This window comes from Talpa europaea (genome assembly GCF_964194135.1).
Source record: "Talpa europaea genome assembly, chromosome: 5".
Classification (NCBI taxonomy): Eukaryota; Metazoa; Chordata; class Mammalia; order Eulipotyphla; family Talpidae; genus Talpa; species Talpa europaea.
Window position 1 is genome coordinate 29,458,532 of NC_140071.1, and position 144,179 is coordinate 29,602,710.

General features: G+C 34.8%; 1 protein-coding gene across 3 annotated transcripts; it reads left to right on the forward strand.

The window, feature by feature from the left end:
- Window positions 1-15,593: 15,593 nt before the first annotated feature.
- On the forward strand, window positions 15,594-108,707 carry ST8SIA4 (ST8 alpha-N-acetyl-neuraminide alpha-2,8-sialyltransferase 4; the record flags this gene model as incomplete). 3 transcript variants are annotated; one of them, XM_084234168.1, is made up of 5 exons in its annotated part: window positions 15,594-15,706; window positions 21,930-22,061; window positions 31,634-31,891; window positions 58,509-58,802; window positions 108,398-108,707. In XM_084234168.1, the coding sequence occupies 5 exons, from the start codon at window positions 15,594-15,596 to the stop codon at window positions 108,678-108,680; spliced, it is 1,080 nt and encodes a 359-aa protein (XP_084090294.1). In that variant the 3' UTR covers window positions 108,681-108,707. The 3 variants fall into 3 exon arrangements, with proteins under 3 accessions (XP_084090294.1, XP_084090296.1, XP_084090295.1); XM_084234170.1 differs by lacking the exon at window positions 58,509-58,802; XM_084234169.1 differs by lacking the exon at window positions 31,634-31,891.
- Between the last annotated feature and the right edge of the window lie 35,472 nt (window positions 108,708-144,179).

Consider the following 144,179-nt stretch of genomic DNA (forward strand, 5'->3'; position numbering starts at 1 on the left):
CCCGGACTGCTCCCCGGCTGCTCCCAGGCCCCTGGAGGAGTGTCCCGCATGGCGCGCAGACCTCTCCTGCCGCCCACTGCTCCCCTCAGCAGTGTACTTCGTCCTACTGCCTGCTCTGCTCCCCGCTCTGGCTCTTGTGAATTCTCTCACCCTCCCGCGCTTCTGACTGTACCCAGTGCTTGTATAAATAAATAAATAAATCTTTAAAAAAAAGAAAAAGAAAAGTGGTATACTAAGCAATCTATCGATAAAGCATTGACAACTCTCAAAACTTATCATAAAGTGTATGTAGTAGCTATGTTCATTCCTATAAATCTCAAAAATATATCAATGGTGAGATAAATAAGATTCATTGCCTGTAGGAGATGGGCATGGGCTGGAGAGGAAAAGAGGACACTTCTGGGATGAGAGGAATGTTCTATGTTTTGCTCAGAGTGCTGATCACTGCTGAAAGATGTTACCAAACTCCTCGGATTGCATCCTTAAGAACAGTACATTCCACAAGACGTAAATGATTACATCAATATATAAATTGACTTTGGTTAAAGTTCACAGTGTCCAAATGAGAATAGCTAAACTCATTTTTAAGCCTTTGTGATCAATTCTATTTTCATAGTTAATTGCCCTTTGTTTGATCTTGCCTTCTGCCTTGCTCAAATGAATATTTTTGTTGTTAATTTGATATTCTAGAATTTGAAACTTTCTTTTAAATATGAACATTTTACTGATCTACCTACCTACTTACCTACCTATTTATATATTTGATATAATTAAAGGAAAATTTGATCTAGATTAAAGTTCAGGAATATATATATATATTATGTAGTTTCTCTGGAATAATAATATAGTGAGGTGAACCCTCTAAATTTTTATTTATTTATTTAAAGATTTGTTTATGCATACAAGAGCTGGGGTATGGGCCAGAGATTGGGGGTGGGGAGGGGTGAGAGGATTCACCAGAGAGAGAGTAGGGAATAGAACAGGCAGAGTGACTGAAATACACTGCTGAAGGGAGCAGCGGGCAAGTCAGGAGAGGTCTGCTGCGCCATGTGGGTTGCTCCCTGGCTGGCTGGGGATCGAACTCATGCTGCAGAGGCTGGGGATTGCTTTGTAGTGTGGTGCTTAACCCCTCGTGCCACCAGGGAGGCCCTAAACCCTCTAAATTTTTAGATGCAACTGGGACAATATTTGCCTTCTGAAAGAAATTTTGAAATTAAAGTGCAGACATATACTATTATTTGAAGGAAGTAAGATAGTTACACAGCTGTAGTTCATTGTGTAGATGAAGACTCCTAAAGAAGAAATGTGCCAATCAGAAAAGTTTAAGTGAGAAATTCTACCGAAAACAAAAAGCTTGCAATTTTGGCAGTTCATAGCCAAGTACCATCCTGTGGAAAGAACTTTGGCCATCAGCCTTAAGATACATTAGCCCACGGGCAAAACCACTCCAAAGCTGAGATGAATAAAACAAGGTATTGGATGCAAGGCCTCAATAATGCAAGTCTGCTGTTTAACAAACGGTGCATTTGTGGTGTGATGATAAAATCATTTATCTGACTGAGTCAGTAAATTTGATGACCAGACAGTGGGTCATGAAAAATTTACCATAGAATTACCTCTTTGTGAGGGTTTTATAGATATGTGCTAGTTAACCTTTCTTTTCTACAAGTGTTATTCCCATTGCTTCACCTGTTTTTGTTTTCTCTGATTTTTATAGAAAAGCATAATGGCATTGATTCTGTCTTTAAATATTCTATCCCTTTGGACCCTGCGCACTTTGTCAGCATTTGAATGCCTCTCCCTGGGAGATATATGCCCCTTGGCCCACTGGGTTTCTTCTCTATTAGCCTTTAAATGATTAGTTCATTACATTTTTTTTTTATCTTGTGTGAGGTATCAGTGATACATGACAGCAGAAGATCTTAATTTTTCTCATAAATATTTGTTTTCTTTTCTTCCTAGAAAAAAAAAAATTCTCTTGCCTCATTTATGGGCACCTAACACCCATGGACCCTTCTAAAAGAGACTGTACACAACTGTCTAATTGATTTGGGACTTAGTCAAATTGTAAGCTTTGGCCAAAGAAATATAAGTGAACATAAATACAGAAATATTGAGAAGAAACTTTAGAGGAATCAACAGTTTCTGCCAGCTCTCTTCCCAGATGTCCAACATTAGATCCATGTCATGAGATTGGAATTTAGAATGAGAAGACATTTAGAGCAGAATCACAGAATTGACCCAGGTCACTGGCATCTCTCATGAGTAACAAATAATGTGTGTTGTAGTAGGAAACTGTAATTTGGGGAGTCATTTTAGAGGACATGTCCAATAAGATTGAAAAAATATGTCTAAACAAAAATAAAAATAAGATTATAAAGTTATTTGAAATTCATATTAGTACAAAATAAGAAAAAAACTCTTAAGATGTCACGTGTAATCCAGAGTTACTGAAAAACTATGTCTTTGCATTTTGTTTATAATGATTTAAGATTAAGTAAATTAGTCTTCCCATCATTTAATGATAACTTTCAAGAATTTGAGGAGAGTTGGTGAAGCCCTTACAAGTGAGGACTATTTTAATTTGCTATCCCATGCAAGCTATGACTAGTAATAGAAAAGGCACCATCATTGGTTCCCCAATACATACATGAAACATCTCTCCATCTCATTGGAGTTTATGCCACCAACAGTATCTCCTTCTGCCGCCCCTCATGAGGTTATCATAATTAGTGACTTCAAAAAATTCATATGGATGATCCATTCAAAACCCTAGTCTTTCCCGCCTTCTTGATTTTCTCAAATCTTTAAAAAAAAATTTGGTTTCACCTCAATTTAGTTTCCCATTCCCATAGAAAATCTGTATCTTGCACCACCATCAACTTATTTTCCCATGAATTCTAAGTTGCAATTATCTCACTTTGGGCTCACCATTGCTCACTTTTTCAGCTAACTTGTCTGGTAGCCCCATAGCATTGCTGGATGGGTGTTGAAATTTCCTTCTGTTGGGTTGTAGATTTTGTCTTTGTGAATTTGTCTCTTTTTCACTTCCCTTTTAACCCTCTTAGATTTAGTGGCTCATCTTAATTTTCATGAATTTTTAAGCACTTTCAATTCTTGTTTTCTTTCTCTTTGCATACTTGTCTGACAAAACCTCAACCACAATCAAACTCAAGTACATACATTCTATGTCTAACCTCTGTATAACTAAACTGAACCGGAAATAGTCAGACAGCCATACTGACAGGTCTGTTTAAATTCTTGAGCTCAACGCTGGGCTGCGAAGCTGCCACAGCCTCTGCAGCGCCGGCCGGTTCAATCCCCGGCAACCAGCGAGGGTCCCACATGGCGCCCAGACCTCTCCTGCCGTGCCTGCTGCTCCCCTCAGCAGTGTATTTCATCGGTCTGTCTGTTCTGTTCCCCGCTCTGGCTCTGGTGAATTCTCTCACCCTCCCGTGCTTCTGACTGTACCCAGTGCTTATATAAATAAATAAATAAATCCTTAATAAACAAATAAATAAATAAATAAATAAATAAATAAATAAATTCTTGAGCTCAAGTCTCAAGTAGACAAGTAACACTGACTAAAAAATAATACACATGTCTAGATTAAGTTGGCTCTCCCTGGCTTTAGTATAAATATTTCATTAATTTGTCTTCAACAAATACTTTTTATATGATTTTTGATTGTGCTTAATTTATTATGCACACTATAATGGCTTCCATTGTATTTTTATTTTCTGACATTTCTGCCTTGCCATTTTCTAATTCCTGGCCTTTTCACTTGCTTTTCTCTCAGCCTATAAGGTTCTTGCCCAGTTCTATGCATTGCTAACATTCTGCAAGTCTAACTTTAAATGTCACCTCCTCAGAGGATATTCCATGACTGTCTTATAAAAGGAAGAAATATTTTTTTTACTTTCTGTTACCTTGTCCTGTTGACTCTTTCACAACACTAGTCACCAAATGTGAATAACTCTATTTATTTTATTTTAATTTTCTACATCTAGAAAGTAAACTCTTCAATAGGAGGACATTTGTCTGTTTGTATTATGCTGTGTGTTCAGTGCCAAGTATAATGTCTGGCAAAGAATAGATACTCAATAGGTATTTTTTGACTAATTAAAAAGTGAATGAATACCATGGGGAAACACCCTTGAAAACATTTTAATTTCATTTTTAATCTGTAAAGTCAGATGTTAGATGATAATCATGTTTTCCAAAGTCTCCTGTGGGATACTACTGAGTCAAAGGAGAGTCATCATAAGAGTCATCAACTGTCCAAACACCTCTGTTCACTTCAACAGAGATACAACAGGTAACTAATACCAAGAACACATAATGAAAATCTTCATGGATTCTAGGTTAGTCTTCATAAGAATTTTACACATCAGATGTGTTATAATTTATTCACTCTTTATAATTCCTTGTAAATTTACTCCTCTGTCAAGAAGATCACAAGTAAATAAATCTGTATTTTTCATATCTCTTATACATGTGGTCAAAAGATAGTTTTACTCAGAGGTCATGCACAGAGGATGTATAAACCTCCTAAATTTTGAATGGTCACAGTGGAATTTTAAAATGATATTTTGATATTTTCATCCTAAAGTTAAGGTCATAATTGTAATTAACATAAATTATCACAATTTACATATGATCCACCCTTGTAAGCATGTGTTTAGCCATAGTACCTCTTATTTATAAGTATTTACATAAAGTTTTTTTGGAGAATGTAGGGTACTATGGTTCTTACAATGCAAAAGAACAATCAGTTATTTATATTGTGAAGCAAAGGTTATATGTGAATTAACTCATTATTTTTCCTTTATTTCCATGGGTTCTTTCCAATAAATATGTACTGATTCATTGTCCCAGGGCAACTTTCTACTGCTGACAGATTAGGCTTCTCTAGACCAAACATTCAAAATTTTAGTTCATAAATGCATTATTTTGTTATTTGCTCAACTGTTCACTTTACAAAAAGTCAAGATTATCAATACTTCAATTCATTAAGCAGGTAAATCATGAAGTATGTATCCTGTAATGGAATTAATTACTTTGGGGACTGCAAACTCAATACATGCGGGAAAAGTAGAGAAACTAAATAAATAAAATATTCTGTTACAAACAAAAATTAGAGTGAAAGATGAAACAGTTGTTTAATTCCACTGAATTATTACCCTCCAAATTAAGTGATCCTGGTATTAACAAGTCTTATGAAAACTTTGGAAAGAAATGTAAAGTGCTGGCAGTGTGTGCGCACACATGTGTGTGTGTGTGCATGCATGCACATGCACTCTATTTCATCTCAAACTTTTTTGTTGGGAACTAAAAGTCTTCTGTGGGTTAAAACTATCTTTAGTTTGTCAGATAATAGTGGCTTCAATGTTATTTCTCCTCAAATTGCCAAGTAATAAGCTTGATAAATAATTTAGGGGCCTCCCTGGTGGCGCAAGGAGTTAAGCACAGCACTATGAAGCTATCTCTGCCTCTGCAGCACGAATTTGATCCCTGGCCAGGGAGCAACCCACATGGCGCAGCAGACCTCTCCTGACTCACCCATTGCTTCCCCTCAGCAGTGATTTCAGTCAATCTGCCTGTTCTGCTCCCCACTCTGTCTTTGGTGAATCCTCTTACCCTTCACATCTCTGGCCTGTACCCCAGTTCTTGTATACATAAATAAATAAATCTTTAAAAAAATAATTTAAAAATATTTGCTTCACAAAATTCAATATAGATAGAATTTTTCCATGTTCTAATATGTATACCCAAGGAATATTTTAGAGATACTCATAGGATACTATTATAAGTATAGAAGCAATTATATAGATTAACGTATCTAGAAAGACCTACATAAAAATCTTCTAAGTCTTAAGTTACATTGCCATTACTCTTTTGTCTTTAAGGGATCAATTAGAAATAATATTAAAGAAAATGGGCTATATTACAGAAGAAATTAAGTGGATGAATGCTTTGGACAACATGAGAAAATAAATTAATAATAGAGGAAAAGAAATGGATTTTAAAAGAGAAAGACATTTAAAAAGTCTGAAAGATTAAAGAAAATAATACCTCAAATAATAAAACCCTAGACCGACACAATAAATTGTTAGGTAACTGAATACTATTCAATGAGAGAGCAGTTTGGAATAATAATTAATGGCTACTCTCTTCCTCCATCACCATTGAACACAGAGACAAAGAAAGAGGAAAATACAAAAAATAAAATAACACTAAATAATAATGTTAGGGCAACTAGTACTTCTCAAAACATATATTGGAGATTGTATCTATTTAGATTTTAGGGGTTATGTTACCTGGTAGGGAGAGGGGCACCTCAGATCTCCCAAACCTGCCCATTCTAAATGAGTTTTGCCATCTGCCTATCAAGACAAAACATATGCTAGGGTGCAAGACCTTCAATGGAAAGGAATTTTAATACAATTAGAGAATTAAGGTTTTAAGTCAAGCACCCAAAGTTACCCATCCCCTCTTGGGCAAATGCACAGTCAAACAGGGTTGACCCAAAGCAGGACTGAAGCCCAAAAGTTTGCCCCAAGTCTAAAGCACCTTCTGGTGGGTACCAAAAAAGAGGGTCAGAAACAGCCAGACAAGTCTGGAAGGAAAAGAGCAAAATCAAAATCAAGATGAACTCTGCCATTGTTAACCTCCCCACAGATCTCCCACCCACATGTATTTCAAGTGTTGCTGTGGAGTAAGTAAAGGGGAAAAGCTTCAGGCTTTCCTACCCTCCCACCATGCATGCACACTTGGCCAAATGGCGATGAAGTATGGGGAGGAACAGTGGGGAGCATGAAGCCTCCAACATGGCTGCTAGAACTGGTAATGAACCTACCCATTATGGGATGGTTGTGCTATAGTCACCTTCCATGTTCCCCAAGTCTCTGGTACAAGTCCAAGGCTGAGAAGCAAGTGCAGCTTTTTCTCCTGTCTCTCTGCTCCATGTGCCTCCTCCAGGTCTCCTACCTTTTCATCTCTCTTTCTTCCTTCTCCAGTCTCCTCTTCTGCTTTTCCTCTCCCTGATAAGCAACACCCTTCCTTGGGTGGGGCAGAGAAGCTGGAACCTCCCCTCTGCCTTGGGACCACCCTCTTACAGTTACAAAGTATAGCTTGGGCTATAGAATTAATTCATAAGGAATTACAATATGGACTGTAAGCAATTGAAATGTCCATTACCAATCAGTGTATATTTGACTAGCAATAGTTAAAAGATTAAATTAGGAACATTTCAAATGAGTATTACAACTTGAAGATTATTTGACTAAGAGTACTTAAGAATTGTGTCTCCTAGGGACATTCATGTTTAAATAGAAATTAAATACTAAATGCAAAGAATAATATAATTGGCATGAGTTAAATAATGGGGAATAATTGAGAATGAGAAGCCTGGAATTTTTCCTGTTGTTCCAGAAATTGTACTAGATTCAAGATTGTGTTTTATACCTAAAGTCAAGGTCACCTTTATTTAATAGGTTTGTTATATGTGATTATTATGGATTAAAAAATAGGATGATGAATATACATATTGAAAATCAATGTGCTTTATGTTTATTTGTATAAACAGAATAAATTTATTTTTAAAAACCGGGTACTTTGTGTAGAAAAACATAAAAGGAATGGAGGTATTTAGTAGTGCTATTTGAGTTTTCTCATTAATATGTTTCTTGCTTTTCCTGATCATTGATTCATGGGTAAAAGACTTTTCATAAGGTCACAAACAAGAACTTCAGCCAACCCACTTGTGATGGCTGTTTTATGTGTTAAGTTGATTAGACCATGACACCCATATATTTGGTCCAACACCAATCTGTATGATGCTGTGAAGGTGCTTTTTAGATGAAAGAAATATTTCAGTCAATAAACCATGAATAAAGCAGATTGCCCTCCGTAATATAGATGGGCCTTATCCAATAAACTGAAGGCATTAAGAAAAACAGACTGAGAGTCCCCAAGGAAGATGTTCTCTTTTAAATGCCCTCAGACTTGGACTGCAACATCATATCTTCCCTATTTCCAGGTCTCCAGCTTACCAATTTACCTTGTAGAGTTGGGCACAGCTGATCTCCACAATTATGTGATTAATTCCTTAAAACAAACTTCTTTCTCTACATTTACACACATCTTTTGGTTCTGTTTCTCTGGAGATTTCTGACAAATTCATGGATCAAAGAGAAATTATATAAATTAAAAGACAATATTTATAGATAGAAAGTTTCAATATTATAAATATGTCAATTCTTTTTTCCTAAGATTTCATTTTTTATTTATTTATACAAGCACTGGGTACAGTCAGAAATATGGGAGGGTGAGATTATTCACCAGAGCCAGAGCTGGGAGCAGAGCAGGCAGAAGGACTGAAGTACACTGCTGAGGGGAGCAGCGGGCAGCAGGAAAGGTCTGTGTGCCATGTGGGACCCTCACCCGGTGGCCAGGGATCAAACCGGCTTTGCAGAAGCTGCAGGCAGCTTCGCAACCCAGCGCTCAACCGCTGCGCCACTGGGGAGGCCCCTAAACATGTCAATTCTTCCCAATTTGTTCTACAGATTAATTGCATTCCAACCAAATCAAATCCAGCAAGTTATTTTGTAAATATTGACAAACTGATTTTAAAGTTTATAGGGAAAGACAAAAGACATAAAATACCAGTATAGTATTGAAAAACAAAGTTGTATAACTGACATTAACACACTTCAAGAGTTACTATAAATACAATAACTAAATTAAAATAGATTATAGACATAAATGTAAAATAAGAAACTATAAAACTTCTATAAGTAACACATGAAAAAATTTAGATGACTTTGAGATTGAAGATGAATTGATAGCAAAATCAAAGGCATGATCAACCTAAGAAATAATTTATAGCGGTGCTTAACTTTTAAAACTGCTCTATGAAAGACACTGTCCAAAGAATAAGAAAACAATTAATGAACTATAATAAAACATTGGCAAAGACATATGTGATAGAAGACTTATAAAAATTATACAAAGAACACTTTTAACTCAGCAGTAAGAAAATGAACAACTGTATCTAAAAAAAAAAAAAAAAAAAACGGACAAAAGATCTGAACAGACATCTCATCAAAGAAGATATGTGGGTGGCAGATAAACTTATGGAGAGACATTGCACATCACACATGGTCAGGAAAATGCAAGTTGAAATGGCAATGAACTATCACTATATATCTATGAGAATGGCAAAATCCAAAACACTGAAAACACCAAATGCTAGCGAGGGTGTGAACAAAACAAACTTGCTCATTGCTGGTAGGATGGAAAAATAGTACAGCCACTTGGAATGGTCAGGCTTTTTAAAAAGCTAATCACACCCTTAACATCAATCTTATCAGTAACTGCATTACTTGGTATTTACCCAAATGAATTGAAAATGTATGTACATCAAAAAACCTGCACATTGTGTTTTTAACAACTTTATAATTGTCAAAACTTAGTAGAAAGCACAATATCCTTCAATGCTATTTGGATAAATTGTGGTATATCCAGACAATGGGATATTAGTTGGTATAAAATACAATGAGCTTTCGAGCCATAAAAATATCCAGGTGCATGTTTCAAGCATATTGCTAAGTGAAAGAAGCAAGGAGTTTCCTTTGAAAGGGCTAAATACTATATAATTCCAAATATTATATATGCCTTCTGGAAAGGAAAACTCTGAAGACAGTAAAAAGATAGTGGTTGGTTGCCTGGGGCTCTTGGGGAAAGGAGGAACATAAATGTTCACAGCACAGAGGATTTTTAGGGCAGTGAAACTACTCTATTCACAATGTGTCAGAGTTTATGAGGGATAGGCACTAGTTCATTTCTGAATGTTTGGCAGAATTCATTTGTAAAACCATTGGTCCTGGGTTCTTGTTTTGGGGGTGGGTTTTGATTACCATTTCAATTTCACTGCTTGTAATTGGTCTGTTTAGGTGTTCTATTTCTTCTTTATCTAGCTTTGGGTGATTGCAGAGTTGTAGGAATTTGTCCATCTCTTCTAGATTGTTGAATTTGTTTGCATATAACTGTTCATAATAGTTTCTGATTATTCCTTTGATATCTGCTGTGTCTCTTTCATTTGTGATCCTATTTATTTGTGCTTTCTCCCATTTTTCTTTTTTGAGCCTGGCAAGGGATTTGTCTATTTTATTTATTTTTTCGAAGAACCAACTTTTGGTTTCATTGATCTTTTGGATATTTTTTTTAGTTTCTATTTCATTTAGTTCTGCTTTGATTTTTATTGTTTCCTTTCTTCTACTGGTTTTAGGGTTTTTTTTTTTTTTGTTGTTGTTATTGTTCCTTTTCTAGTTCTTTGAGTTGTGTGCTTAGGTTGTTTCTTTGAGCTCTTTCTTGTTTCTTGATGTGAGCCTGTGTTGCTATATATTTTCCTGTTATTATTGCTTTTGCTGAGTGCCATACATTTAGGAAATTGGTGTCCTCCTTGTCATTCAGCTCAAAGTATTTTTTAATTTCTTCTTTGATCTCCTCATTAGTCCAGTGGTCTTCCAGTAGTGTGGGTATCAATCTCCATGAGGTAGGAGGGTTCCTTGCCTTCTTTTTATGGTTTATTTATAGTTTGATGCCTTCATGGTCAGAGAAGATGGTTGGTATGATTTCAATCTTGGTGTATCTGTTGATGTTTGTCTTGTGTCCTGGAGAATGATCTGTTTGCACTTGAGAAAAATGTGTACTCAGATTTTTTTGGGTTTAGTGTTCTATAGATGTCAGTTAAGCCCATGAGGTCTAGATCCTTATTTAGAGCTTTAGTGTCCTTACTTATTGTTTGTCTCATTGATCTATCCATTGTTGATAGTGGTGTGTTGAAGTCTCCTACTACATATATGTTTTCTCTGATGTCTGTTTTCAGTTGTCTGGTATATTTTGGTGCTCCTTCATTTGGTGAATATATGTTAATGAGTGTTACTTCTTCTTGAAGTATTGTCCCCTTGATCATAATGTAGTGACCGTTGGGGTCTCTTTTTACCTTTTTGAGTTTGAAATCTCTTTTATCTGATGTAAGTATAGATGTTTCTGCCTTCTTTTTTGGTCCATTTGCTCTTAGGATTGTTTTCCATCCTTTTACTTTCAGTCTATTTTTATCTTTTGTAGTTAAATGTGTTTCCTGAAGACAGCAAAAGATTGGGTTTTGTTTCTTAATCCAGCAATTGTGCATCTGTCAAAGCCCATGGAATGTACAATGTCCTAATGTAAATATAGACTATGGGTGACAATAATCTGTCAATTAGTTTTATTGATTTGAACAAATGTAATCCTCTTGCATAGGATGTAAATAGCGGAGGAAACTGTGTATGTTTAAGGCTGAGATTATAATGGTAAATCTCTATACTTTCTACCCAATATTGCTCTGAATCTGAAAATGCTTTAAAAAAATAACATGCCATGACTCATTAAAAACCCTACTATTGTTACCAAATGCCGGCCTCAGTTTCCCTCAGCCAATAAAAGGAAACTAAGTTTGAGGAAAAGGAAAGCGGTTTTATTTGTCGACAAATGAAGAGGGAAGCAGACTCATGTCCGAAAAACCACCGTAGTCCTCTTTGGCAGTGGGCAGGGGTATTTATACAGGGGGAGATGGGTAGGCATCCGTGAAGGGGAGGGGGAAGGGGTCTGCACAGAGACAAGTGGGCGCCAGCTCAACAGGGAGATGGATGGGTGTCAGCGAGGGGGAAGGGTCTACAGGGAAACTGGTGGGCGCCAGCTTTTTTTTTTCTTCCCAAGGGGAGGGGAAGCTGCAACAAATGGGAAAGACAAGTCATCAATCCTGTTAATGCTAGATAAGGGGAATTGCAAAAAATGGGGGAAAGACAAACTTGTTAACTGTATCACTATGTGACTGCAAGTGCCTACCCATTGTTTAATAGCTAAAGCTGAGGGAAGAGTCAGCAATTAAAACTTGATTTGCATTAAATAAAGGATGAGGGAGCATTTTAAAAACAGTTGCCATTACTTGCATTATTTATTCATAGGGTACTGTGTAATTGCAATTTTTGCTGAATAAAGACAAATGCTTTCTCTTTATTGAAGAACATATAGTCCAAAGATAGAATGGGAATTTAGAAACAACTTCAACTTCTCTGCATCATTAAAACAGACATTCTAAAGGCAGGAAGAGTGCAAAACACTTTAGTATAGACAAAACTTCTTATCAAGTATTTTGGTTCTTGTATCTATTGCATGTTGGAAGAACTAGGATGTCCACAATTTGGCTGACATGTTAGCTTATCTTTTTTTTTTTAATTGAAAATTGTTAGGGATGCATATTATATGAATCAAATAAAACTAAACAAATGACACTAAGATATACTCAAACACTGTATTATTCACTGAACTATGACAGTCACTCAAAAGTGTTCATGCCACTATAAAAGATGCTGTGCTTAACAATCCAGAAACAGCAGCATTACACAATTGAAAAGGTCACTTTTTCTTTTCTAGGCATTTAAATTTGCCTTGTGTTTCATAAATAGTTATTATTGTGCCTTAGTTTTGCTGTTGATGGAATTGCTTTATCTTTTTTTTTGTTTGTTTGTTTGTTTGGGCCAGATGAAAAGTTTTCCCTAATTTAACCTAAATTTAACCAGTTTTCCTCAGGAAGAGGAGCTTTCCCATTAGAGAAGACATTTTGACCTTGCAAGGCTATATTATAATTACACTGAAAATTCCATCCCACTTTCTCTTCCCACTTCCTGTCCTAACAGTACTGAAGTACTTCAAAGATTTCCCAAAGGACCAACATTTTATTCTTTTTTGAAATTCCTATATATTCTTTCTTCTGCTTGCAAAATTCTATCTTCCTTTTTTCCTGGCTTACTCCTTTCCAAGCTTACTCTGGTTCCTAAATACCCACACCCAGGAAGTTCACATTCCTTGCCTCTAATACTAAAACAACACTGTGTTGCTTCTACAAACAGGAGCAACCTACATACTTAAGACACTGCTGTTAGTTAGTGGGATCATATTGCAACTCATATCTTTCATGAGATTTATTTTTTTTATGCATACAAGAACTGGGGTATAGGCCAGAGGTGTGGGGGGAGGCAGTAAGAGGGGAAAGGATTCATCAGAGACAGAGGGGGGGAGCAGAACAGGCAGATCCACTGAAATATACTGCTCAGAGAATCAGTGGGCAAGACAGGAGAGGTCTGCTAAACCATGTGGGTTATTGCCCAGGCTGGGGATCAGACAGAACTTAGGCACAGTGGCTGGTGATAGCTTGATGTCTCGGAGACTTTAACCCCTTTCTCACCAGGGAGACCCAAGCAACTCATTTAACAAACTATCTACCCTCTCCTTCCCGCCCCCCACACAGTGAGTTGAGTTTTTCTGTCTGATTAAATATACTTTATTCTTCTTTGTACATCCATGATCTCATACACTGTCTGACTCATAGTAATTGCTCAAGAAATGTCACATGTATTTAATTAAGTGATACATGATAGTCTATAGCTCTTAGTGAGCAGTGTTTTATTTAAAATCTAAAATATATTTGTTTACTCTTAAAAATCAAAGGCCAACCCAGACAGTTCAGCATCCTAACCAGGCATTCCCATCCCTTCTCTGTCCCAGTCAGTTTCCTTTTAAGATAAGTTAAAAAAAACTGCTTTATTCTCACAGTTTCTGTTAGTTGAGAAGTCAGTGTGATAGAGATGCATTAATGCAAGCAGGGTTTGCCTAGACATCAATAAACTTGAAAGGACCCTAGAGGGCCACTTGTAGTGTCAATAAAGACTCATAATTACTTGCTCCTTTGAGCATTTTAGACACAATCCCCTAGTTCTCTTTGCAGTGAATATGAAGCTCTGAAATTGACAGGTTCTTAAATTCCCAAACCTTAGGCTAAGAATGGCAAACACCAGCAGGAATTTCAGATTTTTCAAGTAAAGGTCCTAGCTATTATCCTTGTTATTTTAAAAAGTCAGGAACTTGGAACCCCTCAGGCTGAGGGGTTGGCGTGGGCCTCACCATTTGCAGGCTTGGGAAGATGCAAACACTGGTCAAGACCTGGAGCCACCACTTAAGGAGAAGCAAAAAGGAATTCAATTGAGAGGGTGGGGAAGGATTAAGAATTTGGGAGCCACTTATGTAGATGGAGAAATTTTGCCACCAGGCACCACCTCACACTGCCTGTGCCTTGTTAACTATATTTGCCAGCATCAGTGGCATAAAGTTACTGGCACGGTAAGCGTCTCTCATGCTGAGGTGAGGACCAAGGGACTGTGGAGAAATACTCAGACTGAACACAAAACCAGGACTTGAAAGTGCTTCTGCCACACAATAGCAGAGAAATAAGAAAAATTTCGATAGTAGGAGGGAGGAGAATCAAAGGCTAAATACTTATGATTGAGGCTTTGGGAGGAGAGCTTTCTCTACTGGCCTCCCACCTCTCCCTCACTGTCCACCCCACCTTCGTCTTTCCGTTGTGTTCGCGTGTGTATACACTTGCGTTTAAAAGGGGCGGAGGGGTGGTTCCCAGTGGCTGCTTTTTCTCAGAATTCTCCGCAGTGAAGTTTAAGTGGAATTGGAGTTTCCTTGACTTCTGCGTGAGGAGTTTTCAAATAGCAACGAAAAAGCGTCACACAAATATCCGCTCATCTCTTTCCCAGCAGGAACCCGAGTCTGGGTCACCCGATCTGAGTGGGCAATCGACTAATCGGTTCATGTGTGTAATTGTTACTTTCCAGACTGAGTTGTGCCCGGAAAATAAAACCTCTTCCTCCTGTCTCCTCTCTTCCCCGTTCATTCTGCCTGAGTAGGGTTGTGTGTGCGGGTGCCCGCCTGGGAGCGTGTTTAGCAAAAGGCACTTGTAAGAGGCTACACCTATTGCAACCCACTTCTACATGTATTCAAAGCCTCTCCCGAGCCGGACGGGGCTCTGATCTGTCTCCAGAGGAGGTGCCCTCTCCTCGCTAATGTAGACAGGGTATCTCCGCGCTCCCCTGTCCAGAGAGCTGATGCTTTCGCGTCCCGGGAGGGTGACCTGACTCCCTCTTAGCGCATTGCGCTCAGCCCAGTATGTGCAAGCGCTGGTGCGTGCGTGCGTGTGTGTGTGTGCGTGTGCGCGTGTGCGATTGTAAAATTGTGAGCTTCCTCTCCCGGCACACTGAAAGGAGCGCAGGCGACGTTACTCTCAAAGCAGCAGTTAGCAACGCCAGGCAACAGCAGCCTCCGCCCCTGAGTCCAGTGATTGGCTGGTTTTGCTCATCATTTCCCTGCTAGCAAAAGGGAAGGGCCAGTGACGCCCCCGAATCCAGCTGCAGAAGCGGCCGCCACCTCCAAAGCACAAGGTGTCTCGTCTGAAAAGAAACATGAGCCCCAGGGAGGCTGAGCGACCCCGGCAGGGCTAGCGGGAAGAGCTCCGGGCAGCGCTCCGCGATCAGGGGGTGCTCCGCCACAGAGGATTCTCACGACCTGTTCCTGAGATCCTGGCTTCACGTTTTCCTTGCCTTTCACTGCTTCCCCCCCAGCAACTCTGTCTCCCCAAAACGGAGCCTTTATATCAAGAGAAGGCGAGGGAGCTGGGGCAACCAGGACTTTCCCGGGCACCCAAGATGCGCTCCATTAGGAAGAGGTGGACCATCTGCACCATAAGTCTGCTACTGATCTTTTATAAGACAAAAGAAATAGCAAGAACTGAGGAGCACCAGGAGACGCAACTCATCGGGTAAATCGAAAGCTTCATTTCAGGATATGACAAAAAGTCAAGCCATAAGTGAAATGTGAATATAGACGCTCGAGTGAGGGGTGAGCGTATGTGTGTGTTCGTGTGAGAGTGTGTGTGTTGAGTCTCGTGAATTAAATAACAAAGGCTGTTGTTGAGGTGTGTACACTCCCCTTTATGCCGTTCCCGGTAGGAGTTCAACTTGCCCGGCGTGATGGTAGCGGCGTTGGTGTTGGCTGCTGCTCTCCTGCTGAAGGAGAAGTCACAGCAGAAGTGTCAACAAAGAACGTGCGTCTTGTCTTTTCTAATCCGTGGCCAGAACTAAAGCGGGATGTCTTTATTTACCATCTGGTTGCCTTTCTTTCTCTCTGCCCTGTCACTCTAGGGGGATATTAGAGAAAACTGACTCTCTGAAAAGCTAAAGTTAAATCCGAGAAAGCAGAAAATGTGTCTCTTCTAGGTTTTTTTTTTTTTTTTTTTTCCTCTGGCGTTGCTTAGATCTGGTGTTGGTTCGTTTGAATTAGGAACTTATTTGCTCTTTCATGGGTAAAACACACGGGCGTCATGGTTACAGGTTTAGAACCCGGCTACTGTACTTTCACAACGACTATATTTGTTATTTCTTTAGTTTATCAAGATGAGTTCAGCATCTACACCCCTCCCCACCACCCCAGTAAGTTCTCTAAATATCACACTTCCTTCCTCCTTCCCCCCCAGCCCCCACTGTCTTTGGTCTTTGAAGTTGAACCAGGAGATGGCTGAAACTTTGTGTTGCTTACATAGCTTGGAAGCGTTTTCTGAGGATGTGAACCTGGTTGCTGGTTGTCAACTCTGTTCAAAGTCCTGTTTCGGAAATCCTCCCTCATCCGGAGGCGTCTGCGATCGGAAACTCCACACTGGCAGAGATGCCTGCCAGGTTTTTTTTTTTTTAAAATTTCTCTGGGATCTTTTTTCTGTTAAAAAAAAAAAAAAAGAAACCGTGTGTGTGTGTGTGTGTGTGTGTGTGTGTGTGTGTGACATAAGAGTGCTTAAATACGCCTGCTCTCACACACACATACACACACACACAAACTTAATTTGTGAATATTCCTGCTCCTCTTTAAGTAATGAGCATGCACGTGAACAAGACACAGCCTTATCCTTACGGAAGGAATCATTATTTTATAGAAAACTACGACAAACCGAATTACAGTAGAAAGGAACTGTTAGAGAAAGAAAAAGCTTGCGAGGAATGGATGGGCTGGATGGTGGTTATGCATCAACAAATCCAGAAAAGGGTCTATCCTGGTGGGGAAAATGCCGAACTATATTGGGTCCTTTACACAAGGAATGGGTGGGTTGAAAATGCAGCCGAGATCAATTGACAGAAAAGGACTTCGGGTGGGGGTGTGAGTCTCCCTGACCGACCTGAGCTTCGCCAGCAGACAAAGGGGTCTTTAGGAAGGTGATGAACCGGCGCTTGGGGGAGAAAGGCAGGCTGGGGCGTGGAGGTCGAGCTTCTTTGTTCCTTTGCGGTCTGGTGGGCTCAGAAGACGAGCCCCAGTCCAGACAAAGCGACCGAGCCTCCCCAGGACTCCGAGGGTTGCGGCCCTGAGCTCCGGACCCTGGAGAGCAGGAGTGGGCGGGGCGCGTGAGAGGAGGTGCCAAGGCTCGCTCTCCTGGCCTCCCTAAATCGCTGGCTGGAAAGCGGAGAGCACCCCAGTACCTCCAGGGCGGGGGGATTATAACGACCCGGTATTCTCCACGGTTCAGGGGCGGCATCCTCCTGTGGCTCTGCCCAGGACTCCGCGGGCTGGTGGGCTCTGAGGGACAGGCTGAAGGCAGCTGGGCCAGGTCGGGCTGGGTTTACTGTGCATTTCGGCCTGGGCGGCGGTTTCCACCTATAACCCCTGAAAAAGCTTGGGGCGGGCGCTGCAATTAAAGAGCAAGCGAGGTGCGCACCCAGTCTACTCTTCCTCCCCGGGCTGGAGCGAGGGTACGAGGAGTGAGGAGATCGGGAAGCCTTATGGCAGCATTCCGGCCCTTTTAAAAAAAAAAAAATCGTTTTTACTGCTCAGCTGACAACCGGGCTCCTCCTCCTTAATTAAAACCCGCAATTACAGTCCTGCGGGGCAAAACCGAGAGCCCGCTGCCGGCGTTGTGCTACCAGCGGTGCCCAGCAGCGTCCTGGCTGCAGCGACTGCCGCTGGAAATTTGGAGTTGAAACTGCCAGGGGCAATGTGAGAAGGACAGTTACTCCCCCCTGAGCGCTCTTTTTCTTTCACTCTGGATGAAACGTTCAATAGATAAAGCCTGTGATCATAGCTCATGGTTTCAACTCACAAATAGTGCTTCTGGTGGAGAAGTTGACTCATCAAAGGATCTAATTATGTCATTGACTCTCTTTCTACCCAGCCACGTGGAGAGCTAGTTTTGAGATTAGGGCTCCCCTGTGGAGGTTTGGCCCCAGAACCCAGTATTCAAAAGTGTGGCAAAAGAGGTAATCTCTGACCTTTGGGGGGCACTGTGTGCTTTAGGACAAGAGATTCAATTAAGTGTTTTCCATAGTCCTTGGATTTTAGAACAATTCCCCTACATTCATATTTAGGGGAAATGCTACCATTTTGGAATAGGCAAGCAATTTCTATGTCTGTTGAACTGTCCTAATCTTCTCTTAACTGGTGGTTTCACCTGTACATATAATGTTGAACAGTCGTTCCATATAGGAGACAGAATGCCAGCACAACTTTCCTACCAACCAGCCACATTCTCTTATCTCCAGAGGAATTGTAGCAGCTCATTTTTTTATAAGAGATTTTTCAGGAGTAGGTCAAGCATTTATTGAGCTTTTAAAACTTATTTCCTTCTATGCAAGACCATTAATTGCCTAGAGGTATAATGACTGGTTAGTAAAGTTTAACTCAAAGGGCATTGGGGATATTAAGTGTTCTGTTCTTGACTGATACTGTTTTCTCAATGGGAAAAATAACCCTCACAAATGACCCATGGTTTCACTGGATCTGTGTGTTATTTGGATTTAATTGAAAATGTGTTAACTGAAGGGTCTCTCATACACAAAAACAAACAAAACAAACTGTGGATATGCTCATTTAATGAAATAGCATTTAAACGTGTGGCATGGATTGTAATATGTTATTTGTTTTGGTCATCTTTCCTTAAAATCTGATTGTAACTGAGATTTTAACTTTTCTTATCAGCTAGAGATCTCCCTTCTAATTTGACTATGTGTTTTAAATTGTTTCACTAAATGATCAACAGCATTAGTAATGAAAAGTATCAAAGAGTTGACAGTGGAGATAAACATGCAAATATAAAAGTATCACCATTGTAAGCAAAGTTAATTCCTGTGTGTTCTAGGGCAAAATACACTCATCTAAATTAGGAAACCCCGAATTTGCACTTTACTTCATGATACATTTGTAATTCTACTAAAAGCCATAAATACCTTCTGAATTTTTAGATGTTTGATACCTGGGTAATGAAAAGACAAAAATTCCTGTTATTTGTGTTCAGATTTAATTTAAGTTCTTTTCTTGCAGATTACCTTTATACGTTTATATTGAAAAGGAAATTTAAACTAGTCCAAAGGGAACACATTCATTCTAAAGTCAAGTCATAATTCCCTTTTTCATTGGGGTTGAACTAAGGCTTTGGGGACATAATTTCATGAAATGAAATTAATCATGTTTGTTATATTCTATAGAACCAATAGAATACATTTTATTCTTACCTGGCTACTCATATTTCAAAAATAATATTTGTAAATACAAGTAATCTAACTAAGAGTTTGTAACTAGTATTGTGTAAATGACTATCTAAATGGGTTTTTTCTTAGTTTCATATAAGCAGGAATGTTTTATAATACTTACTGCTTTTTGCTGAATTATTTCCTTGATGCGCTCATTGCAATTTTCCCTTTAGGAGCACTTATTGAATCTTCCTGTATATCCCATTGCAAGAAATGCTTTCAGTGCAGCTGTTTAGCAATCGTGTCCAATCTGGAATGAGAAAGTAGTAGGGGGTGGCAATATCCTTCATGCCTTGCATTCACGGGAGGGACAAAACTTTTCTAGGACAGAATACTATCAAGGTCACCAGTGAAAAATACCATGAGTTTCATTTAACTTTATACAAAGAAATTTGTCCCAGATCATCATATTGCACTAAGCTTGGCCTTCTCTGACATGAATTCATTTTCTTCAAGGTGAAATGTTACTAGTCGGACCTACTTTCATTCAAAGTTCTTCCTAGAAATAAAAGTCTGAAAGTTGGCTTATCACCATCACTGAAAACAAAGATCAGAGTAATGTGGTATCATTTCATTAATATAAATCTCATGTAAACATTTTAAATGCTTTTTAAAAAACCTTAGGAAGTTCTGAAAAGACTCTTACAATTAAGTGCAAATACAGCCTTCATTCTGCTTGTAAAGCTGTATCTGTATCCACCTCAATAAGATAATCTTCTGTAGATAGCTAAAATGCCAACCCCTGTTTATTTTTACTTCTATAAAGGTTTAGTGCTGTTGAATTATTATAATAATAGCAATCTTCTTAGAAAAATATAATATTGACAGGCCACATTAAGGAAATGAAGATCAAAAAGAACCCTCCTAGTAATCATTTGTGCCTATATTCTTGAAGGCATATCTCCAAAAGCATAAGATAAACTTTTGTGTATTCCATATTTTCATTCAGAGATAGCCATTATCATTAAATATACAAAACTTGACTCCCGGACTGGACTACAGAATAGTAAATTGTACTTAAGTTTCCTTGCCTTCTAAATGACCTCTATAAAATAATTATTATGCATGCATACGTATGTAAGTGTATACTTTTCATCAGTAGGACAGTTTAAAATGTTGATTTTACAGAGTTCTAAATTTCACAAGGATTAGTTGATGCTTTGAGTTGCTCCAAATTAGAACTACATGTTTAAAAAAGAATGCAATCCAAAATAACAAACTATAAGCCTCCAATTACAGAATTCATCTAACAGCTGTTATACAGGCAATGTTTCCATTGATAGTAGGAGAGGATTGCCTACATAATAAACACAAATTTAGCCTGTGTAACTGAGAAAATAGTCATGTTACTTTTAACTATGTTTTTGAGATTCTAAAAAATTAAAATGTAACATGTAAAGGAACAAATACATATAGTGAACATGCCTTTATCACAAAAAGATGACTTTTCAACCCGGTAGGTATGTAAATCTGCACAGAATGCTTATATGTAAATTGATAATGTTCATCTATAAAGTATGAAGAAATAATCTATCGAACAATAAATTGGTCCAACTATAAATGTCCGAATGTCCTTAACAGCATCATAGGTATCTGCCACCACCATCACTTCCAGCAGCATCACTGCTACTCCCATGTCACATGGTACATTTGCCTAACATTATTGATTGGAGAAGGTAGCATAGTTGATTTTTTTTAATGTGATAGGAAATAACAGTAATAATGGCTACTGAATGAGCTGTCTGCATACTGCAATCTCTTTCTCTTCTCCACTACTAAGTGTCAGGAGAATGTCACTTGGTATGTCACTTTGTGGAGGTATTTTGAGACCTAAATTAGTACTTTAATAGTGCTTTATAAGTTGCTTTCATGTATAGAGCTCTACTTAATCCTCACAAGGTCATTGCATATTAGATAATGTTGCAGTTTTCAAGGAAAAGTAAATCCACTGGCTTAGAAAGAGAATATTTCCAAGGACATATAGGCTGGTAAGTTATGGAATCCTGAACATGAGCAGATCACCTGATAGTCTGAGGTTTTCTTACACCAAAACAAAAACTCATTCCATTGTATCTATGCATCCTCTGTGAAAATGAAGTTAGAGTTTTGAAGTAACAATAGAGAAGCAGGGGAATTGACCAAACATCCTGTCTCTATTGTCTAAGCACAGTGGGGTGGGACAGGCCCAAGGGGTGCAGACCTTAGATGAGAAGTGTTTTGTCTTTAAATACCAGAGTGCCTTTTTTTTTTAAATATGAAGTGGCCTTATTACAAGAATAATTGAAAATGATTGTCCTGATATGTCATTTTCACTCAATCTTTATGCATTTCATCATGTTCTGCCTCTTCTTCTAACATAGAAAGTGTTGTATCTATAATTTGTCACTAAAAATCTTCATCAAATTATATATTGTGCTACTTACCAAAATATGTCTTACTTTAATGAAGCTGAAATTTTTGTTTGATTGTTTGTTTCAGAGACGGTGAAATGTGTTTGAGTCGATCACTTGTCAATAGTTCTGATAAAATTATTAGAAAGGCCGGTTCTTCAATCTTCCAGCACTCTGTAGAAGGTTGGAAAATTAATTCCTCTTTGGTCCTGGAGATAAGGTGAGTTTCTTTTATAAGGAATAATTTTCATACTGTGTTCTCGAGTACATAAGACTTGGCAAATGTATATTGACTGCTTCATTTATACTTTAAGTATGAACACTTTAATAAAAGAGGAAACCAGCTCTACTTAATGTTGCTCACTGAAGGATGTGAAAACATAAAACCTGAAATCGTTGGACAGAAGTTTAAGATTTATGTGAGTTTTGAATCTATATGTGAGCTTTGTTTTTAATGGAATAACATATACAAGTGAATATGAATTTTTACATGCATGCTTTATTCTTACTCAAGATGGACATATATTTTAAGAAATATCTTTATTTCCTTATAGTCTTATAACTTCTTGTAACCTTGTGTTTTCTCACACTGGACAAAAATGGAGTTTATTAAGCTCCTATTTTGCTGATAATTATAAATAAATTTGATTTACTGTATAGATGGGTATTTCTATGTGAACTCCTATAATTAAAGCCTCAACAATTATATCCTAAATAAGTAAAAATCAGAAAATAAGTTTTCTAGATTACTGACTGATTCTTTTTAATATTTTAGAATTTTAACTTAAACATGCTCTTGAAATCAAACTCAGTGCTTTATATATATACATATATATCCATTGTCTTATTTTATTCTATTATAACCCTATAACTAATAAGAAAGCTAAAGATAGACCTTCCAAATTATGGCAGAAGCAAACATCATTTTTTTTTCTATAGTTTTACTGCTGCACTAGTTGGTATTATTAAGAATATTATAGGGATCTCCCTGGTGGTGTAGGTGTTAAGTCTCAGTGCTATTAGGCTATCACTACTGAAGCCTGAGTTCCATAGTGGGAGCTAACCCATATATGGCACAGCAGACCTCTCCAGTTTCTCCTGCTGCTCCCCTCAGCAGTGTATTTCAAAGGATCTGCCTGTTCTGCTCTCCACTCTGTTTCTGGTGAATCCTAACGCCCCTGCACCCCTGGCCAACACATTCCCAGTTCTATGCATAAATAAATATATATTTAAAAAATTGTTTTAGGAGATCAGAACTTTTTTTTTTAATTCAAGAAAACATCCATCCTTATAGAAAAATACTATTTTCCCCCTAGTATTGGCAAAATCCTAATTATTCAATGATTGGTTATTAACACAAAAAATTGTATAAGAGATAGTGGTTAAGAGGAAAAGCTGCTGCTTAGGTTTCTGCCTACTCACTTCTAGGATCACACCTGTAATGTACATAACGTAGATATAAACAACTTGAAAAAAGAAAAACCTGCTACACTCATCTTTTAGAGTATGGGTAGCAAATCATAGAATGCATTGCAGCCAAGGCATTCGTGATGTGTTGAAATATACTTGAGAAAATGTCTGGAAATTAAAGATAGGGTATCAGGGAAATGCAGGAATTATTATCTTTTTGTCTCTTTTTGAAGTTTTGACAGTGATTGGAAAGGAAAACAGGAATCAAACCATGGCCATGTCAAAAGGTTGCTTTTGTTTTAGGGGGAACTTTGTTTACTTGTTGGTGGAGTACAAGAATGAGGATATGAGTAGAGTCTGATGACAGAGTTTTAGATGGTTTTCTTAGTCAGTCAGTAAGATTTACTTCGTCTGTAGAGAAAAACAACTTTAAAAACCTTAAAACCGGGCCTCCCTGGTGGCGCAGCGGTTGAGCGCTGGGTTGCGAAGCTGTCCGCGGCCTCTGAGGCGCTGGTTCGATCCCCGGCTGCTCCCCGGCCACCAGAGGAGGGTCCCACATGGCGCGCAGACCTCTCCTGCCGCCCGCTGCTCCCCTCAGCAGTGTACTTGGGTCCTTCTGCCTGCTCTGCTCCCTGCTCTGGCTCTGGTGAATTCTCTCACCCTCCCGTGCTTCTGACTGTACCCAGTGCATGTATAAACGAAACCAAACAAACAAACAAATAAATGAATAAATAAAAAGCATGCCTCTATAAAAAAAAAAAAACCTTAAAACCACTATGAAAAATTAGACATTTTCTTACAAAAGTATAGCTTTTAATATACTCTTAGAAAATTGGACAACTGAACCTGTATTCCTTCTAAGAACTACTTCACTGAAGCCAGCACTGGCCATGATCACTCCAGTTTGACTTTTTTATACCTGGGACTCTGTTGATATCTACCTGACATCTTCCTCACCATCTCACACCTGTATTCTGAAACTGATTGAAAGATTAGATAGTTTTGAAGAAAAAGTAATAGGATGTGGAAAGAGATAAGGTCATAACTATAGCTGTTCTGTGTGGAACAGAGTCAAGTATTGCTATTATTTTGAGGAATATTGGAAGGAAAGAAATATAGCAGGTCCTCAAGAACTTCTTTATTCAATGTTATTTCATTATAACATTAGGGAGAAGAAGAAAAAAAATGGAATTCCTAGCTGGGGTCAATAGCTATGTGGAATTTGCATGGTACCCTTATGTCTATGTGGGTTTTCTCCCCAATTCCAGAGACATACATGTTAAGAGTCACTGGCTTGCCTTAATTGTCCCAATATGAGTGAGCGTGGGCTTGTGGGAGAGTGTACCCTGCAATGAAAGTGTGTCCTGTCAAGCTTGGTTCCAACTTATATCCTGAGCTGCTAACCCCAATTATTGGATTAGAAAATGAATGCATGAATACAGATTATCATTTCACATGAAAAGTGTTTCAGATATTTAGAAATTTGATGACATTTTCATAAACAGAAATATGCCACTGGAGCTTAACTCTTGTTTATATTAATTGGTCTGTGGTAAAAATTGTTACATCATAATTTGTGTCGTTTAGTCTGTTTCTAAGAACCTACCCACTTTTAGGAATTACTGGATGAGTGATTTTTTTTTAATTTGATTTATAAAGATATCTTGGAAGAGAACATTCAAATTGAATTATTTGCCAAGAAGGGAAGCAAATTAGGTAAGGTGATACATATCAGGCACAAGAAGATAATGAAAGGAAGCAAAATAAGAAATTGTAATGGTTTAATTAATATCTCCAGCCATGCTAAATAACATATCAGATAAAAGAAAATTTAATAAATGAAATAAATGGTCAATAATAATTAATATATCTACTCATGCCTTTCTAGTATCTCTATAAAAATTAATACTGTAGATGTGCATGAGTCTACAGATAATGTTTTACCATTTTTAAGATAATCAAAAAGTATTAAACATAAACTGACCCAAGAAAATCATAATTTGTGCAAATGAATTGCATTCATATCTTTGAGGATGATGTATTTTCAATTATAATAGCTAATACTATGAATGAAGTGTTAGTATTGTCTTCATATGATTCTCCTTAACAGATAAAGCAGTAAACCAGAACATACCGAGCAAATATTGAATAATACATACAAAGTTGTCACTTCCTTACAAGGAAATAATAACTTGTGAAACCATTATTGTACAATGTGTAAACAGGTCATACAAATTATAATTGCCTACAGTAATAGTGACTAGGGAGCATTAATCAGTTTATCACCTGTAATAAAATAGAGTATGAAAATGTCTTATTGTTGGCTTAACATTTGTTCATTTTTTAAAGTCATTCTGGAATCTAATTATAAAGTATTTTAGATTATTATTTTTCTTTGTTTCTTCTGCAAAGCTATAGCATTTATGAGGAACTGTATTATTTTGTGTCTGTGAGTGGGTGTGGACATATTTTATAAGTACTTTCAAAATTCTACTTTGAAATTTATGATTTAGACATTGCAACTAATCATTTTTTATTTTACATTATTGAACTATGTTTACAAATCCTTCTCATTTTTAAAATCCCATTAAACTTAAAATGCTCTTGTGACATTCCTAATAAATTATTTATCTATTTGCATTAAAATGTGAAACAGTCACTGAAGATAAATTGTTTTTCCCTTCATTTATAGACATGACTTTCCTTCTTATTACCATTTTCCTTAGCCCTGTGTGCACTCTGCAGCTTTCACCCCAAAATTGATTCATATACATTCATCAACCAACACAATTCCAGAGAGTTGGCTAAGAGAGCTGGTTCCACGTATTAGTTCTTTGTATTTTGATGAGTCATTAAGATTTAGGGAATTTTATTTGTTCTACAGTTAACTTCACAAATTAAAATAATTAACTTCATTAAAGGCTTGGTTTTATGGTAGTAGTAGTTTGATTTTTGTTTTTGTAATCAAAGAATTAATCCATTTCAGATGCATTTAGGAGATCAGAGGAACTCATGTGGATTCACAAGGTTTATTGGTGGCAGAGCCAAGCTTCATACCAGGCCTTCCTGTAGAATCAGAGCTCACATTAGGAAACTATATTTTAATACTAAAAATGCATATAATTAAATGCATCTTTTTGAAGTTTATATAATGGGGGGCTCTAAAATGATAAAATAGAAGATCATAGTTGTCATAATATTACCACATGCTAGACCAAATATCAAATGGCAGCCTGAGAAGTAAATTAACCTGAAAATTCTTTTCATTTTGGAACAGTTTGAACTTTTCATTTGGTTTTGATTGCTGAGGATGTTTCTTCTGACATTAGAATATCTTTTCTATACAGTTAGGACTCCAAACTCGGAATTTTAGAGTACAAGTTGTAACTTGAGCCACACTACAACTTATATAGCTTTGAGGCAACTTGCCTTGCAGAAATAAACTTTTGGAACAAAAATATTTGTGTATTGGGCCTCCCCTGGTGGTGCAGCGGTTGAGCGCTGGGCTGCAAAGCTGCCCGCAGCCTCTGCATCGCCGGTTCGTTCCCTGGCCGCTGGCGAGGGTCCCACAAAAGAAAAAAAAAAATTGTGTATTCCCTCTGCATATTCTAGGCATAATAAAACACTTGACATTTTGAAAACTTTTCTTTTTTTATAAACTATGTCAGTAACAATTAAATTGATAAAATTATTTTTTTAAGATTTATTTATTTATGCATACAAGAACTGGGGTACAGGCCAGAAGTGTGGGAGGGGGTGGCAGGATTCACCAGAGATGGAGTGGGGAGCAGAACAGGCGGATCCACTGAAATACACTACTGAGGGGGGAGATGTGGGCAAGACAGGAGAGGTCTGCTGTGCCATGTGGGTTAGCTTCCTGGCGGGGGCTTGAACTCGTGCCTCAGTGGCTGCGGATAGATTCACATTGCTGCATCTTAGCCCCTTGTGCCACCAGGGAGGCCCCTTATAAATTATTTTTGTCTGGAGTAGAAAGTTCAAAAATGGATTCCTGATACATACACATGTACATTATACACACACCCTCACACACATACAACCTCATTTGCTTATCAGCTTATTATGAATTTTAATCATAAGATTAGTCTAAGGATTCTTTCTGTTGGAGTCAGCAGTGTTATTTAGATTAATATTTAGTTGCCACAGCACTTAGCTGGTTATTGACAAGAAACCTACAGAGAAGAAAGAAGGGCACCTGGTGATAGGTTAGCTTTATTTCACAATTGAAAACAATGTTTAGTAAATTAATTATCTGGGACTCTGCAGCTGCTATTCCAAGTGAAGAGTGCTGTTGAAAGGGAAGTTCTTATTGAGACTTCAGTTGAAAAGTTTCTGTACTTCTGTACTGACAGGAATCTATTCCTGTCAGTTTAACAGTCTAAACCAATCTTTCAGTTTAAGCCAAGAATGGGTCTGATGACTAAAATTTTAGTCTCATTGAAAGTGAAACATTTTCAGATTGTTTCATGTATCTTTAAAAGGTTGCTGAATTTAGTTGTTTATCTGAATGGGGTTTCACAATTTATTTTATGTTCATAAAATGACAAAGATGTAAAAAGGTCATTATTCTACTAAGTCACATACCCCTTTCTTTAAAGATCTGGTAATAATTTGACCACAGAGTAGGAAAACTTGTATTGGTAACACCTGCATAATATTAAATGCTAGCTTTAGTGGATTCATGCTCCTTTACAGTCCAGAAGTTAAACTGAATTTTCGTTTTTTCTCATTCTGAAGTCATTTTTATTCACCTGTTGTCATTCGTAGCAATTATCTTCAGAGCAAAAGCATGTACATTCAACTTGGTTATACTTAAAATACTGTTTCAGTTTACTGTAAGTACAATAGTATTTTCTGCTTCTAGAAATATTTAAATATATTTAAACATTAGGGTTTTTTTTCTTTTCCCTTCAATGTACAATCTAAACAACATCTAGACTGAATGACCTTACAGAACATTTTATAGTCCATTACATCCATAATCTGAAAATAAATAAATAAAGCTTTCAGCTGCTAGGGGGAAAAAAAACTGATTTCTCCCCTTAAAGTTTCCAAAAAATATTAAGGTTTGTCATAATATTATTCACTCATTGTAATTGTCAGTCTTTCTCTCATCCTACACCAGGAATCTTAGCTTAGATAATTCTCCATGCATAGATTTAAGTCCTAAAATAGAAACAAAAAGTTTGGTTGATTATAAGAAAAAGAACATACGGGAGATTGTGCTGAGTTTTGCCTAAGGAACTTACATTTTTATATTTTGATTAGTTCCTGTGAATTAGTATTGAATGGATGAATGAATGAATGAATATGATATGAATTAGTAGTTTTTATTTTGTCTTGGAAAGCATTTTTCCTATTTTTGTTGTTGAGTAGATTCTGTTGAGCCTATAACAGCATTGAAAGAATGCATATAATAGCATCATCTATTTTCAATAATTATCTAATTAAACATTAAGAGTTAAACCATATGATGTCTTTCCAAACTTTGCAAGCCTGATAGACTCTAGTTTTTATTATCAATTTTCCTTAAAAAAAAAGTAAGTTAAAGATGTCCCATTACACTCAGGAATTTAGAAGACTTCAGATTTTAAACTTTTTGCAGACAACTTTCTATAACACTATAAAGATGCTATTATTGGAAAGTCCCGCCTGTGCTCAATAGACGTGCATTAAGTGTTAATTTTTTTCATGAGCAAAGGGATTTTCCCTTTTGGATTTCCTAGCAGAAGAGTGTGCTTTCAAATCTGGACATCTAATCTATTCACTCCAAGCTTGCAAGCATGGCACTACTTATGAGTTACAACTTCAGATATCTATAGCAACGCCTTTAAATTATGTTCAAAGGAAAATGATAATACCTTTTCGTGTGGTGATTTGACCACATCCGTGCAGTCTTTTAGCGCCAGTTTACCGTTGTCACAGGAAATGAATTTTTCTGGTTGAAACACAGGTGTGGTTCGTTGCTTTTTCTCTTTAGACAAGTAAATGATAGTTAATACGTATATACTAAAATTAAATGGATTGTTGTTCTTGGTATTATGGTTAACTTTCATGAGAGTTTTTAACATTTGTCAAGAATCACATGTGCTACCTTAATAAAGAGCTGCTCAATTTTCTGCATTTCATAGACTCTATGGTTACTGATTTTATCAGATATTCTTACATCATCTGTACATTCTTAAGATGAACTATATGATGATATCTGATAGCATTTCTATTGATTTAAAATATTCATTTGTAGGGTTCTTATATGTTATTTATTGTGCAAATCCCACTCTTCATTATGAATCTGATATTGCAAATATTTGAGGAAAATCTCAAAAAATATTTTCATTTTCAGAGAGCTGATGGACATATCTGGCCAAATGTAGTTTTCAATCACTTGGTTTTCTCATTACATCACACATCAAACTGGGACATATTTAAAGCAAACTAAAATAAAAACAAAAGGAAATATATGTTAGTTATTTTTCAACCCTCCTTGCTAGTAATGCTTCTGGTTTATATGTGTAATTTGTAGAATTACCCTTTTGGCAAGGTGATGAAAGGAGGTGATATTTTGTGTTCAGTAATGAAATTTATGAATTGTCATGGAGCTTAAGCAATAATACCACTGGTGGAAAAATACATCTGTCATAGTATGAATATTATTATAATGGCAGTATTTTTAGCAATCGGAAAATACAAGCTTGCAATAAGAGTGTATCAGTAAATAATATCCAACTTTGAACGTAGTATAGAGAGTTCTCAGATTGTTTCTAACTGGTATATATTTGGTAGCATTAGGATCCAGCAATTCAAGAGTTTTGTAAGATTTATAGTTTCTTCGGTTTTGCAATTCCTTCAAAAACTCACTTGACTGCTGGGCTATTTCCTAGTTACATCAGTTATACCAGTTATGTCCTGGAATAAATAACTGCCCAAAGATTTCTTCTAATATGTGTCTTTAGCCTTCTGACTCTGTGCCTTTTTTTGCCTCAATTTTATGGTAACTATAAGTAAGTCATTTAAAACCACAGACATAGGTGGGAAGAGAGTATCCCTCTTGCTGCTGGGATTTATAGTTGATGTCTTTCTAGTTGGAATATTCAGAACATTTGGGAGGTCACAGCTATTAGTCTGTCTCCTAATTCAGATTACAAGCCTGGTGGAGATGTTGTCCTCCATCTCAGTTTTGACTTGGCTAATTTCATGACTGACTTTACCTCATTTTAGGGTTTTGCTAAAAGAAGCAGCCAACATAAAACAATATGCACATGCTTCTTAGCTAAATCTTAAAGAGCAATAGATAGTAGATATAGGGCATGACTCCCAAATTTTCACAGACAACAGTTTAATCTGGTGTTCTGTTATGCCATGCCAAAGATTGCCAGTTTTCCAGTTAGCTATTTTCTCACTGTCATCATCTAAATACTAAGCCTATGTTTATATTTTATATTTATGTAGCATCTTACTTTCATAATCAATTTTTTTACTAGGTATGGGGTAGGTTAAGTGTCTATTTAAAAGATGCCTTAAAATATAGTGGATCAAAGAAGTTGGAAGTTTGCTTCTCTCATGACCCACTCATACCCCATTTAAGAAAATTACATATCCAATACCAGCTATACTTGGGTTTGAAAACTTGGAAATATTCTAACCAACTACTCATATGTGCAAGAAAAACTTAGCAGGCACAATTTTAAAAGGAAGAAAAGAGAACACTAAGAAGCAATTTCCTATGTCACACAGTGTGCAGTGTCTTATCTGTCATCTTTTCCCATAATATCCCCATTCCTGGGCCTTGAAGTAGGAAGTTCTTAAGATTTAACTATTTTTCAAATAATTAAAACATGCACAGGATTTAGATAAATGCATATGAATTTATTTGGGTGTTTCTATGCTTTAAATAGAGTTAACTAAGTTTTAATTAAAAACAAATTGGGTTATTTGAAGTTGCCTTATGTAAAGCAAAATTAAGTAAAATAGATGATTGTACAAATATTGATTAAAACAATCAGAATATCTACTTCTGTAAAGCCATGTCATAGCAATAGTACTTTAATTAATAAACTATTTTTTCTATTTGTTTTGATACTTTTTCTGTATAAACAGACATATATATTCTAAATTTAGTTGGAAAATCATAGAGAAACTATGTGGAGATAACTTCATTTAATTTTTTTCACATTACTTTTTATTGAGGTAAAGTACGTTTACATTTATTCTGTTCTAGAACTTGTTGATTTAACTATCACTTGTCAATTTAAGACATTTAAATAATGTACCTATTTACATTTTACATATGCTCTTTTGTAAATATCATCTGTTCTTAGATTATGTTGTAATTAATGAAAAACTTTCCTTGTATTTCAAATATAGGAAGAACATTCTTCGTTTCTTAGATGCGGAACGAGATGTCTCAGTGGTCAAGAGCAGTTTTAAGCCTGGTGATGTCATACACTATGTGCTCGACAGGCGTCGGACACTAAATATTTCTCAAGATCTGCATAGTCTCCTTCCTGAAGTTTCACCAATGAAAAATCGCAGATTTAAGACCTGTGCAGTTGTTGGAAATTCTGGCATTCTGCTAGATAGTGAATGTGGAAAGGAGATTGACAGTCACAATTTTGTAATAAGGTAAGCTTTCTATGTTCTTATTGATTGTAATGTCTTCAAGGATGTTTTACTTAGGAAAAGAAAACTGAAAGAGACATTTAAATGTAATACCAATATTAAGGACTATTAAAAGCTCAAACAGATATTATGAGATATATTTTATATGTAGAATCTACATTTATAATATAAAATTTAAATTAGTGTGCCATTGAAAAAGATGGTGATCCCTGTACAGTAAGATTCATATCTGCTTTGTTACTTTGTTTTAACCAAATGGCAGATTAGCACATGGGAAAATAATTTTTCTTCAAATTCAGTAGTTTAACATTCATTAAATTTACCAATGCATTCACTATTTCTTTATATTAATAAAGCAATTAGTTCATTTACTAATATTTTAGAGTTAATGAATAATAGTAATTTACTTATTCATAAATATGATTATTATACAATAATGTAATATAAGTTAACATTACTTTTTATTACAATGATTTAGCAGATGCTAAGAAGATAATTTAACAATTTTCTATCTATCTATCTATCTATTTATTTATTTATTTTAAAGATTGATTTATTTACATATCCAAGAACTGGCATACAGGCCAAAGGTGTGGGGAGTGAGAGGATTCACCAGAGACAGAGTGGGAAACAGAACAGGTGGAGCAATAGAAAGACACTGCTTAGAGGAGCAGTAAGCTAGACAGGGGAGGTCTACTGTGTGTGTGGGTTAGCTCCCTGGCTGGGGATAGAACTTGTGCTTGCAGTAGTTGTAGATAGCTTCATAGTGCTGAGATTTAACCCCTTGAGCCACCAGGGAGACACAAACAATTTTATATTTCATATTTTGTACCAAATTGCCTTTGTTATTCATTATATATGGTATTTGTGTATGTTAGTATGTATTTTGGCTTTGATATTTCTCACATAATTAAACATGCCTATTTGGTTTTTTTATTGGTGGCCAACAGTTATTTGATGAGTCATGTGTTTGGTTTTACTTTTGATTAGCTGAAACATGTCAGTAAAAATGGGATTGTAATAACATCATAAATACTAACAGTTTTTAGTTTCTGTTCATTTATCTGATCATTTTTGGTTTGTTTTAGTCCTTCAGAAAAATTTGCTGAATGCATGAAACATGTATATTGAAATATGAAATTGTTCAAAATAATGGTAGATAGGAATGTATGTTGATATGTCATGTTTTCAAATAAACTGAATTTCTTGAACACAGGTGGAAATGCAGCCTGTGAAACTGTGGATCTTGAAAATATGTTGAAATAGTCTTAAAAATAAAGATAATTATATGGGTTCGTGATAAATATGCAACATTTAAAGAAATTCAGACACTAATATCCATAAAAATTTTACTAGTGCACTAGCCAATGGGAGTAAATCACTTTATTATTCTACCTTTTGTCATTTGGATGCAGGGTCAGAGATTGAGTTGATATTGGTTGAGGTTTTAAAAACCCAAACTACTTTTTGTTTAAAAAAAAGATTTATTTATTTATGCATACAAGAACTGAGGTACTGGAGGGTGAGAGGTGTGGAGGGTTAGAGTGGGGAACAGAACAGGCGGATTGACTGAAATTCACAGCTGAGGGGAGCAGCGGGCAAGTCAGGAGAAGTCTCCTGTACCATATGGGTAGCTCCCTGGCCAGGAGTCAAATGTGCTACACTGGCTGCAGACAGCTTCATAGGTTGCATTTAACCCCTTGAGCCACCAGGGAGGCCAGAAACCCAGTCTTAAATTGACTGGACACGCATGTCAGCATGTAGATATACAAACCAAATTATAGCCAAAGGGAAAGTAAAAATATTTGGTGAGGGAATGACAATGGTAGTAAAAATAATGGGTTTTGCAAAGTATGGTGATAAAGGAAAAGCAAGATTTCTAGAACTTTCTAAATTCAAAGGGCAGGTAAAATAAAGAAATGAAGTTTTATACCATAATGGTATTGTTGCAAAGTGAAGAAGAGAATTTTAAAAGTTGATTAATACTGGAGTCATTATCCAAATGAAATTGACTTCTTCTAAGTTCCTTTACAATTTAGCATCTATGTCTTTATAACCTATTACATTCAGCCTCAACTCTGAAGTGAGGACTGCTTTTATATGACACAGACATGAGGTAGAGAAGAAGGGTGGATAGAAAATATGACAGGGAAGAAAGAGTGATCTTGTTATTTTCTATCTTTTGTCATTTTGTATAAGTAGAAAACCCTCATACTGTCTCAATGTTGCCCTCACAATGTTCTTGGTTACCTAGTCTGAAGTGACCATCTCATCACCGTCCTTAGAATTTTAGGTAACCAATTCAACAGGGCAAGATGAAAATCCTTCTTCTAGGAAATGCAAATGGTATTTCTCTTTTATGGGGTAAGGGATAATAGATTGGTGTCATGTGTCTTCCTTTTACCAAGTAGATTGTGAGGACTCCTGTTCTCTCTCTCCATTTCCTCTCCTTAATCCCACAATAAACTTATTATATTTAAAACAGAGAATATTAATGTCTATAACTTGAAATTTGTAGAGTGTGCCTTATAGAATAATTTGCATAAGACTAAATTTACATAAATCTGGTGTTTTATAACATATTGTGCCTTCGTGGCTACCATACATGTTAACATTAAGAGTCTTTTTATAACTAGTTTTCCCCTATGTTGTAATCATACCTACTATATTATTCCTGCAAAAAGCAACATATTTAAAGATTATGATAAAATTGAGGAAAAAATCAAATTTTATGAGATCAACTTTGAAGAAAGCCTTCTAAATTGTTTCCTAAAAACTTTCATTGGTCATTAAGCACAGAATTCATTGACGTTTGTTTTTTTCCTCCCCATTTACAAATCTTGTATGTATGTATGTATTGCTAGAAAGAAAAAAAAAAATCTTTGGTTTATTTATTTTTAATATTGAGATATAATTGACATGTAGCATTTTGCAAGTTTAAGGTTGATTTAATTTAATACATTTTTATAGTAGTACGGTAATATGGTTACCACTATAGTGTTGGCTAGCAACGCTAGCAGATCACATAATTATTATTTCTTTTTTGTGGTGAGAACTGTTAAGATCTAGTATTTCAGTGGTTTTGAAGTTCATAATACGATATTATTGATTGTAATCATTTTGCTGTGCATTAGATCCTCAGAATTTAGTGTTATTAACAATCTTTAAAATCAGATTTCTCTCCTTTTCAAAGATGTATTATGTATGTATTTGTATAACTATGGATTGTTTTTGGTTGAAAATTAATCAGTTCATATGTTTCCCACTTTTCCTGTGAAATACTATTAAATAGTAAGTTTGTTAAAGGAGAGATAATTTATACCAGATATGCTTGCAGAGGACACTGATTGGTTCAGTGATCCTTCAAGGAACACATTCACACAGGTATTACATGCAAGTTGGTCTCTCGCTTTATAAATTAATGTATTATTTGGAGAGCAAATCTTCATTCAATGTTAATTAGAATTTAAACAGTACTTTTACTTTTTTCAGAAGCATTTTTAAAACAAAATGTTGTCTATTTAGTGATGTACAAAAATGCATTATTACATGGAAACAGGAATCTCTTGCTCAGTTGTCTTATTGGCACAGGAAGTTAAGGGACTATACAGGAAATTATCTGTCCTATGAAATTTTAGAAAATGTAATTTTTTTATATAATACACAAATATTTTTAGATAAACCTATGAAAAGTGCCCAGCTTCTTTGTTTTCACATGTAATGGAATAATGCATAAATATAGACAAATGCACACACATTCCCACGCATTTCCTTGAGAGATATTGCCTCAATAACTGTTTCATCAATTGATCAATTAAATTGAAGTTGGTTTCAGTGGAATATTGTCTAAAATATGAACCATGGTCAATATAATTACATCATACTTAAAGTAAACAAAACATAGAATAGGATCATCAATGAAAGCTTAATTTTGATTCCCTAAAGAATGACTAAGTACTGAACTGATTTGTAAAATTCATATCTCATACATATGTACTTAAATAACAGAAAAAATAAACATAAGAGGAATGTTTTACTTTTAATAAAAATGCATAAAATCATAACTTTAGTTCCCACTTAATCAGTGGTACTTTTTTTTTTTTTGTGAAACCCTCAACCCACGTATATGGGCTTTAAATTAGTGAATGTCATATTACAGGAACAAAAGAACCAAAATAGAAAAATACAGGCAGTCAATAATTCACTGAATTTGAAAATATCTTACATTCCTGGACCTACAATCCTCTCTGATGAGGAAGATTCATGAAAGGTGATAAAGCTCCAGTGATGTTAAAAATATTGTTCATATAGATCCATATGAACAAAATTTTGCTTCATTTAATCAGACATTGATGTCTAGTTACATACCTTCACTTACTTTTTGAGGAGAAAATAAAATGGTGATATAAAAAGATATATATTTTACTTTTTCCAACATTATTCTGAGATAACTGACATATAACATTGTGTATGTTATATATATATATATGTTTATATGTATATGAGTGTGTGTGTGTATGTGTATGTGTGTGTGTGTGTGTATATATATATATACATTTGTACACGTAACATGTACAATAGTATTGAGTTGATGCCCTAGTATATTGCAACATGATCACCACCATAGTCTTAAAGTCACTTACATTTGCTGACATAATTACATTTCTTTTAGTGAAAATATTTAAGAGCTACCCTCTTAGCAACGTCCAAACACAGCACTATGAACTATAATCATGTTGTGCATTAGATCTACAGATATTATTCATCTTCTAACTGCACTCTTTGACCAGCATTTCTCTATTTCCCTAACCCACATCCCCTGAAAAAAATCATTTTACTCTCTGCTTCTGCAAGGTTGGTTATTTTATATTTCATCCACAGAAGTGCCGATATATAGTATTTGTCTTTCTCTGAGTTTTTCCACTTAGCATAATGCTTTTCAGGCCCATCCATGTTGTCACAAATGGCAGGAGAACAAATATGATTTTAATACTTTTATTAGACTTCTACTTCACATATTGATAGGCATTTTGAATTCTCTAGACGTGTTACCTCGAAACTGTAGGAAAGTGTGACTTCACTTAATGTACTTCTACATCCCTAGAGTAGGCACAGGTCAGGACCTTTACAAAAGAGTGTTTCTGCAGGATATATAATTTTTATCTCCAATATTTCCTCTTTCCTCTGTGGGATAAGTTCTTTGTTTCTTTGACTAACATCTTTGTCTATATTGTTTTTGGTAAAGAAAAATGCAATTTTAGATATTTGTATTACTATCTAATAGAAAAGCATCTCAAATATTCACTTAACTAATGTTTTATTTTAACATCAATTGTAATGAAGTGTGTGGAGCGCTACTTTATTCAAGGACTCATGGAACCAGAAAATTTTAAATGCCTCCATAAATATTCCCTAAACTGCACCTCCCATCCAGGTGCCATAGTAACTACCACAAAATTAATGTAAAAAAATAAAAATGTATTACTTTATGATGATTTAGCTTCCTAAGATAAGAGATTATATGCTTCACAAAAGAAAAAGATTGAAGAATTTAATTGAATTGACCGATACAAGGCATTTTTATAACAATCAATTTTTGATTCTCCACTGATAGATAATTTATGGTTAACTTTAAATAATCCTCTTGACCTTCTATGAATGTTAACTCTTATAGGCGAATAAGCCTTTTTCTGAGAGAGGAAAAAAGGTCTTTTCTACATGTTCACAAAAGTGGCCTAAATCTTTCCCCTCCATTCTCATTGGGCATGTTTTTGCCTTAAGATTAATGCTAATCAGAGACATCCTGTAGGGGAGAAGCACAGGGGACTATGGTGATGGTGCATGGCTGCATTGGTGAAGAAATTCTATGGGGACTACACATGAGGTGGGGGTAGGGAGCAAACATTGTTTAAAAATGGACAAAGATGTAAAAATATATCAAAATATAAATTTAATTAAAGAAAGATTAATGCTTTGGGAGCCTCCCTGGTGGCACAAGGGATTAAGCACAGCAGTGTGAAGACTGTGAAGCTATCCACAGCCTCTGCAGCAAGAGTTCAATCCCTGACCAGGGAAATACCCACATGGTGCCGCAGACCTCTCCTGACTTGCCTGCTGCTCCTGTCAGCAGTGTATTTCAGTCAATCTACCTGTTCTGTTCCCCACTCTGTCTCTGGTGAATCCTCTCACTCCCAACACTTCTGGCCTGTACCCCAGTTCTTGTATGCATAAGTAAATAAATAAATAAATATTTAAAAAAAAATTAATGCTTTGCTGTAAGCAACTAAGTTTCTGATGAGGACCATGTGTAGGGGACTAGAAATATTTTTTAAATTCTTACTGATTTAAAAATCATTTTATATTTTAGGAATAATATCATTGTTTATATAACATTTAGTGCAAATATTTTCTAGCCTATCTTTTATAATATTTGATACATATTTTGATCTATGAAATTTTATATAGTTTTCATAAAACTAATTATCTTTGTGATTTCCACTTGTTTTAATCATAAAACATAAATCATTACTCTAATGTTTTGGGTAGAAATTAAAATTTCATTTTATTTTGATTATAATTTTTATAAATTTTACTTAAAATGCAGTATGAAATTTACTGTAGATTTTGCTATGAATTAAAACTATAAATTTTTCATTCCAATCCTGTCATTTCTTGAATGAAAAAATTTATAAGAAATAATCTTCTAAATGAAAATTATGACTAATAAACTTTTAAATTTTATAATGTTGCTTTAAAATGCTTATACCATTTTCTAAAAATGCATTATTAGAAGCAGTTACACTTTCCATCTACCAACCTAGTAAGATTATAGATTCTTAATATTCAGTGCACATTTGCATTGATATAGGCACTCCTTGAAATTCTTTAAAAATCTAAATTGTTACAAATTTTCTAAAAATTAGGTTGATAATGTCTATTAAACCTTAAAAATAATTGCATTCATTTAGTCACTATTTTCAGTTCTAGGAATCTATTCAAATGTAAACAAGTATAGAGGCATTTTATAATGCATAACAAGAAAGGACAAGTAAATCATCATGTCTGGATGATTAGTCATTCAATACGTGAAAAAGAGCAATCTGAGGCAGCCAGTGGGCATAAAGACAGACGCTTTTCATGGTCTTAGGATAAAAACAATCTGAGACTCTCTTCTCTGAGTTTCATAATAAGGAGCGATGTGCAAGGAGAAACGGCCAGGTTTGTTGGGCTTATGTGATGAAGGACTATTACTCTATGTTAAGGATTTATATGACATCCTGTGGTCCTAGAGAAGACTTTAGGATTTCTAGAAATGTTCTTTAATGTTCAGGTGGTGGTGTTTTTATAAACATGAGGGGAAAATATTTAGTACTATAGAATATAAGCGTATTTGTAGAAGGCAGGACCGGGATAAAATAAAGATAAAAGGGAAGAAAGCATGCAATATACAGTGAAATCCAGGTCTTAGGAGAGAGTAAGATGATAAAGCAAGAGTAGATGACATGATTCATATTGATGCAAAATGTCATGAAGGTCATCTTCCCTGGCATCCACTGAGCATTAGCAAATGGGCAGTTAATCAACCCTTCCACAGATTTTTAAAATATGACTTCAGTTTTGGGTTTAAAGTATTTATTTTTCACCTATCCAACTCATTTCTAAGTGGACCTAAGACCAAACTATGGAGTTCAAAGTCAAACACAAACTTTTCAATATGTATGTGTTCAAGTTACATAACACAGTTTTGATCTTTCTTATAATTTATTCATTAAGTCCCTCACTCTTCTGTTTACTTACAATATTTATCAGGAATTGAAGATACAGAAATGGAAACAATGTCTCTGCTTTTCTGATAACAGTCTAGTGAAGGAGATAAACCAAAGAACAAATAATGGGCAAATTGCTTTATTAACAGTACTGATGGAGTGGGCCCTGGTAATTAGACAGAGAGGAGACAGACTGTAGGTCATGGATGAATTCTTTTTTTTTCTTCTTTTTTTATTTTTTGTACTTTGTTCATCGTTCTTCTTCTTTTTTTTTTTTTTTACAATGTATGCCTTTCTCATGTTGGTTACAGTTCCTGTGAAATTCCCACACCAACCATTCACTTGTGTACCATCAACATAGTCCCCTGTGCTCTTCCCATAACTGTTTTGATCCTACTCCCTCCTCCCCCACTGTAAAATGTCTCTGGTTTATAGTTGCCTATTGATTTTGGTTTTCACTTTATTATAATAACTTCTCCCTCAACCCTATAAGTGAAACAATCCCACGTTCCTCCTATAAGTGAAACAATCCAGTATTTTTCCTTTTTTTTCTGTCTTATATCACTGAACATGATCCTTCCAGCTCCATCCATTTTGCTGCAAATGGCATGAGTTTATCTTTTTTGCTTGCTGAGTAATATTCCATTGTTTATATATACCAACCTTCTTGATCCAGTCCAGGGATGATTTAATGAGGGAAACAGCACTTGGGTTGAAATCATGAGACTGAGATGGAAAGTATAGAGGAGAGAGAGTGAACCATAGGCAGACTGGAGCTAAGACCACAGGTTGGCCTTGGGCATGGGGATGAGAGGCTTTGCCAGGTCTTTGAGTTTCAGGATGCTGAATAAAATAAATTAAAATAAATTTTTAAAAAATTAGGGGCCTCCCCATGGTGCATCGGGTTGAGCACAGTGCTGTGAATCTGTTCGCAGCCTCTGCAGCACAAGTTTGATTTCTGGCCAGCCAGGGAGAGTCCCACATGGCACAGCAGACCTCTCCTGTCAGTCCGTCTGCCTGTTCTGTCTCCCCTTCCATGCCTCTGGCCTGTACCCCAGCAATTGTATAAATAAAAAATAAATCTTTAAAAAATAAAATAAAAAATATGTATTTTTATGGGAAAATGGAAAGAGTTTACACTGACTGGGGAGCCTGAGAGACAAGTAACACAAGATTTATTATGCTTTGCCTTGGAGGTAATTTTTCAGGTATTTTGTGGTGCTACCCAGGAAAGGACTGGCATGGTTAAATTAAAATTTCAGGAAAAATTTTAAGGGGTAGAAAAATTAGAGGGGGACAAAGATGTAACAGAGAAAACAGTCTTAAAGTGAAGATAATGAGGGGCCTTGTAAGGTAGTGATGCTGGGAATAGACAGTGGGAGGCAATATAAGAAAATTAGTGAATATTTATAATAAATAAAACAAATGGTAATGAATATGTCATGTTTTAAAATGTAATTTTTTTGTATGACAGAAAATGAATCCCAGAGAATTCAAATTGGTTTCCTTTTTTACTCTTGTGGTAGTTATGTTTAGGTTAACAAACTACGTATTTCCCTATAATAGACATTTTAAGTGATTTTTCCTGAATGTACATAAGTTAGAGAAGGATACAACAACAGAGCTTTTACCTTGCCTCAAAATCCAACACTTTAGTTTCAAATACAGATTGGAAATACTTTTTTTTCTCAGAAATAAGTGTTAATGCTGTACTTGGTTTTAGTTATGTTTTCTCTGAAACATGAAGACTAGTGAGAGATTATCTAAATTAGGGTAATTTCCAATTTTGATGACTTAGTATAAAAATTATAAGCAGGAATGCCATTTTATCATCTGCTGTTTTCACAAGGTACCAGTTATTATTGAATGTCTAGGCTAATAAAGCAATCAAACAACAAATAAAGCCCCTCTTTCTCTCTCTCTCTCTATTTCTATCTCAAACACACACACACACGCACACACAAACACACACACACAATGGTAATTAAGTAGATCTGAGTTGATGGATGTTTTAACTAAGCTTGTTGAGGCAAATCATTTTACAATATATAGGTATACAAAATAATCATGTTCACTTTATTTTTTTAATCTGTTTTTTAAAATTTATTTTATTTATATATACAAGAACTGGGGTATAGGCCAGAAGTATCAGGGGGAGGGTAAAAGGATTCACCAGAGACAAAGTGGGGAGCAGAACAGGTGGATTGACTGAAATACACTACTGATGGGAGCACTGGGCAAGACAGGAGAGGTCTGTTTTGCCATGTGGGTTAGCTCCCTGGTGGGGGATTGAACTCATGCTGCAGGGTTGCAGATAGCTTCATAGTGCTGAGACTTAACTACTTGCACCACCAGGGAGGGCCCATGTTCACTTTAAATTTATACAATGTACATGTCAATTAGATCTCAATAAAGTTTGAAATAGTTAAAAAAATCAAAGAAATACAAAATTAAAATTAAAAAACAAGCTGATTATAATGTTGAATGGTTTATCCAGCTGTAGCTTATGGACCATCTTGTGAGATTTGATTTTATCAATTACTTATTTTGTGCCCAAAAGTATGTCACAGAACTCCAAGGCCACATAAATGAGCAGGAGACTCATGACCTTTGCTGTCAAGAAAGACATGTCTTAATCAGTTGAGATCAATCTTTAAATCAAGTAGATCAAATTTGAAGTTCTAACTTTTTCAATTAATGGATGCTTAAAATTAAGTGATTTATTTCTTTAAAGCCAGTTTTATCATGAAGAAAATAATCCTCATCTTCCATTTTTTGTGGCTATAGAAGTAAAACATGTTAAGTGTGAAAGTGTCTAGTATAATCCCAAGTGAAAATCATTACTCAATAAATATAAATACTTCTTTCTTCTGATGGCTTGGAACTAAGGAATTTGCAGTATATTCATATTCATGGTATGAAAATTGTGGCAGAAAAATATAAAGATTTGCTATTAAATGGTCATTATTGCTTATTTATTCTCTCATAAGGTAAAATTGAAATAATGTTCATTCAAGAGTTAAAGAAACATGGATCTTTCTACTGGCATTGATATAAATATATCTGTGTGACTTTAAACAAGTATTGTAAAGCACTTTGGGTGTTAGTTTCCCAATATGCCAAATGAGACAGTTGAACCACAAGTTCTCATAAATTACTTGCTGGCTGAAACTCTATGAATCTGTTTTCTTGTGATTCGATAGATAACTGTGGAATAGATCCTATCAACTTGTATTGTTGCTTAAATTTCTTTCTTTCCAATTGCCATGTTTTATTAGTAAATTTCCTCATCGGTAATCTTGTAGAAATATTTTCCTTATAATTCTATATCCTGTAATCTGGCCTTTTGGGACAGGAATGTTGCCTTTTCTCCTAATATGATCAAAACAAACAGTAAGACTTATTATCAGGAGAAGAGAATCATAGTCAAAGAAAAACGAAAGTCATTTTCAGTGATTCATATGGATTATTATAATGTGATGAGGTCAGGGTCCTGGGAAGTCAGAGTCTTTGCAAAATATTTAAAGAAGAACCGTGAATACAGTCTGACCAAAAAGGAGAGAAGCTATTTTACATCAATTGTTTTAGTATAGCTTGGGGAAAGGACTGTGACCTTATGCTGGAAGATAAGTCCTCCCACTTCCCATATCTACTTCACCAGCAACTGCTAAAATTCTTGGAACCACAGAATGCTCTGTTTTCAGTGAATTATTTCACTATGTTGCTACTGGAAACTTTAATTTTAAAAGAATATTATTAGTATGATACCAAATGATTTTCTTTTAGAAGGAGAATTAAAAGTGTTTTTTGTTAGAAAATTAGTCGAAGTTGGTTTTGGTAATGCTTGTCAGTGTTCACTTGTGCCTATATATTGACCTCTGTTTTTAAGTTGGTAATGAAAACAATCGTATTTTAAAAAGTTCATTAAAAGGGAAGGAGATATCATTCATGCTCTAGCTTGGATGCTACTTGATAGTGAGAAATTTGTTTTGTTTTTAAATAGACACATTAAAATTCAACTTTTAGAGTTTTGTAGTCTCTCATTAGTGACAAGTGACAAGTGTTTTGTTTGTTTTGTGTGTGAGAGAGAAAACACACATTTTGGACAATGAAACCATTCAGAACTGCAATATTGGACAATATATTTTGGATTCAGAGTGTTTTAGATTCAAAGTTGGGTTCAAATCCTAGCTCTGAAGATTTGTAAACTGAAGTTTCCACAAGCTCCCTTTATTTGTATAACAAATTTACTGACATTCAAATTATATGGATGTCCCTTAAGGTTTGAATAACTTGGATATTTATAGTATCTGTATAATTTAATTGATATTTCTTATTATCTTTTTTTTTTTTTAATTTATTTATTTATTTATTTATTTTATACAAGCACTGGGTACAGTCAGAAGCGCGGGAGGGTAAGAGAATTCACCAGGGCCAGAGCGGGAAACAGAACAGGCAGACTGATGAAATACAATGCTGAGGGGAGCAGCAGGCGGCAGGAGAGGTCTGCAAGCCATGTGGGACCCTTGCCGGTGGATGGGGATCGAACCAGTGCTGCAGAGGCTGTGGGCAGCTTCGCAGCCCAGCGCTCAACCACAGAGCCACCAGGGAAGGCCCTATTTCTTATTATCTCTACTAAATTGGAAATGTTCAGACAGAATAGCACAGTCAGTCTTCAGTCAAAAAGTAATTCTATAACTGAATTGAGAATAAGTTTTCTTTCTATTGTGTTTAGTTTAGGAAAGGAGTTCAAAATTAGCATCCCATGTTTTTTTTTTTTTGAGATTTATTTATTTATGCATACAAGAGCTGGGGTACAAGCCAGAGATGCGGGAGGTGAGAAGACTCACCAGAGACAGAGTGAGGAGCAGAACAGGCAGACTGACTGAAATACACTGCTGAGGGGCGGAGCGGGTGAGTCAGGAGAGGTCTGCTGCGCCATGTGGGTTGCTCCCTTGCAGGCCAGAGATCAAACTTCTGCTGAAGATGCTGCGGAGTGCTTCACAGTGCGATGCTTAATCCCTTGCGCCACCAGGGAGGCCCTGTATTTTTTTTTTTTTCTTTTTGAGCACTGAAAATATATGTCTCCTAAATAGGATAATTTAAAAGATTTAAAAAAAAAATTCTTTAAAGTTCAAAAATGGAAGGAATATTTCCATTAATTTGTTGTCACATTGATTCACAGCAAGTATTTCTTCATTCATCAATTAGTAAGCAATCACTGGATGCCAAAATCTGAGGAACTTTTGTGGTTATGGGGGATATAAAGATAAATGTTCTGTTTGGAGGTTGCAGACTGCTGGAGGAGATAGACACATACAAAGTAAAAACAAAATAGAATAGTAGCAATAATGATAGATCTAGGAACAGAGTGCTAATGCTAGGAAGATGGAAGGAATTACAAAAATACATGAAAATAGGTTTTAAGTCAGTTCTCTTTGGGATAAGAGAATGATTCCTTTTCCAGGGAAGTTTTATTTTTTAAACATATTCTTGCCCTTATTCTTTGTGCACATCATCTTATCAAAACATTCCATGGAGGGCCTCCCTGGTGGTGCAGGGGTTAAAGTAAGCACTATCAAACTATCACCAGCCATTGTGGCAATAGTTTGATCCCGAGCCAGAACTGGAGATCTGCCTGTTCTGCTCCCCACTCTGTCTCTGGTGAATCTCACACACATACCCCACATCCTGTACCTCTGGCCTACATCCCAGTTCTTAAGTGCATAAATTAATAAAATAAATCTAAAAAAAAATCATTGTATGGATGTGCTTGTCATAATTTTTAACCTTGATGATTGAGCTGATTAGTAATAATCCTACCTAATTTTCTAAAGTATATATATAATATATATTATAACATATATATTATATATTATTATATAATATATATTATATAATATATAATATTATATATTATAATTATGCATCTTATTATGCATCTTTATTAAGCAATATTATATATATATAAATATATATAAGCTTTGCTCTTCACTTTAATATTTCAAATTCCCCAGCCGTGGTCTTCTTTCTCTATGTCATTTAAGAAAACTATTAATGTTTGAGATGCTTAATTTGGTACTTTTTATATTAAGGATATTTCTTTTCTATTTTTATCTGGCAAAAAGATTTTCAAGTCTTAGACAATTTTAATGACGTATAGCAGGCTTTAAGCATATCTCAATATTTTATGTGATGATGGACAAAAAGCAGAACAGTCTTAATGAAGGTAGAACTGGAAGTTTCATTTTTATAAACCACAAACTGAAACTTTTACAGCTTATTAAAATAAAACAGGGAGGGAACTTAACAGTTTTAAGTATGATGAACATTGTAGTTTCTTTTTTCTACTATGTAAAAACTCTTATTTTTTTAAAGATTTATTTATTTATGCATACAAGAACTGGGGTACAGGCCACATGTGTGGGGGGCGAGAGGATTCACTAGAGACAGAGTGGGGAACAGAACAGGCAGATTGACTGAAACACACTATTGAGAGGAGCAGCAGGCAAGCCAGGAGAGATCTGCTGTGCTTAACAACCCTTGCACCACTAAGAAGGCCCCAAACTCTTATTGTTAAATTTTGACAATTTGGGTGTTTTAAAACATCAAGGTGAAAATAATATCAGCCTTTAGATCTTCTCTATTATTGTTAACTTGTTTTGAGTAACAATGGCTCTGCTTAAAGAAATCACTAGTCGCCTAAATATGGTACATTAATGAAACAGATCATGTTTCTTGTTTACTTTAAATAATTGCAACTTAAAAGGTGATTTTTTTCAGTTTTAGTTTATTTTAGTTAGCACAACTTCTAAGTTAAATTTTTTTTAATGTTTTAACAAGTGTAATTAAAATGCAGTTTTCAGTTTAACACATTTATTATTGTCTTTTGTTTTCCTTAGCTCACTTTCCAAAACACACACTATGTCATGCCTGTGAAACAGTTTCATGATAACATCTTAAAATATCACAACATCTTAAAAATAAAATTGAAGTGATTATATAGCAATATCAGAAATTTAGGGCAGAACCTGGAAACTGACAATTTTCAAGCCTAATCTAGGTGATTTGTTTTGTTTGGAACCGATCACAAGCCCAGGCAGCATTGTCCCGTTCAAATGGGGAAATATAAAAGCAGAATCACCCATTTTTCAGAGTTGCGTCAACCTCCTATCCAGGGGTCTATATGTTTTTAGGGTTGGGTTTAGTTTATCAGTTGTGCTCCAAGAAGGCTGAGAGATCAAATGTCATTGTAAACAGGTTCTCAATGCATATATCAATATGTTACAGATTAACTCATTATTATTATGGCCAGTTTTATTAAAGCTATTGACCCTACATAAGAATATGACAGTTTCATACATGGTAGGATAAATATTAGTAAATATTTTACAACAGTGCAGTGGAAGCAGTTAGCTCTGTCAATTAGTTCTGTCAAAAAAATAATTTAAACCTTTGCAATGGACATTGACCTTTGAGTTTTAAGAACAAACATGACGTTCATATTTGGCGTTTGGAGTGGCTTGGAGAGGGAGATCATTTCAGAGAGAAATATTGTCACAAGCAAAGGGACACAGACAGGAAGCACATGGAGTAAATGGATGTCATTTGACTCTAAATAGACAAAAGGTTATTTACAGAGAAAATTCTGGAAGGTGAGGTAGGGACAAGTTATGAAAGCTATGTACTAATATCAACTGAAGATTTTTGGTTAGGATAGTAATAAGATTGAATATGCATTTTAATAAGATGATGCCATTCTTGAAACAGAAAATGATACATTTGGAATCTTTATGTTAACTGGTTAGGACAATGTTTTTCAATATTGCTTAATAAAGATGCATAATAAGAAATTCAACCTAGTTCCTGATATACTTGTACTGTTGCTTCTACTGCTACTGTTACTACTCTCACACACACACACACAAATCTGAAACAAATTTTCATAAAATTATGTGCAAGGGTACTGTCTTTTCTGTTATAATCTATTTTTGTCATTCTTTAAAAATTGCTAACTAATGACCTAAGCCTAAATTTTATTCATGATCCACTAATATGCTTAGCTAATAATCTGTAAAAGAATTAATTAGGGTAGTGTTGTAATGAAACATGGTGGTATCTAACCTGAGAAAATATCAATAGGAATAAAGAAGTGAGAATATATTCAGAAAAGTTTTCTTAGAGGAGTTAGCAGGGTTTTGTGGTGAATCAGATATGGAGGACAGAAGAATTGTGGAGAGATCATGGCCTTTAAGCTAAGTCAAAATATAATTCTCCAATAAAATAGAGCATGGAAAAGATCTACTTACAATATGATATAACGAACATGATGTTGCCTCAGCCTATCTTGTGATATCAGAAAATAAAACATTGAGTTTTCTCCATTCATAATGTGATAATTTTCTAAATGATTAGTGTCAGAATGCCTAAATTTTTTGAGTATTATACCAACATATATCCAGGACCAAATATATACTAAGTTAGAAATCATTACTCAACTTTGGACAATGCTTTCCAAAAGAATTAAAAGAATGTGTGTGTGTACTGAAATTTAGAGTTGTTGTTTTTGGAGTTAGTGCGTTTGGAGTGCAGCGTCCTTGGTTTCACTCTGGGAAAGGTTTCTCCAGAGCTCCCCTTTCAGCAGCATGCAGAGAGTTTCGAGTTTCTCCACGAGCAGAGACGTTAGTTATGTTTAAAGAGCAGGTATTAGGGAAAAGGACAGAAGAATAATGGACACTTGCATAGACACAAGTGGGCAGGAAGAGCTGCCCCAAAAGGGACAGGTTTGCTGAGAGAGGCCTGAAATGGGCGGCCTTGAGGAGAGCTGCCTCTGCTGAGGGAGGTCAGCGAAGAGAAGCCCCAGCAGGTACAGGTCATGGGCATGCAGGAGGCTGCTGCCCTGCAAAGGAAAGAGTTGGTGAAAAGAGGCACCTGCTTAGGCACAGGTGGGTAGTCAGAGGGCTGCCCCGAGCCTGTGCAGAGACTGCACTGATACAGTCCTCTTCTGTTTGGGAAAGGTCACTCCTTGTGAGCCTTTGGTTTGTTGCTGATTTTGAATAACCTTGCAGACTGCGAAAGGGACCAGAGATTCCAGGATGGGGACTGGAGACTCTAGGATGGGCCCAATCTCTATATCTTTTGCCTCAGGTCTGTGCTATGGGCACTCCTTACAGCATCTGATACCTGTTTGTGCCTTATGCCTTGTGATAAGGCACTGGAACCTAAGTATCTTGATTTCTATAGCTAGGTTAATGGTCGCATTCATTCCCTCTACCTCCACCTCCTTGTGTGAGTCAGGTTTTAGTCTTGAGAGCCCTTCTTTCCAGTTTTTTCACTCTTGTCCCTCCCCAGAATGACAATCAGTCTATTTATTTTTTAATTTTCTTAAACAAGAAAGTAAAATGCCAAAGCAATAATAGTGACAAGCTTGGGTGGCACAACCATTAAAAGAAAATCCAGTTGTGTTTCCCAAAGCCACTATAATGACCCTAGTGTCCATAACATGTTTAACACCATGATTTACAAAGAGAAAAAGTTATGGTTTTTCTGCCTTGATTTTCAAGCATGGGTGATTAAGGGTATCAGTCATAATATTTCATGAATACTGCTTCCCTTTTTTAATGCACAACATAAATTTTAAGGACATAAATTTCAGGCTGAATCAGATCTTCTCTTTATAATACTGTAGTAACAGCTCAGCAGCCACTGATCAATGGAAATGGCCATTCCATTTCCTTGTTAGTGACAGAAGAGCCGGAAAATACATTTCAAGAATTCTAGCTTGGTTATCCTCCCTCTTCACTTAGTATGCCAGCCACAAATATTTACATAAAGAAAAATAACAGTGAATTTCACACCAACTGTTAGAACTTTCTCATAAAACCCTCCTCAGGAAAAAAATCCTTTTTTAATTACAAAGGAAAGATATAATGGGTATGTTTGGTATTCATTCTATATGCACATTCAAGGAAGGTGACACATAATGATTCAAATAAGTATTAGCCAGGTAACTATACATAGGAGTATATATCCATATTCACTTCATGAAAAAAGAAATATATGTTTTTTTGTGTAAATTTTTCTTGTAAATACAGGAATAAGTTATATATATTCACTTTTATAAAAAAAGAAACAACTTAATTCTTAATTGTGATAGTTAAATAGCTCAGATTTCAATTTATTTGAAAGTTTGTGTAGTATAATGACACATTTTTAGCAATTTTTATGAAGTTTATTAAGTTCAAGAAATTCACAATATAAAATATTTTATCTTTTTAAAAAAAGATTTATTTATTTATTTCTACAAGCACTGGGTACAGTCAGAAGCGTGGGAGGATGAGAGAATTCACCAGAGCCAGAGCGGGGAACAGAACAGGCAGACTGACGAAATGCACTGCTGAGGGGAGCAGTGGGTGCAGCAGAAGAAGTCTGTCGCACCATGTGGGACCCTCGCCATGTGGGACCCTTGCCTTTGGCCAGGGATCGAACCGGTGCTGTAGAGGCTGCGGGCAGCTTCGCAGCCCAGCTCTCAACCACTGCACCACCCAGGGGAGGCCCAAATATTTTATCTTTTTAATGTCTACGTATGTATTTATTTAGCATATGTTAAAAATGTCTGAGCATAGTCCAGGAGTTAAACTGCATGATTTTGAACCTAGGCCCTAACACAATCTAAATGACCTTGAACTAATCAGTCACATATGGGTAGCTCATTTTACTTATCTCTGAAATACTGATGATAATGGCAGCACTTCCTGGTATTGTGAAGGTTAAATGAGGACATTTATGTATATATCCATAATTTTAAAGAATGCCTGACATTTTGTAAGACTATTAGAATAAAAATAAAAGGTCCTCTTAATACTGTTTTGTGGAAGAAAACATAATGTATGTTGAATTTGGCTCAACTCCAGTTTCTTTCAATTTAATCTTTGAAAGAAAATTTATGTTATCCATGATAGGAAAATATAAAAATTTAGATATACATAGTTGATCAAGAAATGGCATCCTCAACTTTCATTATTTCTATTTATTTTATTGAGTAATTTATCTTAGTACTTGTATATGTTTGGCTTTTAACTGGTAGTCCCTGAAGACATGAAGAGAAATTAGACATGATCTAAGGAACCCATAGATTAATAGGAGAAACTGATATAAAGACAATCAATATATGATTTGATTAACTCAATACGAATATGAGAGCTAAACGGACATTTATCTGGGCTATAATTTTTGAAGTGATGTCTCTTGCCCCACCCACTCTTCTAATACAACACTTCTTCAAAGTGAATCAGAGTTGGTTTCTGGCTGTTGAATACAAGCAGGCAAAAGAAGTAAGAATGCAAACAAAAAACCCAGACATCACTCATTCAAGAAAAAGTATAAATGTCACAGGAAGTTAATTTAAGTAAGGGATGTTTCATAATTTGTTGTTTTGTAGAATAAAATTTTGGCAATAGATATATAGTCATCATGTCTACATTAAAACTCACTGACATTGCCACATTACTGCCTTTGATAAATGGGGGCAGCCAACTCATTGGCAGTAATTACTGAGCACCCCCTTATGAAACTGCTTAAATAATGAACAGCCTGATATTTTTTATAAATAATACAGCAGCAAACCAGACAAATCAACTTCCTGCACCGGTAGCACTTGCTCTGATGCCATTTCACATTTTACTGTTGCTTTTTATAAATATATTTCCATACCCCAGGAAGAGAACAGCAGTTAAGTTCTCTCTCTCTGTATTGCTAAGTGCATACAACTACGCATGGACAAAAAAAGTGTTAGACTTTATTTTTAATTTAGAAAAATGTATTTACAAATCAGCATCCTTGTGATGTCTTATTCCCCCCTTTCATTCCTGTTATTCCTTTGAACATTTCTATTTTGTTCATCTCTCTTTAAAATAGTTGATGACTTCAAAGTTGTCACACCACTCCAAATTCCAGTGTGTTCCAGGAAGAAGGATGATAAATGCTAAGTTTGAGCTTGATTTAAAATATGGAACCACAGTGTAAACCCCAACTTTCGGGTTGGTGTGCTTACAGAAGAGTGAGAGGGATGAACCTTCACAAGACCAGACAAGACAATCAATGGGAAGATGGAAGAGATTGCCATATCACAGTTGCAAACAACTAAATTTGTGAACAAGTCATGTAAATTTGTTGGTCTAGTACTTCCTTTACATTCACAAGGAGTAAGTAGTATACGATATTTAGGAGACTAATGACTCTCTCTACTACTTACATCTATGTAACCTATAATATTTTATTGTAACTCAGTTTCTTCATCAGTGGGTAAACATAATGATCATTTCATGGGTTAACTGAGAGTTATAGATGATATTACATGCAAAACAAATGGGACAGATTTTGATGCAAATAAATTGCTTAATAAAATAGCTATTCTTTTTTTACTGTCATAATTAAATATCTTTACTACTTATAGGTGAACTCTCTTGAAGTTCTAATTTTATGACCTTATTTTAATTTCTTCTGAACACTGTGTCACATTTTTCTTCCTAAGTACACTGGGCTGTCTATGAACTTCTAAAGTTTTCATATTACATGTGGAGTAAAATTCATTTTATCTTATATTCAAGAAGCTTGTGATTTGGCCTCAACTAGCATTTCAATCACCAATTAGTTTTGGGAGGGAGATAAAATCCAAATAAAATAATTTATTTAATGTGCTATAAATAAATGTTTTTTACATTGTTGTTTAGTAAGTTTTTCCTATAGAAAATCTTCCTTAATTTGTCTGAAAGCACTTCTTCTGCCTCTTTAGCATAAGCAAATATTTCTTACTAATTTTTTTGCAAGCAATTCAGAGAGAAAATTTAGATATCTTCATTCAGGTTTCTCAGTAACATTCCAATTAGTGTTAATAAACTCACTTTTTAGAAAAAAGTTGAATCTAGAGAGGTTAAGTAGCTTACTTAGATTACATAGATTAGGAAAATAATATCAGTGCTTACATAGTTACTGCTGAAGAGATGACTAAGGACAGAAACTAAATTCTATGCCTTTTGTTCCTGAAAGCTTAAGCCAAATTGGATATATATTAGGTGCACATGTATCATTTTCTCTGTTTGAATTACAATATTTCCAATCCTTGCCATATCCTCCCCTTCAAAACAAACCAAGACAAAACAAAAACTAAGTTATTAAAATGGTATCAGTGCATTTGTAACAAATTTACCCAATGATGCCATTTTGGTTTTGACTTATGTGTGACGTGACATAAGCTATTTCTTGGTATTTCAGATCTTGGTCTTCTAGAATGGGTTTGAAAGTTTTTTCATCCTGCAATTTCCTTAGAAATAACATGCCACTGTTTTTCCCATCCTTACCAGTAATGTAAACAAATCTGGGTTTGTGAAAAAATTTCCTCTTCTGTTTAGTCACTTAGCTATTTTCACAATATGTTATATTTATTTCTATCAAGTTAAAGATTGTATTGTTATCAGCAAATATAAAATGTGAAATGTATGAGTTGGTTTGTGTGTCTTGGTGTCTATTCATTACCAAAACACGCTTCTCCAAAAGGTTGTTTCATATCTGTTTCTTATACTTTGTTTACTATATAATGACATGCCACATATAAATCCAATGCTTCCTATTTCAAAGAATTACATCAATTCAATATTTAATTTTTTACCAGAATTTTGAAAACTCTTTCCCTTCAAGGTAGCTGAGATGTAACTATTACTTTTATGTTTTAGATACTTAAAGCCTTTTGTTTAATAACTGCCCAGGATTTAGAGAATGTCATGACTGAGTGGCTTTGTATACAACGTTTATGTCTTGGAAGTCTGTGACTAAAATCTGAGACTAAATACTAAAGCACTCTTTCTCATACACAAAGGTTGGGATGACCATGAAGATATTTCTTTGATTCTGTGCAAACTGTACCAGTTCAAACTATTATCCTGGAATCATTCTAAAGTAGCTGTGTGTTTCTTTCATTTATACTGTTTCCTAGGATACATGTCCTGATCATTTTGACCCCAATTCCTTATCTCTAAAATGGAGATGACTCTGTTCCATACCACCACGTATTGCAGAAATTTTTGGTTTTAGGTCTATTTGGAGCCTACTAACCTCACCCCTGAAAGTAACAGAGATTGCTAGGTTGCATGCATCAGTTTCCCTAGCAACTTTGAGACATTAGCCACCATGCCAGTGAAAGGACAAATACCAGAAGGTCCTTGTTCTCTTGACTCTTCAAACTCAAAAGCTGGATGGGAGTAGATAGGAACCATTGGTTTCCTCTGGGGAAAGAAAAGAAAAGAGGCTTTCTCCCATTTCCCAGTCGTTGGGGCATAAGTATGGTCCCACTGGTAATGATGGCTGAAAATGAGGGAGGGAATTCAGTGCTAGTTCAGAAAGACACACAGTGGAACTGGCCAAAGGAAAAAAAGAATGCTAATCTGTGTTAGGAACTTATCTGAATATTAACTTATGGTGCAAAAGAATAATTTAGTCTGTAATTTATGCGTATTGTTTCTTTCTCATTTAATCTATTATATGTGTAAAGATGTAATTTTTAGCTTCCTATATCACAGTGCATACTGTTTTACTTTATTATTTTAGATGAGTAATCCTGTATCTAGCACAAATTTATAACAACACACCTTGGCATGGACAAATACATGGCTAAATAAATGAGTATTACTTTATATCACTAATAAAAACTATTAAGACTATATTTTGGCCAGATTACATCATTGTAAAATAGCACAAATAGTAAAATAGCTGGAAAACAAATTTTGAGCACCCAATATTATATTTGCCCAGTGAACTCTGAAGTCTTATCTGTTGGGCCATTGAAAGAGAGGCTAGTTTTTCAGAATACTGAGCTATAAGTTAAGGCAAGTGTGGAGAATATTGACAAATCTAAGACATATATCTTTCTAGGGAATTCTGTGACCTAGAGAGGTTACATGTGAAATTAACATTTCTTTCCTATGAATTAAAAAATTACATTGCCTGGAAATAAATGGAAATACTCTCAGTTCTGCATAAAAGGAGTGTTAAGAGGCAATCACGTCTTATATAGATCACAAAAGAAATTTCAGAGAGTCCAAGTACAAGCAGAAGTAGCTATACTCGTGCAGGTGTTTAACAATGATGGAAGATGAGTACCAGTAAACTGATAATTGGGCAGCTTCCAGGAAACAGGGTTTGGACAATACATCTAACTCACTATATTTGTTTTCATGCTTTTGATATGTGAAAAATACTTGGATGGCACCAAATTTAATTTGGCAAAAGAGATAGTGCTTGAGTGTATTAAATATTCTTATTCACCCAGTAGTTTTTTTTTTTATAGCAATCTGTCATTTTAAAATTGGCCAACTTTCAATTTTATAAGATCAAGAATAACATGTGAAATAATGTGCTACTGCATAAATGCTTTATGACACACTCTGGCTACTTTTGAATGTTATAACTTCTCAGAAGTTTTTTTTTTTAAAGGATGAAAAACATATGATTGCAAATCTATTCATAATCTTGCTCAATCAGCAGTATTGCTGCTTGTAACACTATGAAGTTCATAAGTCTACTGAATTTCTGGAGTGCAGCACAGCTGGTTGGTTATTTTTGCTTCTTTAGTCTTGTCCTGATTTTGAGTCAGTAAGTTAATTATATTACTAAATATCTGACTCAAGCACAGATTAATTTACTGACCACATGTGGACATGATGTTAATCTTTCTTTCCAGAAAACGAAGCAGTTGGGCTACTAGTACTAGCATGAGTTATATATTGTAATGTGTCCTTTTGTCTATCCTCATTGCCTCTGTGTTCATCCCTCAGAAATCCATATTAGGCTATGCTTAGGTCTTAAAAACTTTACAATCAACCTCATATGGATTGATTATTTGATCTCCTGGTGCTTTTTTAGTTAGCATCACAGTCATTGAGCATTCTCTGATTGCATCAAATATGTGGCTTGTCTCTTAGATTGACCCTATTCTCCAGAAATAGTTTTATTCTGTTAGTCTACTTTTGCTTGCACAGTGGAAATTGCCTGATTTCTAAGATCAAACTTTATTGATGGGTATCTTGCTAGCTTTAAAAAAGACAGGTGACTAGACAATCATGTTTTAGAACATACTGAGTTAATCCTATTAGAGGTATTGGAAAGTTGAGGGTAGAGGAGCTGTTAATAAGTGATAACAAAAAGTAATGTAAAACATAAAATGCCTTTTCCCTGATAATGCAATTTACTAGAATGCTATTTTTCTGTTCTTTGAATGGGTTGGCTCTGGTTATTTTATAACTATAGAGAAAATGAAGTATATATATATATATATATATATATATATATATATATATTGTTTTTCTTTTTTTTAAAAGATTTATTTTATTTATTTATGCATACAAGTATTGGGGTATAGGCCAGAAGTGCAGGTTGTGAGGGGTGAGAGGATTCACTAGAGAAAGAATGGGGAGTAGAACAGGCAGATCTACTGAAATACACTGCGGAGGGGAGCAGCGAGCGAGACAGGAGAGATCTGTTATGCCATGTGGGTTAGCTCCTTGGCCAGAGATTGAACTCATGCCACAGTGGCTAGGGATAGCTTGATAACATTGAGACTTTAACCCCACGGCCACCAGGGAAGCCCTTATTTTTTGAGGACACATGAAGAGTGGACCTAGAGAGCAGGTAAATATTGTGTTCAAAATGAATTAGCAGCAACTATTTATGTAATATACATAGTACACTATTCTCAGTAGAAGCTAAATATGACAGTAAAAGACACAGTAATTAGCCAAATATTAAGTAGCTTCCTGGTGGGGATCAAACTCATGCTCCAGTGGCTGGCAATAGCTTGGTAGGGCTTAACCCCTGCGCCACTAGGGAGGCCCGATATTGCTTTTCTTTAGTTGAAATTATCTGAAAATAATTGCTGAGGAATTGTGAGCTCAAAGATATAGCTGAAGTCATCTCCCCTGACAGGGATATGTTAAATATATTGTTAGTTAGCATTATCTATTTTCTTAATCTGAGGAAGCAGTGTCTGTAAAAATGATTTTCAGAATTCATTTTCCCCACAGTATCCAAATTTATCTTAAAATCAGGTTGATTGGAATTTGAAGTATTTTTAAAGTATGTGTAGAGCTCATTTTAAGACTTTAGAAACTATAAATTCCTCAGTCTTCCATGAATTCCACAATAGGATGTCCATTTGGCCTTTGTTTCTGGTAGCTGTTCTTTCTCAACAAGATCCCATTCATAATATTCTCACTGTGGTGGGATGGATAAATCTAACTTTTTACAGAGGCAAGAATCATGGGTGGAGACAAATAAGTACTCTATAATATAATGTAGTGGACATAAAGATATATAACATGAAAAGATTATTTCTAAGTGAATGTTTTAATTTTTATTTATTTTTTCTATTTGTTTATCTCATTCTTAATAGCATAGATTTGGCTTAATTGTTTATGATGAAAGTTTTTTTGGGGTAGTTAAATGTTGTCAAAGATCTAGGAAGTAATATGATGTATTAATTAAGGGAGATAAGAAAGTATATGCATACTACTGTTTTTAATAGCAGAACACACACTTTGCTTTTTAATTAAATTTAACTTCCTTGAGGATTTTGTGTGGCAAGTACACAAAGAAGAGAAACTTGAGAAATTTTCATAATGCAATTGAACCTGCAAAATTATAGAAAAGGAAATAAATTTACCCTTTTAGAGAGGGGAGAAAAAGATATGACTGACATAAAGAAAGAAAAGGAAAAGAAAAAATTTTGTGTGTTCAGTGAAGGTGTTGTTTGAATAGATGCAAATATTTCTTTTTCCAGATTAGCAAGTTTATGATCGTTAAAACTACAATTTTTCACTTAACTAAAACTTACACCTTTCTAGCAAGTTAAAAATAGTAAAAAAAAAAAGATAAAAAGAATATTTTAAAGCCAAAAGATCTATGAGAAAAAAAAAATCAAAGAAGCAATCATAAGTTGGATGAAAACTAAATTCAAGGTGCTTTCCAAATTGTTCTTGTAATACAAGAATGAAATCAGTTTACAAGAATAAAATCAGCCCCAAGTGCTTTGCAAGGCTCTTGGAGTGTCAGTGAAGAAAAGAAGACAAAGTCTGTCCCTTCCCCAAAGGGCGTAGATGGCATTTAGCAGGAAAAAACTTGCATTTAGAGAATGTCATTGAAAAGAACAGAAAAATATTTGATCTTATGTAGGGGCTTTCCTGCATTACTTAACATTCCCAAAAGGCGTATTAAATGTGTTAACTGTATTTTCTTACCTTTCTTTCCCATTTAGGCCTATAGAAGGCAATTGCAAATATATTTGTGGAAAATGCTATAAGGAATCGTGCTTTTCTCTTGGCCTCGTAGTACAGAAAATCATCTTCATTTACTAATGCTTATAGAGTTTTTGAAATGAATTAAACTTGACAAGTGATGCAGATTGTGTATTAGTCTAATGTGCTTTATTTGCTCACAGAAGAGCATCTAGTTGAGATTCCCTACTTCAAGGCAATAGAGCCCTTATGAATTTGCCTTCATAAATTCACTTATTAGTAATTCATATCATGTGGTTTTATGAAGATAAAGCAGAGTATTCTTACACAACACTTTGAATTAATATCAATGAAAATATAAGTCCTATTCTTGGGGTGCATCCTTATCGAAGGCAATATTCCTGAGTGGGTGGTGATTATTGATAATATAATTTTACTAGACAGATAATCCTTTTTTCCCTACTTAGTAAAAAAAAAGCATATTCATTCCCCATTCTGCTTTTCATGCACAGCATTTAAGAATGAAATATTTGATTTTATTTTTCATTTGTCCTTTAATTTTTTCCTCTTCAGGTGTAATCTAGCCCCTGTGGTGGAGTTTGCTGCAGATGTGGGTACTAAATCAGACTTTATTACCATGAATCCATCAGTTGTACAAAGAGCATTTGGAGGCTTTCGGAATGAGAGTGACAGAGAAAAATTTGTGCATAGACTTTCCATGCTGAATGACAGTGTCCTTTGGATCCCTGCGTTCATGGTCAAAGGAGGAGAGAAGCACGTGGAGTGGGTTAATGCACTAATCCTTAAGAATAAACTGAAAGTGCGAACTGCCTATCCATCATTGAGACTTATTCATGCTGTCAGAGGGTAAGTGTCTGGAAAGGACCAGTCTGTCCTTCGCACATTGGAACACATAACAAAACATTTTCCCTAGACAGAAAGGAACCCATTTAGAGCTCCCAATAGATATATGTTTTCATTATTTTATCATGGTTACTCTATTCATCAAGTTGAAATTTTGCTCATGCACTATGTTATTTTAGCTTAATTAGCTTATTATTGTTCTTGAAAAAGCAAATTGTTGAACTTGACACTTATTTTTGTTGGCTCACAAAAACTACTGAGTTTTATATTTTTTCTGTGTTAAAGAATAATAAGAATTCATAGTAAAACTGATGAATTTGGGATAGAAATCTACCAACAGAAGTGCTAAATGGCTAGTGGGTGATATTGTGGAAGTATAAATGATAAATGTATTTAGGCGGTGATTAAGTCCCATCAGAAGTTAAGAGACTGACTAGTAATAGAGAAAGCTAGTTGAAATAATATGTCTTAATGTGTCTTCCCAGAAGTCACAAATGCCATATTTATGAATTAATTCAATATTTCCTTTACATTTACACAAACTTAGAAGAAAAGCTAAGGACTAGACTCTTGTTTAAAAGTGGCAAATGACCAAACTCAGTGATGCACACATATCAGTATGTAAAATAGATAATGTAAAGATAAATTATAATTATATTTATTAAATATCTACTGTTAGTTACTGTAAGTATAAAATTGAAGAAGAGTTTTATAAAAATACGTAAACTTCTATGGCAAAATAGTGTGTAGAATTTGTCCCTCAGGTTGTCAAGGATGTCTTAAAAGTGTATCTCACATAACTCTTCTTTAAAACAAGAATAACCTCATCAGGTAAAAGAGAGAGACAATCACAAAGACATGAAAACCAACTATACTTTTTGGTTAATTTACTCATTAGATGATAAAGATGTATGGAAAATTCAATAGAATTGGAAAGGTAGGACAAATTCAGAGGAATAACTAAATATAATGTCTAGAAGTTCTAAAAGAAAAAGTTACCAAGTCTTATGCTAAATGTAGTTTGCTTTATGTACTGTGATTAAGACTGGGCTATTGTGCTTTAGTTTTGTTTTATTATTGAGATATTCTCCTTCAATGATTTACCATTTCCTTTTTAAAGCCTTTAGACCATTTCTTGGATTATGTTATTCTGTGAGCAGTTAAATTGCATTCTCATAATTAAGTCATGGTTATTCAACATTCATACTCTTGCTGTTTAAGACGAAGTTTCAATAAAGTAAGATAAAATATATGCACTTAGAGAATAAGTATTTTTTTAATTGCAAAGATTCCTGGTAATTATAATTTGACTCTGAAAAAAAAAGATGCATTCTTAACAGAGCGTAAGTAATGTGTTAAGAATGCATCTTGTTTCTTGATATGTTAATGTATCATTTGATTCAGAAAAGAAGATATTACCATGTCCCATCTTAAAAAAAGTACTCAGGAACATAAATAAACATTTCAGTGATAGCTAATTAAGTTTCAAAAACAAATGTTTTGATGCACTCCTTAATTAAAGGAAACTCTTTTGAAAATTTAATACTACTCTGAATTAGAACTTTGTATCAACTATTTTTAGAGCAGTTTTAGGTTTACAGCAAAATGGAGAAGATACACAGATTTCCCATATACGACCTGCACTCACAGAATAGCCTCTTTCATTACCAACATCTTCCACAGTCATATATTTGTTACAATTGATGAAAACACATTGAAACATCATTATCATCCAAAATTCATAGTTCATACTATAGTTCCACTCATAGTTTGTATATTTTATGAGTTTTGACTGATGAATAATGGACTATATCCACTATTACTGATCATTTCCTGTCCTAAAAAACCTCTGTATCTAGCCTTTTCATCCCTCCTGGCCCACTAACCCATTGCAAGTACTGACACTTACACAATTCTCATAGCTATGCTTTCTCCAGAATGTCACATAGTTGAAGTCATAGTGCACAGTCTTTTACCATTGATTGCTTTAACTTAGTAATATGCGTTGGGTGTTCCTCCTTATCTTTTCATGGCTATAGATCCTATTTCATTTTAGCACTGAATAATATTCTATTGTCTGGACATTCCAGGTTTTTTTTTTAATCCATTTGCCTATTGCTTCTAAGTTTTGGCTTCTAAGTTATGCATAAAACTATTTAATATCTGTATGTAGTTTTCAGCTCATTTGAGTAAATAAGTACCTGAGGAACATGATTGCTGGATCTTCTGTTAAGGTTACACTAGTTTTATAAGAAATTGCCAAATTATCTTTCAAAGTGGCTGTATTGTTTTACACTCCCCCTAGTAATGAATAAGATTTCTTTTTGTTTCCATATCCTCCCTAGCATTTAGTGTTTTGTCATTCTGATTTTCACTACTTGAATAGATGTGTATTGGTATATCATTATTATTTTAATTTGTATTCCTGATAATGTATGATGTGGAACACCATTTAATGTGCTTGTTTGCCATCTATATGTCTTTTTTTAATGCGATGTCTATTAAAGGCTTTGACTTTTTTTTTCCAATCAGGCTATTTGTTTTCTCTTCATTGAACTCTAGGAGTTCTTTGTTTATTTTAGATAACTGTCCTTTTTCAGATATATCTTTTGCAGATATTTTCTTTCAGTCTGTGGCTTAAATCCTTATTCTCACGATTTTGTCTTTTGCAGAACAGAAATTTTCATTTTTTTAAAGATTTATTTTATTTCTTTATGCATGCAAGAGCTGGGATCCCAGTAGGCCAGAGGGAGTGGGGAAGTAAGAGGATTCACCAGAGACAGAGTGGGGAACAAAACAGGTGGATCTACTGACATATACTGCTGAGGGGAGCAGCTGGCAAGACAGGAGAGATTCCTCCCTGGGCCGAATCTAACTCTAGCTGCAGTGGTTGCCAATAGCTTCATGGTGCTGAGACTTAACGCCTTGCACCACCAGGGAGGCCCAGAGTTTTCATTTTTAATGATATCTTTATCATCAGCCATTAATTCTTTCATGGGTCATGTCTTTGGTGTTCTATCTAAAAAGTCATCATCAAATCCTTAGCTGTTTATATTGTCTTTTATGTTATTTTCTAAGATTTTATAGTTTTGTATTTTACATTTAGGTCTGTTCTCTATTTTGAGTTGGTTGTTGTGAAGAGTGTAAGTTCTCTGTCTAAGCTCATTTTTGCATATGTGAACATCAGTTGAGCTATGCAATTTGTTGAAAAAACTGTCTTTACTCCTTTGCATTTTTGTTCCTTTCTCAAATATTAGTTGAGTATGTTTATGTAGTTCTACCCCTGTGCTCTTTATCCATTCCATTAATATAGTTGTCTATTTTGCCAATAACAAGCTTAATTTCTGTAGCATGGATAAGGCTTGAAGTTGTGTACTGTTAGTTCTCAGATTTTGTTCTTACATCAGTATTCTGTTTACTGTTCTGGGTATTTTCGCTCTCCATATAAACTTTGGAATTAGTAATTTTGTCACCTAAATTCAGTTTTTTATTTCTCTATTTAATATCAACAGCAAAACATTAAAGAAGAGTGGTTAAAATAGAACATTTTAAACAAGGTTTAATCCAAGTAGAGTATACATGATTAACAGTAGTGCTTTGGGTGTTTTGGTTTTGGGTATGATGTGTGACAATCAGCTGAAGAGATGTGAACTTATATCTCTAAATTATATAGGTGCAGTATACTGACATTAAATTAATTAAACATAATACAATTAAATAAACAACAACCAAAAAAGATGAAAACAAATTTCTGAAATAAGTGGCCTTTGGTTTGTACTTGAAAATTTGTTTTAGATATCAGAGCTGCAAGCTATAATCATATTTATTATACTAGTTCCTGACTTGAATTTTTCCTTTGGGAAATTACCATTTTAATAGAATAAGTCCATCTCTAAAAAATAGCCTAGTGAAAATTTAATATGAATAAAATTTTGTCATTCTTTCAGAATAACTATTCAGGAATTATAAAAGTACTAACCAATTATTATTTTGTAAAAAATCCAAGTGACTTCATATGGGATTTTAACAGATATTTTAAACATAAAAAGTACAGAATTTTTTTAATAATTGGCTTATCAGTACTTACATTTTATGATTTTTCTTATCTACATTTCTTTTATAACCATTATAAATATAAATGTCTTCATTAATTCCTAAGTATTTTATTCCAAAAAGTGCAAGGCCAAACTTCTGACTACTGGTGGAGTTAATGGCATACGTCCTTTTGATTACTGTGGTTCAAGTATTTTGACAAAAAATGCCAGAAAGAAAATATCTTGCTACTTCCTGCTCATACATCAACATATACTACTTTAAATATCCAGTGACTGAGAACTAATCTGTGGCCCCAAAAAACAGCCACTCTCTCCTTTTAGATGCATTGGAAATTTATACATAGAATGTATGTGGAATCAATTTCATTTATGGAATTGAGGAAATTAATAGACTACTGTACCTAGTATATCATTTCAGCATAATTTTGTACCCTGCATAGTTACTAGAACCTTGCAAGAAAATAAGGAAGTGTGACACTGATCTAAGAACAGTATCATATGATATTAGTAGATGTTTTCAAGTATCTTTTTTACATCTCTTTTGACCTATTTCTGAAACTCTGATTAATAAAGTTCAGGAAAATTATTTAGATAGTTTCATATCCTCTGTTGATTACTGGAGTTTGTTGTTTCTCATGAAAGTACAGAGGGCCCAGTGCATACGTTTTAGTGCATAATTGCAATGTAAAAGGTTCTTCCAAGTATTGCAATTACAAATAGAAAGTTGAAGTGATATAGGAAAACAAAGGGTTCCTGAACACAAAGAGAATCATTTAAATAATTTTCTGTCTAACCATTGTGCCTTATTATTTAAACTATTTCCTTTCCAAAAATTTATGATGATTTATTAACTAAAAAAATGTATTTAATTGTAGGGTTTTTTTAAGCTCTAAAATTTTAACTTCTCAATCGTAAAATTCAGAGAGAGTCAGAGTATGTTTTTTTTTTATTTTTGAAGAATTTATTTATTTATTTATTTATTTTTAAATAATAAATTTTATTTTTATATTCCCCATACAATTGCAACCCCCCCATTTTGACCCCAATCCCTCCCCTCCCGCCCCCCAAAAAGTGTCTCTGGTTCATAGTTTTTTGTTGATTTTGATTTTCACTTTCTTATAGTTATTCATTTTCCTGGTCCCTTATTTAAGTTTTGTTTTTGAGTATGATCTTTCTTTCAAAGTCATATTAAAAGAATAAGGAGGAGGGGCCTCCCCGGTGGCGCAGCGGTTGAGCGCAGTGGTTGAGCGCTGGGTTGCAAAGCTGCCTGCAGCCTCTGCAGCGCCATTCGCTACCCGGGCGGGGCAAGGGTCCCACATGGCACGCAGACCTCTCCTGCCGCCCGCTGCTCCCCTTAGTAGTGAACTTCGTCAGTCTGCCTGTTCTGCTCTCCGCTCTGACTCTGGTGAATTCTCTCACCCTCCCACGCTTCTGACTGTACCCAGTGCTTGTATAAATAAATTAATTAATTTAAAAAAAAAAAAGAATAAGGAGGAAAAATAGCTAAATTTTTATTTTAGAGCAATCTTTAAAATAATGAGAGGCTAATCTAATGTGGAAAAATAAAAGTTGTAACTACAGGTTTAAGAGAATATATGAATGTATAGAGTCAGTTTGGGATTGTAAACTTTTTATAATTTTTTTTAAAATCCCAGTGGTTTACAATTTTTATTAATATTTTTAAACTTTTCTTGTGAAGATTGGGATAATTTTCACATGACTTTAACAGTAAAGAAGAGATTTTAAAATGATTTGTTGAAGTTTCATATATGTGGCTACAAGATACAAAAATCATAGTTTGTTTTAGTATTAATAAAAATATCAGTGTCCAACCTAAAATTTCTTGAAAAATAGTTTAATACAATGGCAAAATTTAATACACACTTTAAATTATCTATAATTAATATAAAACTATTCTTATGAAATATTTAGTATTTGCCCAAAAATTTTAAGTTCATAATTAATTTGTTTTATCATAACCAAGTGATTTTTTTTGAGTGAGAAGGTTATAGTTATTTTCTTATATTTTAACATTGTAAAAAAAAAAACTACAAAAAATAGAATCTCAGTTCCACTTTCAAGGTGTCATAGATAATTTTTAAAGAATTTTCTCAAGAAATAGGCAGATACACAAATAAGTATATTTTAAATTTCCATTTATATGCATAAATTGCCATTTCTAGATTGGAATCCTATGTACTCTTCTGCACTTTTGTTAGACATTGGCATTTTAGGAAATTTATCATCTTTATTACCTTTCCTTTTGTTATAAGACCCTTATCTCTATTCAGATAGTAATATTTAAGAAATTCATTGATTTAAACCAGTCTATTTAATTATTATATTAATTTATATGACCCATTAGTTTTATTATTTTAATTCTATTATAACAAAGATAATGAATTTGTCCTATTTTGTCAACATATTCTAAGAAATAATTTGTTTTAATATCAATATGCGTAAGATAGGAACTATATTTTCATTAAATTGATATGCTGACACTCATTTTTAGTTACTGAAATGTTTTTAAAGGGAAATAAAAGTGAAGTTCATATAGAGTTGTAAATTTTATATAAGTTCTACTTGTGACTTTTGTCCTTTATCTTTCTGTGGAGAACACATATGCTGTTGTTATACTTGATAAATTTTCCAAATGTTTTTTAGTGGAAAATAATTTGGCTACAAAATAAATGAGCAATTATAAGTTAAACTAAATTCACAACTATTCTAAATTTGTTTGGAATTAAAAATTTTCACTTGAGATGCTTGATATACTCCTCATGGCTTATAGCAGTGTTTCTAAATCGCAGTTCACATATATTTTGAGAGAATATTCTTATTTCCTTTAAGATCAGTCTTATTTCCTTTAGATCAATGTTTTGCAGTGATCCAAACTGAAAACATGGTCATTAAAAACTTTTAAGTATTTAGGAGTCTGAGCTCCAAGGGACGTAAAAACAATCACTCCTATTCTGACCATGAACAAAAATTGAGTCTTAGATTTGTATTCTTTAAAATATGAGTATTGGTATAAACAAATGTTTCAATTACTATAGAATCTGAGTTTAAATTAACCCACCCTCATGCAATTATTTCTTATGGTTAGTAAAAGATAGACATATGTACTCAAAACACACACAATATGTATATATCTATATAACTGAATAGATCTAGAAACTATATGTAGATTGGTTTGTTATGAGGCTGTGGGATGTTGAATTTACTCTTTTTTGGATTTCTGCAATTTTAAACTAGAAAAAGCATAGCACTGTAAAAACAAATTATGGAAAATTATTTATGGATTAATATTTATATATTGTATATATGAAAAATAAAAATAGCATGTAAGTATAAAATAATAACACATTGATACTAATGTATATGTATAACATGAATATCATTGTTTACTATATCATGAATACTTATGCACAGTAATCATATACATAAGATTACATGTATATAATTATTGTTTATTGTATAAAACATATAACATATAGTACACTAATAGAATATATGTGTACAAAATACAAATTAATCCTTGCAAATTGCTTTGCTATGTCTTTTGTTTTTTTTTGTTTTTTTTTTTTTATAGAGGCATGTTTATTTATTTATTTATCTGTTTGTTTGTTTGTTTTTGTTTATACATGCACTGGGTACAGTCAGAAGCGCGGGAGGGTGAGAGAATTCACCAGAGCCAGAGCGGGGAGCAGAGCAGGCAGAAGGACCGAAGTACACTGCTGAGGGGAGCAGCGGGCGGCAGGAGAGGTCTGCGTGCCATGCGGGACCCTCCTCCGGTGGCCGGGGAGCAGCCGGGGATCGAACCGGCGCCGCAGAGGCCGCGGGCAGGTTCGCAACCCAGCGCTCAACTGCTGCGCCACCGGGGAGGCCCTTTGCTATGTCTTTTGAATGTCAAATACAATACTAGTAATACATTGACTTTCCTTATAAAAGAAAAACAGCCAATCATTTGGGATTTTTCACATGTTTATTTGGGCATGTTTAATATATAGTAATTATAAGTTTGTTTAAATTAATAAATTTTCAGGAAAAATTAATGTTAAAAATATATAGCAAAAGTCTCTCACTTCATGTTTATGCTAGTGCCTACTTGAATTTATTCCGGGTAATAGCATATTGTATTTGGGAGGATAAATATTGCTTTACACTATTTATATAAGTGACTTTATAAGTTATTCCTTTTATTCAGAATATAAGGTCATATTCTTGTTATTCTGCATATTTCTTGAGCAGTATACTCATTTCTTCATTTCTACCATTAAATAGCATATGTTGACCAATGTAGTATCCTTAATACACTTTCTTAAGTTTCCCAGGGTTTTGCTACATCATCGATGTTTTATTTTGGCATGCATCCCATAAACTAGCTGAGTACCTAATTCACAATGCAATGAATGGTCAAGGTCAGAATTCTCAGTTTGTCCATTTAAATGTATAAAGGAATAAAAAGCTTTACAGGAATCATATCTGTGACACCCTAGCTTATATTTCACTGGTTAAGTATAGTACACTCTGCTATTGAAAGAAAAGAAGCACACAGGTTATATTTTCTCATATCTTCCAGCATTAACCTTTTTCTCCACTTTTAAGACTAACACCAAGCATACTTGGATCTGAGAAGGTGTGTTCCTATGCCTTTGAGTAACATAAAGTATTGCAAACCAGTGTTAACAGCAGTAAAAGAAAATACCATTCTCAGACTGTTTGCTACCCTCACCTTTCGGATATGAAAATTTATAAATTTTAAAATAGTGTAAAGATGAAAGGACTATGTAAAATTAAGGGGATACTCTGGAGGCTAAATTTATGGAAATGTCATACGATTGCAGAGGAATTTGAATCAGACTAAACTCTAAATAGAATCCTCAGTAAAAGTATAGCCTTAAAAATAGACCATAATAGATTTCTGAAAATTTGGGTTCATTGCTGTTATTCAAATGAATTGTTTTTGAGTCTTGACTCAACTCAAAGTCACATAAGGAAAAGCAATTAAAAAAAAAAAAAAACAACTTTAAAAATGGACACATTTCAAATGCTTTCTGAACTGGCTTGCTTGTTTTAAATTTAGTCTTATGCCAAAAACATTTCCACATGGTTTCTATTTCGGCTAATGAGGAACACAACTGTAATACTGCTTTGTAAAACATGTGTCCTTGTTTAATGCTTTTCAGTAGCTGGGCAATACCTAATCAGTATTTTCAAGCTCATAATATTGCCATGATGGGATATTTCTTTCCTTTCTATAGACCCTGATTCCTACCCTTTTATATTATAGTGTTTCCTGAAATTTTATTCAATTCCCTTTAGTCACAATATTATTTGCTAGCAGCTCCTCTAATTCCTGTTTCATTGCAGAATGTGAAAACATAAATGATTTATATCTGAGAAGACATTCATAGGTGTGTGGCTCATACAGGAACCTGTGGGAAACAGAAAATGACAGGCTGTCCTTGGCCAAAATAGGCTTCCAATACTTGGTTTTCTGCCACTGAGACTAAAAGGCTCTGCAAATCATCTTAAATGTCTTTTGAGAGGTGTCTTCATGTCACTCAGTGACCTCGACCTTTCTCCTTGGTATGCATTTTTCTCTCCTTTCCACCTTCATCATTTCTACTCCTCTTTCAAATCTCAGTAAATTCCATTTTGAACACATTTCCTCACTCATGAACCTTCTCTGAGAATGCCCTGCTTGGCTTGTCTCTCTGTTCTCTTTATGGATCATCTGTCTCTAACAGAATAGTAATCAGAATGTGTGATTATTGTTCATTTTATTCTCTGTTTACATTGTAGTTTTCATGATATCAAAAATTGATTGATTCATCTCTTTATATACCTAAGAAGAAGCATGAAAGACCTGTAGATGTCATGGGGGGGGTGCTGCATGTACAAGGGGTGGAGAATGGAGTCATAAAAAAGGGCAAAACAGTGCTAAAGAAAAAACTCATGTTTGATTGAGGTTAAGTTTTCCAGAGCAATCAAAGAAGTAGGACAGCAAGCAGAATGTAGCAAAGGATTTTTTTTTTTTTAAATCAGTATGGTACCACTGGAAGCCATATTCACCAGTCAGGAATGTGAACAGGGAAACGTCAACAAGGAAAGCTTGAATCTCAATGGTGAGGAAACTGGAAAGCTAGTCTCTCTTCAATTTATTAGTTAATCAGCTGATGTTGAGAACCAACCAATACCCTGTATCTATAAAATTTTGAAAACAATACTTACTAATTTTTTCCTGCTTATCATATTGATTTGATAAAATAGAAGATTAAATTCTAGTAAAAAAGAAAAGGATTCTAATAGTGAAGTGTAACCCTTGGGAACATCCAAACTGATCACCTACAATTTCATCATGAACACCTGAGAATATTGCCTTAGTTCCATCATTTACTAACTTAGTAGTATTTCTTGATTGTTATCTCAACTGCTGTCTTTCAAATCCTGCTAGAGTTGATAGTTTTGGAAAAATATATGAGTTTACTTCATGTTATATTCATTTCATACCTTTGGATAGTTTGTTGCTTTTTCTACTTTCATGACTTAATCTTGTAATGAGTATCAGAAAATACATAAATATGGAGACTCCCTGGTAACCTAGGGGTTAAGTCTCAGCACTATCACCGTAATGGCCTGAGTTCCAACCCAGCCAGGGAGCTAACCCATATACGACATAGCCAACCTCTCCTATCTTGCCCACTGTTCCCCTCAGCAGTGTATTTCAGTAGATCTGCCTGCTCTGATCCCCACTCTGTCTCTGGTGAATCTTCTCACCCGCCCCCCCCCCCAGCTATGGCCTACACCTTAACTCCTCTATGCAAAAATAAATAAATAAAATCTTTTTCAAAAAAGAAAGAAAATACATAAACAACCTTAGAAATGCCCTTGTTTCTGGAGAAAAGAAGAACACTGCTCAATATGCAAAATACGAATTGAATTAGTCCCCATGACATTGTTACAATTTAAGTCCAGGTGATGGGTTAATTACTAGAGTCAGATTATTTATATACATTAAAATAATGTGAATTTGAAACAAAAGGCAAATATATAATAAATTTTTAAGCAGCGAGCTTAACTAGATAATATCTCAGTTTGCTGAGGAAGGTTTTTGAATCAAATGTACAATAAATCTTTATAAGTTTACAGTTTCATATATCCTTAGTATGAGTTAGATGTGGTTTAGCTTGAAGGGGATAGTTTTGATCAGGAATTTCCGTATGATTTATCATAGTCAGCTAACTCTAACTCCTAATATATTTGGTCCTATGATTATGACCTAAGGTTACAAATTCCAAATTATGGCTGTAGATATTTGAAATACCAAATCAATTTTCCCATACTATGTATGAAAAGAATAAGGCAAAAGACTTGGGACTTGATCACTAGAATTTTCATATAGGAAAGAAGTTATTGGCAGTCTGTTAATATAATTCAAAAGTTAGGGCCTCCCTGGTAGCCTAGGAGTTAAGTATCAGTGCTATCACTGCTACAGCCTGAATTCCTTCCCTGGCCAGGGGGCTACCCCACACATGGCAGACCAGACCTCTCCTGTGTCACCAGCTGCTCCCCTTAGCAGTGTATTTCAGTAAATCCTCCTGTTCTGTTCCCCACTCCATCTCTGATGAATCCGCCTACACTCCAGTTCTTCTATGCATAAATAATAAATAAATAAATCTTTTTAAAAATAAAAAAACAAAAGTCAGTGTTCTAATACATTCTGATTTCTATTAGTAAGGGTTCAAGGCAATAGCTATTGCTGTTCCTTTTTTTTTCTTTCTTCTTGACAGTCTTACACCAAAATTATTTAGTAATCTAGATGAGTAAATATATTGTACCAGATTGTTTCAGGACTTTGACTATGAAATATTCATAAAGTAACTTTAACAAATCTTTTTAGTTCTATATTTACAGACCCTGGCATTTAAAAGCATATTGACCAGGGCTGCCCTGACAACTGTGTGTTCTACAGATTCCAGTTTGATCATATACCAGGCACTGACATCTCAGAAACAATACATTTAAGCTTTCACATTCTTAAAGCAAGTCAAGAGGAATATTCAGAGAGACAAGAGAAGAATCATTGTAAAACCCTAGTAAAGACCAACAGTCAGTGGTCGAAAGAGAAATCACATTATAGTGGTTTGAGTCTGATACCTCTGCACCTCCTGCCCATCGTTATTCATCCCAAACATCAATCCTGGCTCTCTAGCCCACTGAAATGCTAAGGAATGTTCTTTTTTATGTATGATATGGGAGTGTATTTTTTCCTTATGATAGGACATGGACAGTTCAATGTGGGCTTCTGAGAACTACATTTAATTACAATACATACCTGTTCATAGATATCAAAGTTGACAAAAGTTCAGTTGTTCATTCTGAGACCTAATCAAATCACATGATATAAGTTGCAAATTCTTACACTTACTCTTCAGATAGTGCTCATATTACAATCATGTCCTCCAAATCCTGAAGTATTTTTTCAGTTCTTAAGAACAGATAGACTCCAATATCTTAAGAATTTTGGTCTTCTACAGTACCACTGTTACTACTTTTCAATAATTTAGGGTCTCTCTCAGTGGAAGAATTTTTGTACATGTCATTAATATTCCCCATCCTTCGAAAGATCTTGTTTCTATATAATTTGAACAGTTAATTCTTAATAAGAAATAACACCTAAACTTCAAATATTCAGGACAGATATAAACTAACTTTAATGTGCAGTAAGTCATACAAAATGGGTAGTCAGTTCTTACTTAAGGATAAATAAGTTGTTGGGGTTCAAGGAAAGTAATCATAAAGGTCCAATGAATAGACTTTGAAGATTAAGGAGTGCAAAAATTGTGCGTACACTGTACTGCTGATTTCTGTGTCTCTCTTGTCTTTTTCTTGTGTCTTTATCTTCCTGGATCGTAAAGGTAGAGTCACAGTTATTTTCAGCACCAAAAATGACAGGTTACAAGTCACTGCGTAATACTATGTAAATATCTATTGTTTGCTTATTTTTATATGACTTTTCAACATAAAACCTCATGACCTCAGCAATGGTATTATTTAACTATAATCCCTGATTAAATTTTTTGGAGAGGATATTAGCCAGTGCTAGCATCAGATGTCAGTTGTGATCATTCAATTCTATTCTGCTTCCTCTTTTATCCTCTAAATGATCATCCAATGACTATGTTGGTAGTCAAATGGAATATGTTGCACAGAGAGCTGAACTGGCAGTTGTTATATTATCATTAATATTCTTGCCAATAATAAACTGGTTTTGTTCCAGGCAGTATAAATTTTCACTGTCAACACCAAATTGTTTTCATAATGAAAATATGGTGCATATTACTCATAACATTTTCCTTTTTTCCTCTTCTTATTGAGGTTATATTAGTTGATAACACTGTATAGGTTTCATGTGTATCATTTCTCACCTCCTGTCAAACTAATTACTCATTTAAAGGACGTTGCTATATTTTCAAAATACAAACAATAATGTAAACCCAGGTGAACTCAATTAAAAAAAAAACTTTTGAAGGAAACATTACATTTTGATGTCACTGAAGAGATAGTAAGTAAAATCAGTGAAATAATTTATTTCTATTTGTATAGAAGATAAAGTAATAAAGTTACAGTATAATAAAGTTCTGAGGAATTCTTAGAATCTTAACTTATATGTATATTCTCTGTAATGAATTAGGCATTTCTTCAGCCTTTATAGCAACATCAGAGGTATTTGCCAAAATTAAGCTTTGTCACCAAGCAATTGAGTTCAGCTTTAAAACGTCCTTGTTTCTAATAGCCAATAATATTGGTGTCAGTTACAAACTTGGATCAAATTAGATAGTTACAACAATCATGAGACATCTTGGTTTTCTTATGTAATCTAAAATGCAAGGGTTTCTATATAATAGTATTAATATTTTTGATAACGTGGTCCACTAGATGTAACTTGTTTTCCCTTTGCTCTAGTGGATCTGTCTTACAGTAAGATTATTACCTGTATTATTTTGTATTATAGTACAATGATAATCTTCTTTATGGAATTCTATAAACTTCCTGAAGAAGTTTGATAGACTTTGTAAAAAAATTTACAATATGACTAGTTTGATCATATACCAAAATATATATAGTGCTTGAGAAAATTGTATAGTCATTATAGATGTTTGACAACATATATTTAAAAATGATAAAATATAAAAAATAAGGTTAAGATGGAATGTGGACACTTTACCAAAGCTCTCATCCCTGTTTGCCTCTTAATAGTTGGCATTTTTTAAAAAAAGAACTTGATTCTTCACAGCATGCAAGTGTTGTAGTCAAATAATTCCTCAGCAGGTCCCCAATAAAATCAACACACGAAAGAATCAATACGCCTGCCATCTTATAGTGTCTTCATCTGGCAAGTATTTTCTTTCTTTTTTCCCATAGAAGAGCCTATTATAGAATTGCTGTCACTTTCAAAATTAGTAAGTTTATTATTTTACAGGAAAAATTAATACAGAATGTTTATATAAATATTTTATTAATACACAAAGCATAGCATTTCTATCAGACTGGACAAAAAGATGAAATAGAATTTTTCATTAAAAACATTTCTAATGAAGCAGCAAAATACTTTAAATCACATCATTCCACATTGGAAAATATTAGATATGTTTCTGTACATTAAGTGCTTCAAAAATATTGTAGAGTGCTATTTTGTACCAGGAGCTAGACTAGTCCGAAACTGCAAAGGAGGTAACAGAAGAAGGGTCTTGGGCCTCCCTGGTGGTGCAAGGGGTTGAGATGCAATCTGTGAAGCTGTCCGCAGTCACTGCAGCATGAGTTCGATCCCCAGCCAAGGAGCTACCCACATGGTGCAGCAGACTGCTACTGACTCGCCTGCTGTGCCCCTCAGCAATGTATTTCAACCAATCTGCCTGTTCTGTTCCCCACCCTATCTCTGGTGAATCTTCTCACCCCTCCCCCCCCACACACACCTCTGGCCTATACCTCAGTTCTTATATGCATAAATACATAAATCTTTAAAAAAAAAGGAAACATGGTCTTCCACAGATGATGGAATACCCACCTAGATAATCCAGACGTTTCTCTAAGAACAGGGCATGGCAATTCTGGAATGTTAGTGCAAGGGATTTGGCAAGTGCATGCAATACTTGTAGTGAGATATGTGAGCCAGCTGATTAAGACAGAAGAGTTTCTACACAGGATTAGAGGTGAACTAAGAGGACAGACCAAGAATTTGGTGTGTATTCACAAGTTGTATGACAGTTATATGCTACACATTGTCTATTCTTAAAATAACTAAATATAATGTCTGCAATATCTTAAAGCTTGATTTAAAAAAAAAGAATTCCAATTTACTAAAGGCTTTGGGATGCAAAGAATGATACTAAATGCCGAAATTTATTCTAGAAAGTGTTGGAAAGTGGTAAAAAGAATCAGTTATGTAACTACCAAAATGAATAACCTGTCTAGAAATAATTCAAGGTGATAGAACAAAATTATATTCGAGTAGATTTGTGAATCTCTATTCTTACTTTGCCATGATCTATGTTTTGCATTTCTCTTATATCAATACTAGTTTTCTCATATAACTTGGTATTCACAAGCACTAAGTCCTTGGATTTCTCACCGTGACTAAGACAGTAAGTATGAAAATGAGGAGGCATACTATGAACAGAGCAGGTAGGGCTTTCTGGCAAATAGAAAAGGAAAAGTCATTACATATGAAAAAGGTGACATGCTAGATAACCTTCATTTTATTTCATTCTTGTGTTTTTTATGTAATAAATCTTTGGAGATTGGTTTTCTCATATCCTTAAGAACCCAAGGGCAGGAATGTAACAAAAACAAAAATAGACAACTGGAAAAGAGAGTCGAAGGCAGACAAAACTATTCAAAGGTGATGAATGCCCCAGCTAGCCCATGTGACGGAGCCTGTGGCTTCCTCTCCTGCCCTGCGTGTGTCAGGACTGACTGCTGTGCCTAAGCATTGTGACTCACCGTGGATTGAACTATTTGGGGAATTTGTTGTCCCTCCCCTTTTATGTTCTGGGCATTTTAACACTTAGATTTGATTGGGGACTTTTTAACCACGATGGTTGATGCTATTAGGGGACATTTTCATATCTTGTTCTTTATTCCATTATAGTAACACAGGGAAAATTTTGTCATAGTTTTTTTCTCTTTTTGAATATTATCCATCTCTTACCCTAAACGTATATTGACATGTATTTGTGTATGTTCATCAAACAACTATATCCTCTACTTTGGATTACTTTACAAAGTAGCACTATAATCTCCGAAATCAGTAGAAAATATTTGAAAATGTTGAAAAGGTGTGAGCATATTTATTTCTTCTTAGAAAATGTAAACCCATTTGAAAATACTGAAGATTCTAATTTTGTGCTATAGACACTTTGTTTTTAAATTTTTAAAAAAGATTTATTGCATTTACTTATGCGGGGCCAGGGTGTGTGTGTGAGAGGATTCACCAGAGACAGAGTGGGAGCAGAACAGGCAGATTGACTTGAAATACATGGCTGAGGGGAGCAGTGGGGCGAGTCAGGAGAGGTCTGCTGTGCCATGTGGGCTAACTCCCTGGCCGGGCATGGAACTCGTGCTGCAGATATCTTCATAGTGCTGAGACTTAACCTCCAGGGAGGCCGTGCTGTGTCTTTTTTTATAAAACCATCTATAATGTCAAAGTTCAGGATCAGCATAGCTAATACATATTTTAGGCTTAATGGAAATATTAAAATGATAAAATTATCATAAACATTAATATGTTGTGCACAACTAATAATAAACTGGAGAGTATTTAGTGATTCTTTGACATGATTTTGTTAAAATTCATTTTTGCAGAGCAGGCTATTGAGACCCAGTATCTCATCCAAGATAAGACACTCAACTAGTAGCAGAGGCAGAATTGCTGATTCCAGGGCAGCTTTCTTTCCACCAATATCTCTACAGAGGAGCACAGCTTTATAGGTAGTTTGATAATATATGTGTCATTATAGCATTCCTTTTTCCATGTCCGATTTCCTATATATTTGATCTATTAATTTATATTGCATTGTACTTTTCACCAGAACAACGTTCAGAAAGTGAATGCATTCATATTTATACAAGTTATCAAAGATCTTGAGCTGTTTCTGGATCGTGTTTCCTGGCCAGAGATAAAATGATTATTTTTCAAAGACAAAAAGAGGAAACAACCAAATAAATAGTCTATCTAGACAAAGGATTTATACTCCAAACATCAGCGACAAGTTTTAAATAATTCTGAAGTAGAATTCTATTATTTTCAACTCTAAAAGAAATAACACAAATCTTATATATGGGTTCTGAAGCATTTCATTAAATTTAACTTCATTTGTCTCCTCAGGCTTTCACCTGACATCTGCAGAGCAAAAGCAAGATCTCTTTTAGAAAAATGATTGATGATGTGCCATATTATTTGTAAAGCACAAATCATCTAAACTTGAAATATTTATTTTATATTAAATATGAAACACAACAGGAACTTTAAAATTTACAAGTCAATGTTGCCTTAATAAAAAATATTAAGAAGTGATAAAATATCAAAAAAAGTAATCAGATAAATTTGTATTTTGCTAGAGAACAGTGAAATTAATCTCATAAATAAATAAAAATTTACACACATTCTAAGTTGGTGAAATGTAGGGATAAAAAAATCTATTTTTAGAGCAAATTTTATCAATAAGGTTTAAATAATGTTGCTGGGAAGTTTAAGGTGAATCACACAATGTTAAGAATCAGAATGTCATTGCCTCACAATTTGCTGAAATTGCTTAGTGACAATTTTACTTTCTTCATATTTATTACTCTATAAAAGCAAATATTCATAAGGATATACCTGAGAAAATTATCAGGGAATACATGTATTTTAGTTACCACACTGTGGATTACTTATATTTGCATCTCTGAAATTAAAAAATATATATATTAAGTATTTATTTAACCAATTGATTATTATAGGTAAATAAGGAAACTATTTGTAATACTGCAAATTTCATATTTAACTTATTGTTTTTTTTCTATAATGCACCCTGTAGTATTCTAAAAATAATTAGTAATGTTTGACTGAAATGGGAAAAGTATAGTCATAGATTATTTCTGATCTAGAGAGAGTTTTATTTTATTTTATTTTTTTAAGATTTATTTATTTATGCATATAAGAGCTGGGATACAGGCCAGAGATGCGGGGAGTGGGGGGTGGTGATGAGAGGATTCATCAGAGACAGAGTGGGGAACAGAACAGGCAGATTGACCGAAATATACTGCTGAGGGGAGCAACAGGCAAGACAGGAGAGGTCTGCTGCGCCATGTGGGTTTCTCCCTGGTGGGCCGGGGATCAAACTTATGCTGCAGAGGCTGTGGATTGCTTCATAGTGCGGTGCTCAACCCCTTGTGCCACCAGGGAGGCCTCTAGAGAGAGTTTTAAATTATATTGATATTCAGGGTCTATTAAGCATTTATCTGTTAATTAACAGTCTAAGTGATACAATGTTGATCTGCATTAAAATCCCTGATCTCTTTCATTTCTCCAGTAGAAACACCCTATTGCTATTTTGGTTCCTCTTCCTGATAATAGAAAAGGGGTAGCAAACTGATGACTAACAATTTGATTCCAATCTAATGGCCTATTTAATAATACGCATATTTTAAAATAGTATTTATTGCCAACATTTAAGAAACCATAAAATCCTTAAATCTTGAAATGAAAATTGCAATTTTTATTGATTCTTTAAATTAATCAGAATATCTGACAATTAGCAAAATAGTCATTTGTGATAATTGTGATCCAGAGCTAGGTTATTCTGTCTTCTATGGTCTGGATATTGCTAAGTTTTCAATAATCCACATACTACTTTATCTCTTCTAACCTGAAGATCAGCCTCACTTATGCATCCTAGTATTCTACATCATCTTCATTTTTCTCTATTTTGGGAGGAAAAAGAGGGGTAAACAATTGTGTTGATGGATTCAGATAGTCTTAACATTGGAGAAAACTTTTGTGTCATCTAATTGAAGGTCTCATTAAAATGATGACTCTATAATATATTTGGGCAGCTTCAATGATTTATTAAGTCTCTATAGACAATGACTTGGTCTCAAACACACATCATTTGACACCAAATACCATGCTCTTTTCCTTGGTTTAGGAAAGAAGATCTGAAATAGTTGCATAAAATTGCACAGCATTTCTCCAATAGAGGTTCCATTCAGACGCACTAATATTTGTTTAACAAATCAGCTCTTCTAGAAAACAAACAAAACTGAAGTACAGCATTTGCTTTTTTCCATAGTGTAAATACTCCCACCCAGTTCAATTTCAAGTTATTGAGACATTAACCTTCTTTAAAAGTACTGAAATATTTAACAATGCTTTTCTGAATCAATAAGTCCCATCTTCCGCCTATTACTCCCCAGATTAAATGTATGATTGAAGGAAAATTTTGTCTGTTTTAGGTAGAGATAAATTGAAATATTAATACACAGACTTATTAAATGAAGTCTTTTCTGTCACACTGGCATCTTTATCAGAAATGTCTATCTCATTTATTAGAATTTTTTCCTTTATTATATTTGTCAATATAAATTAGATTGCTCAAAACAAATATTCTGATAACATTGGCAAAAACAATGTTTTATGTAATGTATCTCTTGGGTTTATTATGATAATCAAATATAAGCATCATGATGGATATTTTATATAGTAATCTCTACAGTGGCATGGTATTAAGTAAAGAAAAAGTACTGAAATCCTTCACTTTGATAGTGAGTTTGTCCTGATTTATAGTTTTGGATTACTTTTAAATTTTATATATGTCAGAAATGGATATTTACTATAAATGTATTATATATTTATATATTTTTATAAAATGTCAAAATTCCTAATTTTATTAATAACTCATGATATAGCAAAATTCTTATTGTAATTCCTCTATTTCAAATATTTGAAAACATTTTGATGGGAATCAAATTTTTCCATTTTTTCTAGAAAAACAATTTAACAGGGAAAAGCAATGTGAATTCTTTCTACACTGGATTATTAAAAGGACTTATACTTCTTTGTGTATTTTCATCATTTAACTACAACACCCCTAGTAGTTTTGACATTGATTTCTATAGATAACAAATGTTTATTTATGTAATTATAAAAATATTAATTTTTAAATACTTAGCTTAAAAAACAAGATGATATTAGTAAAAATGATAGTATGTTAAATTACATTGTCATCTCCTCTGGTTATAACTATATAAGAAAAAAACATTTTTGGTAAATGTTTTACACAAAAGGTTTAATGCTTTATAATACATGCTTAAAATATAAAATATATAAACATGTGTATAATATGTGCATGTAGTGGCATGTTTGTATATTTTTGTTTTTGTGTAATCAATTCTAATTCTATGTTGCTAATGTAGCATGTTTTAAACTAAGCTAATTGTAATACAGATTAAGATTAATTTATAAATAGAAAAAAATATATATTCATAGAGTAGCAGTTGAGATTTCTAGTAAAAAATTTATTTTACTTGTGATATTTTACTACAGCTCTCAGTTATCTAGTTCATAGATATTTTAACTTAAGAAATTGAAGTATTGTTTCTTCCTCATTCCATAATAAAAAGTATCTCATTAGCAATGATAATTAAAATCAAATATTTTTACAATACCACTTGAGATCATATACAATTCATATTACTTTATTTTCTAACAGTTTTAATCTCACAATAGCAGAAACAGATTTTGTCATGAAAACATATTGTAGAGTTACACTGTCAAAATAAAATAGTGGATGTTTCATCTAAAACCTCTTAAATTCATTGCCATTGTTGAACATGTCTCCACTGCAACCTCTGCATCTAAAATGTTTCACCCCTCTTGTAGGAATAGGACTCTTCTTGTGCTATAGACTATTAAGTGTTACAGGTGGTGAGTCTGTTATTTATTTCCATTATTTTCCTTATCTGAGTGAAAGGTGAAAGAAACCACAAGAAAACAAGCAGATATAACACTTGATTTAGGGAAAACAAGAAAAAATAAGATTTGAAGATGAACATTCAAATACCAGTAAAAAATATTTGCTGCTCATAGGAGTTACATGCCCTACTTATTTTATTTATTGCTAGTGAAAAGACTCACTAAATGGAATGTTGAGTGTGTGTGTGTGTGTGTGTATGTCTGTCTGTGTGTGTGTGAGAGAGAGAGGCATTAGTTGGATCACTGAGTACAGTCACTGAACTCTATCTTCTGTTAATTATAGCTCTTCACCCATAACATAAAGGAAATCATCTCTTTTGTTCAGTGGTTTAGAGAAGGTTAGGACTTTGGGTATGGGGTGAGTAGTATGTAAAAAAAGGAAAGGACATAAGAGAAAAGAAAAATAGCTGGTGATCTTGTATTCCAGAACTATTTTTGAGGCAAAATTTGGGGGAAGAAATGAGTGAATATACTCAGATATGAATCAGCTTATTATTTTATGTATTTTTTTCTAAATATGAAGAAATAGTGTGGTATGAAAAATAAATCTGCAGGTATCTATCTATCTATCTGTCTATCTATCTATCTATCTATCTATCTAATCAATCATCATGTATCTCTCTTTCTTTGTTAATTTCTTTCTTCCTTTGTTTGATTTCCAAAGCACCTGACATTCACATTTTACAAATGAAAAGTAGAGCCAATCATCAGAATGCTCTCTTATTTCCCTCCTGGGTATGTATGCACGTGTCTGTGTTCTGTGTTTGTGTTTTAGCACTAATGAGAAAATTCCCTAGATCCTTTAGGGACCTTATGGGTAAAGTCAGTAGTGATAATAACTGACATGGGAGTATTTTTACCTGGAAATTGATAATTAATTCCCCAAAGTATTACATTTTAAACTCCACACAGAAGAGTAACAATTTTCTCTGCTATATCTTATTCTTTTCCAAGCATTAATGTTGTTTCTGCCAAAATTAAGTAAAATTAGAATCTAGAGATAACATTATTCTGGACGTATTTTTATAAGTATGATAGTTCAATTTGATTGTTTAAATTACATTTTACTGTTAAAAAGTATCTGTCACCCTGGGAGTTGTGGAATGGTAACTTTGACAAATTGAAGAAGTATAACATTTGATATATAGATATGGACATTATTTAATACCAGTTATAGGTTGTTGAGATTACTATTTAACTGGGAAAAACAATTTAATATGGAAAAGCAACATGAACTTTCTACATTAGATTATAAAAACAGGTTTTATACTTCTCTGTGTATTTTTATCATTTAATACAACACACCTAATGTGTTACTCAGAATCTATTTCCCAAGAAAGTTATGAAACAGAGTATTGGGCCCTCGGTTACATTTTATGTATTAGTAATTTAACTTTTATATTTAAAATTAATGTAATGGCCACTGGAAGTGGCATGGTCAAGTTTATAGCATTACTAATATTCAAATAAACATGGTTTTAGGGCTCAGAGTCTGGAGGAAAATTCTTAATTCTTAGTTTCTTAATTCTTAGTTGCACAACTCTAACTTTAAATTCTTTATTTTTCTCATGCTTCAACTTTCTGATCTGTAAAGAGCTGTCTCATAGGGTTGCTTGAAAGGACCATTTGAGTTATAAGTAAAACATCTAGAACAATGGGAAATAAGGTTTAACTATAATTAATTTATCATTGAAAAACAGGTTCAATAAATTTTCCTTTGGCTAATTAAGCACAGATCATTCTGTTTCCAGAATTACCCCCTACTCACATGTGCCCCCTCCTATTCCTGCTCGATTATTTAAATTAATAATGGTGGCTTCTGAAAAATATATATATTGAAATAAACAAAAACTTTGGCCAGAAAAAACAAATAGGACCAATTATAATTGTATCTTAGACCTTACCCTAGCATCAGAAATAACTCTATTCCAGATCTCTGAGTTTATCTTCCTCTCCACTTCTGTATTGCTCTCATTTGATTTGAAGTCAACTTGGCAGATAAAACAACTCTGTATTAGTTGTTAATAAATCTCTTCTGTCTTTTACTATGTTATTTCTGAAATACCGATTGGCACTTAAAGTTATAAATGAATTTTCCATTTTCAACTTCATCCTATGCATTTCCCATGAGTGACAAGTACAGTTCTTGGTGAGAAATTTGGTATGAATGAATATGAAACATTTCACTACCAATAATATCATCACTGCATGAAGCAAATTGTCCTGTGTTTACACTTTATAATGTTGTATATGTTCTAATTTCAAGTTATTTATTGTGATTGAAAAATAATTTAATGAATATTTTTCCATACATTTACATACATGTATGTGAGTATAATATAATTTGGTTATGTTTGAAAAAATGGCAACATCTTTCAAAATGAATAGAAAACTATGAGTGACTATCAGAATATCCAATGTTTCTGTGAACAACTGACCGACTCTTATGGTAATCTCTAAAGTTTTATCTGATATAAACACCTAATTTCCCAAATCTCTGGACATAACTGGGTGATCAACAATTCAATACCATTTTGACACAGGTACCTGGAATAGGTAGCATCAAGTTAGAGGGCTTAGTTCCATTTGTCTGATATTACTTCAAACACACCCCCAAGTATCTGACCAAATATATTTCCGCCAGACTAGCTATTTTGCAAAGGTTCCCATAACCCCTTCCTCAGATTTATGATGTGTAGAACAACTTACAGAAATCTAGGAAAGCACTTATCACTAGTATATATCACAAGCGATGTAACTCAGGAACTTTCAAATGGAAGAGAGGTATTGTATGCTGGGAGAGTATAAAATGGAGGTGGCAGGGAGTTTTCACCACCCTGATGTGTACACTCATCAGGAAACTATGAATCTTTTTCTCAAGAGTTTTTATAACCCAATCTCCAGCCCTCCTCTCCTTTCTAGAGGTCAGAGAAGGGGCTGAAATTCCTGTTTTTTAATGAATTGAGCCTAAAGGGTTTAAGGGCCTCACCCAAAGTCATCTCATTAGGATACAATCAGGTGTAATTAAAGGGAATCTTTAAGAATAACAAAAGACACTCTTAATACTTAGAAAATTCCAAGGGTTTTAAGTATTCTGTGCCAGGAATTGGGGATAGAGACCAAATCTATTTCTTTTTATACCAAATAATCTAAGAGAAAAATATCACTTTGTACCATTAATGAAATGACCCTTTGGTATAAATTTATGGGTCTTTTTAGAATTGCTGATTGAGAATTTTGTGTACAAGTTGAAAGCATCAAATTAGTATCATATCAGATGCAAGTGTTTTATGGATGTGAAAATATAAACTGGAAGATTTTTTTACCACTTCTCTCTGTTTTATGATTTTGAAAAAAAATCCAAGGATAACTAGATTTCATCAAAAGTGACAACTTGAGAATGAGAAAAATATCTAAAAACAGAAAGATATTTGTAAGTACTCAGAAATTACAAACCATTAAATTAAAGTAAGTCACATAATATTTCCTTCCAGCATCCATGTTTTAATGACACTGTTAAATACCAAATTACAAACATTGTCACTAATATGGGCATGTCTATTTTGGTGAAAGAAATAACAGTCAGGTTACTGTACTTAATATCTAAGTGAAGTTTTAGGAAATGGTGAATCCTAAATTTTCTGCTCTCTTTCCATGTCTCCCAAACTACCAATTGCCCCTTGTGTTATTATAAGATTTTATGCTTTATTTCCTTTTATTATTCTTTCACTATTGGATTTTTCAAGTTCTTAACATAGGCTTCAATATTATATACATCAATGCAATATATATTATATGTAAGTTGCATTTTATATTAATCTATTATGTTAGTGCTCATTTGATTAAATGATTTCCTAGAGTCTTCAAATTTACTCAATTCTTTCATCTATTCATTCAGCTTGTATTGAACATATGCATTATTGACATAATCATTTGAGTGATTATGTCAAGACCAGTAAGTTAGAGTATGTTATAACAAATGTTGTGATGGGGGTGAATGGATACTAAAGGATGTTCACTTCTAGAAGTGAGAGTCAGGGATTGATTAAAAGAAAAGACTTCCTGAAGACAGTGATGTTTTTAGTTAATGCCAAGAATATTGAAGAATTGTTTCATGCATAGAAAATGACATGTGTAAAGACAGATGCCTTTAGGCCATCACTTCATTGTATAATATTAGCTCAGTCATGTAACACTTTCTCTGTGCCAATCATCATTACAAGTGATTTTCACACTCTGTAAACAACTCAGCTACTTCTGTTATTAATTCCATTTTCCATATAAGGACACTGATGGAGGAAATAGTTAAGGAACTTTCTCAAGTTTACAAATGTAGCCAAAGAAAATGCCTGAATCTAAGCAAAGCTGTTTGTACTTTCCCTGTCAATTTTGTACTGCCTTTTTACAAAAGTAATGAATCTCAGTAAACTTATTACATGAGGTTTTCATTTTGAAGCCCAATAAAACCAGTGTAATTACCTTAGAGATCAACTTACAATAACTAAAATAATATAAATCACCAAAAACCTCTGGATGTCATTTATCTTGAATCACAAATCCACAACAGTCTAGGAATTCACTTCACTTCCATAAAGATTTATGTCTTCCTCTAAATGCTAAGTTCCATGCTAGGTTTCAAGGACATAAAGATCAGTTATTTTAATCACTGCCATACATGGATTCTCAATTTTGTCTGCCAATTAATATGCTAACCAATTAGAATATATAATATTGACCACAAACACACTAAGTAGAACTATTTAATGAAGGCAGAAGAGTTCACCTTATTTGCCTTTGAATTCCTAGCAGGTTACAGCATCTGGTTAAATATGGAATGAATGACTGAGTGCAACAGTGTGCTATAAAGGGAAGATTACTTTCATTAGGGTTAATCATGACATATTTCATTAAATGGAAATGTTAGGGGACCTGGACAGTGAATTGAATTTCCCTAATGTAGATAATAGGATAACAGGGTAATATGAAATGTATTTGGCACATAAAGGCAGGGATGAGCAAAACTACTGGAGTAGAAAAGTAGATAGATGAGTAAGAAGAATGAGATGATATACTAGTGAGTGTGAATAGTGTAAGATACCAGAAAACCTTGAATTATGTAACAAAGAGATATAGGTTTTTTTGAACGTGTAGAATCAGTATAAGTTTTTGAGAAAGAAATGAGATCAAAGGTGTAATTTCATAAAATCAGTGTTGTTTTAACTTTACTGAAAACTAAAAGAATATTTCGGAGGCTATTTGTTAAACTGTGTACAAACTAGTGATGACCTAATGTGTCCCACACAAGCAAGAAGACAGCAGAAACATGTGGATATTAGCTTCCGTGTTGAATTTTTAGAATATTACAACACATTTGACTGCACTAATGTACATTAACTTAGAAGATAACCGCTTTGAAAATAGCAATTTTCTTTCACTTCGTTGATGGGTATAGCAAAACTTTCTTTTTTCTTATTATTATGGTTGCTGTGGTCCAAAGTATGTTTGAAAATGAAACATCTGTGATACTGAAATATCTTCAATAGTGAAACAACTGTGATACAGAAATATCCTCAATATTTGTAAGGATTAGAAAGGCTTCCTTCAGGCATATGTCCCAGATATTCAGCATCACATTTTATGTATAATTTCAAAATCTTTGGTGCTCCAAAAGGAAAAATTAGACTATGTAAAGTTAAGTACAAATAAAATAAAATCTAAAGCATGCATTGATTTGAATCAACTCTCTAGCTCTAAGTACGAATGAACATAATTCATTTAATTTATCCAAACGTGAAGTCATTTTTACTGATATTTAGACAAAGTTTAACAAAGCTATTTTCTATTTAGAACTCATGGATAACTCTAAGTCTTTCCAGAATTAATGATTTTAGCAAAGGTATGGATCTAGGACCTGATAGAATATCAAATGATTTTTACTTGAATATACAGATTTTCATCATGTCTTAAGTTCTATGTTACCATCCATCTTCCCTCTCCCACAAATAAAAATAAAAAAAAATAGAAAATTTAGATTGCAAGTCAGATAGGAAAACTGTAAAAGATAAAATTATTTGTTTAGGGTCCCCACAGAGATATCAAACTTAACAGGAGAGGTCTGCCATGCCATGTGGGTATCTCCCTGGCTGGCCAGGAATCGAACCCGTGCTGCAGAGGCTGCAGACAGTTTCACAGCACTGTGCTCAACCCGTTGTGCCACAAGAGAGGCCCAAAATGAGTTTTATTTATAGAGGAATATGTTGCTAGATGGAAACTGATAGTTCTAAAGAAAGTGTTCAAGCATTTTAGAGGTTAAGGACACAAACAATTTATTATGTCCATTTTCTGTTGACTTTATGACTTTCCTGACTCTAGATCTATCACTGTCAATACCTTTTGTTTTTCCACCTTGTCTTTATTACTCTAAAACAGAATTAAGGCAAAGAAAAACTTCAAGTAAATGAAAAGATTGATCAAAACCTTTAGGCAATAGCTTGGAGGAGTTAAGGCAAATGGATAAAAGAGGATAAATGTACTTATGTTTGTAAAAGGATTATGGTTGCATTTTGAATATTTGGCAGGAAAAAGACAAAGGAGAAAGTGTCAGGCCTAAAGCAATTGATCTTCCATTGGAGGATCATTGTTACATTTTGGGCTCATATTTTGTCTGTATCAGAATTCATTTGTGTTTCATGGCAGGTCATTTGACAGGACTTTTTCTTTTCCTGACTTATCATTAAGCTAATGAAAATTCTTCTCAATCTCAGACTTAATAAGAACATTTCACAAGAACCTGGGTCTTTGGGAAAATTTAACTCTTCCCTTCCTTGCTTAGGGAGTAGGATTAACTGAAGATATTTACCTTTTTTGACTTGAATGGATGGACAACTGTGGACTAAGGATTTTTTCCAACCCCATGCAAATTACTGAGGCTCCTCCACTAGAATCTAGGGCTTTCAACCTAGATTTTCAATAGGCTACATGCAGGTTTAATTATGGCACATGTCCTAGATGCCTCTAAAGTACAGAAGTGAGAAAATCTAGGCTACAACTTAGGTTTTTGATCTAAAAGGAGCCTTTGCAAAATGCACTTAGAAATCATAAACTCAACCTATGTTTTTCTCTAACAGAAAAACTTTTGATCCATTATGAGAAGCATTCAGAGAGATTTTTAAAGAGGTATTGCTTTTTGAGGTCTCAGGGAATGAAAAATGGAGTTTTAAGACCACAAAAGAAGTGGCAAAAAGTTGCTCTCTAAAGTGCCTTGGGTCATTGCCCTTAAAAGCTGCTTGTCTGGCACAAAGGACTCTGAAAGGCTGAGAGGAATTTCCTCATGTCAGCACAGATTAATTTATCTCCAATCAGCTCATTAGAATTTGGCACAGTGGTTACCTTATGCAGGCCCCATCTGATAATGGATTCAACCCCCAGAAGGGAGCAAGGGCTCACCTGAAACAGGTAACTCACTTTCTAGTGAATGCAAACAGCCTCATGTTTTCTTGTTACAATCACAGATTTGCTCTGGTTGGTAAGATGTCTGAGAACTGTAAATTAGGAATTAAGTTGTCTTATTTTCAGTTTCTTTATATATCTGAAATGGCTGAAGAAATAGATTTCAATTTGAATCTCTTCACCAGCGTTTAACAATAGTATATAAGATGTGGGTGCTGCAGGTCACATCAGGGAAAGGAGCTACTACAATGGGCCTCAGGAAATCTGTGATCATTAAAGGCAGTTTGTACTGGTTTATTTTTGTTTTGCTTGTTTTTAAAAAATATTTATTTATTTATGCATACAAGAACTGGGGTGTAGGCCAGAGGTGTGGTGGGTGAGAGGATTCACCAGAGACCGAATGGGGAGCAGAACAGGCAGCTCTATGGAAATAAACTGCTGAGGGGAGCAGACAGGAGAGGTCTGCTATGCCATGTGGGTTACTCCCTGGCTGCCCAAGGATGGAACTCCTGCTGCAGGGCCTGGCAATAGCTTGATAGTCCTGTGTCTTTAACTGCTGCACCACCAGGGAGGCCCTGTTTTGTTTTGTTTGTTTTTAATCCAAAAGGGCAGGTTTATTATATAAAAAAAGGAAAGGAGAAAAAGGATTCTTGCACAGACACAACCAGGCAGAAAGAGCTGCTGCTCTGCTGCTACTGCTTTGCAAAGTGAAATGGTTTGTGAAAAGACCTGCATACTCAGAGGTGGGCAGGAAAGGTGCTGCTTTTTTGTTTCTGTTTTTGTTTTGTTTTGTTTTAAATTTAGATAACATTGGTTTACAACATTGTTTGTACTTTAAAGTATTGGATCTCTCCATTCAGCTGTTGTTACCACATCACACCCATCACTCAGTCACCCATGTTGCAGCACAATACTCCATTGTGCTCCCTCCTGGCTTTGTTCTCATCCTTCCCTTTTCTTCCCCCTCCTGTAACCTCAGTTTTACAGTCATCTTTCTAGGCATTGTAATTAGTTTGGCTTCACCTGATCCGCTGGTTTATTTCTTTTTACTCCACATGTAAGTGACACCATCCTTCTGACTGACTATGTTTAGCATAGTTCCCTCCAGTTTCATCCATATTGTTGCAAATGGAAAAAGTTTCTTTTTATATAGTTGACTAATAGTCCATGGTATACATATACTGCATCTTCATACTTTGCACTCTGCTTTTAGGCACTTAGGTTTTTGTTTCCATGGAGCGGCTATTGTAAATAGTACTGCAATGAACACAAGAGTGCATATTTACCTTCAAAGTCATATATATATATATATATATATATATATATATATATATATATATATATTCTTCTGGTAGATACCTAGGAGTAGAATCTTTGGATTTTATGGTAGATCCTTTAAAAAAATCCTAGTTTGTTTTTTTCACAACATAGGGTTTCTCCACTTAGATGTGGTCACCATAGTTTCCCCACCACCATAGCACCCATAGTCCTCAACCACAGTCCAATGTGCTCTCCATTTTTAACATTTCGAGAAACCTGTTGCATTGGAGCTGGATCAGTTCACATTCCCATCAACAGTGTAGGAGGGCTCCTTTTTCTACACATCCTTGCCAACACCTGTTGTTTCTGGTCTTTTTGAGATGGACCATTCTCACAGGTATGAAGTGGTGTCTGATTGTGGTTTTGATTTGTGTTTCCCTGATAATAAGCGGTGATAAACATTTGTTCACATGCCTGTTGGCCAGTTAGCATTCGCTCATGATTGCTTGGGTAATTTGTTTTTTTTTTGTTGATTTTAATGAGTTGTTTATAGATCTTGGATATCAGCTCCTTGTAGGATATATAGCATGCAAATATTTTCTCCCATTCAGTTGACTGTCTTTTTTTTTTAGTGACACTTTTTTTCACTGTGCAGAAGCCTTTTGTTTGATGACGTCCAAATTGTTTCTATGCTTTTTTGTTTTCCTTGCTGCTAGAGAAGAATCCACAAAGAAATCTCTGAAGCTTATGTCATGGAGTGTTTGCCTGTTTTCTTCTATGTACTTTATGGTTTTATGTCTTACATCTGAGTCTTTTATCCATTTTGAGTTGATTTTTTGAGTGTGGTATGAAATAGTTGGCCAGTTTCATTCTTTAGTATGTGGCTATCTCGTCCTTTGCACTGTTATTACGCAGTAGCAGAGATTTGCTGCCTTGAATGTCACTGCTATTTAGGGAGCAACTAGAGTGACAAAGGTTCATCCTGGACTCTCATAGTTCAGCTTGTCTGTCACCACATGTTCAGCTTGTCTCCGAAGCTAGGGAGGCCCTGATTAAACGCACGGCCCACCCTCTGTGAGAAAACTCTCAGGCATCCCAGCTGCCATTCAGAATGTGAAATCCAGGATGTGACCTGTCAAGATGAGCCACTTCAGCATATTGTGGCAATGCAGCTGTCACTGAGATACATAAGTCTCTGGAGAAAAGCATTCAAACTGTTTCTATGATGGAATGAATACAAATGCACGGCTCCAATCACATTTCAGTGTGATTTTTTTCCTACTGCATGGTCTACACTAAATATGCATACAATTGGAAGTGACCCTAATCCCTCTTTTCATCTTTGCTAAATATTTTCTGGAGTCAGACTGGTTCAAAAGTTCTCATGGTCTACATTTGATAGTGACAGGGAATATTTGAAAGTCATACAGTTTAAGACATGCTGTTGTCCTCTTTCCTCAGTGAAGACAAAATACTTCTAGATCCCCCAAGGTATTTTAATGAACAATTTGAAAAATATAGGGTTCAATAACCTAGATTTAAAATAATTTCTTTTCGTATGTATTCCTTGATGCAGAATTTATTTTTTCAACATTCTTATCAATTTATAACACTAACACCAAATTTTATACTAGTATTTGCAAATTTCTAACATGTACCATTATGTTGAGAAATTCAGTGAATAAGATTAATGATCATATAAACATTTTCCTCATAAGGAATTAACATTCATGGTTCCTCAGGTATGTCCAGATAGGTGACAATAAGTTAATTATGAACTAATTTCTTTTCATTTAATTTTTATATTAAAGCATCTGAAATGTAGCAAATAGGGTCAAGTAGCAAGTTTAGTGTTTAAGTTGGTATATTTCTAGACTGCTTGAAATAGATCTCATAACAAAATTGACTCATTGTAGGAAGAATTTTATCAGGATTGTGCATATCTGCACTGTCAAGCAATTTACTATTGTAGTAGCAAAAAGAAAATGACAGAAATATTTAACTCAAATAACACAATTTAAAAGATCTTGCTGCCTGAAACTTTTATACTTGGATTTAGTTGTCAACTATATATTGTGAAACTTAGATATTTGTCATATGAGTTCTTTGTGTAGCAAACTAGAGATATATATTTATGTATGTATATTACAGCTATTTACATATGTGATTCTATATATTAATATGGTATTTATTAATATGATTACATATATAAATAATGTCTGCAATATATAGCCTGAGGTAGTATAGTCATACTTAATGTTTATATAATCACTTATTAATGGATGAAATACCATATTTTCTACTCATAACCTTTAATAATTGTTTCAGAAACTCTTGATTCCAAAAATTCGTTAATTTCTTTAATGAGTATATTCAGTATATTAATTTGCTTGATAGGTTTGTTAGTTTGTATGTAAATAAATTCAGAAATTGTCTATCCCTAAATGCCTGAAAGTTCATCACTGAACTATGAGCTAACCTTGGGGCTTTCACATGTCATTTCCTCATTGCTCTGTGGCAGATTTTTTTTCCCCACACACCTATCATATTCCCCAGATGACTTAGCCATCATTACTGGCAGATTATAACTAATGTTTTGGGTTGAACAGATGTAGGCAATTTGTAATTTTTCCCCTTTCTGAACCAGCTTTGTTTTGATGAATCAACTGGAAATTGAAACTTATGTAGAACTTCTGTCTGAAAGGGAATGATGTTTTCACACATAGAAATATGTAGTCAGCTTTTAAGTATGGGCAAGAGTCATGATAGAGGGAAACAGGCCAGCATGTGTGACAATAAAAATTGGAATTTCATTACTTAGCATTACAGTGAGGCGGATAGAACCTCATCAAAATAGTTTTAGATCATTCCAAACCAACAAAATTTTGACCACATTTTCAAGAGGATTTTAAACCAGTGTGTGTGTGTGTGTGTGTGTGTGTGTGTGTGTGTATATACACACACACCCATATATACATATATATACACACGTATACATACATACTTATATGCATGCTTATGTCTGTGTATATATGTGTGTGCCTTTATTTCTTTCATCAAAATACTCCTCAAAGAGCTAGAGTTTTAGAAATGCAGAAAAGTGCTGATGAAAAGTTAAGAGAGAAGGAACTTAACATTTTTTCTGATAAAGATTTGTTTATTCTGCTAAATTGTATATTTTATAAATTATACAAATTAATATTATATTTTTGTCTATAATATAGCCAAATGCAACCTGACTAGCAATTCAATTTTAAAGAAAACTCTCTACAAGCTACAAGAATTTAATTAAATTAATTAAATTCTCTACAATAATTTAAATTCTCTCTCACTTAAAAAAATACTAACATGCATAGATTTTAATTCTATAGGTATAAAATGTGTATTGACTTATACATTGGTGTTCCACTTATAAACAATGTAATTTACTTTCTTCACCAACCAGTGGCCAGGCTAAAGGACCACTTAATGTTTAAAGCCAATCATTGCCTTGCTCATCCAGAGTCTGTCTCTGACCGCGTAATTCTTGTTGTGGGAAGAAGTCAGTGGATGATTTTAGCTGTCTTTATTTCTTTAAAACCACTAACAATAAGATATTTATTGATTCCTATAACTACAATATGTATATATTCAGACAGCTACATATTGTGGTATAAATAAAAAATGTGTATTTCTTGACTTTATATGACTTTATTTTAGTCCTATTTTTAAAAATTGAGTTAATATTGGTTTACAGCACCTCTCTATGATTTAGAGATATAGGGTAGGTATAGGATCACACCCTGCCACACCCACTACCAGGGCAGCAATAGGGCCCCACAGTATTTCTCCCCACTTTGCTCCCCCTGCCTCTGATAGCTTCAGTTCTAGAGTAGCATTTCTTTTTTTTTTTTTTTAAGATTTATTTTTTTATTTATACAAGCACTGGGTACAGTCAGAAGCATGGGAGGGTGAGAGGATTCACCAGAGCCAGAGCGGGGAACAGGCCAGACTGACGAAATACACTGCTGAGGGGAGCAGCAGGCGCGGCAGGACTCTCGCCCATGTGGGACCCTTGCTGTCGGCCTGAGATGGAACCTGTGCTGCAGAGGCTGCAGGCAGCTTCTCAGCCCAGCGCTCAACTGCTGCGCCACCAGGGGAGGCCCCCTCTACAGTTGCATTTCTAAGGGTTGTTTTGTTGGTTGGTTTTATCTGATCCTTTATTGTCTTTTTCTGTATTCCACATCTATGTGACACCATCAGGAATTTATCTTTTTCCTTCTGATTTATGCTTAGCATAAACCTCTCCAGCTCTATCCATGATGCAGGAAATTAAAAGACTTCATCTTTAATAGCTGATTAGTATGCTATTGTGTATATTTACCACAAATTAAGGTCTGTTAGACCAAACTAATAGGCAATTGGTCTGGATTAGATAACTCAGAATTTTCGAACACTTAAGAATTTGGGAACTCCTTATGTTATAGACAGAACTTAATAACCAAAATATGAACTATTAAAAAGTTATCAATTTACTTCTTATTTCTGTTCTCATTATATTACAAGATCGCTAAATTAAAATGTTACTGTTATAAAATCTTTTATGTAGAACTCATAGACAATCTTCAAAGCTTTTTACCCTTTGCCTGCTTTTACAGAACAAACCAAATTTGAAATGGGTTGGCCTGACTGTGGGTCCTCACCCTCTCGCTTAAAAGGGACTTATAATGAAAAAATGAATAAATAAAAAGGAATTATAATGAGACTTAACTGCAGGCACACAAAAAAAGTTTAATAAAGTATTTATTTACAAAAAGAGGAAATGAAGAAATGAATAGCTCAGGAAGAAAGAAAGATATAAATTGGTGAATGTGTCCTAACTGTCCCCCTGTGCTGGAACCCAAATAGCATGCTGAAACCCAGCAAAAAAAAACAAGGGCCCCCAAGGCCCACATGCCTTCTTATATACCAACCCTGGCTGCTTAACTCTACTCTCAGTTTTCAACAGTCTTCCCTCTTGTGGTGATGACATCGTGGGATTTATAGTCCTTTGATATCTTGGATCCCTGGTCTGGAATGGGGATGGGGTCCATAAACCCTTTTGTGGAGTTCATTCAGAACATCCTTTCCCCCAACATTTCTTTAATAAAATAAGTGGAATTTCAATATAAATTTTATATGACTTAACCCCCCCATACCTATAATGTTTATTATATTTCTATTTCCGCTCCACTCCAGAAGTCCACCTGTTTTTCGTTCTTTAGTGACTGATCACCGGTTTTAAGTTGCATAAGGTGGTTATTTACCAAATCTCTCATGTGGACAACCATTTAGAAGAACTCATTAATATACTTTCTTATTTTATTAATGTACCCTACAAGATGGCCTACATTGGCTACTTTTTCCTCTTAGATTTTATAATTTAATATTCTTCAACTATATACCTCATTTTCTGAGTTGTGAGTTTGTTTTCACACACAAATGTTATGCTAAGATTAAAAGATTTGCTTTCATGTCTGTACAAAATGCAAGCTATGAACAGCTCTTACAACCTACACACAAATCATGAATTTTAGTGCTTTGCAACGTCCTTTGGTGTTGCATTCATTTATCTTTATTTGAATGGATAAATATTAGATAACTACTAAGACATTTTAGAGTTGTTTTGTTAGTTAAGCAAGCCATTAGAGATTCAGTGAGAGATGTCTGAATATTTTAAAACTTATCATTCATTTCCTAAATTTTAAATGTAACTTATTCACCTGCAGTGTTATACATTTTCTGAACCTGTAGAGTCCCAGATTCATCTTTTACTTTAGCACACTCTGTATGTTTATGCATTAAGGAAGTTTATAAATGAAGTTTGAGTCAGCATACAAAACAATATTACTTTAAAGGACTAACACAAAGAGAAACAGATGGTCAAGAATACTGTACACATGCTTTGTAAACCAACTCCCACAGATTGCCTATCTTCAAATTTTTTCCTCCTCAAGTAGAATCAATCATCAGACAAGTGATTTAAGGTGCTTTATCATGGATGTATTCTTCTTGAACAACAACAACAACAGAAGATATTTCAATTGTATTTTCATTTTAAAGAATGTTGTATCACCTCTTGATAAGTTTATTGTTATGATGTCTATGCTAATTACTCCATCAACTTGTATACTTATTCAGACTGAGAAAAAAAAAAAGTCTTGTGACTCTCATTCCTGAATGTCTGCATCAATAGCGCTAAAAGAAAGCAAATAGTATGAAATAAATGGTTGTCTTAAGCAGTGCCTCAAAATTTATGGAATTTGATGATAACTATATTCAGTTGAGTTGTATAGTTTATATTCCAAATGGAAACCTAATGATCATTTCTCCCTGATATTTTAATTTTTGAAGTCCAAAAAATAACTAGTAGGTTTTTGTTTGTTCATTCATTTTACTTAGCTTTTCTAGATGATTTTCTAGCCCTAGTTGTATGATGTGGGCAATAAATTATCAAATTCTTTAAACAAAAATAAGAATTAAACTAAACTGAACTCAGTTTTTCTAGTTGAATGTTGTATAAGTATCATCATAGGTAATGTGATTGAACCTTCTTACTATGGTTGCATCAACTAATAATACTGTTTGTATATAGATGAATAGTTCACGGTGATCTGTTATTTGCATCATGTCATTCAGTTCCTACAAAGCTTCAGAAAGATGTTTCAGCAAAATTTACAGGTCAAAAATCTGAAACACAGACACGAGAACAATTAGCCTGATTTTACAAAGCAAATGAGAAATATTTTTCACTGTTGATAGCTGGCTCCATATTAAGTCCCAGGATTTCCCATTATAGTAAAGCTGCTCAGTTGTACAACACATAGGCCGATTTCACACTTACTTATGTTTCATTTTTCAATTTTTTTTATTTTGAGGACAGCTATATAATTCACATATAAAACAATTCACCCCCTAAAGTATACAATTATATCATTTTAATGTATTCAAAGAATCAATTAACTTTAGGACATTTTATCTCCCTCAAAGAAACCACATGTACATTAGCAGTAACTCCTCATTTTCCTCTAAGTTCTCAGCCCCTGTTTTTGGGACAACTAATATACTTTCTATCTCTATGGATTATTCTATTTTAGATAACTCATAGAAAGGATGACATAATATAAGCTCTTTTTGTGACTGCTTTCCCTTGCAAAAAATGCTTTCAAGGTTTATCTGTATTGTAGCATCTATTAGTTCTTATTTTAATTATCATATAATATTCCATTGCATAGATATACAACACATATTTTCATTCGTCAGTTGATGCAAATGTGATTTGTTTCCATTTTTTGGCAAATAGTGTTAGTGGCAGACTGAGGGGCACCCTGGTAACCCCAAACTTGCCTGCTCTAAATAGGTACTGCCATCGGCCTCATCAAGACAAAACACAGGTCTAGTGTGTAAGACCTTCAATACAAAGAACTTTAATAAAATTTCATGCAATAGAGAGGAGAGAAAGAACACAGTGAAACATTTCCAATTAAACACCCAAATTTCCCCATCCCCTTGTGTAAATGCCTAGCCAAACTAGGTTGGCCTGACGCAGGGCCTTTGAGGTCCAAAAGCTTGTCACAAGTCTAAGGCACCTTTTTGTGGGGAACCACAGTAAAGGAGAAGAAGGGGCTAAGCAAGTCTGGCAGGAAAAGAGCAAAATCAAAATACAAGTCAAGATAAAGTCTGCCATTGTCAACCTACCCACAGGTCTATCACACACGTGTCTCTGTCATTCAAGTGTCTCCTTCTATGTCCCCAAGTCCCTGGTACGAATCCAAGCAAGTGCAGTTTCTTCGTCACATGTCTCTGCTCCATGTGCCTCCTCCAAGTCTTCTTTAACCTTCTGTCTCTGCTGCTTCGTCCTCTTCTTCAGCTTCTCATTCCTGCTCTACTCCAGCCTTTCTTGGGTAGGGCAAGAAACCTGGAACCTCCCCTTTCTATGGATATCACACTGTTACAGCAGGAATAATGTTATATATGCCAATGTACCAGTTTTTGTGTGAACATATGTTTTCAATTTGGTTGAGGATTGTTAAAGAGAAACAGAGCCAGGCGCTGTTAAAAATAATAAATACAGATTTTATTCAGAAGATATTGCAACAGGGTAAGGAACTTCAAAATATGACCACGCTCAATTCCAAACACAGCAAAGAGAAGCAGGGATTTATATACAGGGACCAGAGTAGCATATAAAATGTTTCTAAAAGAAGACTAAAAGGATAAGGGGATTTTTGACAAACATGCCAATTAGACTCTACTAAACCCAGGCCAAGGATTTAGGCATAAGTATTGGGAATGAAGAATTTAATCATATGTCAAAGATAGTCAAATATCTAGGATGGATAGATTTTTGCAAAATGACTTAGCAGTATTTTTGTTAAAATGTGATAAAGATGGACATGAAAGTCCAAAGTAGAGATCTAATGAAAATAGACTTAGAGAAGACTAGAATTTAATAAGAAGAGAATCTTATTATACCTAAGAGTGCAAATTTTGCATCTGTGGTAACTCTTTGATGAACTTTTACACCAATTTCCCAGAAGGCTAAACAATTTTACTATCAGACAAATGCAAGCAAAAATGGGGGTTCTAATTCCATCTCATCACCTATGTTTTTATTATATTTCTTTTGTTTATAAACATTCTAGATTTTTGTAAAATAGCATCTCACTGTGGTTTTGACTAGTTTTCCTGATGGCAAATGATGTTGACTATTTTTTCATTTGCATATTAGACATTTGTATATCTTCACTGGAAAAATTTCTATTTCTTTGTTCATCTAAAAAATTAGGTTGTCTTTTTAGTATTGAGATGTTGGAATCATTTATGTATTTTGGACTAAAGGCCTTTGTCAGATATTTTCTCCCACTCTGTGGGTTTATCTCCTTTTTTTTGATAGTATCTTGTGAAGCATAATACTTTATTATTTCATCACTTGCATTTCTGCTGTTACAAGTAAGAAATGTTTGCCTAACTTCAAAATACTTCACTCATGTATTTCCTGCTAAGATTTTTAGTCTTAGTTCTAAATAAGGATCTATGATTTATTTTGAGTTACTTGTTACATATGTATAATGGAGTCCAACTTCATGAATATTGTCATCATAACAGTGGCAATATCAGGCGAGGTACAGCGTAGCCTGATTATTGTAGCATTGGTTTTATTTTTATACATTCCTACTGCAAAGAATGGCATAGTAAATAATGTAAGCATCTTTACAGCTACATTTCTGATTGTTTTCTTTTTCATATGAAGAAGATTATGTTTAAAAAACTCCACTAATGGTCTTTCTTTTAGCAATTATTTGAATGATGTGTTTTAATAAAATAAGTGATTCTACCTAAAAATATGTTGAAGGTATTACCATAAACTATGACTAAAAAGAGAAAAAGGTGGGAGGAATTAGAATTGATTCCATTAGATTGCAATTTCATCAAATAGAAATGAACACCTAACAGCACAAAAAAGTTTTAATTAATAGCTGACTTAATGGAAAATATAGTAGCCACCTTATAGTCCTACAAAGTTGCAGGGATAAACACAGTAATTATTACTCAATTAATGTTGGGGAGCAGAAATATAGGAGTAGCATTTCTAGTGATGTTTACCATTGAAATGTAATTCAAATTCTAAAATCTGTATCTCTGACATTGCCTCAACATCATTTCTTCATTGGCATTTCCCTCAACTAAGAACTCATTTCTCAACTTGCATGCTCATAGAAAATCCTTTATTAAGCAACAAATTTATGCTAAGGACAAGGCTTATTGAACCAGGCAGTTCCTTCAGCATTATGCTCTACATGGAGGAATAAAATTAAGAAATGATGATTTTGATTTGACTAACCTTGCCAAAGACTATTATTTTGATACTTGATAGGAAAGCTTTAAACAACTTCTTTGAACTTACTATGCTGGCTTGATTCTATTCCTTTGCTGAGATTTGAGAAGAACTCTGATCTTTGATGTTTGCTCTGTACATTTTGCTAGCACACATTTTACATTATTGAATGGATTATAGATTGCATTTGTTGGTTCTTACCACTGTTGAAGTAGATTTTAGCACAACTTCTATCTGGAAGGTTAATTTAAATAGACTTATGATGTAAACTGGGCATGTCCATTTGTAAATAGTACAAATCAAGCAAAAATAAGATCATAAGACCATTAAAGGAGTCATTTGCTTTTTGTTGTCATAGTAAAATGGGTTTTTATTGAAAAATTGTCGCGCTCTCAGCTGGAGAACATTGAAATATATCTCTAGTGCCTCTTTGCACTTCACATGCTTATGTAAAAAAAATGCCTAGATAAAACACCTCTATCATTTTTTGTCTTCCAACTTCTAGCCATTTTTACTAAGCTTTAGAATCATCTACCCCCACTTTTTAAAAATTTTCCTTTCTTTTCTTGAGAAATCAATGTCTATGATAAAAAGTTTAATTGCTTCCTTCTAATCTTAATGAAAAAATATAAGGTTACCATAATTTTTGATTTTCAAAAAGTGATCTAATCTCATAGGAAGAATAATACACAAGGCACCTTAGCATTAACCTCATTTAACTCCCTGATCATGCTTCAAAAGACTGTCCTCCTTCTTTGTTTCTAGTATTTAACCTATTAATCATCCCACTTCTTCATTTTAGTATTTTATATAAAAAAAATACTTCAGTTGTCTCTCGGAATTCACTTATATTAAAAGAGGTCATTGAAATCTGGGTCATTATGTCTGCTCATATTTTCATAGCTTTCATGCACCAGTTGAAGTTTTTAATCATTATCTTTCACTTTGAATGTCACAAAAGATACATTCTTACATAATGTTAGAATCCATCTATAGATGATAATTATTTTTAAAATTTTCCTGCACCAAAATCAAGTCAATATATGATGTATTTTGAAGCAATCCATTTCAATTCCATTTAACTTTCTGACATGGTAAATAAAGTATAGAGAATTTATTTTCCTTTAATTTATCTTCTCAATAACATTCCCTTTTCCTTTAACTTTGTTCTCTTCCATTTCATCTTTGAAATTATAATGGGATTTTTTTAAATTTTTAGATAGTTAAATATCTAAATTGAATTTATAAATAGATAAATTTCATGATATATTTATAAGTACTACACAAAGCTGGAAATGTTTTGCAGTTTTTCAGCAGGGGATATTGGATGAACAACTCTATAAAGTTATGGAAGAAAAATACTGCGCTATGTCAGCTCTCGTTTGCCTGTTCTGTTCCCCACTCTGTCTCTGGTGAATCCTCTCACCCTCCCGTGCATCTGGCCTCTACCCTGGTTCTTGTATAAAAATAAATAAATCTTAAAACAAAAAGTAAAAGTAGATAATAACTACAAACAAAATGTAAAAACTAGATTATGGCTACAATTAAATAAACTCTCATATCCCTCATTATGAATCGAAAATACTTGTAACCTTTCATAAATAAAAGTTTTTAATATAGTAGCAACCTACTTAAGAATCTCAATTTATGGGTGAGTAAACTGAGGCTGAATAAGTTTGAGTAGTTTCCCAAGATCATATAGTAAGCTAAAGGTAAAGCTATCCCAGGCTACGGTTTTCCAGTATCTTCCCCACTATTAATATAATCACTCAGAAATTGCTAAGTCATGAGTACGTTTATGCCATTTTATTAACAATACAAATCTCAAAAATGCCAACAAGGATAATGTAAATAAGTACTCATTAAGTATCTACTGTGTATCCAGTACTGTGTTACATATAAGAGATAAAAGTAGGTTGTAAATGAAGAATTTGATCATATATTATTCTATCTTTAATTGTATAATAACATTAAACTTCTCTAAGAGTATGTAGTAAAGTTATCTTTAGAAAGATATGAATTATACCCCTATCTTCTGTCTTAGAAATAGTACACAAGTAAACAACTACTGAGAACTTTTTCTCATGAAAGTTTCTTTAATTTTATTTTTAAAGATTTATTTATTTTATGCATACAAGAGCTGGAATACAGGCCAGAGGTGCAGGGCTTGGGGGGGGGGTGGGGGGGTGGCTGAGAGAGGATTCTCCAGAGACAGAGTGGGCAACAGCACAGGCGGATCTACTGGAATACACTGCTGAAGAGTAGTGGGCAAGACAGGAGAGGTCTGTTGTGCCATGTGGGTTGCTCCTTGGCTGGCTGGGGATTGAACTCTTGCTTCAGAAGCTGTGGATAGCTTCACAGTGCTGTGCTCCCTTGCACCACCAGGGAGATCTTAAAACACAATAAGTTTTTTGTTCTTTTAAAAATGGATTCCTATTAGGTAGCATACTGCAGACTGGGAATACAATGAAAAGACTATTTGAACGATTGAAAACAATACAGCAGAAATAGTCCATATCAATAGGTCCAGGAATGATTGCTTTAAGTTTTATATTCTAGAGTCTGTACATATATACTCCTCCTGAACGAACCAGCACATTGAAAAATATGGAGGACGGAAACTCTGAAACTCAATGTTATTCATTTCTCCATGTTCTGATTTTTGATGGGATATATAACATCATCATGGATGGTCTCTTAACTCTTTGGGGTAGAGTGTAGAATTAGGAAGTCACAGGCATGTTCTGCAAAGGCAAATTGTAGAAAATAATTATTTCATTATACTTCAAATTACTGTAAAACCAGAAGCCACATTATTTACCCTTGATAGAGTCTTTCTGTAGAACCAAGTATAGAGATCAGCCATGCAAAAATAAGTATGAGAGGAGAAACAGAATATTCCTGTGAACTGAGACCACACAGGTGCATTAGGCTATGTACTTCATCTCATATTCTAGATAAAATAATCTTTAGGCTCATGGAAAGGAATTTTCTGTATATATACTATTAAGCTAATATTGTTGATACAGTGAGAAACCTCCATACTGTTTGTGGAATGTAGAGTGGTTCAACTCCTTTGGAAAAAAGTATGGAATTTTCTCAAAATAGTAAACATGGATCTACCATATAACCCAGCAATTTTACTCCTAGGTATGAACCCAGAATACAAAAACACTAATTCAATGGGATGTATATATGTTCATTGCAGCCCTGTTTACAATATGTTCATTGCACCTCTCTTTACAATAACTAAGCAATGGAAACAACTTATATGCCCAAAGACAGATTAATGGATTAGGAAGATGTGGTATATATACACAATGGAATACTACTCAGCTATAAAAAATGATAAACTCTGGCCATTTGCTACAACGTGGATGGAACTAGAGGGGATCATGCTAAGGAATATAAGAAGGAAAAAGACAAATATACAATAGTTCAATAGTTTCACTTATATGTGGAATATACAGAAACGAAACATATGTTCAGTTGAAACTAAGTGAAGAACAAACCTTAGATATCTGACTGTGGAAATGTTGTTATAGATCAGGAAGTAAAAAGGGGGAAAATAAAGAATGGATTATGGTACAGGGCTGAGGGTACCTTGGTAAAGGATGTGATGTTGTGATATGCATCTGAGGAGAAGTGATCCTATATCTTTGAATCACATGCAGTGTAGTAAACCAATGTTACCTCAATAATTAAACAAATACATAAATATATATAAATAAATAAAAATACTCCGAGTTGGTAAATATATTGAATGTGAACTGTTATCAGTACATTAAATACTATGGAATATATTTTTTTCTTTTTACAAGTTTGGCTCCTTGAGCTATTCATATATCTGACCATCAGGTGACTATATTCAATTTTTGTTATACGATAAAATTGGACATATTGCTGGAACATAATGGGAAAGAGGAAACAGGGTAGAACCAAGAATGAGTCATGCAATTTCAGGGAATGTACAGTTACATGAAGAGAAGATTTGAATCAGCAATGAAATCTTACATAGAGAGGAAACCCGAAGTCATACAATCAAATGTTTTGTTTCTCAACTAGGGAAGTATTCCCACTGTGGTTAAAAGGCATGACCACAATTGTCCAGCCAATGTTTAGTTCAGAAGGCACTAATAGAGAAGTGGCTATGCAAGTTGAATTGAAGAATGAGTTGTTTGGGGATGTTGAGAGTCAACCAATATATTTACAAAGTATGAAGCTTTATGCTTTGTTCTTTTAACACCTACTATCTCTTTTACATCATCCTAAGACTCTTGTGTGTTGAAATTTACTAGCCAAGAAACACAGAAGTAAGTATTTCTCCCTCATATCACAGATTCACATCCATTTCTGGTGATGGCCTTTTGTAGCACAAATATTTGGTGGGTGAAAGTGTTCCAAGTATTGTTTGAAATAAGATATGAAGCTAACATGTTGGAGAAAGAGTAGATAAGACAACTTGTTTAGCAAGAACAAAGATTCCATGCTGGGAAATAGTGAGATCTATGGCAGCTATGACATGTATAAAAAATTAGAAATGTTTGACTTATATATAAAACTCAAATGCGAGTCTGTTTCATACAACAGTATAGGGTATTATAATATGAAGGAAAAGAAAAAGGGAGGGAGGGGGGAAATTAATAATATCCAAAATAAAATACAACCTATTTGATGAAAAAGATTTATATATTTCTATGAATGGTGACAATATGCTAAGATCCAAAATCACCAAATAAACAAAATGATGCTCTATAACAGTAATTAATCCTATGTGGTTTCATAATAGGTAATGTTTCTTTTCCTCATCCATGTAGGTTCCTGACAGAGACAATCCCCGTAAGAGAGACTGATTAACAGTAGAAAAACAAATTTAATTTCATGTATATGGGAGCCATGAAGACATGTGACCCAAAACAGGCAGCTTTTGCAGCTTTTATACTTTTTTTTTTAACAAGGAAACAATGAATTGTACAAGAATTTGCAAGACAAAGAAATTTGGTCTTGGAGCAGTAAATTAGTAAAATTGCAGCAATTTGTTTACACAACCTTCTAGGCCCCAAATTTCCTGTCTCTGCTGATAAGGTTGTCCCTTTAGCTCCTGGTATAGAGTGGGTAACTTTCCTGTGGGAGATTTATTTCCTGCTTTCAAGGGAGACAAAGGAGGGTTAGAGTGTTTTTCTGGTACCAGCTCATTCTTAAATAATTTTAATTTAAATAATCAGTATGCCAAAGTGGTATATTTGGGGGTAGCCTGTCCTGAATTCCATCAATTTATTTTATTTTTAAATTTTCTACAAAGATTCTGCATTGATTTTATATTTTTAAAACTCAATTTGCATAAAATAAATGCATTCATGGGAACTAGACAATTTGCTGTACTGAAAACATTACTAAATTTTAAACTATAACAGATATGAATTTGAGATAAAATTGAAAAGAATTTGTATTGACTTTGAGTATGAATATATCATTATTTTATCAATTGATTGTTTTCAAAGTTTTCCTAACTAGGATAAAAAATTTAAAAAATAGATATGCTAGTTTTGATAACCTCCTCACAAGAAATTTTTAGTTTTTAAGCTTATGTGGATGTACATATAAAGTAGATACTTTCAGAGTCGGATTTTAAATTATACTATAAGTTTTCTTTATCTTGTAATATTGACAGATACTATCTAACTAGTTATACTAATAGAATTAAAAAGGAATATACATTTTTGTCCTTTTCACCTGTGACATATGTTTCTGGTAAATACTGAATCTCAATAATTTAGATTGACCTACACAATTTCAAGTACAACATTAGAATTTAAGATATATGCATAGTAAGCTCTTACTGAATGAAATAGCATCAGCTCCTGTGTTTTTAAATTTGTTTTTTTCTGCATAAAGATAAGTATTGCAGCATTTATTACAATAATGATAAACTGGAAATTAGTTGTGTCTTAGTTCTTGACCTGCTTTCAAGTTTTGTCTGAATTTTTCTGTTACATATTGATTCCATTTATTAAAGTCTGTTTATCTGTGAAATTTTTAGAAATAAGTGGCATTTATTTTGTATAGTTTCTCCAAAATTGTCTTGACAAAAGGTGATTTGTGGGTTTTTTTTTGAGTTATTTTGAGTTATTGTTATAAGCCAAGCATCATGAAGCTTAATTTCTTTTTCAGCTAGCATGTCCAAAGCAAAGCTAACACCAGTATTTTAACTGGCATATAGATTAATTTACAACCAGTTTCTAAAGTCTCTTTACCCACTCTTTTTTTAATAGGGTGCTTTGTGATCAGAGTATAGTTTTCAAATAAATTTTCTTAATATCAATTAATTTATAGCCCAGTATATAAATCCCTATTTACAAATGCACAAATTTATTTTTTCCATAAAATTCTTACTACAGAAGCACCACAGACTTGAGAATAGTACCAAGAATTACATTTTTCTATTTTTTTGAGATAGATGTCTCTATGATGCTCATTTGCCAGTTCCTCTTTTGGGATACTAGCTCTTTGAGAATTAAGATGTCCTCACTGTTTTTCCATTTGGGGAATTTTTTTTTCATTTTGGGGAATCTTATAAAGTACACTGGTTCAAAAAATGTTGGGTAATTGTACATCTTTAACATTGTTTTGAAACATTTAAGATAACAATTTTGTCTTCAGGGCCTCCCTGGTGGTGCAAGGGGTTGAACACTGCACCATGAGGTGATCCGCAGCCTCTGCAGCATGGGTTCAATTCCTGGAGGCCAGAGAGAAACCCGCATGGTGAGGCAGGCCTCTCCTGTCTCGCCTGCTGCTCCCCTCAGCAGTGTGTTTCAGTCAATCTGCCTGTTCTGCTCCCTGGTCTGTCTCGGTAAATCCTCTCACCCCCTGCATCTCTGGCCTGTACCCCAGCTCTTGTGTGCATGAATAAATCAATCTTTTTTTTTTTTTTAAAAAAAAAACAATTTTATCTTCAGCATGTATTTCTAACATCACAGTTTCTAATGTACTATATATGTAAAAGTTGCTTTGATATTTGTCTATGACCAACCATCGTTGAATTTCAAGGAAATCTCTCCAGAATTAGGAAATGGAAAACATGTATTTATAATGTGATACTGGAGTCTCATATAATGTGACCTTGGTGTTCTGTACTAATAATGCAGCAATATTTCATTTTCTGTTTTTTAATTTCCTGAGAAATTTATCTGTTATGCACTTTAGAAATGAGGTAAGTTAGCATGACCTCAGTGTCAAACTAGTCACAATCACTGACATTTTTGAAGGAAATTATCATTTTTAACTGAGTTTTAACTTGCTTCACCCATCTTAAACATTTATAAATAAATTTATAAGCTAACCAACTGCATCAACTGACATTTGTAGCCACATACATATCACCCTCAAAAACTGTCTCATAAGAATCAGTTCATGTTAAGAACACCTACTTCCTCAGAACTGAGAAAGTTTCAAACTGTATTAGTTTGTTTGATGCCTTTTTAAAAAAAGATTTATTTATTTATGCATACAAGAACTAATGCGTAGGCCAGAAGTGTGGGTATGAGAGGATTCACCAGAGACAGAATGGGGAGCAGAATAGGCAAATCTATTGAAATACACTGCTGAGGGGAGCAGTGGGTGAGACAGGAGAGATCTGCTATGCCATGTAAGGTTAGCTCCCTGGCCTGGGATGGAACTCATACCTCAGTGGCTGGCTATAGCTTGATAGCACTGAGACTTAACCCTGTGCAGTCAGGGAGGCCTCTGTTTGATGCCTTTGACTATGCTGTCTGTATGGAATCAGAGTCTGGCTTCTTCATGATGTTAACAATATGAAAGCTTTGGGATTTGCTTGTTTAGCTATCTTTGGGTTGTTCTCTTGTGTTTGTTTTTTTTGTTTTTTGTTTTTTTCTGAAAATTCCTTATGAACTTTATTTAGATTTTCTCAAAACACTTGTGATAGCAAAAGGTATCTCATGTTTTTCACATTGCTCAAATCATTAACTTTGTGGCCTTCACCCAACAACAACAACAAAAAAGTGAAAGATCAACTCTGCTATGAAGAACTGGGGAACAAAGGGAAACAGGGCTTGTTAATGACTAAGTATATTTTTCCTGGTTAAGATGTTAAATATCCAATTTTTTTAATTTTATTATTATTATTTTTTTAAGATTTATTTATTTATACAAGAACCAGGATACAGGCCAAATGTGTGGGAGGGTGAGAGGATTCACTAGTGACAGAGCAGGGAACAGAACAGACAGACTGACTGCTTTGCCATGTGGGTTGCTCCCTGGCCGGCTGGGGATCGAACTCGTGCTGCAGAGGCTGCGGGTTGCTGTATAGTGCGGTGCTTAACCCCCTGTGCCACCAGGCAGGTCCGTCCAATCCATCAATATTTTTTAAAATAGATAAAATATCCCTTTGGCTTTTTCATATTCAGTAGTCTACATAAATTAAAAAAAAACAACAAATTAAAAAACAAACAAACAAACATGTAAAATCCAACACAAGTGTTGAAATACAGCTATAAACAGAACCTAATATAATCTGCCCCTTCTGTTTGAATGGAACTGTATATATTTCCCTAAATAAGAGACAATAATAAAAACAAAAATAAAATAAATTACCTACTTAATTCTATTTTTAATTGGAGAACTTTGAAAGTAAGAGAAAATCTACACCCTTCCTCTTTTAGCTGTTTCCAAGTCAGATAGGGAATAGGCTAAGAACCCTGGAAACCCCCGTCCCTCCATAGGGGATGATTGACTCTTGAGTCTACAGGCTTCTCAGGTGAACATATTGGGCAACAGTGATGTATGTGAACATTTTGGAATGTAGTATAAAATAGTTATTGGTAATGAAATGCATTTTACCTATTTAACAAAATTTTAAATTATGTAGTGGTAAACTAGTATATGTTATTTGTTTTGCCATTCATTGAGTTGCGTTAATGTTTTAAATTAGCTTTAGTAAAATGTGACTCAGACAATTCAGGTTAAATAAGTCAGTGTAATTCAGGCAAAGCTTTTATTAGCTTACATTTTTTAAAATTTTATTTTTATATTGCCCGTACAATTGCAAACCCCTTATTTTGACCCCATCCCTCCTTTCCCTGCCCCCACCCCCCATATAGTGTGTCTGGGGTTCATAGTTGTTTGTTGATTTTGATTTTTTCTTTCTTATAGTTATTCTTTTTCCTGGTCCCTTATTTAGGTTTTCTAGATTAGCAGGAAGCTTGTATTTTTAATTGGAATAATTGAGATTTTTGAAAACCCAATGCTATAGTTTCCAATTTATTTTTAGAGTTACTTAATATTTGACTGATTACTGTGTCTTTTACTGTCATATTTAGCTTCTTCTGAGAAGAGTCTACTATGTATATTATATAAATAGTTGCTGATAATTCATTTTGAATACAATATCCCACAGTAATCCCACTTGCTCTCTAGGCCCACTCTATTTGCCCTCAAAAATAAGCAGGAAGGACTTCCCTGGTGGCGCAGGGGTTAAAGTCTCAGCACTATCAAGCTATCTCCAGCCACTGCTGCATGAGTTCGATCCCTGCCCAGGGAGCTACCCACACTGCACAGCAGAATTCTCCTGTCTTGCCTGCTGCTCCCTTCAGCAGTGTACTTCAGTAAATCTGCCTGTTCTGCTTCCCACTCTGTCTCTGGCGAATCCTCTCACCTCCCCCCGCCCCCCTCCACCTCTGGCCTACACTCCAGTTCTTGTATGCCTAAACAAATCTAAAAAAAAAAAGCAAGAAAATGAAGTCTAGAGAAAAATAGAAAAAATACATCAAATTTTCTAAACGATTAAGAAATATATTATTTCTCCAGCAATCTTTTGAATGTTACTTATTAATATATAATACAAATTAATTTTCCTTTAATTCTACATAATATACTTATGTGATATGTTGTGTATTTCTCTAAATTTCTAAATTTTCTCCTTTCCCCCACCTTTTCTTTATAGTTACTGGCTGACAAACAAAGTTCCCATCAAAAGACCGAGCACGGGTCTCCTCATGTATACACTTGCCACAAGATTCTGTGATGAAATCCACCTGTATGGATTCTGGCCATTCCCTAAGGATCTGAGTGGGAAAGCTGTCAAATATCATTATTATGATGACTTAAAATATAGGTACTTTTCCAATGCAAGTCCTCACAGAATGCCCTTAGAATTTAAAACATTAAATGTGCTACATAATAGAGGAGCTCTAAAACTGACAACAGGAAAGTGTGTAAAGCAATAAAGCACATTTGAAGACTTACAAACAAACTGAATATGCACTTCTTTTCTGAAGATGCTTCCTAAGATTTGAAAATAGGATCCAAAACAAGACTGGGTTTCAGCATCCACCAATGAACCGGAAGGTGATTAAGGACGTTCATGAGAAATTCACTACCAGCTGATGAAATGCCTGCAAAGTGCTCTAAAAATTAAATATTTTGACTTCAAGGGTCCTAGTAAGTGCCACTTCCACTAAGAACACAGTTTGAATGTATAATCAGTAGTGTTTACAAGATCCAACAATGCACTTGTCATTAGTTAATGAAGCAAATATGTTCATCACTGTTGGACTGCCACTGCAATGCCAAGCACATCAGAAGAGGAACCCAGGAACACAACTCAGCCCTTGGGGAAATCAAACCACCATTGTCAGAAGAAATCAAAATGGAAAATATCTGAGCAGTGAAATTCACAAGATTAAACAACTCAAGCAAATGCCTTCGGTCAGGACGCTAAGTCTGATCATGAATTTTATGTTTTGTTTCTGTTTTTGCTTTGTCTTCTGGAATCTCTTTTGGCTTAGATATTGGGGTGCTTAGAAATCATTTCTGAGATAAAGATGAATGAGATAAATAATCTTCAAGTATCATTTTTAAAGTTCTTGTATTTTTTTAAAGATTTATTTATTTATGCATACAAGAACTGGGGTACAGGCCAGATGTGTGGGGGGTGAGAGGATTCACCAGAGACAGGCTGGGGAACAGAGCAGTTAGATTAACTGAAATACAAGGCAGAGGGGAGCAACAAGTGAGTCAGGAGAGGTCTGGTGCGCCATGTGGGTAGCTCCCTGGCTGGCCAGGGATTGAACTCATTCTTCAGTGGCTGTGGACAGTTTCGTAGGTTGCATGTTAACCCCTTGCGCCACCAGGGAGACCCAAGTTTTGTTTCTTAAAGAGCAGTCACACAGTGACTTTGTAAAAAAATTTATTTTGCACAACTCTAGACCTCCAGATTTTTTTCCCAGTGGTGTAGAGGGTACCAGCTAAACTGTACCACTCAGTAATCTTGAGCCGTTCTGATGGAATGGTGTTCTGTCATCTGAGATGGTAAAATTAGCAGAAAAATGTACTTTTGGTACCAAAGATTATACTGGTGTTTCTACACAGCCATTCTTCTTTCATGAATATATTAATATATTATTATGCTACCAATGTGAAAGTTTTCTCTAGATACTTAAATTTTTTCAAAGTCAAAATTCATTTTTGTTCGAAAGAAGGCTTCCATAACTTTTACATTTCATAATTATTTTGTGGAAGCATTTTATCCCTTCTAATAAGTGTTTGATTAATAGAGCTGAAAGGTGACTTCCAGTTCTTTGATATTCCTCTTATTATTCAAATGGAAAGATTGTCATGCCCTTTATATCTTTGTTAAATTTCTTAGTGCAAAAATAATATGATTAATAGAGTGTTGTTTCCATACAGAGGGGATTCATCTTAAGAGCTTTGACAATAGCATTCTGTTTCTGTAATTTGCACTTCAAATGAATTAGGTTGACTAATATTTTTTCTGTAGTTAAATGCATTAACATTATCACGTAAATGTGTTTGCAAAGAAACACATGACCTTATTGATGAAGCGATTTAAAAATTTTCTGACATTTGACTGACCTATAGGTCAGTTTTCTGGTAACTTATACTATGCTGGTAGGTCATTCTAGTTGGTGTATTCTTTCTTTAGAAAGCAGAAGCACTGTGTTTCCACTTCTACTTTTGGCCTGAAATAACTTAAATGACTTCTTGTTTCTTAGAGAAGGCATCTGAAAAAAGAAGAAATAGCATGGGGAATGTGTATGTTTTGTTTCTTAGGGAGGACAGTCTGAAAAAAATAATAAAAAGCATGGAGAATATAATATATATGTATAGACATATATATACACACACACTATCATAGAAAAGGATACTCACAGTAGTATTGTTCTCAATATGTTAATAATATGCAGTATTATTCTTTAAAATTAATAGACCCTTGGGATATAGAAAGCTGTACTTTCTGACAAGTCATATGTCTCTAAGAAAACAAAATGGACTAAATAAAGGGGGGATATAGCTTAAAATGGATAGACCATGATATAATTTCATCATTAAGTCTTTGAGCTAGGAAAATATACAAAAAGAATTGGGTACATGTTCCGAATGTACCAAGATTGAAAAGTCTGATTTTCTCAAATCAAAAGTAGGTGAGTTAAAAACCGTTATTTGACTAACTGCGAATAAGTTGGTTGAGTAACCTTTAACTTGAAGTCAAAGATATCTTGAAGTCACAAGTACATTCTTAGGTAAAATCCATCTCAAAACTCATTCCAAGTATGTCTTAAAAAAAGCAGCAGCAGGTACCTTGCCAAATTTACTGCTTTTTCAGCAAATGTATTTAAACAATTTTAAGGCCACAACAAAAGTATCCCAGTCATTCACTTTTCTGTGCATTGGTGTTTATCTCATGGATGCATTGAGTAGTGCCTTTTTAGCTTCTCATTGCTGTGTTGCCCTATGCTTTGTGTTCTCGAAATATGTTGCCCAGTTCTGAAAACGTTCAGCTTCTAAAAAGGGCTTCAGTATTGACTGAGACTACTTTTGTTCATCTCAGGGAACCTACAGTACTCAAGAATGAATTCAATTAAAGGCATTTAGTGTTCAAAGAAGACAAACTGTACAAGACCATTTCATTCCCTACTGTATATCTTTCCATCTCCTCTCCTCCTTTCTAGCTACTGTGGCCTTCTTGTCGGAGAGGGCAAGGAGATCATGGAAGGCTAACAGCAAGAATAAGAAAATAATTGAGATCTAACTGGCAAGGGGGCACTAAGGAGCATGATAAAATCCGATTATAAACACGTAATTGAACTGTCTGGGTTTTATTCTTTTAAAATTATCATATGTTCACAGGTTTTTTTTTTTATTTCTTTTTATATTTAACCCTGTACCTGGCAATGCTCAGGCAGCTGATCGTGAAATATTCCTGTCCTTTAGGGAACATGATTGTTATTGTGCTGTTAACATGAATAGGCCATGGAAACATTTCATCATTATTACCCAGCCTGTTCTATACTTAAAATTAAGTTGTTGAAATGAAAAAAAAAAAGAATCAGTAATAGATTTTATGGGCAAATCTAATGATTCAGCCTGTGGATGATTGATTCAATTATTGTGGAAGTTTTTCTATCTGAAAGAAGGTGCTGGGCATTCAAATGTCTTTATGTATTGTATATCATATGAAATGTATAGCAATTGCTAATGGGAAATTCTATGCTTATAGAAGCAATTTATTTAAATAATGCTATGGGTAGTGTACATACCAACTAGTTATTAAGCTACTACATGGAAAAGGGTGAACAAAGTAATTTATTCCTTATTGAGCCAGTTAGTCATAATGCATACAATGTGTTATTTGGTTCATAAAAGAGTTGTTTTTATGTGGTTATTGTAGGGAGTATCTATGCTTGTGAAAGGGTGTAAGAAGAGTTATGTATAGTTAGTTGTTACCTCTACAAGTTTGAAAATTTTCCCATCAGATATTATTAATATAGTAATGTTTTAAAAATTGAGAGGGATATTGTTTGTATTTGATAAAAGAAAATCCAAATAAAGCCCATCTAGAAATAGATATTTTATTATATATGTGCTATAGATATATCTATATAGTACAAAGGACATGTGTGATGCATATATACAATGTTATATATGTTTGTGTGTACACACACTGAATCTGTAATGTGCACACTCTAGATTTGTGTTAAGTTAGCATCTTTAGAGGCTGCACAGTCAAGCACTCTGGAGATAAGACCACTTTAGAATAAGAAGTTCTTTGAGACTTCAGTTACTAACCTGCTTTAAGAGGGATCTTCTTTATAATGGAATTCATGTTGTTCATATCTAGAGTTACAGTAAGGGTCTAGTCTGTCCAAATCTTAACAAAGAAAAAAAAGAAAAAAAAAGTCTTTAAATCCAGTTTTCAGATTGTGGCTCCAGGCCCTGTGTCTCCCATTTAATCAGCACCTTTTAATAAATACTATTTCTTTGTGTAGGCAAAAGCACAAGTGTTTCAAATGTATATAGCAGGAAAAAAGAGTTTACAGAGATAGCATTGCTGCACAGGAGAATTGCTACTGAGTAATTGTTGTATCATTGTGGCACTGAAAGGTGAGGTTTATTCTGTCAAGTACATTCTGTTTAACACTGTTGCCCTATTGTTTATGTATAGCAACTGGGTGTTATTATTTTATCATTTGTAAAATTGTAAAATAAATTAAATATTGTTTTTTTTCCATTTTTCTCCTATCTCGTATATCAAAACTCTTGGTTTCACTTGATAAATCAATATAATGTGATAGCTTTTAATAAACTTTAGCTAGTGTGTGTGTTTTTTTTTTTCTTTCCTGCCTCATTTACCACCAACCATTGGGAATTTTTCAAGTAATTTATTATAGGTGTATACATGGGAATCGGAATAATATCAAAAGCCCCATGAACATTAAGAAAACTGACAATTTTGGTGTAGTGCATTTTGTTTATTGTGGTGCACAGAGTATTAATAAATAGTTTCAATTTGTGTTTTCAGTAATGTATACAAATCCAATTTATATTTAAATATAACTGGGTCTCTTCAGCTTCAAAGCTTTTAAAGAAGTTCTTTACACACTACACATTCATATGACTGCCTTTTAACTTGTGATTTCAACTGCTTTTATATCCACTTGTTACTCTTTGCAGTTTACTATCCAGGAGATGATTCTGTAAAACTGCATGTTTAAACTTTTTCATTGGCTTTCTATAACTGGCAAACTTAAATTTCCAACTCCACACTATTTTCTCTGGAAATTATTAACTACTTTCATGAGGTCAGTTTTAGCACTCTGCAATTTTGAAATTTGTGCTAGAAACCAATCATGAGCTATTAACAGTGGTGAATGAATTAGATGTTATCAATATATGTACACATAAGGTAATTTGTGAATTACCTACTCCTTTCAAAGTTCGATAGACAATAACTTAATTCATATTTATTATTAGAATACAGTCATACCTCATCATCAACCTATGAGAGTGGCTCTCATTTACAAATGAGATTGAGAGATCATGTAACTTGCTGAAGGTCACCCAGTTCAGAAGCAAGAGAACGGGATTTGAATTCAAGGAATTTGACTTCATTGTCTACCCTCTTAATCATCTCATTTTGATGTCACCTCTTTTTAACTGGCAAGAAACTTCCCAGGAAACTAAGTTTGTAAATAAGATATTATTTATTGAGCACAGATCAAAAGTATAAGTAAGTATAAAGGAGAGATATATAATTTAGGCTTTGGGACAGTCTAATAAAATAATCCTTATTCCAAAGTAGAACAGTCATCACAAGTAATCAGGATCTATACCTTCTAGATCAGGACTCTGCTCTGGATGTCGCAGGATAAACATTGCAAATGTTGGCCCCAAACTCTATATACTTTTTTCATGTAGGCTGGATTACCCATTTGTTAGAACCTGGTTTTATGGATCACATAGTATATTACATCTATTTCAAAGTGTAATTATAAACTCCTATATGAAGTTTTTGATTAAATTTGGGTGTTTTATTCATCTCCATCTGTAATTATTTACAGAAATTTTAAGGTTGAACTTCTGCAGATGGCTGTTATCTATTTTATATAGATTTTTATTTTTACTAAGTTCTCTTAACTTCCTGGGAGTGGGATTAACCTAACTCCAAATGAAGAAACAATTTCTTCTATTTACTAGCTTCATGGTGTACAAGGCCATGAAAACAAATATATACACATATTAATATATACACACACATGTAAATATATAAATACATGTGGGTGTATATACACATATATATATAAACACACATATATATAAATATATATACTTATATGTGTATACTTATAAATATCAGTTATAAAAAAATAACATTGTTGTTTGACCTATTCTCTTTCAGTCTTGGTGGTTAATTTCAGGAATGTCAATAAAATTATGTGAAAAAATTCAATGCCAAAATGAATTTTATTTTAATTTTGTGCTTCTAGATTTTTGGTTTCTCTCTTAATTACCAAAGGAGAATTTCTTAGTGTGACACAAGAGAGTACCAATCAAGGACATTCTCCATAAAAATGCACTCTGTCAATGACAATTCTATATAAATCTTCCTTGCAGAGGAGGAAAATATATTAAGATAATAAAAGATCTGAGATACCTTGTAATGAAGAAAGGAATGTCTTCTTGTTTGAAAAAAATCACAGGTTGTATATATATAATATATATATATATATATCACTCATATGAGTATGAAATTATGTTCTAGAGATCCAGGTGAGAGTTTCAGTTAGAAGTGCTTATGTTTATTTAGTTCTTTCCTTGAACAAAATACTTTTTTAATACTGTTTTCAAATATAAAAATTATTTCAACTGATATATTTATTCTCTAAATATTAATTTTTGCATTAACAATGACTTTTTTCTAAAAGATCATCATTCCTTGGTTGTATTCTTAAGAACAATGCAAACCTGAACTTTATTGCACAAACATTAGTTAGCTTTAAGCATTAATAGTATAAGAAGAAAGAAATGCAATGAGGTGCTAGTTTGCATTTTCTAGAACAACTCAGTATGTTATAATATGTTCTCTCTATACTGTCTGTCCAGCCCTGCTTCCTTAACTCCAGCCTTCTAACACCACACAGATGGGCTGTCCACAGCACATCTGCCAGCACTGCCAAAAAATAAACACTCTCAGCTGGTAGCAGATGTTTTCCAGGGAAGATCACTACCACTGGAGCTATTTTGCTTTGGATTGTGTGTTAGTTGCTCTCCATGAATGGGCAGAAGGTCACTGTGTTCAAATGCATCATTTGTCTCTCAGGTATAGCGTAATAACTGAGAAGGTGCGGGCTCAATTGCCCCCAGCCATATGCACAAATACATGGAGAAATGTTTTGGAAGTCTCTCCTAATAAGTCAAGATTTTTCTTTTCTAAAATATGGACTTTTTATTCTACATTAAGATTATTTGCTGAGCTCTTCACAGGTAAAACAGAAGCTTAGTATTTTAGTATTAGTACAAGAAAAACAAACTACATTCACTGCTATATTGTAATCATTGTTAAAGTCGCTGGAGTTCTAGTGAATAATAACAATTTTCTGTATTCATACTTCTCAGTCCTACTTTTGTCAATACACTAGGTATTCATTTATGGAGTAATTAATTCCATAGATACGGTGTTTTTCTTATATGAATTTATATACTCATATATGTATTTGCATATATTGATGGCATATAAAATCTAAAAACACTTCATCTTATAAAATAGTAACATTTGTCCAAAATTTAAAAATAACATTAGCTACTACACATCATACTTAACCCAAGGAATACGTTCCTCATGTTTATCAACACTCAGATATAAAAGATACATAAGAAAATAAATAATCATATTCTTTAGGGCCGGTACTGTGGTCTCAGAGCGCTCTGAGAGTTAGTGAAATGTAGAAGAGTCCAGACAAAGAACACAGACTATATTAAGCATGGTTCATACCCTGGTGGGAAAATCAATACAAGCACTATTCATTCACACAGAAGACACAGAGAACAGAAAACAGCTGCACTTTCATTATTTTTTTTTTAGCTATCTAAACATACTTGTGAAAATATTATCCTAGAAAGCTAAAATTCCCAAAAACCTCTACTTAAGGAAATGTCACGATTTCTACCCTTGCTCTTTAAAGTATTTCCCCTGAATCATTGTAAATTTACATTAATTTAATTGTAAATCAAATAAAACTGAAATCTACTCTAAACTATGCCCTTACCACCAAGACCACATTGCTGCAGACCTATTGAAATTGCCCATTGTACACTATGTCTGTCTAAATATTTATTTTGTGTTTCCAGCTTGAAAGAATGTACCATCAAAGAAAGTGTTTTGTGCTTGCTTGCAAATAATGGCTTTAAAAATTATTTACTTCCTTCACCTCAATACATGCTTTCAAATTATCATATATTTTAAGGTTGATTTGGGGATGATCCTGATATTTGAAAGTACACCTATTCCAAATTTCCAACATATAGAATGTGGGCATTCATTCAGTTCATTCAATGGCCATATCTTCTTGCTCCTCCGTAATCTCTTCCTCTATTTCTTTTTCCAAAATGTGGTCCTGTAAGATTTTTCTTCAGCCTTCTTTTATTTTCACATTTCTGGAGAGCTTATCTATTCTGACGCTTTACAAACTAACAGATGTATGGACACATGGAGATAATAATAACATTAGGTAATTTATACACAGAAAAAATGCATATTCATATCATAATTATAGTGTAGGCTCACTTAAAAATACAGCTAAAAGGAATTTTAATGCAAAATGTATATCTGGCAAATGTTCCCAGGAGGTAGAAGGAAGAATCATAGTGCCATAGAATGTTTGAGTCCCTCCAAAATTTCTATCTTGAAACCTAATTCAAGGTGACGGAATTCAAAGTAGGGTCTTTGGGTGGTGATTTAGTGATCTGGTGGTCTGAGGGTGAAGCCATCTGACTGGTACTAATGACTTTATAAAAGAAATCCCGGAGCTCTACCCACCTCTGCATCTTATGAGGTACAGCAAGAAGATGGCTGTCTGAATCGGGAATCGGTCTCTCACCAGACATTAAATCTGCTGGCACTTTTAAGGAAAACTTGTGAATATTCAGATTTGTGAGAAATAAGTATCTGCTGTTTATGAGCTGCCTAGTCTGATAACAGACTGGATGGACAAAGACATAAGGAAGAATAGCAGGAAAGAAAAGAAAACCTAAAAGTTTCAAATTTGACTGTTTTTGTGGGTAATAAGTACTCTATCCCATTTTGACTATCTGACAAAATAAATAAGGATCTCAAGATTTAAGATTAATTAGGAAATAATTACCCATCCATCCTTATCCTCCATAGTTTCCCCATAAACACCTTGACCATCTTCATCACACATGTGAATTTCAAGCTAGTTCTAATAACTGTGCCAAAGTATATATTAGGGACGAACATATACACTATGTTAGAGAGATCATGCTTGACAAGCTTGACATGAAGCAGTGTCTTCTCTGTCTGTTCTGATCATTGAGTTAATTGAGAGATGAGGGCAAAGAAATGAAGCAGTTTAATCTAAAGAAATGAGGGGCTTAATTTAGTCCTTCTAGTGCACCATGAATTCTAATCCGTAACACTCCAAACTGCTACATAGCTGCAATTTCACAGAAGAGTTTATATAAGAGAGCCAGTCTGGCAACTATTGTCCCACCATGCATAAGCCATTTTAGGTCATAATTGGTATTTATCACCTCCTTTCTTGGAGTCCCTCATATCAGCAGTATGGTTTTCTGGCCTAAGGCGTGACTCAGATCTTCAAGGTGTTAAATGTTTACTTTACTTGACCTTGGTGGGATTGATGATTGCACTTGTCTATTCAGATTCATTTCTGTGCTCTGAATCACCAAAAGACATCTATTTGTCAGTGAATATTGGGCCCCAGACAAAGTCCCTCTTTTACCCATGATATAGCACCAACTCTAAAGTTTAGTCATTATCAATGTCAGTTAATTCTGACAGTAAAATGCCTTTCCTTGTCTATTGGCTCACTTATAGAAGCAATTAAATTTGATGAGGTAGTAATCTTAACTTCAAATTCAGAGGAATCTTTATTATGTTCTCTGGAAGAAACACCCTGCCATTAGAAATCAGGACTTATGATCTATTAGGAGTAATAGGAATAAGAGCAAATGGTGCTGTTATTACTTGGTTATGAGACTGATATTCAACATATTAAGACTCAGGACTATATATTGATGTATTTTACATAGCTTAAAGGACAGCATCCCCAACATGTCTGTTTATCTTGACTCTGAACTGTCACTTTACTGGGTGGTTATGAGGTCATTCTATTATCATATTGGATTAGTACTTTGTGGTAATAAGGTGTGTAGTGAGATGATCATATGAAAGACTGAAGATATCAAGATGGCAGTTTCATATGAGTCTGGAATTTAGGCAAAAGATTGGACATAAAAAAATAATATTGTGGAGGACACAGGATGTATTGCCCCAGCTATCGCCATGCAGACTCCAATTATCAGTCATTTGGGCTTTACTTCAGTTAACTTGAGCTGCCTTATTCAGGATGAGTCCAACTTCAGGGCAATCTCTATTCAGTGTCTGACTGAGACAGGGATATGGAGGCGCAACCATTTTGGCCCATGTGAGGCAACTTTGATAGACTATTAGCTCCCAAACTACCCACATCCATGGGGTGTCTGACAGTAATCATTAGAATTTTCCCTGTGCCCAATTATTCTTCCTTTGTCTGCCATTCACAGAAATTAGTCCCTAATTAGTCCCTATGTATAAAACTCCATATCAGCATCTGCTTCCATAAAACCCAACCTGTGACATTTTGTGTTGAAAAAGTCAGAGAAATCAGGCAATAAGATGCAGTAGAGTTGGAAATGAGGAAATACATCTCCTTACTATTGGTAGATGGAGCACAAATGCCTGTTGGCATAGGTTGATGTTGAGTTATTACAACTCTCACAGAAGGTGTATTACATCATATGACCAATATTAAAGACAATAGAATTAAACGACTATTATTTCTCACCCTAGAAATATAATTTAAAAAAATTGCTAATTGCTAGGTAGATGAAAAAGTAATATAAAATATAAAGAGACTCCCTGGAAGTTACACAACATACCACATTTCTTTGCAGTGGGAAGGCACAGAAAGCTAAGGACCAGGCCCAGAACTTAATCATCTGAATAACCCAAATCCCTAGAAGATAAAACTCTCAACTAAGGCAGCTTGTTTTATTAAAGTCAGGAACCTGTTTGGAGGGGGAGAGGGAATCATGGACTCAGGTCTCCAAAATATTGAATTTCTAGGTTTTCCTGAACCAATGTTTAAATAGTTCAATAATAACATAGAGCAAATGACTATTGACTTGGGCAACACATTTCATGGCATTCTGTCTTTGATAAAGTAGGGGAGCGTTTTCAGTCAGTGATCAGGTTATGTTTATGCAGGAAGGCACTGAGGGCTATAGAAAAAAAAGGCTTGGTTTAATCCTGGCTCCCTCACTTATCTTCTGTGAAATCTCTGATCTTCAAATGAGCTCTTAACTGGAGAGAAATTCCCTTGTAGAGCTTGACAATTTGATACTTAGCTGGAGAGAGTAATAATTCCTTTTTAGAGTCTAACATTTAGATATGTTAAAAATGTGAAAATGATAGAAATGGAATGTTGAGAAGAATCTGTGATGTAGTATTGGAAATGGTGTAAAAGAATGGATGTCTCACAAGAAATAAAATATGGAAACCTTTACGTATATATTATCATATAGTTATAACTGTGAATGTAGAACCCATGATTTTCCATGATTATTTTATCAGGATTTTGTAATTAAATGATATGCAATTTATTATGCATGGTTTAAGCTCAGTAAAAGTAGACCCAAAATTTATGTGTCATTTTGCCCTGATTTTTCTCTCAGTATGCTTATGCATTATATTGATATCGATACAAGTAGCAATATTTGATACATTTTCACTACTATTTGTATTTTATTGTATGAATATAAATTTTAACATGCTGTCTGCTGGAATACTCAGATCAAGGAATAATTTTCAGAAAACACCCTGCCTCCAGTTTTCCAGATGCAAAACTGAAGCTTCTCTGCATGTGTCAAGATATACTCCACATGCACACCTGTATGTCGCAAGTCAAAAAGTTGTGTTAATTACAGGTTGATTCTTCAGGTAAACATCTTCCTTACCACAAACATTTCATTTGAATCACTCCAAAGGTAGTGGGGTATGTCAAGGAGAAGATGAACAGAGGACGACTGTATTAAATGATAGCTATTATAGTTCTAAATGTAGTTTTCCATTACTCTTTGATAATTAACCCTTCAGAAACTTGTATCTTTTTGTTTCATTTGTCATATGTTGGACACTTCAATTTTATGGATCAAATAGTATGTTTTACCCATGCTAATGTTTTCAGCCTTGTCTTTTTTCTGTTACCACTTGTCTATTATTCCTGTTAGCTAGAACAACTTCCCAGAAACCTGCCATGTATTATTTTACTACCTTCTATTTATTATCTGGGTCTTAGTTCCAACATCTGTCTGTATTTCTCAAATCAAAGCACTGTGCAAACTTAATTATTATGGCTTACTTAATTTTCTATTTACTTCAAAGAAACTGATCACAGCTTGGGGACAGAGATTATATTATATCAGTTCAATCTGTTAGGACTCAGTGCTTCTCGCAGTACCTGGCACACTGTAGATCCATGATACTTTTTGTTGGATGAATTATTTAATTACTGTGTTCAATTAAGTCCATAGTGCACATGTTTTGATATTCTAACATCTCTAGTCAGTGATATTTACCATTGGTAGTATGTATAGATAAATTGGAATATTTGTTTTCTTCTGTCTTAATTTCTTTTAAAATAGTGGGTAATCTTACAACTGAGGATGTATTTGATTCTACAAGTGTAGCTGGAAATGGTGGAGCTGGGTTTCCTGTTGCTGCTAAAGCCAATGAGCAAAGACAGTGAATGAATCAGTAAGGCTCATTTTATTGTCAAAAAGTGAGCGATCTGAGAGAACAGCATGTGTGTTGCCCCTCAGAAACCATTTTGAGATCTCATCTCGATCTGGCTTTTTTCTAATAAGTTAAACAAAGACAGTTAATCATAAGCGACCTGTCTGTCACAACAGCACATCTCAGTTAGTGACCCTGGTCTTTGTCATGTTTGGCCTCCAGAGTTTGTTGCTTCCCTCTTAGTCATTTTGACTGAGGTAAATCTTGTTTTCCTGGGCCTGGTTAATTTCTGATGGTGTCAATGTCCATCACTTTCTGATGGCATCAATATCCAACACTTCCTCAGAGATCACTGGGGCAGGAATCTCAGTTCAAAACAAGAGTTTTAATTCAAAGAAAACAGATCATTACTCATACGGTGTTTGTATGAATCCTACACTGTGTTTCTCTACTAGGTATGGTTTCCTTTCCTTTATCCCTAACCCCAATCACAAGAAGATACCAATTTATGATGAAAATATTTGAAGTTTGAAATTATATTCTATGGATCTGTAGTGGTTAGAATTTTGATAAATAGTGAGTATAATAACAGTGTGAAAAATGAGTTGATTATTAATCAACAGTTGGTGGTGGCCAGATCCCTTTTGTCACCTTTGTATTCTCAAGAATAGTTGTTTAACTATTTTGTGCTGCATTAGTTTGTTATACCCCGAATTGTTACAACCCACTAAGTGATAAGCAGAATCCCAAAATATCTTGTTAATCAGCATATGTTGATATCAGTCTCTTCTTGCGAGGCAGGCACCTTCTTGTCCATATTGACCTAGGAGCTGTGTCAGGACACAAGGGTCCCTGGCAATTCTTTTTTTTTTTTTTTTTTAAGATTTATTTATTTTTATACAAGAGCTGGGGTATAGGCCAGAGGCACAGGAGGGTGACAGGACTCACCAGAGACAGAGTAGGGACAGAACAGGCAGACGACTGAAATACACTGCTGAGGGGAGCAGTGGGTGAGACAGGAGAGTCTACCATGCCATGTGGGAATCTCCCTGGTTGGCCAGGAATTGAACCCGCGCTACAGAGGCTGCAGACAGCATCCCAGAGCTGTGCTCAACCCGCTGCACCACTGGGGAGGCCCAATCCTTTGTTCTAAAGTCAGCCCTCCGGGGCTCAATGGGTAGGAAGCACTGCTCTCCTTGTTCTGGACTATCACTCTCAAGCAAGTGCTATTGGTCTCCAGACTTTTCCTGAAGGTCAGATATCAGGAATCCAGATCTGATTCTGCCTCTGAGGAGAAGGTCTAGACTCTCAGTTATTGGCTCTCCACTTCTTTTCCCAACTCTCTGATGATCTTACCATATCAAGAAGCATCTTGGAAACTTGGATGGCTGATCATCAGTAGAAGAAGTACATCTAAGTTTCTAGACCTCATCTAAATTGTTTTATTTCTGGTGACCTTCATCCATTGTGCATACTTAGATAAAAAAATAACAATATAGAGTGTTATGTGGCAAAATAAAATAAAACCCTCTTCTTGATTCACAGAGAATGCTGAGGTCATGATGATTTGCCTTGCTTTAAACTCAAGTTCCAAAAGGAGATCTGGTGATTGAATCTTGGTGACAAAGTAAAATTTATGTTTCTAAGTAGTGGGAATTATAAAGTGAAAGTACTATCCTTCCTATATCACTCAGACATAAAGTGGGTGGTAACCATGACCCTACATGATCTGAACCATTCACATACTTCTGTTCTACTTCTTGGCTCCAGCTACTCTTACCTCCTTGCTATTCTTCCGACACATCATTCATCATTCATGTTTCAGTCTCCTAATTTTTCCTCTGCTACACCCTCTCCTTCATGTTCCTTCTATTCCTGGATATCTACATGGCTCATTTTAACTTCATCTTCTGTTCTTTCTCAAATATCACATTTTCAATGGGCCTTAAACTACATTATAATAAATTCATACCAGGTATCCTTTCCTGATTTATCTTTTTCCCTTAACATACCTCACTACCTAAAATATTTTTGTTACTTCTTTCTTGCTTATTGTTTACTTCCCATTCCTAAAGTGTTAGCTTTGAGAAGACAGAAAGTCTTGCTCATTTTCTAGAATTGAAAGCAGTATATAACACACAGTAGTTATTAAAAGATAGTTTTTGAGGGAGAGAAATATTTTTAAAATATTTGAAGTCTCAGGTCAGCAAGATATTCAGTACTATATTTTTGATTGCTGATAAAGAGATCAAAGTGGAAAAATATCTTATGTCTGATTCACAAATCATTACTTATGACTAAAATTTGTATTTTTGTACACTCAAATTCAATGTAACATTAAATATTGATTTTAAAAAAATTCTAACGCTATAAATTAAAAAAATGAGATTATCCTTCATATTTTCATAAATTTCTTTTTTAAAAAAGATTCATTTAGTTATGCATACAAGAACTGGGGTACAGGCCAGAGGTGCAGGGGGCAGGATGAGAGGATTCACCAGAGAAAGAGTTGGGAGCAGAACTGAAAAATTGACTGTGAATACACAGCTGAGGGGAACAGTGGGCGAGGAGAGGTCTGCAGCACCATGTGGGTCACCTCCCTGGTCGGGGATGGAACTTGTGCTGTAGTAGCTGTGGATTGGTTCATAGTGCTGACGCTTAACCCCTTGCACCACCAGGGAGGCCCTTTTTTCATAAATTTCTTATGCTTTAAAGATTTTTTTTTTATAGAGGCATGTTTTTATTTATTTGTTTGTTTGTTTGTTTGTTTTGTTTATACATGCACTGAGTACAGTCAGAAGCGCAGGAGGGTGAGAGAATCACCAGAGCCAGAGCGGGGAGCAGAGCAGGCAGAAGGACTGAAGTACACTGCTGAGGGGAGCAGCGGGCGGCAGGAGAGGTCTGCGCGCCATGTGGGACCCTCCTCCGGGGGCTTGGAGCAGCCGGGGATCGAACCAGCACTGCAGAGGCTGCAGGCAGCTTCGTAGCCCAGTGCTCAACCTCTGTGCCACCGGGGAGGCCCAATTTCTTATGCTTTAAACAAATTATACTCAAGATATCACTCACTCACTTGTTCACTCTTCATATTAATTATAAAATGCTCCTTTGTATCAAATATTCTGACCAGTCTCTTGGCACCCTAAGCTTTATGGCTGATGAGTAACTATGAAATAAATATAACAAATAGTAAATATAGACTTTCTGATCTTAGAGTATCTCCCTATGTAAAAAAAGTTTGTTTTACCAACTTTTTCTCATTCATAATGCCAAATATGGTCTTAGTACATCTAAATGCATAAGAACCTTTTAACTTTCTCCTAGGCATTCTCCCACAGGAAGGACACTGGAGTGCCTCCTAGTTAGTGGGAACATGTGTTTCATTTCACACCAATAAATAAATGTTAAAACCTTGTGCCCACACCAAAGATTTTGGCTGTGTTTCTATAGTAGATTTGATTTATTTTTATTTTCTGCATTTTAAGTTTTCACTCTGAAACATCTTCGTATGTTTTCAACCACCATGGGTAAAAGTAACTTTTTCAGTCAGATCCAGTTATGAACATAATTTTCATAGCATATTCAAATGTAAATTTAGAGTTTATCTTAGAATAGGGGAAACTAGAGTAAAAGAAACGAACAATTTTTTTTTCATGAAACATATTCTTCCAGCAATGTTTAGTTTCAGTGAGGTGCCATTAGTTTTTATTTGTGGGGGAGGGTCTAACAATTTCAGATGAGTGGGGTTTCAATTTAATCAAGCTTATTCAGACATTTTGACTGGATGGTAAGTGGTTCTGTGAATTATTAAAATAAGTGCAAGAATAGGTTTAGGGGTAGATTTTACTCCAATAGATAAATCCTACCCAAACACATCTACATAGCATTTAATTTAGTGTACTGTAGATATAAATACATACTATAGATATATATAAATTGTAAGGTCGAGGCCAGGGCAGAGATGGGGTAGAGAAGGGGAAACTTGAAATTGCTACCACCTGCATCCTGGGAGCCAGCTCTGCCCAGTTTGCACTGGCACTGAAAGAACAACCAGTTCTGAGGGAAAAAACTTCTTTGAAAAGCAACTTTGACTCTGCATTCTCCATCTCCCTCCAAGGCCAGACCCTGCCCTAGAAAAGGTTGTCCTATTCCCACAACGGGTGCAACTTCTCCGACTGAGGGGGGGCGGGGGCGAACCTTGCCTCATGAGCACAATAAATTTCTTGCCTGTGAGAAACTTAGCCTGGCTTTCCTTTTCTTTACCATTCCAACCCTCTCATAAATATATCTCTACTATAGGTATATTTGTTTCACTGATTTGTGTGTTGACACACAATTTCTTTGAGATTTTTAATCAAGGGTAATTGATTACAAAGTTTTACACCCAAATCAATTCTTCAAGTTTGTTTTGACATTTGTACTTGGAATCATTCATAATAAAGTGATTTTACAGTAATACAATTAAATAGAAACCATTCCACTTGGATAAATAGATATGATATTTTAATTACTATCAGCTAGATTGAGATGGTGTTTCCGTTCAGGTTGTAAAGAAACTAGTGTGATACTATTTATGGTCTCTGAACATACGATGCAACCATGTTTTTCTATTTTCTATAGCTCTTGCAAGATGACTAGTTCCAGGAGCTCTGCAGTTGGTGGGGGGGAAAATTAAAATGTCCTTAACTATTTCTAATTAAGATTAAAGGAATTCTTTATCACATTCAGTGTATTTAGGCATAAAATTATAATCATTTTGACATTAAATTCTCATTGCTGTTTTCCCCAGTGTGATCTTTTCATAGATATTTGTTGAAGTGTTGGCAACAATTACGCTTTAAATGCCATTCCCTTGTCTACTTTTTCTTCTTACCTCCACTTTCATTCCTCAATGCCAACACCCAACCTCTTCTTTGTTATAATCTTCAAAATTCACTCAAGAAGGAACTAAAAAAAAATGAAAATTATTTTCAGGAAAATTATTTTCTTGCTGGTTTATGTAAGATGAAAAATGAAGACAAGAAACAACTGGTAAAATTACTCTCCTACTGAACAGATTCTGAGAGCCATTTCAAGCATCATGGGACTGAATGACAGCGGGAAGATACATCGGCACTGCTTTGTGGTGAGCAGCTCTAGCAGCTGGTCGATGGCTGCTCTGCGCAACACAAGCAGCAGGGATGTATGAAAGGCCCCAGTGGTATAAACCTGCCCTACCTTGAACCTGCAGTTCAGGTAAGCACTGAAGCCTGTAGTGCTGCAGATGGCCCCTTGAGCAGCAGAGGCAACTTCCTAACATTGTCCTGCAAAAGGGCTTCCTTCTTCTGCACACAATGGCCCTGAACTTCTCTGCCCTTTGCTCTTTCAGAGAAGCTGACAGGCACAACCTTGAACAATGGAACCAAAACAGATGCCTGCTGGCTCCATTGTCTCTTTTAAAAGTCCCTTCTGAAGGAAGTCAGTTCACAGTATCATCCAGCTCCCTCTAGGACCAACTGCAAGGTCAGCACTGCAAACAAGTCCTGCACTGGAGACATAAGAAAAAGATAAGAATATTTGACTTCAAACCTCCTGGCGATTTTCATTAAAAGATAAATCTACCTCAATCTATTTTGAGCCTGGTTTTTATAACACAATAATAAAAGGGGAAGTGTGAAAAAGACTTCATTTCATCTGCCACATTTTCCTACTGCTCGTTCTCAGTCTATAAATGTACTTAAGCGGTCCAAAGGCAATTGGAAACTGTGTAGCATGGGGTGGCTTTGCAGCCAGGTGAAATACTGCTCAGTCAAGTTAGAAAATTCAAGATCTTCCTCTCCCGGAGAGGGCTTCTTTGTTCATTTCAGAAAGGACAGAAAAAGTCAACTTCCTCTCCATCTGAGTCTCTTCATGTGAAGTGACAGCATGATCAAGGGCTTCATTGTGTGAAAACACAATAAGCAGCAGAATGTCACCTACCATTTCAAAGCCATACTTCAGTGCCCCTAGAGGCCATGCAATACCTAAGAGGTGATGCAGGGGGGAAAGTCTACCTGCAGTAGGTGATGTTCTCTGAACACATTGCTATGAATTGGATATCTACTTCCAGAAGGTCTCTGAATGAGAATGAAAGGTCACAAAGCATAGATCACATGGGGAGAATGTGATACTCATGGCATCATCCAAGGTTCACACATATGGGATTACATATAAACTTGACAACATATTTGATTAAAATTATTGTGCAATGAAATTTGAATTGTAACTAAAAAAGACTTGTTACGATAGCATCAATAAATTCTATAATGTGGATCCTTCAAAGGCAATGATTGACATTTTGTTTCATCTCTCAGGGATCTATCTGCCTTGTTATTTCTGTCTCACAGAATGTAATTTTTCATGAGTTATTTCTTTTTCTATGTTTTTTCTATCACCACTCTAGTACCCAAAAAACAAAAGGGATTTTCTCAGGCACCCACGAAAATGACATTAATGCTTATATAATCAGCCTATTATAAGCTTATTATTAAGTGGACAGATTGTCTCTGTATGGCCATTCTTGGAGTTATTGCCTCCAGGTTCTGCAGCAGGTACAGGGAAAGAAGCACCCCTTCTCCTGTCCTGCTTAAACTCATGGCAGGCAGTCCTGCGACTACCAACTTACTTCTTCGTGATGGGGACAAACTAAATCAAACCTGAAGCTAACACTAAACTTTTAAAGGAAATGAGTATGAAGACATTTATCTTTTGTACCAAGACATTAAAATATCAAGGTGTCATTCAGTTTTTCTCAACTATGAATCAATTTTGGGCTTGTTGACTATCAATCATATGGATGGTATACTGTGCAAGTTACTACATGCAGATGCATCATAATCCTCACTTCTCAAGTTGTATATTCTCTGTAGACAATCTGCTCCATTTCCAAGGCTCTTAACACTTATGGTCAGGGGCCTTTTTTATCATACCTGTAGGCTCATCTTGGAGCCTAGACCCATCTCCTTACTCCAGACTCATATAAATGGCATTCTATTGGCAAATATACTTTACTTAAAGCTAAGATTCCCCTCCCCCGACTTGACCTATTTTCTTCTTCTGATTGTATCATCATCTACCTGTTAGTAAGATCAAAATACAGTTATCCTGTTTTCTTCAGTCCCTAAAAATAATCAAATAGTATTCATTAATACCACTCAAATACATAAATTCTTCTTCAATCTCTTTGTGACTGTAATAGTCTGAGACACTACAAACTTTCACCTGAACAACTGCAAGAAATTTTGGGCCTGTCCCACTGACCCAAACTCTAGTCTTACACAGAGACAGATTCAAAGACAAAGCAGATTTATCTACCTCTTATCCACAACATCAGACTTCTGACAAATTCAATACTCCTTGACCTGCTTTGTGATAATCTCTATAATCTAGACTCAATAACTTTTCCCTCAGGATTTTTTACTCTTCTTCTGTAATCTGTGCATAAATATCCAAAAGCAATTTCTAAGCAGAACCAAATTCACCATCATCTTCACATACTATTCTCTTTCTATGCTCTACTCCAACTCTTTAATTCGACATGACTTTGTTCATTATTCAAAAGTCAGTCTAAGTATCACCCTGTTTTAATAATTCCCACCCCATTCTTGAACATGTTATAGCTTCTAGATATTTTTTAACTAATAATAGGCAATTAACATAAAACCTCCCTAATAAAGTACCCACATAAAACTTTCAAGTTATCAAAGTTATTTTTTAAGATAATAAAATGAACACGATTACTTTCTGTTTCTGAACTCTTACTTGGTGCTAAGTGTACCTTAAGTGTTTTACATGATGAATTTAGCCTTTAGTATTCTTTTTATCTTGAAATATGGTTGGTATTTGGAGGACAATCTGAATGCAAATGCACTAAATTCTCCAAGCCCAGCATGGCCAGAAAGGTCTGGATGTCAGAAAAATAAGATAAGATGTAGATATGGAATTCATAAATGGGCAACTGAAATTGGAACTGGAATCACAAGCAATGGGGAAAGCAGTTCTCAATTTAGTAGTAAAAATATGTGAAAATCATAAGATCAAAAGCAAAGAAATAGAATGGAAACTTGGCAGAAGCACCATTTTTATAGTGAAAGGGGGAAAAGGTGATGAAACAGGAAATGAAAAAGGAATGTCAGTGAGAGAAAAATTAAAACATCACGGTACTTGAAGGTAACTGAGGTAACATTGGTTTACACCACCATACCCATCACGCGGTCACCCGGAGTCCTCCACTGTGCTCCACTGGACCCTCGTCCCCCTTAGCTTTTCCCCCTACTGAAGAGGTTTTCCTTCAGCAATGTATACTTTTAGCTCCTTTATTATAGATTGACTGTTAATATAGGCGTGAGTTTATTTCTGAGCTCTCATTTCTCTCCCTTTGGCCTGTGTGACTGATGTGCTGAGTACTGTCAAATGCTTTTCTTGACATCTATTGATATTGTCATGTGACTTTCATCTTTCATTTTGTTGATGTGGTGATTTACATTGATTGATTTTCAGATGCTGAACCATCCTTGTGTCCCTGGAAATATTCCCACTTGTTTATTATGTATGACCTTCTAATTGTATTGTTGAAGTCAGTTTATGAAGTTTTTGTTGAGGATTTTTGCATCTATGGTCATCAGAAATAGTTGTCTGTAGTTTTATGTTTTGGGGTGTCTTTGATTTTGATATGAGTTATATCATCATAAATATGTTTGGCAGTATTCCCTTTCTTTCAAATTATCTTAATAGTATGAGAAGGACAGATATTAGTCCATCTTTGAATGGTACAACTCACTAGTGAAAACATTTGGTCCTGTACTTCTGTGGGTATTTTTTTTTTAAGATTTATTTATTTATTTATACAAGCACTGGGTACAGTCAGAAGTGCGGGAGGGTGAGAGAATTCACCAGAGCCAGAGCAGGGAACAGAATAGGCAGACTTGATGAAATACACTGCTGACGGGAGCAGCGGGTGCGGCAGGAGAGGTCTGTGCGCCATGTGGGACCCTCGCCGGCGGCAGGGGATCGAACTGGCACTGCAGAGGCTGCGGGCAGCTTCCCAGCCCAGCACTCAATCGCTGCATCACCAGGGGAGGCCCACTTCTGTGGGTCTTTTTAGAAATTTTTGATTACAACTTCAAACTCTTTGCTGGTAATCTGGCTGTTCACGTTTCCTGTTCTATCCTTACCACTACCATATACATACTCTAAAATCTGATGAGTTGCTCTCTATATATAATTCTCAGAAATTTTCCTCATCATGCCTTAAATATGAGACAAAGTAGCAGACTCTAACATTTTAAAAATAAACATTTCAGATGTTCTCCTTTTTTTTGCAGTAAAATGTTTCAATATTGATTGCTAACATTTTCTTGGAAGTACAAAAGAAATTCCTTTATCACCATGATAAAAATGGCTTCTTTTCACCAGTAGAATTCCTAGTCACTAGTCTGGAACTTGAGGAATCTCTGTCCCATTTTTGGCTCCATCTTTTCATACCCACTCTAATTGCAAAGGGCTACACTAATAGTACTTCATTTGTAAACTATGAGAACAGAAGTGAATTATTCAATACATTTCATCAAGGTCACTTCAAGAAAATTTCTACCTTAAAGTCTGTGTAGTTCAAGGTTGGGGATGATGACTTTATACTCCTTCCAATTTTTCCTCCATATGCTTTGTACATTTTAAACTATAGGAGGTGTAAAGTAGAGAAGAAACAGAAAAAAATACATATTTTGAGCAAATGACAATAAATGGAAAATAATCATCACCCCCATCAAGAGGTTATCTGAACATAAACAGATCCTAAAATGGTATGGACATCTTTGTAAATGCTAGAGCTATAAATGTTAATGAATAGAAAGCATGAATGATGAATGATATCTTTAAGTTTGAATCAAGCAAACAAGTCTATTCTCCATGGTATGATCCTCAGAATCCCTCTTTTCAGCAGGAACATGAGCAAGATGGTAGATGAAATAGGTCCTTCACTGGTTACTCAGGTTCAGTGAAATGCTTTGGGTGAAATAGGTTTGCCAAATCACTTCAACAGAGTCATTTAATTCTTCCCTGATCAAATTTTACAGGTCTGTGATTCAAATTATTCCACGTTGTCAGCTGCAAGACTTCATCAGGAATGAATTTGTTCTGCTTGGAATCCTTAGTTAGTATTCGAGAAAGACCTCTGTGATTAGCCAAATCAAAACCTTTCAGCAGCAGCAGCAGCCACATTCACACTGAATCTATGCAGCTGACTTTTCCAACAAAACATTATCTTTTTTTTAATCAAGGGCTAAAACACATGATTGTGTTTCTCACTTTCAGTAAATAATTGAACTGTGAGCAAAACGAGGAATCTGCAGAAACTAAGAGCCACACCCACACTACCTTCTCATGGGAGCAAGGTGCCTTTTCTCCAACACCACTTTTTTTTTTAAAAGATTTATTTATTGATACAAGAACAGTGGTACAGCCCAGATGTAGGGGAGGGTGAGAGGATTCTCCAGAAAGAGAGCAGGGAACAGAACAGGCAGACTGATGAAATACACTGCTGAGGGGAACAGAGGGCAAGACAGGAGAGGTCTGCCGCATCATGTGGATTGCTCCCTGGCGGGCCGGGGATCAAACTTGTGTTAGGGAGAGTGCGGATTGCTTCTTAGTGTGGTGCTTAGCCCCTTGGGCCACCAGGGAGGCCCTCACCAACACCACTTTTCTAAATCACCTTGATCCTCTCAATACAGTTGGAACTCAGAATAAAAGTGAGACCTTTAGAATCCTTTACCAATGGAAGCAGTTGCGCCCAGGCAACTCAAATTTGTGTGAAAAATCCCAACAGGAACACATTAGGAAAGTCTTTGCCTAAAGGCACATCTCCTTATTTAGCAGCCAAAATCTGTTTTGAGTTAATTGACCTGCTTACTGCAGAGAGCTCATTTTCCACAGCTTCCAAGAACCTTAGCTTCCTTCTACTATTGTAAAGCACTAGGCATGTTTCCCTGGATATTGATGAAGATTGTAAATGCCACTTTTCAGTTTCCTCAGTCTTTTTTAAAGATTGTTGACTGGCATCACTCCTTAGTTTATATACGCATATAAGTAGAAAATTCTGATTTCTTGTTTCATGCATGGTTAGCTGTTTATTGTTATCATTTGCTGGTCTGCTAAACTCTTTGATGACTTTAGAAGGCAAGTAAGTACCTCCACTTTACAGCTGAGTACCTTGGCTGGCATGGAGCTGTGCTGGCTGTGAACTTATTTGGACGTCTGGTGTTTGTTCATGGTTTTGTGATGTTCTTACTTCCACTTCAATAGCAGCAATTAATCAAGGCAACTGACAAGTCCTCTAGGATTGCTTTGGAACATCTATTTGCCCAGAACCACCTGCCCCCTGAAAATAGTATTACTTACAAATGTCTCAGTAAATTCATTTTTGATCATGATCTTTGTACAACTTTATTCATAACTGAGATTTTTTTCCCCTAAACATTCATAGCCTCTGCCTGATACGTTTTGTGACAAACAGCCATCAATTAACTTGATGTTAAATGTAAAGTCTTTGGCTATCGGTAAGATTAATGATAACAGTTAATAAGTGCTATGGTTCTGTATTTTTCTTATTTAACCATAATAACCATGACAGCTAGATAGGACTGTCTTTATTTCATTAATGGGGGAGATAAATACAAAGAAGTTAAACTCTAACTGGGTAGTGTGCATTGTTATTAGCAGAATTTTTTTCCCTCTTATCATTTTCAACTTACTCTTCCAAAACAAACTTTCTGTTCATCATTGGAAAATATAATACCAGGAACAGAAACAGTCAGTCTCTGACTTTTGTGTACACTCAAGCCTCAGTTTAGTAATATAGTATTTGATGAAAATATCACATTAGAAATTGTAGCTTTAAGGGAAAATGCCAAAAAAGTAGATGGATGGCTTTCTATGAACAAGATGTATGTTAGATACCTTACTTATTTGTGCAACAGAGACTATGATTTGGAGGGAAAGTAAATTTTAATTTAGAAATATTGAGTTTGTGGTGACAGTAGGGAAGGAATCCAGGAGGAGCAATCTAGAAAGTAAATTAGAAATGCATCATAGAGGGCCTCCCTGGTGGCACAAGTGGTTAAGCACCGCACTGTGAAGAAATTTGTAGCCTCTGCAGCATGAGTTCTATCCCCGGCAGGCCAGGGAGTAACCCAGCAGACCTGGCCCAGCAGACCTGACTCACTCACTGCTCCCCTCTGCAGTGTATTTCAGTCAATCTGCCTGTTCTGTTCCCCACTCTGTCTCTGGTGATCCTCTCACCCACTGCATCTCTGGCATGTGTGTGTGTGTGTGTATGGAGAGGGAAGAAAGTCAGATAAGTGGGGAGAAGAAAACCAGGAATGTACAATGACTGAAATCTCATTGAATATTATGATAATTTTTGAATAAAATAATACAGATTATTTTAGAGATTTAAACCTGGCTATATGTTCATATCACTTAAAATAATAGAACAGAAGAATGCCTGGCAGACCACTTAAATCCCAATTTCTTGCAGTGGGTTAAGGTATGAGAATTTTTTTAAATAGTGTTTGTGGGTTCCTATGAGCTGGCACTAGCTGAGCACTCATGGGTAACTGTGACCTATCTGCTATCTGCAAATCACAACAGAGCAGAGACTACCTATGGAGTCACCAGGCAGGCCTGGGGACACCTAGGCTGCAGGTTGACCTGATTGTGTGACTATCTCCATGGTGGTCTCAGGATAACTCTGCCTGTGATAGCATCAAATAATTTACTGACACAAATGTCTCTTGACATATGGTCATGATGTTCCCTTCTCTGTTTATTGTAAAACTTTGTCCCCCTATTCCAATCCCACCCTCCGGACTTTATTTCTCACACCATGGTCGCATGATCAGCTTTTACTAGCCTGCATGTTTTCAATAAATGGCACAATAACTTCTGCCCAAGCAGTGGAGTCTTGTCTTGCAAACCTGCTCCACAACTGTTGTGTCCCTCACGGAGTTCCTGCTGCAAAATGGTCAACAAAGTTCCTGTTGCAACAGTTGTACCTCATCTGATGCAAAGATTCAGCCAGAGTCAAGAACTGCTGAATTAGATGATCTCTTTGATCTCTGAAATCATGAACATTCCAAATTTTAGCAAAATTTTTATTGCTTGTTACATCAAATAATTTATTTTTTGCCCCGACTTTCCCAAAATGTCTTAGTTGATATCTTACTTAAATGCATCTTTATCCTTCCAGTAGTCAAAGTCATTTTTGACCCTTGTTTCTCCACCACCTCCATCCCATAAGAACAGATACCACTGATTATGTCCTATAATTTACATTTTCTTAGCCATGACGTTCATTTACATCTACACTTTTGCTTGCTATAGTGTTAATTTGTTAAATGATTTCTTCAGTTTGAATTTCTTGCCTCTGTAATCTATTAATCTCTTTGTCAACAAATGTATCTTCCCAAATGCAGGTCAGATTCTGCCACACCCTGGTTTGGGAAGCTCTTGTGGCTTCTTATCATTTGAGAGTATAGTCCCCAGCTCCAAAGTTCCTTCATGATCTAATTTCAACGTCACATTCCAGTCTCAATTCTAATTATATCCTAGATCTTTTCCAGTGTTTTACTCTCTACCAAAATATTCTATGATCAAACTATACCAGGCATGTTAACTCTTTATGTCCCCAAGTTTTCTTCTCTCCTTTATCTATCAAAATCTATTTTTTTTCCAAAAGGAATTAGATCAAAAATCATCTTTTTCCTTCCTTAGTTAGAATTTATACTTCTTTTTGCTCAATTCTCCTGTCATGTAGTATCTACATTAAAGTGCTTAATACATTATGTCTTACTTTATCATTAATTACAAAGCTTTTTTTCTCCCACACTAGATCATGATCCCTTAGAGGCCAGCTGTCAAGTCCTAGTATCTTCATATTCCACATTTCATGTACCACTGTATTTTGTAAAAAAAAGAAACAGTTACTATTGGCTTATTGCTTTCATTTGAAGTAAATTGACTAGAAAGATGTTGAAAGTATTTTTTACATAAAAATTTTAAAATATGTCCTGGGAACCCACTAAACACTTTTTCATAAGATGAATGCATTGAACACTAATACAACTACTATGGTTCAGTTTCAGTTTTAAACATTTATTATTGTTTTGCAATTATGATGTTTAATAAAGAAATTCATCAATGTTTTATTTATTTGACCCTATTTATCTGTCAAACCAGAGGCAATTAAAAAAATATTCCTGAGAGAAAATGGTTCTTCTAACAAAATTGCCTTTGTTCTTTTGAGACTTAAGGTAAATTGTGTTTGGGAAGTAATCTGTTTGGATTTAGCCCACCTTTTTGTAAGTTAATGGACTTCTCTTTCCATTTAATAATTATGATAAAGACTATTTCTGAATAACCATGAGTTTTAATTTTTAAGTGACAGCTCTGAAAATCTTCCCTTTCCTCTTTTTTTATAAAATGAAAGTAAAAATTGTTCTCACTGTGTCTCCTTGGTTGTACCAAGGATTAAGAAAGCATTCTACCCTAAAAACCAGTAAATGACTTTTCTAGCTACATGCCTCTGCTTAACTCATGACCTGCTTAAAGAAGCTTTATCAGTTCTTGCTTCCCTACACATATGTGTGATATAATTCATGGAAATTATAGTTATAGTATTCAATTTTTATTTTTCTAATGATTCATAGAAAATAACCTTCCTAACCTGGTTACAAAAAATTATTAATGAGGCTCTCTAAAATCAAATTGCAACCTATAGTAAAGAAAAAATCAATCAAATATCCATTATTTTCTTCTAATTTAGGGTTTCTTTTCTGATCTGCTGGTCTCATTACTATTTTGTTCAAGGGCACACATACTGTTTGAATACAATGAATGAAAACATATCATATATCTGATAAGGGGTTAATACACAAAAATATAAAGAACTCATACAACTCAGAAAAAAATAACCCAATTAAATAATGGGCACAGAAATTGAATAAACATATTGCCAAAGAAGAAATACAACTGGCCAATGGATAAATGAAAAAGTCTCAACATCACTTCTCACCAGAGAAACACAAATCAAACCATAATGAACTATTACCTCACATCTGTTAAAATGAAAATAAAAAAGACAAGCTATAATAAGGGTTGGTGAGGAGTAAAAGAAAACTCTTGTGCACTATTGATGGGAAAAATTAAAGATAGAATCACCGTATGATCCAGCAATCCTTCTTCTGGGTTTACATAACAAGGAAATGAATACAGGATATTGAAGGGATAGTTTCACTCCCAGATTCACTGCAATATTATTCACAATAGTCAAGCTATGGAATCAAGTTTAGTGTCCACCAGTGAATAAATGGATAAAGATGTACATATATAGAGAGAGAAAGATTATAGATAAATATAGATAATTAAATAGAGATATGTATCTATATATGTGTGTGTATATGCATATAGAGTTGACAAATAGATAAATATAGGGAGATAATGAGAAAGACAGATATAGATTTAGATATACAATAAAATAATTTTAGCAGTGAGAAAGAAAGAAGTCCTGCCATTTGCAACAGTATTAGGGCTATATGTTAAGTGAACTAAATGAGACAGAGAAAGACAAAACTGTATAATTTCACTTATTTGTGAAATTACAAAGTCAAACTTGTAGAAATAGAGAGTAGAATGGTGGATAATAGAGACTATATGCTATCAAAATGGAGAGATATTGGTCAATGAGTATAAACTTCCAGTTATAAGATGATAAGTATGGACACCTAATATACAATGCAGGCAAATATTACACATGATAACATCAATAATAGACTATATCTTAAATGTGTTCACTACAAAAAATACTTGGTAATTATATGCCATGGTGGAGTTGTTAATTATAGTTATGGAGTTATCATTTTGCAACATATTTATGAATTCAACATGTGCTCATTAAACTTATACAATATTATGTGTAATCACATCTGAATTAAGCTTGGAAAATACATGGAAAATAGGTTTTGGGTGATAAAATAATATATATATTATTAAAAATACAAATAGTTAAGAAAAATACACAGAAAATAAAAATCTAATCACATAGATAATTCTGCCAGTGATATGTTTACATCATCTAAAATCTAACAGAAGATTACAATCAATCTACAACCTCAAAATGCAGGTTTTTTCTATGATAATGGAAAAATTAACAATATGAAAGACAGAAATGAGGAAAAGGTCAAAAACGTGCCTCAACACCAAGAATATTGCACAGAGAGGCTGCAACAACAAAGTGGGAAGAAATGGTTTCATTAGAGAACTGTTATCTATTAAAGTCAAGATAACTCTTCGGGGCTTCTCTGGTGGCGCAAAAGGTTAAGCACTGCTCTGTGAAGCTGTCCGCAGCCTCTGCAGCACAAGTTCGATCCCTGGCCGGGCAGAGAGAAACCCATATGGCGAAGCAGACCTTTCCTGCCTTGCCTGGTGCTCACCTCAGCAGTGTATTTTATCAGTCTGCCTGTTCTGTTCCCTGCTCTGCCTCTGGTGAATCCTCTCACACCTCCATCTCTGGCCTGTACCCCAGCTCTTGTATGCATTGATAAATAAATCTTTAAAAAAAAAAACTCCCTTTGATTGTACAGTGATTATGATTATATGAGTGTCTGTGATGACTAGACAATGATGAAGTCGGAGAAGAGTATGTGAAAGTAGGAAATATGAAAAATGTTATGCTAATTGGAGTCAAATCCATGTCAGCTGAGATGATCCAAAGAATTCCCTGTGGCAATCATGAAATACTAGGTAAGCCAGCCTAGTTAATAAAGGCTTTCAAGAAATTCATCTCATGCCTTCTTCATAACTGGTGGACACATAGGTCTCTCAGAGGTCAGCAATCAGGGTGGCACTCATTCTTTCTCTCATTCACTCAAAAATAAGTTAAAAGTTATAAAAAATACTCAAGTCTATGTCTTTTGATAAGCCTCGGTAACTTTAACTGGTTTATAGATGTCAAATGTTTAATTATTTTGCCTTATTTTTTCACTAGATAATTAACATAAATACTCAGGAGTGCAAATATTTTAAACAATATTGAGAAAGGGAATATATCAAGATGCATATATGAAAGCTTGAATCTTCTACATATAGCTATTAAATATAATTTAATAGAAAAATTACTTTAATGTAATGTGTTACTGCATAATCTCAGACATATGTATAAAAGATTCAATGTTTTTTGTGTTTTAATTTATTTTATTATATTCTTTTATTAAGGCAACGTTTGATTTGCAATATTGTTTGTATTTTATAAGTGTAGGGTCTCCCTTTTCAGGTGGTGTTGCATCAGTACACTGCCATCTACAAAGCACCATAGTCTACCACCATAGTCCAAGCCTTCCCTGTTTGTTCTCATGCCTCCCCTTTCTATCCACCCCCATCCTTTCTCAGTTCAGCTTTCAAGGGTTAGTTTTTTAGTTTGACTTTATCTAACTCGTTCTTTGTTATCTTTATTTTCTACATAGGTGACACCATCCAGTATTTGTCTTTCTCATTCTGACTTATTTATTTAGCATAATCCTTTCCAACTAAATCCATGTTGCTGAATGACAAGAATGTATTTTTTTTTACAGCTGAGTAGTATTCCATTGTGTATATACACCATATCTTCCTGATCATCTCATAGGTTTTTAGGCACTTAGGTTGTTTCCATAGCTTGGCTATTGTAAATAGAGCTGCAGTGAACATGGGAGTTCAAGTTTCCCTTTGAATTCGTGTTTTTTGTGTTCTTCAGGTAGATACCTAGGATGGACTTGCTGGGTCACATGGCAGATCCATTTTGTAGTCTTTTGAGAAACCTGCATACTGTTTTCCATAGGATTATGCAAGTCTGCATTCCCATCATTAGTGCACAAGAGTTCCTTTTCCTACACTTCTTTGCCAGGACTTGTTTCTGATCTTTTAGATAAGGGCCTGTGAGGTAAGTGATGGTTAGGTTTTCATGCTGCTGAACTCTGTGGGTGTCACCTGCATCCTTGAATACAGAAGGCACTTGGGAGCCTGAGCTTGGGGCACACATTCCTAGAGTGTGGTGTGGGCGTGCGTAAGTGGGGACACCTGAGCCTGGAGGCTGGGCCTATAAAGGCAGCAGAGAATGGCTGAGAGAACGAGAATGGCTGTGAGAAGAAGAGACCGCGAGAGAACGCCAAAGAGAAACCAAAGAGAAAGCGTACAAATTCACTGGGAGTTGGGGAACCTGCCGGCCTCCTGGAGTCCGGCCCCTCTGCCTGCCGTGCATCTGATTGCTTCACTACAGATGGTCTAGAAAGATAATTAAAAGCCTGAAAAAGCCACTGAAGTCCAAAGGCTCTTCTTCAGCCGTCAGCCTGAATCAATGGAGAGCTTGCCCCGTGCTTTGCTGCCACTACAGGGCCATTCTTGAAGGTAGGTGGTATCTCATTATTGTTTTGATTTGCATTTCCGTGATGATAAGCAATGATGAGCATTTTTCATGTGCCAGTAGGACATATGTTTGTTTTGTTTGGAGAAGGGCCTATTTATCTCTTAAGCCCATTATTTTATTGGGTTATTTGTTCTTTTGTCGAGTTGTATGAGTTGTTTATAGGTCTTGGATATCAGCCCCTTGTCGGATATGTGGTATGGAAATATTTTCTTCCATCCAGTGTGGTATTTTTTGTTTTAGTCAATTTTTTTTCCCCTGTACAGAAGTTTTTTCAGTTTGATGTCGTCCCAGTTGTTTATATTCTATTTTGTTTTCCTCACTCCTTGCGATGAATCAGCAAACATCTCTGAATCCTTTGTCATGGAATGTTTTGCCTGTGTTTTCTTCTATATAGTTTTTGTTCTTAAGTCTAACATCCAGGTCTTTTAACCCATTTGAGTTTATTTTTGTTTATGGTGTGTGAGAGTCTATATTGTTTTGTTTGGATGGATGACAATGTTAATTCTTTCAATATATTAGGAATTGTCTTCCCATTTCTTTGTATCTGTTTTGTTTTGAACAATATATTATAATTTTCTTCACCGCCTTTATTAGGTTTGCTACTAGGTGTAATTTATTTTGGTGTAATTGTCAATGGGATTGTTTTCTTAACTTATTCCTTTTCTAATTCATTGTTTGTATATAGGGATGCAGTTGATTTTTGTGTATTGGTTTCATTACCTACCACTTTGCTGAACGGATTCATTGTTTCAATTAGGTTTTATAGTGGAGTCTTTGGGGTTCTCTGTGCATGTTATCTGCAAATAATTATAGATTTACTTCCTTATTCCCAGTTGGAATTTCTTTTATATCTTCTCTTGCCTAAATGCTCTAGGTAGGACTTCTGGTACTGTATTGGGAATAGTGGTGAAAGTAGACATCCAGATATGAGTGTGAAAGCTTTTAGTTTTTCATTACGAGACTGATGTTTGCTGTGGGCTTATCAAGTATGGCCTTTAATATATTGAGGTATGTTCATTTAGCCCCAGGTTTTTTTTTTTTTTTACCATAAATAAATGTTGATTCTTTTCAAATGCTTTCTTGCCATCTCTATATATGACCATATGGTTTTTTATCTTTTCTCAATGTGCTGAATTGCACTGATTGATTGCTTTGGGGATGTTGAACCACCCTTGTGTATGTGGTAGAAATCCCACTTGTCACTGTTTTTTTTGAATTATGATTCATTTCACAAGGACACAAAACATGACTCTGTAAAGCTATAGAAATCCCATCCTAACAGCAATGTCAATAAATGAATACATGGAGAATTTATTAATATGTTTCAATAAATGTGTGCCACACCAGAAACCCCTAAAAAGCATTTATGAAAAATTCTCTTTATTAGAAACTGTCTTATTTCTGAAGATTTTTTTCTTCAAAGATAAAAATTATAACACCCTGTCAAAGAATAATCAATAATTTTATACATTTATAGTTTTTCTTTTCATTTATTTAAATATTTTTAAAATGGCCTTTAATACTGAAGACAGAGATTCTTAAACTTCTACCAGCATGATTCATAACATAAGCTAAATCCATAGGTGGTAATTTTTTCTTTCATTTTTAAGAACTGATGGACTGTGGTTGAAAGATAGTTATTCTGAGCCTAAGAAAATGTGATATGCTAGCCAGTAGCAGGATAAAAAGCTTTTCGGTTTATTCCAAGACAACTCTATTACAAGCAGTTATGCTCCAAGCTTTAGTAACATTTCTCTGAGAACAGGCACGGCGGGGAGAGGATTTGCAGATGGAGAGTGGCAGTTACATTTTAGCTTCACAGAGTGAGGGCAAGTGCTCACCTTTGTGGGTACCTGCTCCTGTGGCATAAGCTCACATGTGGTCCCTATGAAGAGAAATTTCCTCACTTACCTTAGGCTTTGTAAATTAGAAACACACTCTCCATAGATGAGAGTGAGGGCAAATGATTGAGATTTTTTTTTTAAATCTAATTTCTGATTGCCAATGGCTGGGAAGCCAGTCTTTAGATAACTAGTTTAGGATCAAATAGCAAATTTCTCTTTGAATGGAGTGTATATAGATTAACCTACCTAGTCAGGGAGCTATTTTTTTTTCACCTGGGGATAGTTATTCATGCCAGAAAGTAGTCATAGCTTTAGGGGTATTTGCTGGCAATGAGTTTCATTCTTTAATTCCTTTATACATCTGTAAAGGCAGGAAGGCTACAGGGCAGGTTTTCCTGATCAAGCAGACTGGGATAAAGGAGGAGAGAGTCCTGGAACCCTCAGTGGCTTTTGCAGGATTTTATTGGGATTTACCAGGTACATGGCAGGCCTCCCAGCCCCCAGCAAGTCTTCACTCTATTTGGGCTCTCTGGCATCCTCTCTCTCTCTCTCTCTCTCTCTCTCTCTCTCTCTCTCTCTCTCTCCCTCTCTCCCTCTCTCCCTCTCTCCCTCTCTCCCTCTCTCCCTCTCTCCCTCTCTCCCTCTCTCCCTCTCTCTCTCTCTCTCTCTCTCTCTCTCTCTCTCTCTCTCCTTCTGTTCTGCTTCTGCTGGCATCCCCATGACGCCACCCTTAAAAGCCCAGTCTTAGCTCAGGTGAATCCCATCTACCTATGCTCACACCCTACTCCAGGCGCCCGCCATCAGGCATGCATTCAGGACCACAGGGTTCCGTCATCCATCCTAATGGCGGGAGCACAGAGAAGCCTGATACTTTTACCTTACCCTACAACATCCTTGATATCTTGTTTCAGAAAATAAAAGTGTGACTTTGGATATAATAATGTCCATAAAAGAAAATTCTGGGAATAATTCTATCCAAAAGGCAGAAAGGGATCCTCCTTAAACACACTTTTAGTTCTTCTCCTTTAGTATTTACTGTTGTTACATTTTTTCTTCTAAAAGGTTGCCATTTACAAGTAATTATGATATCACTAGCTGCCCTGAATAATTTTTGAATTATTGTGCAGAAAATTATGATAGTGAATGACTTGAATATAGGATTATATAAAGGAATGATTTATACCTTAGTTAAAATTGCTAACATATCTGTAAATGTATAAGAATATCTTGGATACTGAAAAAAATCTTTCCCAGAATGTCTGTTGATGATTAACTTCCATCCAGCTTTCAACAGAGATGTAAATGCCTACAATCTACTTAACAATTCAAATTAATTAAAATTTTTAAACTGGGTAATTTCTGGAGAGTAAACTCATTATTTATGGAGCAAAAGCTGCAAATTCTACTTTGCTGAAATGGTTTGTTCGTATTATGCACCTTTATGGTTCATTAGCCCCATTCTTCATGCTATTTTCATACTTTCATTTTTTGTTTCAAAAATGTTCATCACCTGAATGGTCAGAGTGACCATCATGCTGGACAATGGGCCAAGCTTTAGAAAATGTTTCCATCTTCAATTTACTCAATTCTTCTAAAGCAGGAAAGCATTCAGAATATCAGATATAACTGAGACAGCTACTACCTGTCCTACCAGAGCCTAAAGCTATATTAGCTGAATCAGAGACAAATTCTCCTCACAGCCTGATTGCAAATTTTTCTTGGAAACTACCCACTCTCACATTTTTCTTTAAGGATCCTTCTGTTTGGCTGGTCATAGAATATTGAAATAATAAATTGGAAGCTATCTAATATTGAGACTATGTTGAATGCTTAGGAAAATCATGTTTAAAATGTTACTCTGACAAAGCTATATTAGTTATATTCTAATTACTTTCTACTCTTAGGAAATGATATTATTTTGCCTCTTAGACCTTAATGGAAAAAAACTAATAAAATGCTCAAAGATCAGGATAAAATGTCATGAAAATAAATTACTCTTTTTTTCTTAAAACATGTCATTTTTAGGCAAATTTTTGGTATGTATATACATCAGACTTACTACATAAATAACAATGCTAATATGCATGAAACACACATTATGTGTCAAAGACAGGGTTAAGTTCTTATATGATTACCTCATTAAATCTTTCTCTCTTGTCTATGTATTAGACACTGTTGAATATAAGTAAAATGAGATATAGAAAAATGACTTGTCCAAGATCACAAGGTTAGTGACAGAGATAGAATTCAAGCACATGGAAGTCTAAGACTGCCCTCAACCAATAGGTCATAACCCTCAGTGTCTTATAGAGAAAACCTTTTCAGTTAGCACAAATACACATAGAATGTATATACATTCTGACATATAGAATATGCATTATATAAAATTTGCATTGAAAGAGGCTACTTTTTTTTTAGTTTTGTTTTCTTTTTAATTAATTTATTTATTTATACAAGCACTGGGTACAGTCAGAAGTGTGGGAGGGTGAGAGAATTCACCAGAGTCAGAGCGGGGAGCAGAACAGGCAGAAGGACCGAAGTACACTGCTGAGAGGAGCAGCGGGCGGCAGGAGGGGTCTGCGCT